Here is a 144,179-nt window from a genome sequence, read left to right on the forward strand (position 1 = left end):
TTATCCTCAGGACCTAGCACAGAGTTGGCACTCAAATATATGCTGTATGAATGAGTGTATCCATGAGTTCAATAAGTGAAGTAGCTTTGGGGAAGGAGGCCTTCCTAATGTTTTCTTTCCATAGAAAGTGGAAAGGAGGGGGGTGGAGAGGGAGAGAGAGCTATGTTTTAAATAATTTACTAAACTAAATCAGGATAAAGGGTTTAAGGGGAAACCACGTACCCTAATTTGCTGTCTTCCTTGTCCTTTGGAAAAGAAGAGAAAGATTTTGCCTTCTTTTGAGTTCTTTTTAAATAATCTAAACACCCATGGTCCTGTGGCTATTCTCTATTTTGAAAAGAGAGTTTTGAGGCAATGGCATGTACCCTAGACAGATTTCTTCCACAAAGCCATCAGCCCAAATTCCCCTTTCTGTCTCCCAGTTTTAACTCTAATGCCTATCTCCTACCCCAACGCTGCCTCTCACCTTTTGTTGATTTAGGTCTGGGGTTTTTACAGAAGAACTGAGTTTCTCTGTTTCCCCTTAGAGAGTACTGGACTTCTTTTAGCTCCTTCCTGAGAGTCTGTAAGAGGGACAGGAAAACATAGCTGTTACTGTTGTCTCACAGGCACACTGGGAGCTCCACCCAGCCCTGAAGACATCCTAGTGCCTAGGAAGCCAGGTCAAGTTGAACTCAGAGTTCAGATCATGCCGAGAATGAATTGTAAATCAGAAAGAATGAAGGATGAGATTGGACCCTCTGGCTTGCACGAAGACTTGAGGTGGTCCCAGAAGGCGGATTTAGGCAGGCTTGGGCTCATGAAAGCTCAGGCCTGCCTTCCGCTGTGGCATTTGGTACTAAGGACACCAGCAATTTGTGGTGCTCTCTCCACACAGCGGCTCCCTGCTGTGTCTGGAGACCCCCTCCACACCTATATCTCCATTTGGCCTCATCCAAATTGGGAGGTCACTGTATGCTTGTATGACTGAAGACCCACACCAAAATGTTTATGTTTTTAAGAGTAAACTATAATGTACCACAGACACAGCTTTAGAACTGATGTAAGGACACAGTGGTGAAAGGAGAATGTCATCTGCCCTTAACTGTAAAAGGCAGGGGTTGAAGATAGACTTCTGTACCATAGTACTCGTCACAGAAGGCTTTACTTTGCTAGATTTACCCTTCAAGATATTTGCACATTTTCTCAACAGGAATGACAGAACAGCAAAAGGAAATGCTCCATGAGTAATTTTTAAATGACATTTATAAACACCAAAATTAGTATCAGAAGAAGAGGGGTTTAGGACTAAGGAAAGGATAAATATGCATAACTGACATCCCTACAGCTAATTTAATAAAGTTATAAAATGTGTGATACCACTAGACTACTTGAGGGCAGGAAGTAAGTTTTCATCATTTTCTATCATATTCTAGTATCTAATATGATGCTTGGCCCACAAAGTGAGTCTTCTACAAATTTTAATTCAAAAGAAATTATCTGAATTGTACCTTATGTTCAGAGACAAGCAACCTGAGACCCCGAGTAGAATTTCTAGAATAGTCTTCAGTCTGGGGAAAAACTGTGATTGATGGCAATGGAACTTCAGGCACAGAAAAGTAAAGTCTAAAAGGAATCAGGAAACATATCATAGTTAGCTCCCACACCATATTTATAATTAAGTGGTCAGCTAATATAAATTATGTAATTTATATTTAGAGTGGCTAGCTCTGGAAGGCCTATTGCATTGGATGGCTGAGGGAAATTAAGAAATTCAAACAGCAGGCAATTTTTAAAAAAACATTTTGAAAGAAATGGCAAATACTAATGTTCATTTAGTATGAATCAACTGTACCTTAAGTAATACTAGCACAGGTTCTATGGGTACTTGGTACAAGTAAAATATATCTCTTCTGATAGATTTCTGGAAAAATGATGGTTCATTTAAAAATAATTCATTATTGTAGGTAAAAGGACTTGACGCTTTGTCTCACAGAAATCATGCCTGACTATTAAGAAGAAGATTAGTGTCTGAAAAAAATATTCGAATGGGTCACTTCTTGGAAAGAAAGATTAATCGGTACTGAAAAAAAGGGAGGGGCATGTTCCAGGCTATGTGTGTTACTGAAAGCAAACAATATGGTGATTAAATTAAAAGGGGAGAAATACAAACAAGTACTGAGTCAATTCCCAATGGAAATACTGTTCAGTTAGTGTAGAGGGTAGATTGAACTCAATTCTGGGGTTCCATTTTTGTGGATATGTTCCTTTCTCATACCCTCATCTGATTTATAACATTTTTGAATGATAGTCATCTAACAAATTTTCCTTTGATCCCTGAAGAGTCATGTTTGCCTTCATCTTTATTTAACCTGGTCATCAATTACTGCAGAATAAAGATGATGTGGATTCTGTAAGGTAAAGAATGGACCAGCCAGCTTCATGCCCAGAGCTATCAAACCTGGTTCTTAGAATCCACGTTCTCAAGTCTGGCTCTTTGTTTAGAGAAATTAAAAAAAAAAAGTCAATAGGGTGGCTTGAGGGAAAGACACTTCCCCATCCTCAGTGAGGGCTAATGAGCTGTCAGTCTATTACTTAGGATCCTGTTGAGAAATTTGTGAACAATTGAAAAAGCTTATCTGATGGTTGACCAGTTGTGAAATTTAGCACCAAGTATTTGATTCTTAAGGTGAGGGGATTACTTGGAATTGTGAGTTTCCATGTGTGGAAAAGGAGAATATACTCCCTTTACTGTTACTATGCAAAAATCAACAACCCTAACCACATCTCAGTAACAGGGAATGTCCTCTGCTCAACGAACTTAACATCCCTCTATTTTTTCCTTTCCCTTTCTTACAACTTTTATATACTTCTTTGGCTGCTTCTGTGTGTGTGTGTGTGTGTGTGTAGAGCCTAACAGCCTGATCTTTGGCGAAATGTATGTGTTAATTTTTATCTGATATACTTCTCTCTTTAAAACATGTCTGTTCTATCCCAGCACAAAGCAGATGCACCACAAATGTTACCTGACTCTGGTCCTTCTAACAAACAGTGATGGGAAATCCGGGGCAAAGAATGTGTTGTTTTCACTAATACTGCTCTTTAAATCTCAGACGATAAAGTGTCAGCTAATTACCCCCTGGGTCCCCGGCTTTCACTGAGGCCTTCTAAAATACACAAAACCAAAATGAAGGCAGGACACCATTAGCACTACATAATTCAAGCAAACAAGGAATGTGTTTACTCTGCCTGGCTACTGACCACCTGCCTTCCCATCCCACAAGGCAGGTATCTATATATAGCATCTCCCTGTTCACAGTCCTGCAGAGAGTGAACGTCTTTTGGGGCCTCACCATCTGTGAATCTGCAAGAAGCTTCGGCCCCGACAGCATGCATCTTCCCTTTCTTCAGCTGCTGCTGCTTCTGCCTCTAGGGAAGGCTGCAAGGCACGGGGATGGCCGCCAGAGTCAGAATTCTGTTTCTCTCTTGCTCCTAGAAAGGCATCGCAGAGAGCTGTCCTTGGGCAACCATGAGGAAGCTGAGGAGAAGCCAGATCTGTTTGTGGCAGTGCCACACCTAATAGGTGCCAGCACTGCAGGGGAAGGCCAGAGGCAGAGAGAAAAGATGCTGTCCAGGTTTGGGAGGTTCTGGAAGAAGCCTGAGAGAGAGCTGCACCCACCCCAGGGCTCAGTCAGTGAGCAATTCTTCCCTGGGACCCAGGGTCTCACTCAACCAGAGGATGGGATGCCAGTGGAGAAATCTCCTCTTCGGGAAGAAGCCAAGAAATTCTGGCACCATTTCATGTTCAGAATGAGTCCAGCTTCTCAGGGGATCATCCTGCCCATCAAAAGCCATGAAGTGCATCGGGAGACCTGTAGGACGGTGCCCTTCAGCCAGGTATTTGTTCTGGGTGGGGAAGGGGATCCAGGTTTTCAGGAGGGGGTGGACAGCTGGGACGGGTGGAAAGTAGGGGACGAACGTGCCAGGAGCCTGAGTCTCACCTCATTCCCAGATTTGGTCCTTGGGCCTTCATCAGTGGATTTGGCAAAGTATGATCATACTCTCTAAATTTCCTTCCAACCTTGGAAATGCTACAAGAATGGTATGATGGTACTGCTAATAATAGTAATCATTCATACTGATGGCATAGAGCTTTGTTTTATGGGGTTTTATTTATTTTTACATCGAGGTGGTCTTATCTGGAGAGATCATTGACTGTAACCCCAGTTAGGAAATTGGGAATTTAGAGCAATCACTAGAACTTCTCTCTAGCTACATCTCTACACTCTCTTAGGATATGGATGAGCAGGTGGATTCCATCTGTAGATAAGATGGGATACATTGGATTCCTCCCCAAACATGCATGTAGGATGGTCTTAACCCCCGTATTTCACACCTAACTACTTCATAGGTCTATAAAATATGTTGAGGTTGTCAGGCAGAAGTTGCCATGTTAGTTCTAGCATTACTGTCACAAAAATGATTTAATGTAACGTATTTTCTCATAAGCTTTCAAAAAGTAATCTTGATGTGAAATCACATTTCCTCCTCTTAGAAATGCCTGTTTCCCAGTTCATGTTGTGTTGGCTGATTTGCAGCTATTATGATTGATTCCACACTATTAAGACAAAGGAGCATTCTACTATCTACTGCCTCCAGTCAGTCCTGGCAAAGCCCACACTCCAAATGTTAAATTAAAATTGAGAAATTGCATCAGGTCCTTAAACACAAAGATACTGAACCAAAAGCAATGCAGGATAGAGTAAAATTTTACAGTCCAGTAAAGCTACCCAATTAAGCAGGCAGTATTATAAGGTAATTGACTGTGCAAGGCAGTTAAGTATTCTGAAAAGGCAAGGATATGTAGAAACAACAAGTCAATGATCAAATAATAATGACTGCTTTGTTGGCCCATGTATAATTAGAAAATTGCTCCTAAGAATTGGGCAATCAAATTTCCTTTGAACTCTTATTTTGAATTTATCGCTAATTAAATTAAAAATAAGGTGTTTGTCTCATATATTTTGAAGGGCACATAAAGCTAGGCGTATGGGGTTATGGGAGAGGCAAAGATGATGTCATGCATGATAATTTAGAGGGACAGGTGCTGCAACTTTGCTCCATGCAACTTAATAGATTTGAATGTACTATAAGCACTGTAAAATAGGACAGAATTAAACTCTGGATGTTCTGATCTATTCTATGAGCAATTGAACAAACATGTATTGAGAATTTATTTTGTACAATGCACTGTGAAGAGTAGAAGGGCAAGGCACATTACTTATAAGAAGCTAGCCATTAGAATTTTCAGACAGGTAACACCCAGTTAGACAAAATTTCTTAGAGCTTGGCGTTTAAGTGTACAGTAAAATATTTTCATATTACCTTAGGTATTTCCTACAGGCTAATTTATTAATGTATCCAATAAAAAAATTTAGTTAAGGTAGCTCCATGCTCTTAAGATACCATCACTTGATTATTGCAAACTGTATCCAACATTGGAAAGATTTTTAAATCTTTTTTTTTTTTTTTTTTTTTTTGGCCACTGCACTGCACATGGGATCTTAGTTCCCTGACCAGGGATCGAACCTGTGCCCCCTGTATTGGGTGTGTGAAGTCTTAACCACTGGTCTGCCAGGGAAGTCCCTGGAAAGACTTTTAAATTTTAGTCTAAGTTATCCTCGCTTACAGTCTATAGCTTCGGCATCATGTATGGTAAAGAAATGACTCAAGATGATTTAATGGAGATGTGTTTGCCTTTTAGACTATCACCCATGAAGACTGTGAGAAAGTGGTTGTACAGAACAACCTTTGCTTTGGAAAATGCGGGTCTGTTCGTTCTCCTGAAGCTGCGCAGCGCCCCTACACCTTCTGCTCCCACTGCCTGCCTGCCAAGTTCACCACGACGCACTTGCAGCTCAACTGCACTGGCCTGGCCCCCGTGGTCAAGCTGGTGATGCTGGTGGAGGGGTGTCAGTGCAAGGCGAAGCCAGAGCAACAGCATGGCCACCCCGAACAGGCTGGCTTTCAGGCAGAATTTCACGTCCAGGATCCCTTTATCCCAGGACTTTCAACATAAAAAAAGCCATCCCACTATTATCAGCAAAGTTGCTGGTTATTCAGTCTGAAATGTTAAGTGGGTATGTAATATTTTAAGAGAAATGTGGTTTACAAAGTAAGAACGATTTAGAGGTCATGGCATTCATCTAGTTACCGGTGCACATTTGGGATCTGGTCTTGACTCTGCCGCTAACTGGCTATAGGATGTTAACAAGTTACAGAAGCTTTCTCCCCCTTACATTTTTCATCCATAAAGGAGGGACTTGAACTAGATGATTGCTAAGGTCCTTTCCAGTACTAATATTACATGATCTATTGTCTACAAGTTTTGGTAAAAGCCTTCCATCTGAAGAAGGAAAAGAAACTAGACCATAAAAATGGGTTTCTTTAATAGCTTGTCAAAGCATTAGCAAAAAACTATATGTATATATTTATACATATATGTATATATGCATGTATATATACATATCTGTATGGTATTTGTAGAAAGGATTCCTCATACTTATAGCTGCCTTTGCCCTCAGGCCGTGTTTTATTTGACTTCTATCAGATGATTAAGTAGTTCCATAGATAGAAGGAGTAACTTGTTTGGTTGCCTCCTTATTTTTGATGCTCCCCATATGAAATTCTTGATGTCAGATCTCCAGCTTTGAAGAAGGAACACTGACGTTACTTTTAGTGGTTTACATAGGGATAAGGGACAATCATCAGTAGCCAAACTAGTACTTAAATTATGGGGAAGGAAAAATATATGACCAGTACCAGGTTTAAAGGTCAATCCAGAAATGCTAATGCAAGTGACCAAGGAATTCCAGTAGCTGTCAAATTAAATAAACTGCAAATGATTTAAAATTTAAAAAACAATTTACAGGTGAAATCCTTATCCACATGCATTTTGGATTAGGTTGTTTAGTAAGGGTTCTGTGTTTGAATGACTGTGTTTTTGCTACTGTATAAAAACTCCGTATTACAAATTTTATTTGCCAATGTCACAGTTGCAAATTCCGAAAATATTCCAAATATTTTAACGTATTAAATTTTAGTGTATGAAGCTTCTGGGAAATGTTGTGGCATTCAATTGTCTTATACTTTGTCCTTGTTTGTTTTGCCTGTCCCATAATTTAAAGACACTATTGGGAAATTACCTAGTAAGAGCATTTCTGAAATGGCTTCATAGGCTAATGACACTGGTCCAAGTGTTTCTTTTAACACAGCAAATAGCTTACTGTTAAGGTCCTTCAATCACTGTCTTTTAGTCATTACATTTCTCCTGTCTGTATTTATTTGTATGAAAAACGTGCAGAACTGGCTTTCCTTACCCATATTTCTTTTCTAAACTCATTCTTTAAAAATTCATCTTAAAAATAATTTTATTTGAATCCCTGTACTTTCAGAATATACAAAAAAAGTATTTCTCAGAATAATAATTGTTTTTTAAAAGAAATTAATGCCTATTTAAATTCTATTCCTCTTTAATCACACCATTTAACCTTGTGTTCTGAAGAAGCGAATGCATTTATATTTAGTGTATATTCTACAACACATCAAAGCAACAGGATACGTGCTACACAGATACACATGTGGCATTTACATCAGAATATATCATACCCTTCGGTGGTCAAAGACAACCTAATTGGCCAAGGTATGGTCATGAGGATAAAACTGTTAAGCATTAATGATATCCCAGCTGGTCAATATATTTTGGTGCCAAAAGCTATTGAGCAGCTGTCTAGCTTGCAATTGCCTAACCCTGATTATGTAAACCCTTCTCTGCCAATTGGACTATCCTTCTCCTCCTCACACACTTGCAAATCCCTTTTATCTATCCTTGCAAATAGACTCTCCAGCCCAAGCCCCAAACAATCATCAGTTTTATTCAAACTCTGCTCTGCCCTTCCCTCATGTGTGAATTCAAGATGAGGTAGCTGATGGTTGTTATCAGAGGTCACATTCGAAGAGTAGCAGCATGAACCTCACAAAATTGTCCATATTCAATAATTTTCATTAAAAAAGAAAGGCAATTTCTAACTGTTCAACATAATACATGGCAGCATAAGAAACTGAGAGGAAACACACAAATACTGAACAATCTATTAAGTGCCAGATACTACACTGGGTCTTTTATATATATATTATATAATTTATGTCATACTTAAATACATAAATTATACAATGCTCACAAGAAGCAAATGAGGTAATGGGACTTCCCTGGTGGGGCAGTGGATAAGACTCCACGCTCCCAATGCAGGGGGTTGGGTTCGATCCCTGGTCAGGGAACTAGATCCCACATGCATGCTGCAACTAAGACTTCTCATGCCACAACTAAGGAGCTGGCAAGCCACAACTAAGGAGCCCTGGAGCCACAACTAAGGAGCCTGCCTGCTGCAACTAAGGAGCCCATGTACTGCAACTAAGGAGCCGGCGAGCCACAACTAAGGAGCCCGTGAGCTGCAACTAAGACCCAATGCAAAAAAAAAAAAAAAAAAAGAATCAAATGAGGTAAGTAAATACCCTATTTTATAGGAGAGGAAAACAAGCCTTAAAATTTTAAGCAACTTGCCTGAGATCATGTGAGGCATATTTTCTATTTGTATTAAAATATTTACCTATTTGTTGTTCATCAATTTAGATTTAACTCTTCTAGGTCTCTTGCCTATTGGTCTCAAAACTAATTTTTTTTTACCTCTGGTCTAGCCCTCATGTTTGATGGGGCAGTGATGTTATCTCTTGAAAGAGAAATCATCCCTAGGTCAGGTTCTCAGCCAAGCATTGCCTTTATCAGCAAGCCCCCTTATCAAGCTTGGTCTCATTTTCCTCCTGTAAAAAATAAGGCTGGTAATAATTACTTCAGAATTACTGTGATGATCAAGTGTAGGTAACAGCACATCAGAGCTTTAGATCCTGTAAAGCTAGGATAAATTCACTCTTCTCTATTCAGACCTTTTAAAAAAAATTGTTTTAAGAAATTTAAAAGATAGAGAAAAGTACAAAAAGTAATATAACAGACACTCAAATTCTCACCACCAGAATAGTTAATGTTTGTCATCTCGCGCTTCTTGTCTATTTTCTTAAAGAAATAAACCATTTCTCATGTAAGTAAAGTCTCCTTTAACTACCGTGCTGAGTTCTATCCTCCAAGACTCTGACTGCTCAATACTTACCCCACCCCCAAAGATTCTTGTTTACACTTCTAATACCTTTTATATTTTGCAAAGGTACATAAACATCCATAGATAATACACAGTATTATTTTTGTGAATGTGTTCCTTTATTTGGCAGGTATTTATTTGTCCACCAGCTTTGTGCAAGATATAGCTCTAGGTGTATAGTTGTGTCTATAGCAAGGAAACAAGTCACACAAGGTCCCTGGTCCTATAGAGCTCACATTCTGGTGGGAGGAGACAAGCAATCTGAAAATCAATCAATTCATCAATCAATCAGCTGAAAAGGAAAAATATCAGATGGTTATAAGTGATATGCAAAGAATGAAAATAGAGGAGTGTGCTAGAAATTAGTTACCTTAGACTGAATAGTTTCTGAAAGGGTGACAATAAAGCTGAGTTTTTAATTACAAGCATGATATTCTATATAAATTGCTCTATGGTTACTCTTCTCTCCATATAGGATTCTGGTTTGTTTTTACAAAAGTTTTTAGAGCTGTTTTTTCCCATATATTTTATCTCTATTCTAGGAAGTTGGCATTAAGTATTCCCTACAGAGGGTGGTTAACTTAGCTTTGAGAATTTATCAAAGCTATTGGTGTACATAGTCTCCTTAACCTGTCAATTTAATTCCTAATTAAGAATGTTATGTGTTCTCTGAATTTTTACTGATCATTTATTCTATACATGACACTATTCTTAGGACCCTCGGATAACCAAAGATAGATAAAACACATTTCCCCCTAGCTTGTAGCTTATAATATAGTAGCAGAGATAATATATGCAAATTATAAAGCAATAACAGTGAGCAAGTCCTGTATATTATACATCTTTGTTATTCTTCCATTTCTAATATGTTTTATATTTTATATATTACATTATTGTAGTGTATTATTAGATATATCAGATATATTTCTGTATATATTATAGTATTATGTATTTATATATTTTGAGATTTATATATTTGCATGTATACATGAACATACACCTATGCCTACAATGTATAACTTTAATGTTTTGTAAGGAATAGATGTTTAATACCTGTAAAGCTAAATAAATGAATTTTGGGAGATGCTCTTGAAAGGATAGGTAGGGTACATAGCGTGGGGCGCTTTGAAAGGCAGCCAACAGGTCTTAAGCATGTATTTGGTAGGCCATGGGGAGCAGATTAGATGGTAAGGATTTACAACAGTAGCTTCAGAGGGACTCATGACCCACCTGAAGTGTGCACAAATATTGTGGATATGGACATACTTCAGGGGAGATCTCCAGAATTTTCCTCAGCTTCTACAAGATTTCCATGAGCCAAAAATTTTAACAGTGGGGCTGGTCAATTGGAATGGAGAGAAAGCATGGAGGCCAGAAGAGCTGGAAGAAAGCTTGGAAATCATGTGCACAAACCTCTTCTGCCTGAATCTCAAGAAAGTCACATTTCCATGTCAGGAACAGAGGACAAGTTTTAAGTATACATCCGTGGGTCCTCTTCACCTTGTTTAATCTACTGTTCACATTCAGGAGTTGGCAATGTTGAAGTGGGTGAGTAATAATACCTTGAGCAAAGGAATGGACTTTCCTGAAATACTAGTTTTCCAAAGCCAGGCCCCACTTATCCACCCACATATCTGGGAGAGAGCTCAGATTTTCATTTTATTGCCTTCCTCTCTCCTATTTTGTTTTGTTCCTCCTCCTTTCATCCAAAAGATACAATCACCAATGACCCATCTCTGGGTGGGGACTTGGGTTAATGTTTCTCAAGGAAATGATCACAATTTCCTCTTGTCTACCAGCTAAGGGAAACACACCTATTTATGTTCAATACACAAAGAACAAGAGTTTCCAGTACATGCTTCTTTATAAGTCACAATTCCATTGCTAAAGGAAACCTGCATCCTGCCCAAACCTCAAGCAAGAAATAGATAAATATTTAAATGGATACACAGATTTTACATCTTACAGCAGTTCAAGTAAGACACTAAAAGGATGCCTCCATCAGGGGCCCTGGGATCCATGGGATTTAGTAATCTTTGAGCGTTAAAAAAATAATATCCTGGAGCTTTTCAGGACCATGAGAACACAGTGTGAACCTACCATGGAAGGGGCTCCCCCATGTGCAGAGATCGAAAAAAGAGGCTTTACGTCCTTCACTCTCCTGTTCGTCTGCAAAGGAGATCATGAGTCCTGGCATAGCTCTAAGGAAAATGGCAAAGCAGGTGGAATTTTCTTTGGTGTCTACTTTTCCTCCTTTCTGCCTCACCCTTGAGCTCCCTTCCCTCTCTCACCTTGATTTTAGGATATTCAAGTTATCTACAATTGCCCAGGGCTCCTAATTCATGTCCATTCATCTATGTAGCTCATCAGTGTATTCATCCAGTTAACATCTATTTAGAATGGATTAAGCGTCAGGCACTGAGCTGACCCACTGAGGTACCAAGATGGCTCTGACAGCTTCCCGTCCTGGAGGAGACAGAATTTACTGACTAGAGAGTTCGGGTTTCATTGTCCAGGTAACTACTTCTTAACCTTGGCTGTGTATTAGAATTATCCATGAGCATTTTAAATACAGAAATTCTGTTCTAATAGTTGGAGGTAGGGGTTGGGTACAGCAGGTAATAGTCGATATATTTTTTAAAGCTCCACCAGTGATTTTGCCACCAGGGCAGATAATGAGTAGGTGGGAACCACTGCAGAATTCTGGTCACAGGAATTCTGAACACTTGCTCAGACTTCTTCTAGAACAAGAACATCATGCTGTTCTCCCAGACCTTCTTGATCCTCCCGTTGTTCTCCACCAAAACTCTCTTTTAAGTTCTTTAAATTTCATTTTCATGCAATTTATGAGTAGCATTGCTCTCGCCCAGTTAACTAAATTGCACTTTTTTGCCCACAGGAAATAGAGGTGTTTAATTGAGTTGATTTTTCTCCCCCAAATCATTTCCTCTTTTTCTCATATACCTATTGCATGTATGCTTCCATTAGCATTTAGCACTGTAATTCAATAACTCTCATATTTTAGTGTGCCTAAAACTTACTTTGGGTGCTCACAAGCGATGCGTTTTTGGTTTCACACCCAGGGCATCCGATTCACTAGGTCTGAGATATGTTTGGGAGCCTGCATTTTTTTCCACTTTTTCATTATGAAGATTTTCAAACATACCAAGAAGTTGGAAAAAATAGATCCAAGAATACCTTCATAGCCTCCACCTTATTTCAACAATTGTTGTTTGCCATATTTGCTTTATCTCTCTGTATGAATGTGTGTATATGTGTGCTCACTACATATTTTTATATTGTTGAACCATTCAAAAGTAAATCACAGATATCATGACATTTCACCCTTAATACTCCAGTATGCATCTCCCAAGAATGAGGATATTTTCCTACGTAATAAAGATAATGATATTGTTATCACTACTAAGGAAATTAGCAATATTTCCAACATGTTATCAAGTTATTTGCATTTTAACTGATGTCTCCTGGATCTAGCTCACTCTCTCAAGTATAGAGGTGGAAATTTCTGACTTTATGGTGGGCTAGTGGAGGAGATCCCAGGGGAGCAAGCAGGACTTGTGAGACAACCCAAATAAGTCTTGAGCTAGCTCTGAGTAGATTTCACAAATCAGGACAGACCAATGTCCCAGCTGGCCAGAAGACCCATTCCACTTGACACAAAGCCTAAGAGAAGCCAGACAGGTCATACAACTCCTAGGGTGCACTCCCGCACACTGGCTTGAACTATAAGAAAGGTGAAATGTTGTTTCCTGCCTTGGGAAAATTCAAAGAAAATCCTCCTGCCCTTATGTTTAAAATAGAAAGTTGGGTGGTGAGTGTACAAAAAGGTATCTACAATCATTAACTATAAACCTAGTTTAAGGGATAAGATTGGTTCCGTGGAAATGATGTTGAATGATTCTCTGCTGTGATTAAAGAGTTACAATTGTGGTCCAGCGTCAGGCTTCAGGGGAGCTGTAAGGAACAGGGATGGAGGGAGTGGTAGCGTGATACTTTTGCATGCTCGCTAATATCGTCTCCATAAAACAGTATCAGCTGCTGCTGCTGCACACGGTGTAATTTTAACATGCTCTTTTAATGTTTACAGCATGCCCGTAAAAGATTTCAGTGATGACTGTTGGTGATTTCTGTGGCAAGTAATGAATGACAGCACAACCATGATGAGACAGCTTCAGGAAAAAGTCTCTCAGAATGCTGGTATTCACAAATTCAGACCCGAGGACGATTCCTCGGTTCAGGATTTTCTAAACCTAAGGTTGGCACCATTTCATTATTGCCTACATGGTTCTGTAGGGTCATATCTCCAGGTTCTCCCCAAACAGCAAAAGTGGACTAGGAAAAGGTGAAGGGAACAAGGGGGTCACTTGCTAGAACAGGTATCAGCTTGGGACAGACATTTTGTTTTTGTAATGCAGTTACAGTGAAAGTTACTCCTTGACTAAGAGAGCAGAGAACAAAGATATCAACAGAAGTGTGTGTGTGTGTGTGTGTGTGTGTGTGTGTGTGTGTGTGTGTGTGTAGCGTGCATGTCTCTCAGTTTGGCAGGTATTGCTATCCAAAGCAGCACAGGTATTTAATAAACCCAAGATGTGGTCAGTGCATTCTAATAGTTCATCAGTCTTTCACCATCGCTTGCACTGAATTCCTCAATTACGCATTTGCTTGCCTTATGCTCTTCTCCACTGTGACACTCGGAGCCTGCATTACCTATGGAATTTTCCCAGGCATCTCTATGTGGTGGTGCACCCATGTCAATTACATTATTTTTTACCACCTAAGGCTACAGCTTCCTGCTGTGACACTGCAGGGTGTGAAATGCCTTGTGGCCTCAATTTTTTTCATCTATATTAGATGTAGATTCCATGAATCCAAAGCAGGTCTGTTGAGTTAGTATATGTGGAAACCAACAAAAGTTAATCCTCTGAAGTGTTTTACAGCCATGAGTACTCTTATGCAGAACAGCAGAAAGTACTATTTTTATTATCTCTGGCATCTGGGTTTTCTTTGAAGGACTCAGAAATTGTTTTATCCCCCTAGTCAACATTATCTCCACATGAGCCACGTGGGCTGTCCCTTTTAGTCTCTTCATCCCCTTTCCTAGCGCTGAACATTCCCCTATTTTCTTTCCCTTTCAGATAGCCCAGCACCTCCTGTTCTTGTGTCTGCACAAAGATGGAAGCCATTGAATTTTAACTCTTAGCCTCCCTCCTCTCCCCTTCAAGATTTCCCACTTGGTTACCCTCTGGCTCCTCTTTGCTCTGACTTTGAGAATTAAGCAGCTGTTTCTTCTCTACCAAAGAAAACCCTCCTATTTGAACTCTTGATTCTACTGGTGCTCCTGCCTTTCACTTTGTTTAAGCTCCCAATTCTAACTTGTCTTCCTCTTCTCTGTTTTTATGGTCTTGTCTTGTCTTGGAGGTTTTCTCCATCTCTTTTTGCTGTTTTCTTTATACTAACATCTCTCGATGAAAATCTCACTCAATCTTTCTCTGTCATGCAAAGAGGTCGGCATCATCAAAATTGCCCTATTTTTAATATGTTCCTTGCATCGAATCAGGGCAGAACTTGCCATCATCTTTCTAGACCCATTTTATTTCTGTCTTGGAATTCTGTTAATCCCATTTACTTAGAATAAGCTGTTTTCTGAAAATACCACTCACAAAAATCGTTTTTAAAAGCATTTAAAAACCTTCTATCTCAATCCGTATTTCTCTAAAGGATGAGGGGCCAGGGGGATCTGCCCAAAGCATCACTTCCTCCCGTGTTGGAAGAGTCCGCGTGTGAAACTGCTGAGTCTCATTACTGAGAATGGCAGCTACTTTGCTGTGCCTTTGACACAGAAAGGGAGACCTCTTTCCTGAAGAACCTTGACTTTTGAGTCCTGACAACAGGTAGCTTTCATTATCAAATGGGTTCTTAAAACTTACTCAGCCAAAGACTACCGGGAACAAGTCTGTAGCATGAAAAAAAGCAGATTTATTGCCTTGGAAAAAGGGAGGGCACATCCTGCTTGTCTTCCGCTAGACAAGCAGGAAGAGGTAGGCATCTTTTTGTGAACTGGGCTGTCACTGAAGGACTTTGAAGATGGTCTAAGGGAAGCAGGGACCAGTTTTGCATTGGTTGTTGTTTTGAGGTACGATTAGAAAAAGAGGCAATTAACTAGGAACTGGGTGTTGTCATGAAGTGAAGGTGTCAAGATGACTGAGCAATTGGGTATCCCTAGTAAGAAATGAAAATAGCACGTGGTCTGGGGCATCACTGGTCAGTAACCACCCAAAGAGAGGGTCGTTATTGTAATTTCGAACTGCTGCTTGATCTTGGCAGAAACAGTGTTTTCTATTAACGTTGCAGCTGCCTTCATCTGTGTCTGTCCTCCCAGCCTGATTAGTGGCAGGGCTTTTTTCTCTTTTCAGTCCAAGTTGGTTTTCCCTCTTTCAATTCCAAACAGATTTTAACTCTTTCAGCATCCCAGATGCTAAACTCACTGAAATACATTTCCCCACCTAACCAATTGTAAGTATTTGGGTTCATCTTGATTTAACTTAATAGAAAACTCTAGAGCAAACATCAAGCAACCTTAAAAAGTTGAGGCAAAGCCAGGTGGTTTCACTCATAGGTTCCAGTTTAGGATATTTAGAACTTTTCCAAATGCCCCACCACTCTGCCTTTTGATGAAGCCACTGCCCTCACAAATAGTCTTTCCAGATTAGAGCAAGTCTATTACCCTACTTTGAAAGCTTAATGGCTCCTCATTGGAAATCTCATTGTCTTTGAAGCTCACCATGATTTGGCTCTGTTCTACCTTTCCATTCTCCTCTCTTTCTATGTGTTTCACATTTGAGCCACATCAGAGAGACCCTTGTACTTCTACACTTCCATGCCTTTGCTTACACTTTCCCTCATCCTGGAGGGATCCTCTGTCCCAATCAAAATCCTATTCTCACTTATCTGATGCAAGAACTTTCTCCACTAAGCCACTCCTGAATCACCCTGTTGACACTACCAGCTGCTTCTTTAGCATTCCCATAGCACTTTGTTTATGCCTCTGGTTAGCATTGCTTTTCTTCTGTCTCCTAAGAATGCAGTGTTTTTTAGAGTTATCCTTGATATTTGGGGGGAGAAGGGTTATTTTACCGACTCTCTACGTCCTGGGGAACATAGAACTCTCTATGTTCTTAACCTGAAGTTCATGACTTCAGCTCTGGGGACATGGGAAGGTGAAGTATCTTGTGAAACTTTATGTATACATCTGTATGTACATGTTATATAATTATGTAACTTGTTGGGAAGAGGGTCTACAACTTTCAGCAGATGCTCAAAGAGATGTGTAACCCCAAAGAGGTTAAGAATAACTATTAGAATATTAGACTGTTGTGGAATGGGCACCCTGCCACCCAAACAGATGGGGGAGAGGACTACAAGCAACCCAGAAATCATGAATGTGCATCAAATGTGGGTGCTTAGGGCATGGTACCCAGCTGGGCAGGTGGAGAACGCTATCCACCCAAAGCTGCCAAGGGCTATTTGCCAGTACTGATTAAACTCTGGACTGAACTTTCACTGACTTTAGGAAATTGCAATAAAATTCTATCCTCCCCAGTCAAGGCACAGCAGCACAGTCATTGGCTGAGTTTGTCCACATAAATGCCCTGACTGTGCCTTTGTTGAGAAGCCAAATTGGCAGTGGCAGCAATGCTACTTGTCCTCGTCTACTTTTTCTATTCCCAGATAAATATTAGTTTGATTAATAATCACATTTCAGTCAGTCACAGTCACCATGAACACTAAAATTCTGGAGGGAAAATATAGTGCATGACATATATCTTTTCTCCATCCTTAGACTAAATAGAAAAGCTCCTCACAAGGATTATATGATGCCATATCCTCCCATTCTCTCACTTTAACACAGGTGTCTAAGTATATGGGTTGCAAGACAATACAGTCAATGTTGAGCATGAATGATAGAACTATGACTTGACCTTCAGTGCAAGGGATAGGTCCTTGATGGTACTGCCCATGAGAAAAAGACTCATGATTTTGAGAATGTTTTTCCTGACACTTCTCTCCTTCTATGCCTTTCTTAGAAAATTCTCTGTGGAACTGATTTGGCTAATAACAGGTTAGCATTAGAAAAAGGCATGAAAAATATGTACACTTCCAATAGTCATGTGCATTCACATGCCCATCAACTAAGTCTCATTTTGGCACCTGTTGAGATCATTTGCCACAGCTTATTCTCTCTCACAAGGGTATGCTAAGAGAGAGCAAAAGAATATGCTATTCAGTACCAGGGTTTAGGGGGCAAAACTCCATGTTTCCTCTCCCTCAAAGTTTCTAGTTATCATTATTACTTCTTTCTTTTCAAACAAACCCAGTTACAAAAATCCTACTACAGCAAAAGCATTATGAAAATCAATGATAATTCTTCCAAAAGCAAGTGTGACCACCTTCAAACCTAGCTATTCATGAGCGAAGGAGCTTAGTTCTCAATCTGAAAAGCAATAAAACTTGCATATAGTCAAATCAACCCCTACCAATGAGTTCCTTTGGGATTAACAGATAATATTTTAACTCAGTAATTTTAAAATGAGCATGCATTAGAATCATCTAAAAGGCCTGTTAAAATACAGATTGCTGGGCTTCACCAACAAAGTTTCTGATCCGGTGGAGCTGGGGAATATGGATTTCTCATGAGTTCTGAGGTGATTCTGATGCGACTGGTGTGGGAACCACACGCTGATAACCACTGATGTAGGATTTTAAGGTTGCGAGGTATTGGTAATTAATTCAGAAACCAGGACATAACATGTTTCAAACTACCTAGTAATACAAGGTAACATAAGAGTCCAAAATAAGCTACAGTGTGTGTGATATTGAGAGAGAGGGAACTCTGGGCTGGCAGGATTTGAGCTGACTCCCAAATCCAGATGGAATTAAGATCATCAGAGAGGAAGGTGGACGGCATTCTAGGATGGGCAGAAGAATCAACTTAGTTAGAGGTAAGACTGGAGGGGTAGGTAGGGACCAGTTTGTGGAGAATGGCTTTCAATGCCATTCTATAAAGAGTTCAGATTTTATGTAGCAGGTAATATTTCTTCCATTCACACATTATTCCTCCCATGGCATGCAGTCACAAAGCTCTAGTTCCAGGTTACTGCAAACATTTTAACCTTCCCAAAGTATTGTTCAGCTGAGGTGAGGGGGGAGAGGGAAGGTTTTAGCATATCTCTGATGTTTGATGAAGATACGAATTGAGATTGGGAGGTGGATTATTTGCAGTGTAGAGTCAATTTATTTTTCCTAGGTTGCAGGGATGGGAAAGCCAGCAACTTTTGGATGGCATCTGAAACACTAAGTAAAGCTTGTTTCAGTATGGATTTTGGTTGCCGACAGGAATAGGAAAAAATCATGGATGTCTTGGGCAACTGTGGCTCTTGAAGTAGGCAAGACCATTCACTAGAGGCCAGTGCTTTTCAATCTTTAAGGTGCACGTGTAGGAATCATTTGTAGATCTTGTTAAAATACAGATACTGATTCAGCAGGCCTGAAATGGTGCATTTCTAACAAGTTCCCAGAGGATGCTGATGCTGGGGACTGCAATTTGAAGCAAGGTACCAGAGGACATCCAGAGCGCGTTAGGGGTAGAGAGGCCCGTGGGGCATCCCTCCCGAACTACGGGAGGAGGATAAATGCGATCCTCAAAGAAAGGCCCTTCTCCAGTCACTCAGGAGAGCGGGGACAATGGTGTGGAAGGAAGAGGAGAGCGTGGGCAGAGCTGGGAAGGTGGCAGCCGGGGAGGGCGGCGGCGCCGAGGTGCGTCAGGTACGGACGGGTGTTCGGGTGATGGCTGTCCGGCAGGGCACGCTGCCGGGGCGCGTCTCCGCGCGCTCGAGGCGCGATTTCTGGTCTTTAGGCCCTCGGCGGCTCCCATCGCGGCTCCCGGGCGCCCAGCTGGGACCGCGGCGGCGGCGGCGGCGGCGGAGACAGCCGGTCGCTCCACCGCGCGGGCGGCGCACACCTAACCCGCCGGCCCCGGCGCTCTGGCTCCCGGAAGCGGAAGGGGAGCGCAGCCCGGCTTGGGCGGTGGCGGCGGCGGGACTAGAGGAGGAGGAGGAGGCGGAGGGGGAAGAAGCGGAGGTGGAGGGGGAAGAGCCGCCGGCGGCCGCGAGAACAGCGGCGGGGAGAGGCGAGCCCCCCGCGCCGGTGAGTGTGTGCAGGCGCGAGAACGCCACGGCCGCCCCCCGGCCTCCGGCCCCTGCAGCCCGGCGCCCGGCCGCCCGCCCCTGGCTGCGCCCTGTTCCCTGCCCGCACCTGCCCTCGCTCCCGCGCAGAACCCCGGGTCTTCTGCGTGCCCTGCCCGCCTGGGGCCTGGCCTTTCTCCCAGCATCTTCAGCCAGAGCTGCAGCCGCCCGCCAACTGCCCCTCCTATAACTGGTGGTGGGTGGGTTCGTGCTTCAGTCAAGATGATTTGGGGTAGTTTTTCGTGTGTGTGTGTGTGTTTAATTTAAAAAACCCTGTGCCCTGAGTTTCTCGCGTGTGAACTGTAGTTTCCCTCTCTGTACCCGCGCCCGGAGACCTGCGTAGGGATCTGGGATTTATCCTTGCCATCACAGCCTTTCATTCATTTCCAGATCGCTGGGTGAGGCTTCAGAAGACTTGCAGGAGGAGAAATAGTTTGCTCCTTTACTGACCTTCTGCCTCCCTCCCCCAGATTCAAGAGTGGTTTTAAGAAAATGGCTTATGGATGGCAGCAGTTTGCACTTGTTACCATTCACTGTAATAGACCGCTAGATTTTAACTGGAGAGTCCATTTAAAGTTGTGGTCTTTCTCAAGCTGTATTTGGGGCGTATTTTAAGATCCCTTGTGAGTCAGTGGAGGATGTCTGTATCTCTAGGGCTAAGAGAACCTGACCAGTTTATTACTTGAAAATATTGCAATATAGCAGTCTATAAAAGTACAAGAGGAAAAAAAAAATCAAGGTCGTTGTGAGCGGGTCATAAATCATAGTGTAAAGTTACAGTATAAAATCATGACGACTAACGATAGTTAAGCACGCAGGTTAAATATTTGTCAAATGGATCCAAGGCCTAATATGTGTACTTTAAAAAATTCACTGCCTTCCTTGTAGTAAAAAGTAATAATAATTATCATCTGATGATTGCTTAGTATATGCCATTCCTGGACTAAAAGGCTTTTGGTGTAATATCTTGTTAAATCCTTCCAACTCTTTAGATTTTATTTATTTTAAAGATAAAATCCAGAGAGATGCTTTATTTTGCCGTAGGTGTGCTAAGTTGTCATGGCAAAAAAGATTTTTGAAGAGATGAGAAATCAGTTGGAAAGAAGGAACCAAATGATTTGGTGTCGTGGAAAGAAAACTAGATTTTAGTTCCATTGCTGTCACTATTTAGCTGTGGGGTCATGGGTAGGTCAGTGACCCATGCCATTTTTCATCTATACAACCGGGAAGTCAGGATAAATTCTTTAAGGCTTATTTTAGCTTTCCCATCCTTACTTGGCATATGCTAAGTTTGTAAATAATTTAAGACCCTTTAACATGTTAAAGTTACTTTTAAAACATTTACCTGAAGAAGTATTAGTAAAATTATATCAAAATATAACCAAAAAATGTATAATTCCATACTTTTAGAATAATATTTGGTGTAGTACTATTCCAGAATTCCTCATTTTGGAGGTAAAACAATAGGATTATATTAAGTCCCTTCAAACTGTTGTGACTTCTGTTAAATTTAACGTACTTTTGAAGCCGTAGTTGGAGTAAATGAACTAGAGCATATTTTAAATAAAACGGTGTCACATTGCCTATCTCTGGGGTGTTTTACTTAATAAAAAGAAATGTAAGCATTTAAAAATGCAAACATGTAACCATCAGCTTAACAGGTATGTTCTAAAGAAGTAACCAGTGAATCATAAAATTTTTTACTTCTTATTTACTCACTGCCTGATTTCTCTAATTCATAGAGACTGATTCAGAACCTGTGGAAAAGCACATGGATAAAATAATGTCGTGTATTAGTGAAGAAATGAATTTAGAAGTCTAGTAATGTCTCCATGGAGCTTTTTTTCAGGAATTGTGATTGAATGTGAGTCAATAAAATCTTTTTCAGTGTAGAAGGCTGCATAGTGGCGTTATCAGTACTACCAGGCATAACAGGGAAGGCGGAGGAAAAGCTGTTTTTACTACCAGGAAGTTGTTCCCGAGGCTCAGCTTTACTTTTATATTAAGGAATGAAGACATTTTATATTACTTTAGTAAAACATTAGGGCTCAGTTTCAACTTTTCAAATGCACTAAATATAAACGGCATCGTAGCATGTAGTAGAATAATCAATGAATTAATACCTCTTATTAAAGTTGAAAATGTTTTGATTTGAAGCAGTAAAAAATATAGGTGAATGACATGAAGGAAAATGGAAAAACACCAGTCTTGCTTATTATCAGAGTAGTGATTTTTTTTTTCTTTATTGGAGTATAATTGCTTTACAATGGTGTGTTAGTTTCTTCTTTATAACAAAGTGAAATCAGCTATACATACACGTATATCCCCATATCTCCTCCCTCTTGGGTCTCCCTCCCACCCTCCCTATCCCACCCCTCTAGGTGGTCACAAAGCACCGAGCTGATCTCCCTGTGCTATGTGGCTGCTTCCCACTAGCTATCTGTTTTACATTTGGTAGTGTATATATGTCCATGCCACTCTCAGAGTAGTGATTTTTTTGGTTAAGAATCTTTGGTAAATTGAGCTATTAGCCTAGTTTAAAAAGCATATCTTAATAGACGTGAAATAGCACTGCTCTCCATGGTAGCTACCTTCCCCAAAATATCTTAAAGTGATGGTAGATTATTTACTTATTTCCCTGTTTTGATGTACCATGGGAAAAAATGTGGTATTTTCAAAGTTTGTCTTCTGCCTTTTTGCCCTCCTCTTTCCCTGTGCTTTTCCTCTCAGTTAGATTGACTTGATCCATTTAAGAGACTGAATAGGTTTCTGCTCTCTTCATCTATCTTTTGCTGCCACTTCCACAAAAGGGCAAGTTAGGTAAAAATTAGTATTTTACTACTCACTGATTCATTCAATTTTAACTTAATGTGCTCCACTGTGATCTCAACCAGGCTTCTGATTTTAAGCCTTTTATCTGTAATTATGGAATGAATAACTTTTTTACCTGCTGCAGGATTTTCAACTTCAGCAAGCAAGGAGAGATTTTTTTTTTTCTTTTAGTGTTATTGGTTTTAAATCATGTCTGCTCTGGTAAAGCCTGGTGTGAAGGAAATCTAATTTAGCCTTTTGGTTTGTTTGCTTTTTTTTTCAATCTGTTCTTGGTGCAGTGGGTACTAGATAGAGGTAAGTAGCTGGCTTGCCTTTCCTCATGGAAGAACATGTCTGATTCACACCCAGGAAATGCCAGAGCCTAATTTCTGGCTTTCACTGTAGCTGAAGTTTTTTCCTTGTGCTGTTTTTGGAGCAAAGGTTACCTGTGCCTTCTGTTCCTACCCTGCATTTAACTCCAGTTCTTCCCTTGCCTGTCCTGTCCTTTTTCCCACACCCATACCTTCCTAAATGAAGAGTCCTGCCTAGACATTTTGTACTGATTGAAACAGTATTTGGTAGTCTTTAATTCATATCATCACACACCTTCCCAGTTATTTTTGCTTTTTGTTGGGAGATTCTGAAGAAGTGTGTCATTGTAGTGTAATACTTTTAATAAAGGTATTAATTTACATTTTTTTCACTCACGAGGCGGGTACACAGAAGAGCAACAGCTTATGTTCAGTTCTGCCCAGAACATAGTGATTTAAAGACTTGTTCTAGGAAGTGGATTCTTGAAACCATTGATGGTACAGGTTTGATATGCTTTGACACTTTGTCTACCCACATTTTAACAGAGTCTTCCTGGAGAACTCAGCAGTTGGGTCAGAATTCCCTACTTTAATTCTGCATTCTTCCTTAGCTTTTGAAATCACGTCCTGATTTTCTGCCATGCTTCATTGCTTAATTTCCCAGTCCTTCCACTTTTACCTGAAAGAGATTTAGTTTACAGGCTTTAGTTCAGTCACTCTATTTTAGATAAGATCTCTCTTTTTGGTTTTCTGCTTGAAGAGACCTCACGCCAGCCTTGTGGAAATACAACCTCCCTACATGCTTATAGTGTGATACGAGGGAAAAGGCTGTGTACTGTACTATCTGAGGTTTCTCATCTCTGACTTCAGTGTTAGAGAAGGTAGGCAGCTGGGTATAGTTAAATTGTATTTAATGATGGTGACCCAGAAACACTGTTTCATCCTGGAGTTTGTAAGACTAGATGTACAACTCATCCTTAGTGCCCCCTGTCCTCCACCGCCACAAACGCCCCTTTAAAGTTGCCATTGTTGGAGGTGTTTATCATTTGCCAGGCAATTTCTCTTTTAAGTATGACAACCACCTTGTGTGTTGATATTTTTATTACCATTTTAGAGATGGTTAAACTGAAGCTTGAAAAGAAACTGAAGTTTGGAGAGCTAATAAGAGGCTGTTTCATAATTTGAATGTGGCTCTCTTAAATGTCTGTATAAGATTAATTTCCTACTCTATTGAAATAAACTGAATACCTCTGATTTTTTTTTTTTTTAAATCATTCACTTTATTTATTTATTTATTTTTAATTTATTTATGGCTGTATTGGGTCTTCGTTTCTGTGCGAGGGCTTTCTCTAGTTGCAGCGAGCGGGGGCCACTCTTCATCGCGGTGCGCGGGCCTCTCACTGTTGCGGCCTCTCTTGTTGCGGAGCACAGGCTCCAGACGCGCAGGCTCAGTAGTTGTGGCTCACGGGCCTAGTCGCTTCGCGGCATGTGGGATCCTCCCAGGCCAGGGCTCAAACCCGTGTCCCCTGCATTGGCAGGCGGATTCTCAACCACTGTGCCACCAGGGAAGCCCACCTCTGATGTTTTAAAAATTGGATTACCTCTTTGGCTAATTATTAAAGACAGCTATATCTGGATATTTTAGGTAGAATTACTTGACCAATTTTTCAGAGTTGATAAAATCAGAAATTAAATAGCTGTATAAATGTGTAAGATTCATTTTAAGCTGCAGTTATAAGGTTTAAATTTTATATATTTGTATATTAACCATTTTGTTTTGACCCTGGGGGGGGGGATTTTTGTTTGTTTGTTTTTTTGCCCCGTAAATTGTTGATTGCAGTCTCAGACGTAGCAATGTTAAAAATACTTAACAACATTTTGTAGTTATAGAACTTTGAGATATTCTTTGTTATCACAAAATTTCTTGGGTTTTTAAGACTAGAATTGCTTTTATATCACGTGGGTGAGATTTGATTCCACAGTGATGGCGATGCTGAACTAGATAAAATGTTCATCTCATTTTGGGTGCTATGGCTGTGATGTAGTTCTGATAACTGTAAATGTAAAGTAGGATTTTTTCCTTGATTTTAAGCCAGTGAGTGACTAGGGTTTGACTCAGGGATGGTTGGCTTGTGCTGTTACCTAATGTTACTGATGGAAACTGCTGTTTTGCTGCAACAGTAAGAAGCCGCCCTAGAGTCATAGCCTCAGCAGAATTACTGACTTTGGCCATGTTTCAGAGCACTTCATTGTACCACACTTAATTCTGCTTGAGATCTCTTCTAGAGGAAGACGAATTCATTCATTGCCACTAGAGTAGCAGCTCCTTTACTAAATCATTCTGTATTTTGTCTCTAAGAATCAAATGTGCAGCCAAAGAGACCACTTTAAATTAGCTTAGAAAGTTAGAGTATAAACAAGTTATATTTCACAATCTAACAATCATGGACCATAGAAAAAGTGACCCTAGGAGAAAGTACAGTTTAAAAAAAAAGTCTGTAAGGGGAATGGAAATGTAATGATAATGATTTTGATTTTTTTTCCACATCCTCAGTATGTAATAGATTCCTATTGCTATGGTAAGCAGTATGCATAGCAAACTCACAACTTGTCCTTTATTTCCTTTCTTGGAGAATGGTACCACCATTCACCTAGACCCTAAGCCAAAAACTTGGGAGTCATCCTAGCATCTGCCCTTTGCATGATTGATTACCACGTCCTATCAGTTTTACTCATTAGGTTCTTATTCTGCCCTTTTCCAGCATACCTCCTGTCTTAAGTGTTCCTTCCTCACCCCCCTCCCCTCCCCACTTCCTTTAGAAGTTACTGCTTTTGGGGTACTTACCATGTGTCCTCATTTCTCACCTGAGTAACCAGTAAGCCTAGCTTATTTCATATAGTCAGTCTTGGAACTTTATCCATCCACCCAAGTTCATTCTTCAAAGTGTTGCTCTTCTTTCCAAAATGCACATTTCATCATGGCATTCTTCTGCCTTTAATCCTTCAGTACTTTCCAAACTACTGTCTTCAGGGTGAAGTCCAAAGTCATTGGCATGGTTTAACAGTGTTTTTTTATTCTTAGATCACTCTCTTCTTGTAGGTCATGAAATCAGTCTAGTAGGCTGTGACCAGCATTATATATTTTTATTAAAGTGAAATATAATAAAATAGTACAGTATCAGAGTACGTCACATATAGTCAGGGTGAATATCACTTCATTAAACTTTTTCAGTTATATATTTTATATATGTGAAATACATACTCACATATCTCATATATTTCTGTGTATATATTACCAGATGTCCTGAACTATATTTCTTAAAGATGCTTGTGGTCGAAAGGTTAAACGCGTTTTATCCCATTCTTCCGTATGCGATGACTCTAGTCATTTCAGTTTACTTAGATTTTCTTTGCCTGCCCTTATACCTTTGCGTACTCTGCTCTCTTTTTCATTAAGAGCCTCCATTCTTCATCCACAGGTTTTGTTCTCTCCAGAAATTTTTCCTGATGGTAACTTACCGAACGAAATAAATTTTTTATTGCAACCTCGTACACACAAATATTTACATAATTGAAAAGTTCCATGAACCAACACCCTTCCTGTATGAGAAGCATTATTGCCGCCTTGCCCTCTGTCTTACTTTGTCTTACTTGGTATTGATCATGTCTGTTTACTAGTTTGTTTCTATTGAGAATAAGGATGGTCTCTTTTTTATCTATACCAGTGCCAAGGCGTAGTAATATAGATAGTGATTGAATTAGTGAAATACTGAATCAGTATATGTTTTTTAGAACTCTTTACAGTATTATTGTTTAAGCCTGAACTGTAGAAACTAACTTTAATGGTTGATTCTCTTAATGGTTTCATTATAGGAGGATAACTTTTTTCCTTAAAACAGTTAAACTAATATGTGCTTCTATTTTAAACTCTTTATTTTATGTTTATCAATTGTGATTAGGTAGTCCAGGCCTAATATCTTGATAGATATTACATTGGATTTTGTCACATCAGTGACCTCAGAATTTATTGTCATTTTGTGACTTGTGGTCAGTAAGTTTGATGAAACCCAAATGCTGGACATGTAATACTAATTTGATTTTATGGGAACCGGGTGGTTTCAAAAGAGAGAACGTTCATGTATAATGGTAATCATATAAAGATTTTGGGAGGCTGGCTGGATTAGATATGAAAGCATAGAATTAAGTGGAGTTAAATCACTTTATTTCTAAATTTAAACGTTTTTTTTTTCATAATTGACATTTTTACGGTTAGAATATTTAGTTGCTTACAATTTTTATCTTTGTTGTGAGATACTATTTGTTAAACCATTAATAGATTCGCACGGAGAACTGCTCTTGAGGAGAGATCCATTTGTTGTTGTTGGGATGTAATAAAAAAAAAGAATGAATCAAGATAAAACCTCTAAATGCAAGTACCAGAAAAATTACAACACATCTCAGTGAATTTGCAGGTGGTAAGTGCATTTAATTTTAATGGGAATATGTTTCTGAATTGTGCGGCGTAGTATCCGTAAAGTGTTATGTTTAGATGAATTTAACAATCTTTCATTTGCAAAAAAAAGATAGTTACTTTATGTTTATATAAAATTTTTCATATTAAATTTTAACTCCACATTTTCTTAAATAAGGCTTTCTCCATAGAGAAAAAAATCTGTAAATAATACAAGTTTCAGAAACATCTTCCTGAATTATAAGTCTTATACGGCTTTACAGCTGATGCTTCTGTGCTGCATTTTTAAAGATATTAATTTTAAAAGCATTTCATATAAGGATAATACATAGTGATAAAGAGAGGCTAAAAGTAAAAATTTTGTTTGTGAGGTTGTAATGTCGAATCACACCTCATTGGCTATCTTTATTTTTCAGTTGGTCGAGAAGAATTTAGAAGTACATATGTCTATTAATAAACTTACATGAACACATAAATATGTATATAAAATGTGACAGCATTCCTTCTCACTACTCTTTCCTTCCTCAGCCCAGTGGTAACCACTGTTAACAGTTTGGTAGATGTGTTTTCTTCCGCCCATACAGAAATTACTTATACATATATTTTTTCTAACAAAAAAAGAATCATGTTATACAACGTACATCTGAATACCCATCACCTAGATTCTACAACTAGTATCTTACTGAACTATATCACATACTCATCCATCTCTGTGTCCGCACATCAGTCCATGTTTTGGGGAGATCCATTTGAAAGTAAATTGCAGACATCAGTATACTTCCTTCCCCCTCTCCCCAATAATACAGCATCCATATCATTAACTAGATAGAGTTCATTATTGGTTTAAAGGGTTTTTTAAAGGTGAATTTACATACCATGAAATGCACCAATCTTGTGTATTGCCTAGTTTCAACAGATGTATGACCTGTGTATCTCAAACTCCTGTTAAGATAGAGATCTTTATCAGCACCCCAGAAAGTTCCCTTATGCTTTTTCCTAGTTCGTCTTTATCCTCCCCTCCCTCCAGGAAGCTACTGTTAGGATATTTCCCCCCACCATAGATTTTGCCTATATAATTTGCCTCTTTTCACTCAACACTATGCGTGGGTAGCCGTATGCAAATCTAGATCTACTTCCTTTTTTTCTTCTTTAAAAATTGCAGTAGCTTGGAAATAGTCTACACTATGGATGTATTATAATTTATAGTATATGACCATTGCCTTCCCTCTACAAGGGCATTTAGGTTGTGCCATATTTTTGTGATCACAAATAGTGCTATATAGAACATCCTTGTACGTATATATACCTGTTCACTCTAATGAATACTTTTGTAGATGTTACTAGATGTAAAACTGCTGGGTCAAAAAGTTTGACATTTTAATAGACACTACCAAATTGCCCTCCAAAGATGATTTTATCAGTTTACATGCATATCAGCAATGGATGAGATTGTCCTTTTCTCTGTGCCCTTTCAACATTGGGTGTCACCTGTCTTTCTAGAATTTTGTCAGTACGAAGGGTAAAAAAACATACCTAGTGATTTCACATTTTCCTAATCAGTAATGATTAACCACTGGATTTTTTTTTCTTTTGTGAATTGCCTCTCTGTGTATTTACTTTGTATGACTCTTAATAGTCATATGGTATATTCTTTTTTTCCAGGGATGCTTTGTCTTTTAATTTTGTTTCTGGTGTGTTTTGAGCTTCAGAAATTTTAATCTTTATGTGGTCAAAGGTGGCTTATGGGTCTTGTTGAAGATCTTCCTCGTTCTAAGATTATAAAACCACTTGCTATATTCTTCTACTAGTTTTGCTTTTTATTTGGAATTTTGAAGAGAAGGAGAAATCACTGTGAACTAAGATGCCAGGAAGAATTTCATATGGCGAGTGAGATTCAAATTGACCTTGAAGTATGAGTTGAATTTAAATAAAGTAGACAAAATGGTAGAGACATTTTGGACAGAAGGAATGAGAGAGGGAATATATTTTTCATATTCATGGAACAATAATAAGACCACTGGCTGAGGTGGCGAGTCATATAAAACTGCAAGTTTAGAGATATTCATTTGGCTCCATTTCTTGTAAATTATTTTGGCTCACTTTTATCATTTTTTAAAATCTGCATTCTGGTGTTATAGTTTTCTGTCATATAATAGTTTTCTGTCACTTTCTTTTCATAGTGACTTCAGTATTCTTCCTGAGGAAAATATGTGGTGAAATTTTGTTGCCTGAAAAGGCAAAAAAAGGAAAGGTGGTTTCCTACCAGAGTTGTTTGAACATTGTGAATATTTACTAGTCTAGTTTATTAGAGTTGAGTTATAATTTCTTTAAAAAAAAAAAGTCAGTGCTGTAGTAATTTACATCATTAATGAAGTTAGAGCGCTCAAGTATAGTTACCAGATATCAATCTTCAAAAATGTTGAAATACCAGTGTGTCCACTAGTTACATCAAAGAGTTATGAGCTCACCATTTAATATACAGATTAATATGTTGGATTCTCTAGCTGATGAAAGTATTTACAGATGCCACCCTTAAGACTGCGTAGCAGCATTGTGTTCAGTTTGGTTGTTGCTCAGGATGTGTAATAGTTTCTGTTCAGCCGTGAGCCACGCCTGGTAGATAATAGCTGAGTGGAGTGATCCTGCAACTTTACCAGTTACACGTTTCTGGTTGTAATCTGATTTGGAGCTCTTGGAAGGCTACTGTTTTCTTCTCTACAATCTAGTTGTAAGGATTATGTGGCACTAATTATGTGGATTAATTTTCACTACTCAGGTATTTAAAAAAGTATTCAACATCTTATTTGTTCATTGTTTTATTTTTCTCTCCTTAGCGTACTTTTCCTTGGGGATGCTTGTTCTTTTAGAGCTTGTTGTCTGTGTATGTTTATATCCAGGAAAAACAGACACATTTTAAACTATACTTTTCATTTATAGTTTCTGTTGTGAGGAACTCTTGCAGTGATAAGAAAAATTTGTTATTCTCTGGTAGAGGAGAATAAAAATAGAGTTTAAAAAAACAAATGAGTGTGATAATTTTGCTACTTGTTTTGCTGGTTTGTATGCTTTTCTGTTTCTAATACTAATACATTTAGAAATAAGTAATGAAATTACTCTGTTCTGTGTAGTTACTGGAATTCGTTGTCTGTTTTTTTAGTCGTGAATGGAACTGAAACATTAAAAGAAAGAAAGTACATGAAGTTAATGATATTGAACATGTTGAGAGACAGAGCCTTCTGTCATTCTTTTAGCACTTGATGGTTGGCAAGACTATAAAAATAAACATTCTTTTTAATGTTTCTCTTTTTAGGTATGTTGATAGCTTGTCATTTGTATTTGAGTTCATTTAGCTTTTAAAATAATCATACCTAGAAAATTAAATCCTCTGTGACTTTCCTCACTTTAGTGATACTGATAGGTCTTTTAATTTTTAAATTAAAAGGTAATGAAGTTCAACTTTTACTTTTTTAAAGGCCTAGGCATTATTCCTATTTTAAAATTCATACATAAGTGCTAACTGAGACCATATCTGATTTAAAGAGTTGGGTGGTGAGTTTGAGTTCTTGTCTTTTTTTCTGCTGTCCCAGTGTTTCCAGGTTCTAGGGATAATAGGATAGGGGTATTCTTTTAAAATTAATCCTTAATCTTTTTTTCTTTGTCCTGGTAGCTTTGTAACTTTAAAGAACATTGGCAAGGCCTCTAAAGGGTGTAGTACCCTGAGGCTCTTCAACTGATGATAAATTATCCTTAGAATGAAGTAGTCTGGGATGTAAGCTGGAAATCTGGGAGTCATCCTCCAGAAGTTTACTGGTTTGATTCTGTTTCTTCAGTCGATCTCTCCAAAACTAATTTTGGCTTTTGCCTTCTCTTAGCCTAAATGATCTTTGTCTTTAATTTCATCCTCCACACCAGAGCTTTAATCCTTTATTTAAAATACAAACCTCATTATGTTACCCGCCTGCTTTAGTAGCTTTCCAGTGCCTAAGAATGGCATCTTTATATCCATCATGATATAGTCCTTTATTTCTTACCACTTGCTCTCCACTGAAAGGTTTGTGATTTCTCACGGCAGTTTGTAATACCTCCTACAATTTTTACTCTTGTCTACCTCCTGCTCTTCCTTCTGTTTGCAGTATTGTTGTCACTTTTCTTTGCTTGGATAACTTTTACTCTTTTAAGATTGAACTCAGCTCACTCCCCTGCAGGGGGTCTTGCCCTGATTTAATCAGTCCCCATCTTTCTGTGCCTATAGTAAGATCTTGTCCACATCCCTGGAATGTATTATATTAAACCCATTTTATGACTCTTTTCCCAATTAGACTGTTAGTTCCTTTAAGCAAAGACCATGTCTTATTCATCATTGTATCTACAGTGTCTAGCAAGTGACTAGTATATAGTGGAGGCTCAATGAATATTTGTTGAACTGAGTTCAGCTCATTGCTGTACATTGAAGTCTTAGTGAAGCTCCTGGATCCGTGGTTCCTGGATACCAGTCAGCTGTATCGAGACACCTGGGGAGCATTTTAGAACATTTTATAGGTTTTTGAGCATTACTCTGTAAAGAATTATGATTCAGTACATCTGGAATGAGGCCTGGGAATAAGTATTTTTAAAAAGCTCCTCAACTGATTCCAGTTTGCTTATAGGTTTGAGAAACATTGTCCTAGTGTATTATTGTATTATTTCATTGTATTTTATGTAAAAAAGTTGCCCCCTAGACCTCATATAGTAATTTATTATTTAAAGTTTATAAGTTATAGCTACTAAAGTAAGGATATATTTTAGGTCACTTTTTTAATACCATATGTAGAAGTATCTTAACTTTAAGCCTCTCATTGTGAGGCCTATTAGCATTTTGTTAACGCTGAACTGAAAAAAGCCCCATTTAAGCAGGAGTCTTCTCGAATTGATAGTAATATTAGCTGGGCTTCATTCCATGAATTTAAGTATTTTTGGCAATTTGTAACTACTTTTCACTTTTTATTATAATTTTTCAAAATGATTTTTAAGCATTTTGTTGTGGTTTAAAATTAAATTAAGTTGAACAAATCTTAAGTGTATATAGCTCAGTGAGTTTTTACATATGTGTATATCTGTAAGGCAACAGGTCAACATATAGAACATTTCTGGCTCCTCAGAATTTCCCCCATTTCCCTTCCCAATTAATAAACACCCCTCCCACCACAAGATGAGCACTCTTTTGATTTGTATTACCATCAGTTAGTCTTACGTACAAAACTTTTTAGTAGTTTTAATCATATCTTTTGGTGAATATGTGCACTCATTTCTCTTGAATTTACACATGGAATTGCTGAGTTAAGGGCAGACTTGTGTTTAACTTCAGAAGGTAATGCCAGTTTATACTCTATGATTGCAATTCATATGAAAATTGAAATTAAATTATTTGAAGCTTATGGTGAAATTTTAATAGCCTGAAACTTCCCTTTGTTTTCCAAAGTGTCCTATTTTGTCAAAAATATACATAGAAAGAAAATTTAAGTGTCATTTCATAGTTGCCAAAAAGGTAGTTTTGTTTTATTCGAATAATTTTTCCTATATAAGTAATTTTTTCTTTTTCCCTTTCCTTAGGTTCATCTTTCCTTGTGGGTTGGCAGGCAGTCATAGGACTGCAAAATGGGTCTCCGGATTCACTTTGTTGTTGACCCACATGGTTGGTGCTGCATGGGTTTGATTGTCTTTGTCTGGTTATACAACTTTGTTTTAATTCCCAAAATTGTCCTCTTTCCTCACTATGAAGAAGGACATATTCCAGGCATATTAATAATAAGTAAGTTGCTAGATCTTTATTTATTTCTTTGGGTAATTCAAGATTTTTCTCATTGTGAATGTTTTTGGAGTATAATACCACTATAATAACCTTACTTTAAAAAAAAAAAAAATAACCTTACTTTTAATATTATTCAGTGCTATTAATATGACATTATTTACTAAATTATGGACATTTTTAAAAAGAATGGCCTTTATATATTTTGCAGGGTTAGATAAATGTGATATCTTCATATCTAACTCTACAAAATATGTAGAGACCATTTTGTTCAATAAAAGACTGGCACAATAGTGCTATTTATATAGGTCTGTGTGTATTTTTAATGTTTCTGTTATATACTTATTGCAAATGTGGAAGGAGTTTTAAGAATGATTATGATACACATTATTGAGAAAAAGTTTCATGATACAAAAATTATTGATTATGATTTTGATTATGATAATACTTTGAACTTCTGGATAATTATTTTCTCCTATAGTTTAATGGTGATGGTTTGCTTATGATTAAAAGAATAAGATTGTAGTGATATGTTTTACATGTACATGGCATTTATAGTTTTCATGTACATTATGTCATTTTGATCTCATAAGAGCTGTGGGAAGTATAATCTGTTTTACAAATGATAAAACTGACCAATACCATGCAGTCAGTCCTGGAGTTAGCACTTGAACTAAGTTTCCTATTACAGGTGCAGTGCCTTTATCCCCCCAACAAAATGCCTATTTCTTTTTCATCTAAAAGGTAGAATTATGATGAATGAATATATTTTCCTTTACTGTTATTTTTTCTAGTTATTCATTTTGAAACACAGCAATTTCTAGATTCTTTATTTTCAAATTAACTATCTTAAGATCTATTGAAAAGAGCAATTGAACATCACTAACCCAATGTAATTTTGAAGCTAGCCACTTAGAGTTAATTAAAAAGTTTAATTGTAGAATAGGTTTAAAAATGCTGCTTTGATTCTGTCAAATATAGTACATGTAATAATTAAAAGGGATTCATTTATACCAATATTAGTAGGGAATTTCTGTTAATAAAGAATCTGGTTTATAACAAGTTTATCAGTTATTATTATACAAAATAACTATTTAAAATTAGTACATTTTAGATAATCCTCTTGGCAGTATTATTTGATGAATGAAATGAATTAATCATCTTTCCATCTTATTTTTGAAAATTATTTATCCTGATGGTATTAATTAAAATATACATTTATCCTTTAGATATGCTTGTTGAAAAAATGTTTTGAAGGGTAAATACTAATTTTATTTATTTACTTATTTGTTTGTTTATTTCCAAGTATTCTATGGCATTGCCATATTTTGTCTGGTTGCCTTAGTGAGGGCCTCAATAACTGATCCAGGAAGACTCCCTGAGAACCCAAAGATCCCACATGGAGGTATGGTGCCCTTCAGATTTATCAGTTTTACAATGCCGGAATTATCATCTTTATTAATGTATTTGACTGCCTTTAGTATATTAATTATATATGTCATGTAACGCCACTTTCAAGTCTTTCCTCAATTGTTTCCTTTCCAGACTTCTCAATTTAAAACCACAAATCTCAGCTGACTCCTCATATCCCCCACTCTCTGGCTCTCCTTTTCAGTTTACTTGTTTATTTATTTGTCTCTCTCTCCTCCCACTCTAGATCTATATAACCTCTGTGAGGGTGTAGATTCTTTGTTTTGTTTTCTTCATTTGTTCAGTACTGTATCCTTAGTGCCTAAATAGTCTCTGTCACTTAGTAATAGTTGCTAGGTAAATATTTGTTGAATGATATATAATTACTGAGAAATTATATTTTTATTTAGTAAAGGAATTTTTTGATGGTGCCATTTACCTCATGATATTATTGATATAATATTGCTTAAATATTTGTAGCATTATAATACTATTGCCTATATTTCTTCAAGTTCGAACAATTCAGTGAAAATTTTGAAAACCTTTTATTCTAGTGTCAATGAAGGTAATTTTTGGTCACTTTATTGCATAGCAACCATTCAGGCAACACAAAAAAATTACAAATGTATTGCTTGTTTTATTACATGCCAGATATAGTAAACCTCCTTTACTCTCTTTCCCAAGTTTCACTTTTCCATCATTTGCTATGTAAGCTTTGAGAACTCTCTGTACTTTCTTCTAGAAAGAAATTTATATGTCTTTGTTATACATTATAGAACCAGAAAATTTTTTATAGTAGTTTCCGAACTTGCTGTACATTAGAACCACGTGGGGAGCTTTAAAAAATCTCAATGTCCAGATCACATCCCATATTAATTAAATCAGAATATCTGGGGGTGAGAGCCAGGTATCTGTATTTTTGAAAGATCCAAGGTGATTCTAGTGTGTCACAAAGTTTGGGAACCAATGTACTAATTCTTTCCAAAATTAGATTAACTGGCAAGTCACTTAGATAGCCTCCCTTGAGTTTCTGATTGTTTTTTGAGATCCATCATTTGGGGCTTACTTGGTCTTGCAAGTTTAACGATTAAGTGGGAATGATATGACACTGATGTTTATGTAGAAGTTTCTGAAAATTATCTTGAATATTTAGTTTTTCTTAATTTATAGAAGCAGTATCACTGTCATTTAGCGGTTATTGTGTGTGTGTGCGCGCGTGTACCTGTGTTTGGTCAGGGAGGATGGCACTCTGTAATTTGTATAGAATCCCTCTTCTCTACTAGCCTAAACCAAAGGCTCTCTAAAATATTGATACATGTGTTTTCTACTTCAACTCTAAAACCCAATGTTATCAGAAAATCAAAGAAGCAGGCTTTTCCTAACTCAGGACTCATTTCTGATGAAATCTTTAGTTTGCTGTGGTCAAACATTCAAATGCCTACATCTGTCAGATACTGCAAATCAGTGAAAGGGGCCAGGGAGGAACTATTTTACGTTGAAAATCTCATATCTAAAGGGAGTGGCACTATTCGGCTACAGTGAAATAGTCATACAGGCCTGGTGTTATTAGATATTGCAATTTTTGAAGAGAAAATATGGAATCTCAATTTTTATGAGACATTTCATGATTTTAAAAAATATTGGCAACTAATTCAAAATTTTTAAAGCATTGTTTTAAAATAAATACCAAACAGATTATACCTGTGGGTCAGATTGAATCCACCTGAAACTGCTGTGTTACCTTTAGCTTATAGACTCCAGTGATGGAGGACACCATGGCGTCTTGCCAGCTATTTGGATATCTGCATTATATCTGGTCTCATTGACATTTGGCCTGTTTCTCTTCAGTGAAGAGTTCCCATTTGCCCAACAAAAAAAACATGCATTCATTTATCACATTTTAATGTTTCCAAAGTCTCTTGGTATTGTTACAGAGCTACACTGGCAACCGATTCTGTCAGAAAACCTCTGTTAAAACCCAACCCTTGTATTGATTTTTGTAGTTTCAAGTTATATTTTTCTCCCCAAAACATTACTTTGTGATTTGAGATATAGTAATTGAGAAAAGGCCCCCTAATATGTGAGTCTTTTAAAAGACTCAAATAGAAGGTGATTCCTTCCTTTTTGAGGGATAAACCAAACCAAATCTTGCTTTATAGTCATTCATGCATTTACAGCATTAATAAGTTTCCCTGTTAAACAATGAGATGCTGTTTACCTTACATTAAAGAGCATCTATCATTTATAGAGTTTACCTTTTTTCTTTTATTTGTTTTATGTTTTGATTTTTCTTTCCTTTAAAAAAATGTATCTGTTAATTTTTTATCTTGTATAGCTACCATAAATTAGCAGTTGGATTCTGTCTCCCATAGGCTTTAATTTTATTTTGTTAGATGGGTAGTACAAAAGTCTTGTAGGTGATCATCAGACACCAGAATGTATCAGTCACCAAGATCCTATTTAGACATGAATAAACCCTGAAGAAGAAAAAAGAGAGAAGACTAAGAAATGGTTTATAGATATATAGGGTGGTTGGTTAAGATGGATGGCTTTTTTTCTTGCTCTGCAAAGCAAAAACATAGATGATACTTTAATTTCTGGATTTTAAAAATAGTGATTTTTTTTCTTTTCTAAAAACATAAATGTGTGTGTGTACTTGTGTGTGAAAATGTGCATTTTCATTGGTATTTTTCATTTTAGATTCTTACATCTTAAATTGAGCCTTAAATGGCTCAAACCCTTTCTTTGAACAAATTTATGTTCCAGACCATAGGTCAGCACATTCTTCTGTACTGTTAAGGGCCAGATAGCAAATATTTTTAGCTTTATGGACCATATGGACCACAGAGCTGTCACAAGTCCTCAGCTCTGTCATTGTAGCCCAAAAGCAGCCATAGAAATATGTAAATGAATGGGCATAGCTGTGTTCAAATAAAGCTTTATTTATAGACACTGAAATTTAAATTCCAAGATTTTTATATGCCACAAATTATTATTGTTATGATCATTATCATTTTCAATCATTTAAATTTGTAAAAAACATTCTTACCTCATGGGTCACACAAAAACAGGTGGTGGCCTGGATTTCCCTGTGGACTGTAGTTTGCCAACCATAGTCTACACTACAGAATGAATTACAGTCTTTCTCTGACTCTAGCCAAATGCTCTTTTCTGAGGATACAACATTCTAAGTATGAAATAAATAATTTATTCTTTGCAGTATTATGTGCTGAAATTGCCAATAGTGAATACCCCATATTTATTTTTTAAGGGGCTGGTTTAAGAACATAAAGTTTTCATGTTGTCTTTTAATGAAAATCGGCTCATCGAAGACAGTCTGCTTCCTGACCATATTCCTTGTAGTATGTGAATTCAAAGTTTTAACATTGGGATATTTGGGAACATCTAACATCCACTAACATCTAGGGGGGAAAGAAAAGTGACGTGCTTGTGACCTTGTATTATGCTATGTATGAAATATTTCTGTTTCACTAACAGTTAAATTATCATAGTTTAATTGTACCTAAATTAAACTTTAATATTGTTGCTCTCTCATGTATTATGTTTTCATTAAAATAAGAATTGTAAGTAAGAAATGGAAGAGAATTTTATTTTAAAGTGAAATATTTTAAATGTAAAAGATAATTCCTCAACTTTCATATTATTGGAATGAACAGTTGATTTGATATAGCTTTTATTCATACTTTATTGATTTCTTCAGAGGCATTTGTAGCAGAATGTTTTTCCAACACTTTACTATAAAATTCCAGTATATTGATTTTACTTCTGGCCATTAAACTAGAAATAATGGAATTAAAATAGGGTATCTTTTTAGAAAATTGAAAACTACCCACAATTCTATTACTTATATTTAGAATCTTTCATTTAAAAAAATTTTAAACTTTTCATGCTTTAGCAAGGATTTAGTTACTACCTACTGTGTGCTAGGTCACACTTTGCATATACTAATACTCACTCTGAGTATTGGAGTTAGGTTAATTTTACTATGCCCATACTTTTAGTGAGGTTAGGATATAGTTTTCCATAAGTGATATAAAGTTTAAGAATTTTTATAAAAGTAAAATTCCATTTCAAGAAATATTAAAATGATATCTTCTATATAACAATTGTCTTATCTTGGTAGATGACTGTCCCATAGAGTTTTTATGGATCTAATTAGAGCAGTTCTTAATGAAAACAAATGACTTTTCCCTTTATTCCTGTAAACTTCATGTTTTTAGCACAAAGCTTAATTGTGTGCTCTTTCACAACAGACTAGAGGAAATTGCTACTTGGTGGTAGGATAGAATTTTGTAAAGAACTCCGTTATTTCCATTAAATAGTAATCTTCTTGTAATCTTCTTCACTTCTGAAACTATTCTAGTACCTCTTAAACCCATCTGAAATCTTTTTCCAACCCTCTCTCATAAACATTCCCAAATGAATCCATTAATATTTTAAAAAATGGTTTCGTGTGGGGAGTTTGGGGGGATGCCATCTGTTTTTCTTACGATATCATACGATTGATTTTGACTTATTAATCTATGAAACCAATACTCAGCATTATTTCTTCTTTAGAGCCTTTAGATAATAAATTTCTAGAAATTAATTTGTTTAAATATAATTCTGTTTTAATGTAATAATTTGGTTGTACTTCGGGGTTTTGTCATTAAATTTTACTTACAGCAATATGCTTAAACTCAAATATGTTGTTTTCTACCTCTTAGTTTGACTATTAATAGTGTCTTATTTTTATAGTGTTTAAAATTAGAAACGTACAAAATAAAACATGCATAGAATAGAGCAGCAACATTTTTGGCAAACATTTACACTGGAGACTTAGACATATATATCGAAGAATTCCTATAAACTCTTCTAAACACTTGTTGCTAAATTTCAGCATTATTCATGTGCCTTTATTAAATGGATTTTAATTTCCTTCTCTAGAAAGGGAGTTCTGGGAATTATGTAACAAGTGTAATTTGATGAGACCAAAACGCTCCCATCACTGCAGCCGCTGCGGCCACTGTGTTAGGAGAATGGATCATCACTGTCCATGGTAAGAAATAAGTAATTCGCTTTTTGGAAAAAAAGGTAATAAAAAATAAATCTTAGCACTTAGCAGATTTAAACAAAGGTTATATTAGAGTTACGCAGTTTAAGAAAACCTTTTAATGAAGATCCCTTTATTCGATCATATGGTTTTATCAACTCCCAAAGTAATTTTTTCCAGAGATCCTGTATTTTCTCACAAGGAGATATTTGAGCAGAAAACTAAGAATTAACATGCACCCAAATATACAAAAGAACTAAGGTGGTTTTATTAAATGAGGCAATGTATGTAAAGCATTCAGTGTAGTATCTGACATAGAAAATACTTAAATATAAATATAGTAGCTGTTATTGTTTCTAACTGTAATAAACCGTATACATCTCATTGTTTGTATTTCCCTTCCAATTTGTTTAATTAAAGAGTAACACATTTCAGATACCCTTATACCTCATTTCACCCACTTGCAGCCTTTTTCAGTGTTTTGAATTGGTAATAGGTATTAACATTACATGCTGGCTGGATGTGTAAGAAGTGGTTCAGCTGATTCTGCTGAACTGCCAACATTTTTCGTCAATAGGGGGCTCTCTTGTAATATTTAAAGAAAATGTTCAGTTGAGAAATAGAATTTTTGAAAACAAATGCTGTGAGAGTTCTTCATTGTATCTCATTTCAAAGCTGTCACAAAAATCTGTGAAAAAGATATTGTATTTAATTCTGCTTTCCTAGCATGGGATCTCTGTATAAATATTTAAACTGGTATGGTGTAGCACTTTATAAATATATCTATATACATATATATTTATGTTTGTACACACATACATGCATATATGCAAAGTTAGCTACATAATCTTCTTAAATTTATAATTGTATTTATCTAAGTTTGACTCAGGGTAGAGTTTAGCTTTGCCTAGTAATGCTAATCAATTTAGTTTCCCTTATTTTTGATAACACAAGTTATTATTAGCAAGCTTTTAGTAAGAATTTGGTTTTCACTATAAACTGATTGTTTAAATACAAGGTAATTTCCTGAGATTAAGAAAAAGTAAAAGCACTTTGTTACTATGTAAAAAAGTTGAAAATTCCATCAACAGGATAGTTTAGTATATAACATACAGTTGGTGTTGAAAAAATCTGCCTTGACTTTAAACAGATTAATTCTCAAGTGATTTTACAAACCTCAGTCTTCTGTTTACAGTTGCAATAGTAGTAGATTTTTTAAAGCTATATAAAACATGTATTCAGGTAAGGGATAATCACACTTAAAAACTCAATTTTATATACTTTTTAGAGTAATATTTCTGATTAAAAATATAATAAATGTTCAGGATAGTTGGTTGGATATTGATACCTCCTTTTAAGTGAATGCAATAGCTTAAGCTTAAAAAATAATCAACTAGGAACTGTTTTGGTACTATATAGATTAGTGATTTTATTTATTTATTTATTTTCAAGGAATAAAGATTGACTTTGTGACAAAATAAAGTGCTGTTTAACCAAAATTCTAAGATTGGGGTGAGCTCTCTGTTCCTAGGCCTTGCGCCTCCATAGTTTTAGTCACCTTCTCAGAACACTGGTGGGAAGAAGAGTGAAAGTACAAAGAGCTGGAGGATAGGAAGGGAGGGTAGACCAGGGGGCCTGAGTAGATTTAGGGATTTATGTGATTGAATTCCCTAATAGAGCAATGCTGAGATATTCAGAGAGTGAGGGAAATGTACAGTATAAACTAGAAGCAAGGAGAATTTTTGATTTTTTCAGAAACTGCATTATCTTAACTGCTTAACAGCTTTAGATGTGGAAGTCAGTTCTCTGATGACCTCAAGGTTTACTCTATTTTTGGTTCTAATCACTCCTTCCAAGGACTTGCTACCAAAAGAACTCTTACATGTAGATTATCTTAGTGTTTCTTAAAGTTCTGTGCTTAAGAAGAATGCCATGATCATAGCAGTTATTTCTCAAATTTTGGGGGGACAGAAAGGATGGGACAAGTATAAGTCATCTTTCAAGCAACAGCTACTGAAGAGTATTTTTGAGTGCATACAGAAGCACCCTTCTCTGGTAGCCCTGCTTGCAGATGACAAAACACAGGAAGTTTTCTTGTTTACGAAGCATGCACTCTTTAGTCTAAGAAATGCCTCTTCCAGGTTTTCTGTTCAGTTATAGATCTGATTTTAACAAATAGTTAGACAGCACCCCTTTAAAACAACAATTTAAGTTAGGAATTTGACCCTATTTATTTATTTTTTCAAACAGTGGCAGTGTAATGCTATATTGAAATGAAAACATTTGTGAAAGGTAATTTGTAGTTTTGAACTAGGGTTTTCTGCTGGAATTGTAAAATATTTTGAAAATTTAGGTACAATAAATAACCTTGGAACAATAAAATAGTCAGCTTGCATTAATCTTGAATATTTTGGGATTATAACATTAATCCTTTTTCCTAGTTGTGGTTCACTGTTGTATTGGTGGAAATGTAGCTCTAAGAATTTATAAATACTTTTGAATATGTGTTTATTTTCAGGAACCAAGGTTAGATTTTAAAAGTAAGAAAAATTGTGAATGCTTAGCAGTATATCAGAGTGGCAGGTTTAAGTTATTTTACTTCACATCATTCAAATTGGTCTGCACAGCTAGAATGCTGCAGTGGAAGAGCAGTATACAGAAGAAGGTTCTTGTTCTCTTGACCACTGTCTCTCCTAACTGTACATTCTCTGGCAATTGTCCTAACTCCTTTGTTCCTTTTTTGTATCAATGAAGCAAGGAGGCTGCCATCTGTTCTTCCCTGCCTCACTGGGTTGTTGTTGAGTTGAAGGGGAATCAGACACAGGACTTCTTTAAAAAGTAGAATGTGCTTTACAAATGTGAAGTGGCATATTTGTGTCATATCTTATGTACTCTTTGCTTTTAGGTTTGAGTGACTTTAGCTTATCTCCGTGAAGTAAAGCACATATGAAGTTTGTGCTTTATGTGAAGTTTGTGTGTGTTTGCGTTTACCTCTAGTTTTACCATCCTAAAATTAACATTAAAGTTTGAAATATTTTTTCTTTTTCCTTTTTTTCTTCAGGATTAACAATTGTGTTGGTGAAGATAATCATTGGCTTTTTCTGCAGTTGTGTTTCTACACTGAACTTCTTACTTGCTACGCACTGATGTTTTCTTTCTTCCACTATTATTACTTTCTTCCACTAAAAAAGCGTAACTTGGTAAGAAATGTTTATATCAACTAATGTTAGAGCAACTATATTATACAGTTATTAACATGTGGTGCTTTTAAGTGCAGAAAATTGAAAACAAAAACAACAAACATAAACCCTCAGATTGGTGCATTTTTAAATATATCGGAATTGAGAAAGTGGACCCTGTTCTGACATTGCCTTTTAACCACATCTATTTATGATTATTTATTAGTGTTCTTTAAAAAGTGACATATTAGATCTCTTAATAATCTATTGGTTTAAAAATATCTACAGTAATGAAAAACAAAGTGAAAAATGTTAGCTTCTTGTTTCTTCTCAGGAATAAAAATAGACTTGTTTAATTCTTAAAGGTTCTCAAAGGAACATTAAGTTCTTGAGAGAAAGGACAGGACGAACTTGCAGGATGCCTTAAAAAGTTATTACATACACCGTTTGAGGCATTGCTTTTCCCATTTTGTAGAGGAACTACAATAGATGTTCACAAGATTTGCCCAGAATGATGGTGTTAGTGGTGGCGGTGGTAATAGCATCACCTAGGAGTGTTAAGGCTTGACTGTATATCAACACTATGCTATGGGCATGTGATTTTAATTCTCACGTTAGTGCTCACTACAGCCACATGAGGTGGGTATGATTTTTCCCCCATTTTATAGATGGAAACAGACTAATAGAGGTTAAATAGTTACTGAAGATGCAAAGCTGGGAAGTGATTATTAAAATGGTTTTAGTTGTAGAGCTGGGATTTGAACCTGATTTTGTGTTTTCTGAATCATATCTTATGTGCTTTGTGTGTAGAACTGGTATTTGAGCCTGATCCTATGTGTCATTTGGACTTAGATTGTGTTTTTAAAATGCCCTCTGTGTGTGTGTGTGTGTGTGTGTGTGTGTGTGTGTGTTGTGTGTGGGAGAGAGAGAGAGAGACAGAGAGAGTATGAGCGAGGGTGTGTGTGAGGAAACCGGTAGGGAAGAGAGAGGGAAGAAGGAATAGATTCCCTGATGGAGAAGGGTGTTTTCTTTCCTATTTATATCATTTTATACTGTTTAAATCTTTTTTATTAAAAATAACAAGTTCGGTGGTGGTACATACAATTACATTTTGTAATAAGAGAGCAACTGAGAGAGGGTCTTTAAGTTCTGCGTATTTAGATCTTTTTTATACACATGATCATTTTGTTTAATTAAAAGAAAATATTTACTGTTGTTGCTTAGTTGCATATATTAGTGGGGCCTTGTTATAATTCTCCTTATTAAATACAGAGTGAGCAATTAAAATTAAATACTAATAACTGAAAAAAGTTCAAAAGGGAGAACTGTAAATACAGGTGTTTGACATCATCACACTGAGACTTTAGTGCATGCTAGTACTATGGTTTTAGAAACGTTTTATTTATAGATTAATTTCTTTTTTTATGCTTTCTCATATTTTAATTTTACTTTCTAATAAGACCAGGTACAAAAGAATGGTCACCCAAAACATTCAGATCAAAAGCTCTAATGCAATAGCAGCTAATATTTAAAGAGTCATTTAGGGTCAACAAGGTACTTTTTCTGCACGTGTTATTTCTTTTAATTCCCACAACAACTGTGTGAGGTGACCTAGTCATGAGTGTGACTTTAAAGCCAAACTTCTTGGGTTTGAATCTCAATTATAGATTAATTTCTGATATAATTGGTATTGTAGTTAAAATATGTAAAAGGTTATACATATTCTCCCAAGAGTAACCTCTTTCAAGTAGATTGAGCCTAATAAGAAAAAGCATTAAAATAAAAATTTACCAGTAAGATTAAGGTCAGAATGTTTTAAAAACTGAGAGAGAGGTAAAATTTAGTGGTATTAATGAAAAGCTACTAGAGCTTCTCTAGGAGGGAATGCATTGTAGTATAGTGAAGGGATTGGCAAACTATGGGCGTTGGGATAAGTTTGAACCTCTACCTGTTTTTGTTAATAAAGTTTTACTTGAAACACAGCTGCTCACATCTATTTACATATGTTTATGATTGCTTTTGTGCTACAACAGCAGAGTTGAATAGTTGTGAGAGAGGCATATGGCCTGAAAGCCTAAAATATTAAGTATCTGGCTCCTTTATTTTTTTAATTAATTAATTAATTTATTTTTGGCTGCGTTGGGTCTTCGTTGCTGCGCGCGGGCTTTCTCTAGTTGCGGCGAGCAGGGGCTACTCTTTGTTATGGTGCGCGGGCTTCTCATTGTGGTGGCTTCTCTTGTTGCGGAGCACGGGCTCTAGGCACGCAGGCTTCAGTAGTTGTGGCACACAGGCTCAGTTGCTCTGTGGCATGTGGGATCTTCCCGAACCAGGGCTCAAACCCTTGTCCCCTGTATTGGCAGTTGGATTCTTAACCATTGTGCCACCAGGGAAGTCCAGATTAATTCTTGTGTCATTATAAATTATACCTTTTTATCTGTAGTAATTATTCTTGCCTTACAGTGTTTTTCTTTGTTATTAATTTAGCTATATCAGCTTTGTTTTGGTTAGTATTTTCATGGTATATCTTTTTCTATCTTTTTACTTTCAACCTTTATCAGTTATGTCTTGTCAGTGTGCCTTTGTAGACACCAAATATTTCTTTTTTTTTAAGTTTAGTTTGATAATCTTTGTCTTCTAATTGGAATAGTCCATTTTTATTTACTGTGACTGATATTAATCCTATCATCTTACTATGTATTTTCTACTTGACCCATCTGTTCTTTGTTGCCATTTTTCTCCTTTTCTTACCTGCTTGGAAATTTTCAATTAAAAAAGATTTCCAGTTTATCCCTTCTGATGGTGTTTCTCCTTTTACTCTTTTTAAAGTGGTTTTCCCAGAGATCAAAACATTCTTCCTTGGGTTTCTGAAGTTTAATATAAGTTGGTACTTTAAACATTGCTGCGATAATAAATGTAGTGGCCTTAGAACCCCTCCTATCATCATTTTTGGTGTTCTGGGCACGTAAAATACATGTTGAACTAAAACTCATGACAGCAAGAAGTAATTATTGTCATTTATATATTATGTGTTATAATACATATGTTATATGAAGTCACTGTTTGTTTAGAGTTACCCACATATTGATGCTTTTTCTAGTCCTTCATGTCTTCATAAGTTTCTAAATTTCTTTCTGGGAGTATTTTTTTTCTGCCTTTTGGTGGAAGTGTACTGGAACAGATTCTCCCAGTTTTAGTTCACCTGAAAATGTATTTATTTCTCTTTAATTTTTGAAGGATTTATTTGCTTGGCATAGAATTATACGTTTGGAGTTATTTTCAGGTTTTAAAAGATATTATTTCCTTGTCTCCTGGTTTCCATCATTTCTGTTGTAAAGTCAGTTGTTAGTTTTATTGTTCCTCCATTGAAGTAATGTATCTTTTCTCTGACTGCTTTTATGATTTAGTTATTTATGTTATTTCAGCTTTGTTGAGGCATAATTATATAATTAACATATAAATTTATAAGATACTTAAATTGTGCATTATGATAATTTGATATATGTATACACTTTGAAAGGATTTCCCCATCTAGTTAAGTAACACATCCAACGCTTCACATATTAATCTTTTTTTTTTATGAGAACATTTAAGTTCTTCTCTCTTAGCGAATTTCAGTTGTACAGTATGGTGAAGAAACAGTGGTCACCATATTTTACATTAGATCTTTACCTTATTCATCTTATAGCTAAAATTTGCACCCTTTTACCAACCTCTCCCTATTTCCCACAACCCCAGCCCCTGGCAACTACTTGTCTACTCTCAGTTTCTATGAGTTGAACTTTCTTTTTCTTAATTCCACAGATAAGTGATACCATTTGGCTTTTTTCACTTAGTATAAGGCCATCAAGGTTCATCCATGTTATCACAGATAGCAGGATTTCCTCCTTTCTCATGGCTGAATAATATTCCACTGTGTATATATACAACATCTTTTTTATCCATTCATCTATTGATGCACACTTAAGTTGCTTCCATATCTTGGCTATTGTGAATAATGCTGCAGTGAACATGGGAGTGCTGATATCTCTTTGATATCCTGTTTTCATTTCCTTCGGATATATACCTGGAAGTAAAATTGCTGGATCATATGGTAGTTCTTTTTTTAATTTTTTGAGGGGTCTCCATACTGCTTTCCATAGTGGCTGCACCAATTTATATTCCCACCAACAGTGCAAAAGGATTTCTTTTTCTCCACATCCTTGCCAACACTTACCTTTTATCTTTCTGATGATAGCCATTCTAATCTAACAGGTGTGAGGTGATATCTCATTGTGGTCTTGATTTGCATTTCCCTGATGATTAGTGATGTTGAGTACCTTTTCACGTACCCATTGGCCATCAATACATCTTCTTTGGAAAAATGTCTGTTGAGGTCCTCTGCCCATTTTTTAATCAATTTTTTTTTTTTTTTTGCTGTTGAGTTGTATGGGTTCTTTATATATTTTGGATATTAACCCTGTATCAGGGATATGATTTGCAAATACTTTTTCCCATTACATAGGTTGCCTTTTCATTTTGTTGGTGGTTTCCTATGCTTTGTGAAGGTTTTTAGTTTGATATAGTCCCACTTGTTTATTTTGCTTTGGTGACTTTGCTTTTGGTGTCAAATCCAAAAAATCATTGCCAAGACCAATGTCAAGGAGCTTACCCAATATGCTTTCTTCCACAAGTTTTATGGGTTTAGGTTTTATGTTCAAACCTTTGATTCATTTTGAGTTGATTTTTGTGTATGGTGTAAGATAGGGGTCCAGTTTCATTCTTTTGCATGCGACTGTCCAGTTTTCCCAGGACCATTTATTGAAGGGACTGTCTTTTCCGCATTGACTCTTCTTGGCTCCTTTGTCATAAACTAATTGACCATATAAGAGTGGGTTTTTTTTCTGGGCTGTCTATTCTGTTCCATTGATCTAAGTGCCTTTTTATGTCAGTATCATACTATTTTGATTACTGTAGCTTTGCAATATATTTTGAAATCAAGACATGAGATGCCTCCAGCTTGGTTCTTCTTTCGTAAGATTGTTTTGGTTATTTGAGATCTTCTGTGGGTCCACACAAATTTTAGGATTATTTGTTCTATTTTTGTGAAAAAAATGCAGTCAAATTGTGATAGGGATTGCATTGAATCTGTAGATTGCTTGGGTAGTATGTCTATTTTAAGAATATTTAATTCTTCCAATCTATGAGTGTGGCAGAGCTTTCCATTTATTGGTGTTGTCTTCAGTTTCTTTCATCAGTGTCTTCACTGTACAGATCTTTCACCTTGTTGGTTAAATTTATTCCTAGGTATTTTATTCTTTTTGATTCAATTGTAAATGGGATTGTTTTCTTAATAACTTTCTGATAGTGTATGGAAATGCAACTGATATTTGTATATTAATTTTGTATCCTGCAACTTTATGAATTTGTTTATTAGTTCTAACAGTTTTTTGGTCGAGTCTTTAGGTTTTCTATATGTAACACCATGTTATCTGCAAATAATGTCAGTTTTACTTCTTCCTTTCTAATTGGATGTCTTTTATTTCTTTTGCTTGCCTAATTGTTCTGATATCCAGTGTTGAATATTGGTTATAAGAGTGGGCATCTTTGTCTCATTCCTGATCTTAGAGGAAAAGCTGTCAACTTTTCACTGAGTCTGATGTTTCTGTGGGTTTGTCATATATGGCCTTTATTATGTTGAAGTACGTTTCCTCCTACACCCAGTTTGTTGAGAGTTTTTATCGTGAATGGATGTTGAATTTTGTCAAGGGCTTTTCTATGTCTTTTGAGATGATCATATGATATTTATTGTTCAGTTTGTTAATGTGGTGTATCACACTGATTGATTTGCAGATTTTGAAGTATCTTTGCATCCCTGGAATTAAATCCCACTTGATCATGGTGTATGATCCTTTTAATGTATTGTTGAATTTGGTTTGCTAATGTTTTGTTGAGGATTTTCACATCTTTGTTCATCAGAGATATGGTTTTCTTTTCTTTTAGTGTTGTTGTCTGGTTTTTGTATCAGGTTAATTCTGGCCTTGTACAGTATTTTGGAAGTGTTCCTTCCTCTTCAATTTTTTTTGAAAAGTTTGAGAAGGATTAGTGTTAATTCTTTAAATGTTTGGTTGAATTCATCCATGAAGCCATTTGGTCCTGGACTTTTCACTGTTGGGGGTTTTGATTACTGATTCAGTCTTCTTACTAGTAATTGGTCTGTTCAGATATTCTGTTTCTTCATGATTCATTGTTGGTAGGTTGTTTGTTTCTAGGAATTTATCAATTTCTTCTAGGTTGTCCAATTTGTTAGCATATAATTTTCATAGTAGTCTCTTATGATCCTTTGTATTTGTGTGGTATCAGTTGCAATGTCTCCTCTTTCATTTCTGATTTTATTTATTTGAGTTCTCTTTTTTTTTTTTTAGTGAGCATAGCTAAAGGTTTGTGTATTTCGTTTATCATTTCAAAAAACCAGGTTTTAGTTTCCTTGATCTTTTCTATTGTCTTTTTAGTCTCTATTTCACTTACTTCTACTCTAATCTTTGTTTTTTCCTTCTTTCTACTTTTGGCTTATTTTGTTCCTCCTTTTCTAGACCCTTGAGATATAAAGTTAGTTTGAGATCTTTCTTTTTTCTTAATGTAGGCATTTATAGCTATGAACTTCCCTCAGAACTGTCTTTGCTGCATCTCGTAAATTTTGGTGTGTTGTATTTCCATTTTAATTTGCCTCGATATTTTTTAGTATCTGTTTTGATTTCTTCTTTGGCCCATTGGTTGTTCAGTAGTATGCTGTTTAATCTCAACATATTTTTGAATTTTCTAGTTTTCTTCTTATAATTGATTTCCAGTTTCATACCATTGGGGTTGGAAAAGATGTTTGATATGATTTCAGTCTTCTTAAAATTAAGGTTTGTTTTGCCACCTAATATATGATTTACCCTGGAGACTGTTTCCTGTGCACTTGAGAAGAATGTGTATTCTACTGTTGTTGGATGGAATGTTCTTTAAATGTCTGTTAAGTCCATCTGATCTAACATGTAGTTTAAGTCTGATGTTTCCATATTGATTTTCTGTCTAGATGATCTATCCATTGTTGAAACTGAGGTACTAAAGTCCCCTACTATTATTATAATGCTGTCTAGTTCTCCCTCAGGTCTGTTAATATTTGCCTTATGTATTTAGGTGCTCCTCTGTTGCATGCATCATATTTACAAATGTTATATCCTCTTGTTGGAGTGACTCTCAATATTGTTTTATATTGACCTTCTTTGTCTCTTCTTATAGTCTTTGGCTTAAAGTCTATTTCGTCTGATATAAATATAAATAAATATAGCTACCTCTGCTATCTTTTGGTTTTCATTTGCGTGGAATATCTTTTTCCATCACTTCACTTTCAGTCTGTGTGTCCCTAAAGCTGAAGTGAATCTCTTATAGGCCCTAGATAATTGGATCTTGTTTTTTTTTACCCATTCAGCCATTCTTTGTCTTTTGATTGTAGAATTTAGTCCTTTTATATTTAAAGTAATTATTGATAGGTATGGACTTACTTTTGCCATTTTAAAAATTGTTTTCTGGCTGTTCTATAATTCCTTTGTTCCTTTCTTTTTCTCTTGCTTTCTTCCTTTGTTTTTTGGTGATTTTCTTTAGTGCTGTGCCTGATCTATCAATATAAGATTCACTCAGCTAGTTTCTGGATTTCATTCAAAGGTAATTGCTTCACGCTTAGTAGTAGATTCATTGTGTCTGTTGGAAGAGTTGAGTTCAGGAGCCTTCTCTGTTGCCATCTTGGGCCAGAACTCCTGTGATTTCATTTTGTTTTTGTATTTAGCAGTTATTCTATGATGTGCTTCATTGTTGTTTTCTTTGCATTCTTCCTGTTTGAGAGTTTATATAACTTCTTAAATCTGTGGCTTGATGACATTTTTAAGTTATGGACATTTCTTGGCCTGTGTCACTTCAGCTGCTACTTCTGCCCAACTTTATCTCCTGCGTTTCTGGGATTCTGATTATATGCACATGAGATCTCACTGCACTGCATAACTTTTGCAGTCTTTCCTGCATTTTTCCTTTTTTCCCTCTGTGCTTCAGACTGGGTATTTCCTACTGACCCCTCTTCTGGTTTACTGCTCAGCTCTGTTTAATCTACTGTCAAACCCTTCTGTTGAGTTTATTAATTCAATTATTATATTTTTCACAGTTATAATTTCCATTTGATATTTTTTTCATAGATCACGTCTCTGGTGAAATTCTTCATTTGTCATCTAAAGTTTTGAACATTTTAATGAAAGTTATTTTAATGTTTGTGTCTGATAACTTCAGTGTTGAGATCTACTTGTGGGTCTGTTTCCGTTGACTTTTTTTTCTTCTCTCTTGTAGTTTCCAGATAGTTTGTCCTTTCTTCTGATACATCTAATAAATTTTGTTAGATACTGGGCATTTTATATGACAAATTGTAAAGAGCTGGTTGATACTTTCTTTTTCAAGATATGATTTACTTCTTTTGTGGACTGTCAATAAGAGAAGACTCATCTTGATCCAGTCAAGGATTTGTATAATAAATATTTCTAAGGCTAGTAACAGAATATTGGTCTTAATACAGCAGTTCTTTTGAAGATGACATTTACTGTGTTTATTGAGACTTTGTAAGGGTTTATGATTTGGGGCTTTGTCTTCATAACGAACTAGTTTCAGTTTGCCCTTTCTCTTATGTCATAGCCCTTCAGGAGTTTCTCAGCTGTAAACTTCAGTGTTAACAGTGGATTGTGCCTTCTTCTTGTTGTTTCCCCAGTTCTGTGGGGTTGCAGAAAACTCTGAGCCTCCACTTCTACTTGACCTTTCATATGTAATGTTGATGAGTTGGCAAGTACCTTTAAGTAAAAAGCACTGAGGAATGTAGGACTCACCTTAGTGCATTTCTACTCTTTCTGGGATCTTTGTCCTTTAAGTCCTGGCTAGTTTGGCTACTTCGCAGTGTCTTCAGTCAGCTGTTTATTTACCAATTAATTGGATTTTATCTGGCTTTTAGTAATGTTCTTATTGGTAGGGTTAGTCTCATATAATCTCTTCCTGCATAGGTATCATTGGCAGTAACATTTTGTTTAAAAATTTCTTCCCAAGTGATTTTAATCATTGCTTCCTAACTACACAACTCCAGGAGACCACACTCATGTCATAATCTATGTAAACAATATCCTGTGGAGTTGTGCAGAACCATACGACTATAGCCATAAGGTTTGAGAACTATTGTGCTGTAGAAAATGAGACTGGTGATGGACTTGATAGTATTAACCAGATGGGGAGATGAAGGAAGTCATTGCTGGACAAAAGAATAACAAAAAGCTTGAGGCAGTTAATTGGAAATTGGTTTTAAGGTCACATTTTTTCTAAGGTACTAAAAAACTCTATAGCAAATATTTTTAAAGCTAAATAATAGAAAATTGCCCTTACTTATAACAGGTTTTGTTTGTTTGTTTGTTTGTTTGGGGTTTTTTTGGTGATGACATTTATTACATTTTTTTTATAAAGGTAGAAAATTGCCAGTAATTTCAGTACAAAAGTCACTATTGGCATTTAAAAAAAAAATAATGTTTTGTAGTGGAATATTCTTCAAACATTCCTGCCCCATCAGTTTTTTTCTAAGTCCTTGCCTGTCTCTCTTTCATTTTTCTCTAAAACAAACAAAGTATATCCAGGTCTTCATTTTGTGTGTAAAGTTCTTCGTAAACTTTGTTATTCTTTCCATTATATGGGATATGGTATAAAGATCCCCAGACATCCCTAATTATCTTTGGAGATTGTGTTATTGATTACTGTGCTTCTTTCTTATGGATAAAAAGTACAATGAAAGTATGCCATGGACTTTGACCCTATATTCTGTCAGCCAGAGGAAGTGAAAGCTTTAGTCTGCATTTTTCTTTATATCCTTTCAGGTAGATAGATGGCAGCATAGTATCTTTCGTTAAGTTCTAAAACTGAGTGCTTATCTCTGGGTGGGAAAAGAAAGTGTTAAAAACTCTTACTTAGGTTTTTGTTTCTTTTCTTTTTTCTTTTCTTTTCTTTTCTTTTTTAACATGAAAGTGTTTATTCATTGGACTGACTTTTAAACTTTGTGGTGATGTCACTTAACCTGTATTTAGTAGAAAACTGGTACATTAATGATTAAGCACATGGGAAAGAAAGAGTTGAGAGAAAGCAGGCTGTTCACAAACTCTGGAAAATAAAGGGTTTGGGACCTGATTTTCTTCCATTTCTCTGTTCTCTTGGCTTTCTCTTTTCAGGGGAGTGCTTTCTCTGCTGGATTGTTTTAATTGCTTTGCAATAACCCCTTTGTTTTTTAGAGTAACTTAGTGCTTTTTAGATTTCTTCTTAATCATTACTTTTAAAATATCCACTTATCATGGACTTTCAAGGATTTATGTGTTTTTACTATGTGAAGTTTTGAGGAAATACTTTAATATATCCTTTAGTTAGAGAAGGAATTAATAAGAGGTAAGGAAGATAAGAAATTTATTCATCATGAATCAGTGCCCCAAAAAAAGGATTTATTTTTATGCTGTAAGTATTGATTTATATCCTGTCTTATAAAGAAGGCCTACAAACCTAAGAAGAATTAGTATTACCATCTTCTTTGTAAATAGCAACTAAAAAAAATCTCTAAATTCTCAGTTAATATTAAGACAAAAATTCATATTTAGAAAATTGCAGAAATGTAAGTAATAGGTGTCTTTCCAAATAAATGGGGATAAATAAAGCATTTTTAGTTAAAATCACAGAATCCAAAATTAATAAAGATTATAAGCTTGGAGATATTTGGAGAAGTTTTTCAAATGTTAGATGTCAAATTAGTTTGACCGTCATTTGTATTTATCATGCTGCTATAATGTTAACTTTTACTTAAAATCCTCTTGAAACTAATGTCTTCCTTTAAGTAGTTATTGGGATGAAAATCATTTTAAAGATTTCAAAACCTGTAGAGTGGGGAGTGATGTGGCATTTTAAATGAGTAAAATGGATAGATATTAAATAAAATAAATTTTCTTTGGCCAGAGTCTATATTTGACTATTTTTCACATAGTTATTTTAAATGTTTATAAGCAAATGCCTGGCCATTTGGGATATTATTAAATTACAAAAATGTACTTCGTCTTATTGTATGCTAGTTGTTTACCAAAACCATTATTAGAAAATTATAGCATTTTATTGGGTTGGCCAAAAGTTCGCTCCGGTTTTTCTGTAACGTCTTACGGAAAAAACCCAAAAGAACTTTTTGGCCAGCCCAATGATTAAATATGAAGGAAGGTATCATTATAATTAGGGAGTATACTTTCTAAAGATTATTATTTATTGATCCATGAATATTTCACTAGTCATATGTTTCAGGATTTTTATATTATTCTCCATTTGTAAGAATTGGATTAGTGGAAAATGTCAACTTATTTAAAATATCCTTGAGAGGATAAGTAGTATGGTTCCCATTGTACAGAGAAGGTACTGAGATTCAGAGAGGTCCAGTAACTTGTTTAAGCAGAGAATTATCCCACTTGGCAGAGGTGTGATTTGGGCCCATTTCTGTCTGTTCCTAAGTCAATGTTCTTTCTATAGTATCAAGCTGCTATTTCACTTTTTTACACTTTTCCCTGCGGATATTTTTTAGCAGTTTAAAAAATACTCAAGCATCACAAAATTTCTTCTTCAGGGAAAGCTTATTGAATCTCCTGATGGGTAAATTCATACTTTCCTGTTTTCATTTTTCATTGAGGCATTACATTTTTAGTAGTTAATCTAATCTAATCTAAAGACTGTCAAAATACATCTTATAAAGGCATTATAGTAGGTTAAAAATATTTTTTAAATTATGTACCTGCTGATAATCACATATTGTAGGCAATACTATCTCTACTTTCTTTCTATGTGAGAAAACAAGTTGTTTTCTTTCTTAAATAATTGGTAGCTATTAGTGTAGAGCTTATGCAACTAATCATTTGTGGCATAGTTCTAAAGTTATATGTTTTAAATTGTTTTTAGATGAAGTAGATTCAGATAATTTCCAGCTGATTCTATTGTATCTATTTTTATGTGAAGGGCAAAAACTAATATAGTAACTGCATTTACGGTTATGGGGAGAGTGATAGAAGTGGGGAAGGAAGGGTGAGAATTTGAATAAAGGACATGCTGCCAATATTCAGAAGAGGAAAATAAATAATGTTTAGCAGTCCAGCCAACAGCTTCAGCTAGGAAGATACATTATTATTATTCCGATTAGCTCCTATCTAATAGTGTTGCTAGGGATTTGATGTCGGATAGAACTGTGCCGCAGAGTTATTTGCATAGCTTTTTGGCTAACAAAGAATAGAAGTAGCCAGAGGACTTGGTTGCAGGTAGCTCTGAATATTAGTAAAGCTCTTTACAGTTTAGTTAATCTTTTTATATAATCAATCTCAAAGTATCCTGAGCACTTCTGTTATTTATTGCTATTTAAAAAAATGATTTAGGCTTTACTCAATATTTATATAGGGTCATTTATTGTGGGCACTTTAGAATGAATAAAATTGCTGAAATATGTATTTAGTTTATTTTTGGCAAGAATAGCCAAGAATAGTGTGGAATTAAGATAAATATGAAATGAAAATTATTTCATGAGCAAGTATAAGGGTAATTTGGTGTTTTTGCCTCTGTATCCTGAAATGTTAGTGGAGGTAGTAGCATCTCTGGGTAAATTTTTCTTTCCTTTTTCTTTTTCTTTTCTTTTCTTTTTTTTTTTTTTTTTGCTTGGAAGGTATGATGTCAGATATATAATTAGTTTACGTTTGTAAAAAAAAAAAAAAGTTATAAGACTACCCTATTATTCTAACAACTGTCAATTCTATATGTCATATATCCCTGTGCTTTTACTGACAGATGGAACAAAGAAACCTTATGCTAAATCTTGACCTTGCCTTGCAGTACCAGGTCTACTGAATATATGTCCTCATTAAATTTTATATAGCTAATTATTTATGAATATTATAGCACTTAGCATAAAAATTTAGCAGTTTTATTTCTCTGTGAGAATGTTTCAGTCACTTTGAGTTTAAATGGTTAAACGCTGGCAGCAGTTTTATTGTCTCACTCATCTTTTACTTTTATCAAATGCTATAGCACTGTGTTAAATGGTAAATGTAGCAAGAAAATATGGTATCTTGTTTTCTTATTGAATAGCTATAACTTTTCTAGAGTTTTTACTGCTAAAAGATGGGAAGGCAGACAAAATGATTTTCCTGAAATATTTTACCCTCAGCCATGAACCTAGCAGTCAGGTGCCAGTGAAATTTGCTCCCTAAGAAAGCTGCATTTTTATCTGTATCAAAGTTGAATGTGTAATTCTGGTCACTCAGTGATAGCCGTGAGTCAAGTATGAATAGTGATTTTTTTCATTTAGATATTAGTTTCCATTAGGATTTAACAAGACTGAAAAAAAGTACATTTTACCTGGGGGCTGGAGGTGAGAAGGATATACAGAATAATCATGTAACTTCTTTGCCTATCGTTTTGAATGTAATGATAAAACTTAAGCTGAGGCCCATTCCCAAAAGTGCTGATAACCATACAGATATGGTAGGATTTTACTTTATGCAAGAGGAACTGCCACATGAACCTAACTTTAGCATGTGAAGTTGGTTATTTAGCCATTTTGAAAATTCAAATCTGTATACTTCAGATATCTTAGTTGTGATCTAAGCTATTTTCATTTTTGAAAAACAGAGAAAACAAATCCCTTCCAGTAGTACAGTGGGGGAAGGAGGGAGTCTCCGACCCCCCTTACCCCCCCTCCACCCCGGAGACATTGGTAATGATATCTGGAGACTTTTTTGGTTGTCACAACTGGGAGAGTGCTACGGGCATTTAGTAGGTAGAGGCCAGGGATGCTGCTAAATATCCTACAATCATAGTACCACTTCCTACAACAAAGGCTGATCTGGCCCAAAGTATAGTAATGCTGAGGGTGAGAAACCCCTTCAGTAGGAGGAAGATAACAAATACCTCACATGTTAATTTTCAGGCTAGTCTCATAAAAACACAAAACGACTTAAAAATAATAGTTTATAAATAAAATTGCTTCCTACTGATTAATATAAGACTAGTATTTTATACGTAAAATTTTATTTGTAAAACAGTTGTTTATTTTCAAAAATTATGAAGAACCTCAGTAAATCATTTAACAAATATTTATTGAGTGCCTGCGATGTGCATGGTAGCCATCCTAGGCTCTGAGGATGCAGCAGTGAACAAAGCGAAGTTCCTGAATTAAAGAGCTTACATTCTAATTGGGGGAGACAGGCAATAAACAAATACATGGTATACAAGATTAGTATTATGAAGTGTAATAAAGGTGAGTAAGGGATAGAAAGTAATGATTGATGATATAGTCAAGGAAGGCCTTTCTCATAGTGACACTTGAGCAGAGACCTGGAACTCAAGCATGTCACTGATATTGGGAGGAAGAGCATTTCAGTGAGAGGAAAGAACCAATGCCAAGACTGTGAGGTGGGAGCATGCTTGACATTTTTAAGGAAGAGTAAGGAGGCCAGTGTATCTTGAGTGGAGTGAGTTAGGGAGAGAGTTGTAGGAGATGAATTGAGAGCAGTGAGGACTGGTATTGGAGGTGAGAGAGGTGAGACTTTGTTTTGTCAGGATGTTTAGTGGTTGGGACTTTGGAAGCTTTTGAAGGTTTTTTAGCAAAGTTACACAAACTCATTTACATTAGAGAAAGAAACCTGATTGCTAAGAAGAATAAATTTAGGGACAATCATGGCAGCAAGAAGACCAGTTACTAGACTGTTAAAATATAGTCCAAACAAGATGATGTGGGGAGTAGTGGAAGTGTTGAGAAGTGGTGCGTTATAGTTTAAGAGTTGACAGGACTTAGTGTTGATTTGGATGTGGGGTATGAGATAGAAAGTGACAAGTAGAGGATGATTGCAAGGTTTTATGTCCTGAACAACTGGAAGAATAGAGATGTCATTTACTGAGATGGAGAAGCTTGGAGGAAGAGTAAGTTTTAGGAAAAAGTTAAAAGATTTTGGTTCTATTGAGGTACCTATTTGATATCCAAGAAGAGATGTTGTTAAGTAGACAGATATGGGAATCTGGATTTCAGTAGAGTGGTCTGAGCTAGATATATAAATTTGGGACCTTTAGGTGTAAAGATGGTATTTAAAGCCATGGGACCTGATAGGAGATTTTCTAGGGAGTAAGTATAGCTAGATAAGAAAGGAGGTCTTAAGACTAAGCCTGGAATACTCTTAAATTTTAGAAGACAGAAAGATGAGGAGGAAACAGAAAGGGGACTAGGCAAGAGTACCCGGTGAAACCAGGGAGCACTGGTGAAAGAGAGCATCAAGAAAGTTGACGGTATATATTGAAGGAGAAATTATAACAATGTAGTGTGGACTGTAAACAAGTAGGAAGTCAAGTGAAGGTATTGGAGGAAGACATTGATGGACAGTGAAATGGTGGTTGGGTCAACAGATGGGAGGTTCATTGAGGTTGAGAATGTGTTAACATTGATGGTCTACAGGGAGTTAGGTTGAAAGATACAAGGTGGTATTCAGAGGGTGATGTGTTTGAATTTGCAATCATGTTATGAGCACAGTGATGGTAAATATTAAGGTAGAGGATATAATCATAGAATTTGGATTGAGATTGGAGTAAGATTATTAGAAGAAATGAGTTGAAGGAATTCACGGACCAAGTATTGGAAGAATTATTTGCTAGATCATAAATAGCCAGATCTGACCCCTGGTTTATTTTCATTTAGCTTGCATCAGGAGGTGATGACCCCACTGCTCCCTAGTTGTGTAACATTTTGAAATTTTAAATGATGTAATTACCAGATAGGAATATAGGAATATTATTTCATGTAAGTGTCCTTTTCCTCCTCTCTTGGTTTGTGTGACATGTGTCTGTGTACATGTTGCCTATGTGTTTCTTTTTCTGTGTTTCTCTCTGCTATTTCATGTGTGTAATAGTCTTTGTAGGTAGTACTCTGACTCTTCATGTGTTGGGGGAGACTGCTTTTTTGGCTAGCTTTCTTCCTCATTTTCATTTATTCATTCAGTAAACATTTATTGAGCATCTACTGTGAGCTAGAGCTAGTTCTAGGCTCCAGGGACTCATCATTGAACAAAACAATCAAAAGTTCCCATCTTCAAGAAACTTACTGTTGTGAGAGACAGATAGTAAATACATACATAATACATACATACATAATTACATAAATAAGTAAATATCAGATGGAGGTAAGTACTCTAGAAAAAATAAAATAGACCAAGGCAGTAGGGAATGCTGGGATTTTCTGTAGTTTGGTCAAGGCAAAATAAGCAAATGGGCCCTGGTAAAAATAAACAAATGGGTCTCTGATAAGGTGATGTTTAAACAGAGACCTACAGAAAATGAGGGAGTAAACCTGTGGATATCTGGGGAAAGATTTTGCTGGGAAGAATAAGTGTAACATCACTGATGTGGTGTTGGCTTCATATGTTTGAGAAATAGCAAAGAGCTCAATGTGCTGGGATCAGAGTGGTCCAGGAAGAAAGTGGTAGATGAGCTCAGAAGGCAAGTCTGACTCCTCCTCTCTCTTTCTTCCCTCTGTCTCTTGTATCCTTTTCTATAACTTATTTGACATTTTTTGTCTGTCCTTTCACAGGCCGTATGTAACTAAACTTTTTCATTTTGCTATATATATTTTAAAAGAGTTCTGTTTCTATTCTAAAATTAAGAAAGTATTTTTGTATTTCATATTTCATGATCACAACTTTCTTTTTACTGCAGTTTCATTTTTTGTACCTTTTGTATTGTAAAATATAATACACATATATAGGTGTGCACAAAAATAAAAACATACAGCTCAGTGAATTATGGCAAAGCCTCTTTGAGCAATATTTATAAGATTTATTCTTTTGTTACATTAGATACAGTTTATTTTCATTGCTATGAACATTGCTACAAATATTCATACTATTTCATTTTTTAATAAATTTATTTATTTATTTTTGGCCGTGTTGGATCTTCGTAGCTGCGCGCGGACTTTCTCTGGTTTCTGTGAGCAGGGGCTACTTGTCCTTGCGGTGTGCGGGCTTCTCATTGTGGTGGCTTCTCTTGTTGCGGAGCATGGGCTCTAGGCACGCAGGCTTCAGTAGTTGTGACACACAGGCTCAGTTGCTCTGTGGCATGTGGGATCTTCCCGGATCAGGGATCGAACCCGTGTTCTGTGCATTGGCAGGCGATTCTTAACCACTGCGCCACCAGGGAAGTCCATAGTATTTCATTTAATGTAAAATAGTTTATATATCCATTCTATTGATGGACAGTTACTTTGTTTCCAGTTTGGGGCTGTTACAAATAATGCTGCCAGAAGCAACCTTGTTCATGTCTCTTGCTGTACAGGTGCGTGTGTTTCACTTGGATGTACAGCTAGAAGTGGCAGTGTTCAAAGGTTATGTGTACGTTCCTTTAGATACTGTTAAAGTTTTCCAAAGTGGTGGTACCAATTCAAAACCCCACTAGTACAGTATGTAAGTTCAGGTTACTTCATAGTGTTGCCAATATTTTTTCAGGTTTTCCTTTTTTTTTTTAATGGCATAATATTAAAAGTATCTCCTTTATTTTTCAAATGAAGTATAGTTGCTGTACAATAGTACATAAGTTATAGGTGAACAATATAATGATTCACAATTTTTAAAGGCTATACTCCATGTATAGTTATTATAAGATACTGGCTATATTCCCTGTGTTGTACAATACATCCTTGTAGCTTATTTTATACCTAATGGTTTGTACATCTTTTCCCCCTACCCTTATATTGCCCCTTCCCTCTCCCCACTGTAACCACTAGTTTGTTCTCTATATCTGTGAGTCTGCTGCTTTTTTGTTATATTCACTAGTTCGTTGTATTTTTTTAGATTCCACATATAAGTGATATCATACAGTGTTTGTCTTTCTCTGTCTGACTGATTTCACTTAGCATAATGCCCTCCAGTCATCTTAAAGTTTGTCATTTTAGTGGGGATGAGCAGTACTTCGTTGTGTTTTAATTTGCATTTTTCTAACGACTAATGGTATTGAGCCCCTTTTCATATGTTTATCGACCATATGTATAGCCTGTTTGGTGCAGTGTGTCTGTTTATTTTGCATGTTTGGTAGGGGGGTTATTTGACTTTTTTTTTCCTGGTAATTGTAGGGTGTTTTAGATTTGAGTCCTTTTATGATTATGTATGTTGTAAATATCTTCTCTGTAGCTAAATTTTTTACTCTCTTAATGCTATTTTTGATGAACAAAAGTTTTAACTTTACTCCAACTTACCAGTCTTTTCCTTTTTAGTTAGTGCTTTTGGGGTTCAATTTAAGAAGTATTTTTCTATCCTCAAATCATCAATATAATTCTCCTATGTTGTCTTCCAAGTATTATATTTTTTATATTTCCACCCGGAATTGATTTTTATAATGCTTATGAGGTAGGAGTTAGGATTTCATTTTTTTCACAGATGGATATCCAATTGATTTAGCACCATTTATTGAAAAGATAATTCCACTCTGCTCTGCAATACCATCTTTGTCATAAACCAAGAGCCATATATGTGTGTCTCTGTTTCTGCTTTTTTTCCTAGTCCATTAGTCTATCTTTGTGGTTGCACCACACTGTTACAACTGTAGTTTTATAATAAATCTTGCTATCCAGTATAAGAGTGTTTTTCTGCCTTTTTTTTTTTTCATTATTATTGCTCCCATCAGGAGCCTTTTTAGACACTTTCTCTTCTTTTCTCTATGAAATTAAATACTAAGGAATAAGATTTTGTCAGGTAGGATTGATTTGTGGACAGCCACAAATCACTGTAATAGCTGTTTTTTTTTCCTCCAAGAACCAATTTTCTCCCTCCTGGGGGCGATACTACCCTTACTGAGAATGCATGCAGTAGAGGAGATCCTCCTCCTTGTTCTTTTTGTATAGGAGTGGTATGCCATCCTTTGCTTTTGTCTTTTCCAGTGAAATTTAGAAACAGCTTACTCAGCAATTTACAAATCAAAACAAAGTAAAAAACTCCTACCAGTATATAACAGTATATGCTCTACTGGTGGGGGAATTTTATTGGGATTGTATTAATTCTATACATCAGTTTGGTTAGTTGACATCTGTACCTTACTGAGTTTCCTGATCATAAGCATAGTATAGCAGCAAGAAGAAGTTGGAAACATGGGTAGTCCTATCATCATGAGTGAGTAGTTAAAACTTTTCCTGAAAAGAATATTCACACATTTACCAGTGAGTCCTAGGTCTATCATATATGAAAGGTAACAGTAATTCCAGTCTTATGCATACTCTTCAAAACACTAGAAAAAGAGGAAATTCCCCAACTCATTTTATGTGTATAGCATATGTTGGATATATAGCCTATTACGGACAATAAGAGAATGAAAGGAAATTAGTCTGATTATGAACATAGATAAACAACCCCTAAACAAAATTTTAGCAAACTGAATCTGGTCATATATAACCAGCTTGATCAAGTTGAGTTTATCTTAGGAATGAAAGGTTGTTTTTACACTAGAAAATCAGTCAGTATACGTTATCAATTAACAGATTAGGGGAAAAAAACCCAGACGTATGGAGACTGTATGTATTAGTGTGTGAAGACAAAGATAAAATTCAACCTCCATTCATGTTATAAACTCTTAGCAAACTAGAACTAGAGAACTTTTTTAGTGAGATAAAAGGTTCCAAAACAACCAACCAATCAAAAACTACACACAGAACCCAACACAGTAGCTGTAGCATGCTTAATGATGAAATGTTGACCTTTTTCCCTCCAAGTTGAGGGACAAGGTGTTGATGCCTGCTGTGCCCCCATTGCCATTGTTATTAAACATAGTGCTAGGAATTCTGGTCCATGCGGCGAGGCAAGAGGAAGAAAGAGACGGTATCACTGCTGAAATGAAGAAAACCATCATTACTCTTAGATGGTATGATCATGTAAATAACTTATCTGTAGATTCTTTGGAATTTTTAAGAAAGTTTAAGAAGTGTGACTATAAAACAATATTTTTAAAAAATCAGTTTTATTTCTATATGCTAGCAAACAATGCTTTAGACAATGAAATTAACAGCAGAACCATTTATAATAGAATCAAGAAACAGGAATTAAATCTGACTTTAAAAAGCACAAGACCTCTAGGGGAAAATTGTGACTCTTAGTGGAGAGACTATATCATATGTGTGTGTATGTCTGAGTGTGTTGTAACTTGAAATCTAATTTAAAAATTTTTATGGGAATACAAATTACAGTTGACCTTTGAACAATACACATTTGAACTGCGCAGGTCCACTTACATGAGGATATTTTCAGTAGTAAATACTCCAGTAATACACGATCGATGGTTGGTTGAATCCGCTGATGCTGAGGAACCGTGGATACTGAGGGCCTACTATAAGATATATGCAGATTAACCCCCGCCTTGTTCAAGGGTCAACTGTATCTAGAATAACCAATACATTCCTTTTTTTACGTTGAAATATAGTTGATTTACAATATTATGTTATTTTCAGGTATAAAACATAGTGATTCAATATTTTATAGATTATACTCCATTTAAATTTATTATAAAACAAAGGCTGTATTTCCCTGTGCCGTACAATATATCTTTGTTGCTTATCTATTTTATACTTAGTAGTTTGTGTCTCTTAATCCCATACCAAGATATTCTTGAAAAAGAACAAGTTGGGATGAGTTGGCCTAGTAGGTATGGAGAGTTATTACAAAGCCATAGTAACTAAGATGTGCTCACTAGTATGGGGATAAACAAATAAACCAAGAGAACAGGATAGAGAGCCCACATCAGACTCAGGCATGTATGGACACTTGACCTCTGATCCCTGAGGAAAGGACAGCTTTTTAAATAAACCATCCCGGGACAATTGAGTATTCATATAGTAAAAGTAAATTCAGAACCCTATATTTCACAGTGCACAAACATCAATTCCAGGTGGTTTAGTGACCTAAATGTGAAAGGCAAAGCTCTAAAGCTTTTAAAGTCTTTAGAAGGTAATATAGGAGAATGTCATCATTACGTCAGGGTTGGGAAAGATTTCTTAAACAGGAAATAAAAAGCAATAAAAAGATTGTTAAATTGGACTACATTAAAATTAAGAACTTGGGATTATCCAAAGATGCCATAAAGAGAATGAAAAAGTAGACTCAGAGTAGGAAAAGATATTTGTAATATGCAACTGAAATGTAGTATCGAAAATGTCTGAAGAACGAATCAGTAACCTTTCTCTTTAAGGTAGGGATGCGGGAGAGGATGTGATGGGGAAGAAATGCACTGAGGAAAGCGTCTGCATGTTTTCAAATGTTTGCATTCTTTTCTCTAAACTGAACTTATGTTTTATGCATTTATCTATATATAAGCACATTTCTTAACCAAAAAATGGAAAGGAATGAAAACGATAAAGAAATACAGTTACTGTATTAGTTTTCTAGGGCGACATAAAATACCACAGACTAGGGGCATAAACAACAGAAACTCATTTTCTCACAGTTCTGGAGGCTGGAAGTCTAAGATCAGGATGTCAGCAGGTTTGGTTTCTCTGGAGGCTTCTCTCCTGGCCTGCAGATGGCACCTTGTTGCTGTGTCTTCGCATGTGCTTGAGCGTCCGTGGTGTCGCTTTGTGTTTCTGAGTTTCCTCTTCTTATAAGGATACCAGTCAGATTGGATTAATGTCCACCCTAAGAGCCCCATTTTTCTTGATCTCCTCTTTAAAGGCCCTCTCTCCAAATACTCTCACATTCTGAAGTGCTGGGGTGAGGGTGGGGTTAGGGCTTCCACATACGAATTTCTGGAGAGACACAATTCAGCCATAATAACACTGATTATGTCATAAAGATTTGAATAGCAAATGGATGCTTGTGATTTAGATAAAATTTCCCAAGCCAATTTTTGGATTCAAAAAGTGCTAGATCTAAAAAAAAAAATCTAAGAGGTAAAGATGTTGTGCTCTGGAGAAGTATGTTAGATGACTCAAAATATGGATTTAGTACTGATGTTAATTATGTGTGTAAAGTTGGGATGCATTTTTTTGAAAATGTAAGAGTGATAAAAAGCAATTTCTGAATTAATTTACTATTTTACACAAGTACTCTCTAACATAAATGTATACCTAAGTGAATAAATGTAATTTTAAGTAGATCTTTTAGTTTCATCTTATCCCTAACATGTATGAATTCTAGTGGACAAAAAGGCTTTTTAATCTTTTCACTGGGAGAAAAGAGGATGCATTTTATTTGGTCATATATGGCACAGATCTTCCTTGACTTACAGTGGGGTACATCCTGATAAACCCATTCTAGGTTGAAAATATCCAAAGTTGCACCATCTTAAAAGTCGGAAAATTGTAAGGTGAACCGTTGTAAATTGGGAACCATGTGTATTCTTATTAAGGTAAGCTCTACTATGACACAGTATGTGCATTCCTAAAATTTGCCCCACTGTGCAAAATCATGCAATGAAAACCATAGGGCTTATGGCAAAATGAAGACACAACACTCAAAAACTTTGTCAGTGACACTTAAAAGGATTCCTAATAAAAATAGCAGCACAGTTTTATACACGTTAACTAATTAAGAAATACGTAAATACTATAACAAACATTGCACTTTACCTTAGAAGAGACCTGAAATTTTCTTGTGGAAGTGGGCATCAGAAAGGTTGCTTTTTGTGAGTTATTACAAAGTGATGGAAGGAGAGTCATATGAAATTGGAGGGAAACTTGTGATACCAGGTACGGATGAGTGTGGCTCATAACACACATGACAAATTGAGTTAGCCGGTAGATGTTTGGGGGTGTGTGTTTTGTGTATTCCTGTATGGCTTGGTTTAGCTGGGTTAAGTTTTTACTGTTCATCTTGGGTTTCTTGCAGATAAAATCACACATAAACAAACACAAGAGTCTTGCTATGCTCAAATTGTTGCTTAATGTATCAATCATGTTGGAACATATTTGTGTTTTCATACAGCATAATAGCAGAGTTTACTGTACTGAATTTTTCATATCATTCATAGCCCCATCTTTTCCTCTTTACATGTTTGGTAAGGATTTTGCATTAGGCTCTTTTATGTGAAATTTTGAAATAGTCAAAACTAATATGTAACTGTTCCATAATACCTTAAGTGTCTTGGTGAATTTTAAGTTTTCCCTGGCGAATACACTGAGTGGTTTGGGTGTGGACTCAGAGTTTTGCTTAAGTCAGGTGGATGACCACTGTGCCACACAGAAAAGCATCAGTTCTTTTGTTTCAAACAAGATCATTATGTTCGGTGACCCCCCTGTTTCTGGTATTGCTACCAGGGTACCTTTAAGCCTTAACCTGAATCAGTATTAAAAGAGCATGTGGGTGGTTATGTTTTGGGGTCCTTCCCATTCGTTTGTTGCTTTTTATCCACTGTGGCTGTTTTATTCCAAAGCTTAGTAACTACAGGTTTCCAGAAGTCTTTGTTCTTTCACTCTCTCTCCCTCGACTGGAATGTTCTGGCCAGACAAGGGAGAGAGAGTGAAAGAACAGTGAGGGTAAATGAAATGGCTTCTCCTGGTTTTCCTGACCTCCTGCCACAGTTTCTTTGGATCACTTTCAAGACCCTCATTTTCATGCCCTGGGATGGAAAATCAGTTTTCCCTCACAGCGTTTCTGTCTAGGCATTCCTTTATGTTTCTACTGTCCTCTGTGCACACATTCCTGTTAAAGCATATATCACATTGTTTTGGAGTTTTGCAGAGTTGGGCTCTCTCTCTGAATAAACTGCATACTTCTTGAGGGCACAGACCATATCTTTATCCTTTTTACATTTCTACTACATAGCTCAGTGCTTGGCAGTGGTAGTTGAGTGAGTGGATGGATGAATGAATGAGTTGGTCTTGAAGAGAGCTGTTCATGTGACCCTATTATTTGTGTTACCCCCTCATTTTGACTAAAATACATAATCTCTAGGTATCTTGGCCACTTGAACTTTAATATTATGAATCAGACTTGTGCATTCAAGCTTTTTAGCAGTACCATAATAAAATTTCCTTTTGTTGAACCAGAGATTGTACACCATCTGTTTTGTTTTTGTTTTTTGATTTTTGGAGGGTTTTTTTGTTTTGTTTTTGCTCCAAATAGTAAATGAGCATGGCTAATTTGCAACTTTAGGATTGAGGGTTTTTTTGGACAATAGAGTGGTAAAATCCCATTTTTCAGCTTGCTACTATGAATTAAAAACAATTATTTTTGAAATTTTCAAATATTTATATACTTATTAAGTGGAATAAACTAAAAAATGGGGAGAGTAGTTCTTTTAAGATAATAAGGGAAAATGTTATGGCTCAATTCTTGCTTATTATTGCAACTGTAGGTAATTTTTGAATTGTTTTTAAGATTTTCTTTCTCTTCTTATAGGACCTCTTTGTTGTTAGACATGAATTGGCCATAATGAGACTAGCTGCCTTTATGGGCGTTACAATGTTAGTTGGAATAACTGGACTCTTTTATACTCAACTAATTGGCATCATCACAGTAAGTATGTTTTTAATGTAAAGTAATGTATTTGTGAACATATTCCCTAATTACGAACTTAATTCTAAAAAGTTACAGGAAGTTTAGAAATTAAAGAAGAAACTTATCCGTAGTCATTTATGTATTTCCATTTCCGTATGCCTGTGTAATTTTAAAGTAGTTATAATCAGTGTACAGAGTGTACATATAATTTTGTATCCTGCTTTTAAAAATTAGATTAAAGTATTTTTATATGGCTACAGACATCATGTTTATAGTTTTTAATATTTGGATATACTGTTCAGTGAACATACCATATTTTAATTAATCATTTTTCTGTTGATCAGCATCTACTATGCAATCTTTTTTTTCTATATTACAAATAGTTCTTTGGACATCTCTTTTTCCTCTTTAAACTACTAACTTAAGGTAAATTCCAGAAAATGGAATGTTGCTGGTAGAAACATTTTATTAGTAATTAACGGGTTTTTATTTTTTTGCATGTATTTATTAGCCAAAGTGGATTTGTCACAACAGAAAAGATTTTAAAAATGAGAAAAATAACATTGGTTAAGGATTTAAAAGTTTGGAAATACACTGCATTGCAGAAGATGCAGAGTAAATAGGCTTTTTTGTATGTTGTTGGTGGGGGTATAAATTAGTATAAACTTTTTGAAGGGCAAATTGTCAATGTCTATCAAAATTTTAAATTCACAACCCTTTTGACCAACCTCTAGATACTGTTTTTTCACATGTGTGTAAATAAGTGTGTATATTAAAAAAGATCTTCATTGTTATATTGATATATATACAGTGTATGAAAACTTAAGTGTCTACAAGACTATATTCAGTGAAAAAAAATGTAAGAAAATGCATCAAAACTTACTGTAAAGCAACAGTAATCAAGAAAGTGTTGTACTGGCATAAGGATAGATGAAATAGAATTGAGAGTCCAGAAATATACACGTATATCTATGGTCAATCAGGTTTTCAGCAAGAGTAGCAAGACTATTCAATAGGGGAAAGAAAAGTCTTTTCAACAAATACTGCTGGGACAGCTAGGTATCCACATGCAGAAGAATGAAGTTGGGCCCTTACCTCATACCATATATGTAAATTAACTCAAAATGGATCATAGACCTAAATATAAGATCTAAAATTATAAAACTCCTAGAAGAAAACATAGGATTAGGCAATAGTAAATCTTAGACTAGGAAATAATATCCTAGATATGAAACCAAAAGTGTAAATAAAGAAAGAAAAAAAAAGATAATTTGGACTTACTCAAAACTGTAAACTTTTGCACTTCAAAGGATGCTATCAAGAAAATGAAAGGACAGCTCACAGAATGGGAGACAATATTTGCTAATTGTGTATCTGATAAGGGACTTGTATCTAGAATAGATAAAGAACTCTTAAACTCAGTAATAAGAAGGCAACCTAATTAAAGCATGGGGATAGGATCTGAATGGACATTTCTTCCAAGAAGATACAAATGGACAATAAATGCTACATGAAAAGATGCTCAACATCACTAGTCATCAGGGAAATGAAAATCAAAACCATAATTAGGTATCACTTCTCATGCACACTAGGAGGCTATAATAAAAAAAGATAATAAAGGTTGGTGAGGATGCAGAGGAAGCAGAACCCTCATGCACTACTAGTGGGAATGTAAAATGGTGCAGATACTTTACAAAATAGTCTGACCATTCTGTAAATAAACATGAGTTATGTTTTGATTCAGCAATTCCACGCCTAGGTATGTACCTAAGAGAAATGAAATGTATGTTCACATAAAAATTTGTACATGAATATTTATAGCAGCATTAGTCATAATAGACCAGAACTCTCAGCAATCCAGATATCTATCAGCTGGTGAATGGATATATACAAAATGTGGTATATATCCATAAAATGGAATATTATTTGGTCATAAAAAGAAGTGAAGTACTGATGCATGCAACACCATGGATGAACCTTGAGAGCATTATGCTAAGTGAAAGAAACCAGTCACAAAAGGTCACATATTTGTATGATTCCATTTATATGATATGTCCAGAATAGGCAAGTCTATAGAGACAAAGTAGATTAGTGGTTGTGTAGGGTTGGGGAGCTAGTGGGGGCTGGAGATAATGGCTAAAGGGTACAGGGTTTCTTTCATAGGGTGATGAACATGTTCTAAAATTGATTGTGGTGATGGTTGTATGACTCTGTGAACATGCTAAAAAACCATTGAATTGTATACTTTAAATGGGTGAATTTTATGGTATATGAATTATATGTCAATAAAGCTGTTATCAAAAAAAGAATATTTCTAGCATAAATTAAATGTTAATTTTATTCATTTGTTCACATTCATTCATTTATTTATTCATTTTGTATATGGTTTGTTGATGTCCTTTGTCTGTTTTCTATTCAGGTGTTCTTTTCTCTTATGGTTTAATAAGAAATGTTAATAAAAACATTAACTTTCAAAAAAAAGAAATAATGCGGAGGTAACTATTTCTCTATCCCTGTATCTATATGCAAAGACTATCTATGGAAAGACACACGAGATACTAGTAATGGTACTGGCCTCTGAAGAAAACTGGAAGAATGCAGTCAGAAATGGAAGGAAAACATATTTATTGTGTAACCATTGTTTTAATATTTTGCAAGGTACTCATAATAACCTTTCCCCTCTAGATTTTATAGGAAGAATTTTAAACACACAGGAAATTTTAAAGAATTTTACAGTGACTCCTCAACCACAATTAACATTTTAGAGTATTTGCTTTATCTCACTCCAAATTGTCCATCAATCCGTTATATGTTGTAATATATATCAAAGTAATTTGCAGCATCAGATAGTTTACCACACAAATCATTAACTGGGGCTCAGTGCTTGTTTATGTTTTTTCCTTTGAGGCAAATTTTACATACAATGAAAGGCATAAATGCACACATGTACAACCCAAACCCCTTTCACATTAGAGAATATTACCATCACCCTAGAAAGTTCCCTCATGCCTCATATCAGTCAATCCATATCCTCTGCAGAGGCAGCAGTGATCTGTTGTTTTTTTTCCCACCCATCACAGATTAGTATTGGTTATAGAATTTCATATGTACCCATTAATATGTCTTCTTTCTTTCAATATAATGTTTTTTTGATTCATCCATGTTGTTGCAGGTATTGATAATTTCTTTTTATTGCTGAGTAGTATTCCATTGTATGACTATACCACAGTTTGTTTATCCATTCTATTAAAAGACAGCTGGTCTGGTTCCAGATTTTGGTAATTATGAATAAAAATGCTGTGAACATTCTTGTTCAAGTCTTTTTGTGGAAACATGTTTTCCTTTTCTTGGGTGAATACCTAGGAGAAGAATTGCTGGTCACTTAAGACAGGTTTATCTTTTATTTCATAAGAAACTGCCAGGCCTTTTCCCCAAGGAACTGTGTCATTTTGCACTCTCACCGACAATGTATGAGAATTCTGGTTGCTCCGCATCCTCATCAACATTTATTGTTGTCAGTCATTTTAATTGCAGCTGTTCTAGTAGGTTTTAATAGTATCTGGTTGTTTTAATTTGCATTTCCTTGATGACTAATGATATTGAACACTTCTTCATGTGCTTATTGGACATTCATGGATTGTATAATGTCTGTTTAAATATGTTTTTATTATTATTCAGTGGCTTGAAATGTTTTCTAATATCTCTTGTGATTTATCTAATGATGATGATAAATAACATGATGTTAATCACATTCCTGTGGACGAGAATAGGTCTTCCCCTAACATCTTTTTTCTCTGCTTTTAGACTCATTCATAATTACTTTATAGCCTATTCATAAGTCAAGTCTAAATTGCCAGGTTATGCTTGCATTTTTGAATTTCCGCTTTTGAATTTGCCCAAATCATTGGTATATATTTATATTTCCTGGAATGAAGTTTCTTTGGTTTCCCCCAATGTCTTATGATTAATGACTGGAAATGGACATTTGAGAGTGTTGCTGTTAAGATTACAGGTTACTTCTGAGAGCCGTCAGAGGTCTATAGCTGAGGCTAGCAGTTTCCTTCTCACCTAAGCAGAAAGTGGGGTTTGGCAGCAAAGGCTTCAAGATATTTTAAGAATTCCTATTCTCAAATTTTAGTATTCACTTCTGAGTTGGACATAAAGTTATTTATAGTATTTGCTGGTTTGTAAAGGGTATATAGTATCAGGTTCCTTTCTGACTATTCCGTACTACCAGTATGTTAATATTAATTTTCAAATTGCATGATTTTCTCTTTTGCTATAATATTGAACAACATTTCGCCATTTTAAGATAGGGAGATTGGTTCTGATGTTGTGATATTTCTAAAACTGAGTAGAAACCACATTTGTTAAATAATGCTCTCTCCCCAAGTCTCATCTCTTTCTGTATACATTTAGTACCCTCCCAGAACACTCTGTGCTAGACAGGTCTCATGCCTTTGGAAATTATACATTTGTGAAACATTTAAAAAGGAATGCAAGCATTAAGGGAGAAAATATATTACATTTGTTAGTCCAACTTTTAGGCACTGTACTTCCTCTTGAATCTAAGTACTTAAAAAAATTACAGTAAATTTCAATTCCATTTACCTGGGCTTTCATAGTGAACTTCAAGTACCACTCCTTTTGAATGAAAAAAACATTTTTTTAAAGGTTTCCAGAATTCACTCCTCCCCACATTGATTTAAGGTTCTTTAGGGCTTAATTATTTGAAGTTGTTATGCATTCAGTATTTAATTTTAAATCTAATGAATTATTAGTATTTAAAAATAGTATTTAATATTAAAAATTTAAAATATAGATTTTGCTTCCTTTCTTTATAAAATATGCTTGCTGTTTCACTTTATGAAAAAATTAATACTGCCTACAGGATATTTCACATCTGGACATGTTTTTGTCATAATCTGAATCCATGGATCTCTCTTTACAGTGTGAAAGAAGTGACGAATTTGTCAGTTAGCATAAGAAAGAAAAGGGGGAGGAAGAATCACAGTAAATTTAATTACTTCATTGATGTCTTCCTCCTTCCCCTACTCCTGCACCCCAAAGACCAAGAGGCATTTTGGGAAAACACTGGTGGGAGTATCATTTCATTATAGAAACTATGTAATTACATAGCTTGAATATAGGCCTGTTAGACAACAAACAAACAAAACAAGTGCTATCTCTATTTAGGTTTAGGTTGAGGTTTTGAGGAAGCAGTGTATTAATTTTCAGTAATTTTTCCCCATTATTTGTTCTTACTTGGAAAAATCATTTCTCTCCTGTATAAGAGGAAAAATCCCATCTTATTGATAGTAGAAGGTAACAGGATAATCATAGTAATGATAATCTGATGTCATTTTAGACCTAGTAAGAGCAGATTATCTGTGACCCAGATAAAATAATTAGAAATTACTTAAATTTAAAAACAGTGGATTTCTAATCCCATTTCCAAGGTTAAAAGATCTCAACACAACCCGATGTTTCTATGGAACAGACTAATCTTAAACCCAATTTTAAAGGATTACCTTCGATTATTTTTAGATTTAATTTTAAACAAGATTTAACTATATATGCTTGTTCCTTTTTACTAAAATTAATATTGAAGTTAAAGTGTTTTCACGGTCTGCTTTGAAGCATTCTTTGTTTAGTTAGGGAACAGATTATTCTAATTATTCCTTACTTAGACCGTTTAGCCTTTTTGTTTGTTTGTTTCTGAGTGAAATGGATAGTGATGTTGTCATTATTGTAATTGATGTCAGAATTTCTTATTGAGCAGTAGTTCACACACAGCCAAGAATAATGTCCATTCTGATGAGCACCAGCACTAAGAGTGCTGGGTGATTGTATTAGTCATGTTTTCAGTTGCTGGGCTTGGAGAGAGTTAATCAAGAAGCTCTGTAACAGCTGGTACAGCGCCTTCTGGTGAGGGTCTGACAGTGAGCTATTGTATACCATGACACTGCTCTGACAGTTTATCTAAATTTTGTATACAAGCATTTTTGTTTTCAGGGCACCGTGGAGTTTGTGTAAAAGCTTAAGCTTTTGATGGCGTCTCTGGAGCTTAGTGCTTTTCTCAGTTGTTGGTGAGATTGAGGGTGGGGTGGGGAAGATACATTTAGTTGCAATTTTGTAAAAGGCTTTAAATTGTCAAAGAAAAAATTGAGCTTTTTATATTTGGTCTCACAGGTAACTATTGTTGGACGCTACTTGAATTACTAAAGATAGCTTAAAGCAAAGCTTTTCAAAATAAAGGGAGAAAATGTTTTCCCCCCTAAATACTGGCTCATGATTACCTAAATAAATATAGACAGAATCACAGATGCAGGAGTGACTTAATTTTAACTTGATTATGTTATACAGTGAAAAGTATCTTGTGTTCAAAATGTTAAATTAGTTTAAATGGGATTATCTATTAAATAGCATTCTTATTAATCAGATGATTAGTGGACTTACCTGCCTTTTAACATGTACCCAGAAATGTAGTCCTGAGATTATTAATCCTTATAATGAAATTTTGCTCAGTATCCCCCGAATCAGTGTGGTGAATTAACAGCATTCTGTATAGTCTCTGTACAAATTATGTTTGGTTTACTCAACTCCAAATCAGCATTGCAAATATGGAAATCGTTGCTAATTATGCTGAACCCAGCTCACTTACATTTCTGTAAAGGGAGCTCTGTACAGCATTTTGTTTTCCTTTCTGAATTATGTTTTCATTTAATAAAAACAAAGTATATTTTTAATACAGTATTTCTAATTATAATATTACGGGCAGTGTCTTCTCTGTAGCTTTTTTAAAACCTAGAAAAATCATTAAAATTTTAAATTGTTACTTCTTATATGATTTTAATGTCATATTCTAATATTGGCTATAATATTTCTTTGAATTTTGGATACAGTAGAGAACTTTATAGAAACTAGGTTCCCCCTCGCCAAGGAATTAGTTTAAATACATACTGTGTTACATTGCATAGTAATAGAAAAGCTTTCTTTCTAAAAATTCCTGCTAGCATCTGAATTATTATGTGTGGAATTGGAGTGCTCTTTAGCATAAACGTGTTCCTATGTGAAAATGTATTTATATTGCATCCTCTCTCTTTACTCAATGTAATAAACTTCTTGAAAGTAATTTAAAACAACTTAAATCTATTTCTATAGATTTTTTTCAATAGGAATAGTGCATTTTAATTTTCTTAAAGTATGATGAATAGCTTGAGTGATTAAATAGATGCTTTTTTTTTTGGTAAGGAAGCTAAACATTTATGAGTTGTACTTGCTGTTTTTCCCATTTTATTGTTCATGTTCTGAATCCACGTGAATTTTTAATCTGAATTTACAACATTATAGGATTGGAGAAAACAGTGAATTTTATATTTATAGTTAACTTTTAGATCTTTTTTCACAGTGATTCATATGCTTCTCTCTGTCACAGTCTATCACTATATTAATTACTTCTAAAGTTCCAGCCAAAGGGGCACATTAGCCCATCTTACTTCTACTGATAACCAAAAATCTTATGAAAGTATAGTTTTTTACTAAAAATGTAAGAGTAGTTGACCTTGATTTGATTGTTGATTGCAAACGTAAGTTTTCAGCTGTTTCTAAATAGTGTATGGCTTATTTATATATGTTATTGTATATAATCCTCCTCTCTCACATCCTCGGTATATTCCTGTATAATTATTTCTTGTATGTTTAACTACTTTCACTAGACTGTAAGCTCCTTGTTGCTAAGGACTGTGTCATAATATGTACTTAGTAAATTTTTGATAGACAATAAAAGAGTAAATGAATCATGGTTTTTGTACTTAGTACTTATTTTTTCAACTAGATTATAAGCCCCTTGTGGACATTGGATTTTATCTGTGTAGTCTCCTACAGTCCATGTCATTTTATCTTTGATTATAAAAACCACTTTTTTGTTTAAACATAAATTTTTCTAGTTACATTCTAATGTAATTAAGATATCTCCAAGCCCTACAATAAAAGCTTAGGCCTGTCATTTATTGAGGAGTTATTAAGGGCTGTAACATATTAACTCATTTAATTTCTACAAAAACCTCTGAGGTAAATAGTAGTATTTGAAAATTGAGATACAGAATTTTAGTAACTTTCTTAAGGTTTTATACAGCCAGAAAATGGCTTGATGAAGAGGAGTATGGGAATTATGTTGGAAAGAAATGTTTTAAGTGGCTATAAAAGTAACATCTACTGCCTTCTCAGTTTGGTTTCATGATTGATTAAATGTCTATGTTAACTTAAGATCTCTAATAAAAGATGTAGCTGGTCCTTTGTTGGAGATGGATGCTTATGAACCATTTATTTTAAGTGAGTAATATAGTAGTGAGTTCTGGCTTCAAAGGAGGAGAGAGAGCTAAGGTTAACAGAAAGTTTTCTCTCTTTGGATTGAAAAAAATTAAAGATAAGGAATCATGTTATTTCTGTCCGTGTTCAATTAGTTTAGTGCTGCAAACATATATTGAGTACCCACTTTGAATAATTTGTGCTCTTCCGTGCTATGAAAGATACAAAGTTAAATGAGTTGCTCTCTGTATGTTGAGCAGAAATGCTAGGAAGTCAAGCAAAAGTCTATTTTAGAATTAGCAGAAATCAGTAGTAGGCAAAACAGGTATATAATCTCTAGTTATGATCAACTTTCCTTAATAGTGTTTTTTACTCCAGGTTAAATCAGCAGAGTCATTGAATCAGGTATGTGCAGTAGAGTTAAAAGCATCAACAAGACCTATGATAAGACTAAAGAGTGCAGGCGATCCTTGAGGTTAGATTGAACTGTCTTCAAGGAGACTTTCTGATAGAATGTTCTTACTTTCCTCAGATCTTCAGTTTGACAGATCTGGGACCTCCATTTTGAAAATGTTTCCAGGGTTAATCAGGCCCAGAAGCAGTGACTCTACTTCTAGACTCAAAAGTGATAGTCATATAAACCAGGTTGACTATTTATTCCCTTATGTATGATTGTCAGGTACCAAAGGACTCTGCAGTACATTCTTTCTCCTGTACAACAACATATATGGCAAAGTGTTGCTTTGTGAGAATGAACTCAAAGCAGAATGAGTTAGTTGGATGGATTGTATCATCAAGCTGTCTATTCCAAGAGGACTAGATTCTCAGGTCTGTTAACCAGGAAACGTCTGGTGATAAATTCTTGCTCTTTGCCTCTCACCTCCCCCCACCTCAATTTTTCCAATAGGCAATAAATACCTCCCTCTCCCTTCCTATTAGAAACTTTTTTTTCCATTCCAGTTATAATCTTATTAGTTGAGATACAGTTTTCTTTTAAGTCAAACATATTTCCTTAGACTGAACCTGAGAGATCATTTCTTAGAGTAAGATGAGCCATCTGGAGAAGATAAAGTATAGTTGGTAAAATACTTGAGCCCTATATTTCTGTAAGTCTTTCTTGTTTCTAGTTTATTCTTTTTTTTTAGAAGATAAACTTCCGGTTTTTAAAATAGGAAAGCATTCTCATTTATCTCAGTTATCTCTTCTGCAGACTGGCAGAAGTCTTGGATATTTTGATCATTAGACCATAATCAAGACATAAATATTTCTTTGGGAATAAGGTATTTTGATTGTAGATAACACTATAAAAATGTGTTTCTTATCATTCCTTGAAGAGTGAGTTTTTCTAGATAGCTGTTTTACATATAACTAAGAATTTATAAAATATACTCCGTGAAGATAGCAATTACCTTTTTGGTCATTTTTGTGATAGTCACTAAAGGTATTGAGTCTTATGTTGAATGGAATTAGCTGCACTAAAATCTATTTTAAATATTTTTAGTTTTTTTTTTAATGTGTGAAATATTCCACAATTCCCTGCTTAATAAAACAAAACAAAAAGTTTATTAAACCTAGTTCGGCACTTGGAAATAACTTATGGTTGTCAATATTCCTGCCAGTAGTAACCTCTGTTCTCTTCTAGTTTGCTGTTTCTATTGTGCATATAAATACTATAGCATGATAACTTGTGTTGCCCTGAGTATGCTGTATAAATGCCAGTGCAAAAACTTTGTGACATGTTTGGCTGTTCTTTTTTCTTATAATAGTACTCTGGATAGCTGAGAGATAAGCATTTGCCATTTCTAGCGGGAAAAAATAGTCTTTTTTGGCTAGCCTCACAAATCCTGTTCATAAAGTCATGGTAAACATCACATCCTTTGATTGAATGACAATCTGTTTATGATGACTTGAAAGGTAGTGTTCCTCGTATTTCTTGAACCAGATTCTAGAAAGATGTCAAAAGCACTTGAAAATAAGAGCTTTTCCCATATGAAGCCTAAATTCAAAGTCCTTAAAATTGATTATTTTATTGTCACAAATGCATTCCTCAAAGTTATAATCGAGTTGTAAGTTTCTGCACAGTAAAAATATCCTGTAACATTAGCTAGTTCTAGTAGTCTAACCTTGTAATTGCCTTCCTTATCCTGAAATAGTTTCCACTTTTAAGTGTTATCTACACCTGCAATTTGGGGCCATGTATATACCTTTCCTGATAACACTTTTAAATTTCTTTCCTGTCTTTTCCTTTGTATTTTTGCGCAAGCTATCTTAATTGTTTTGGAATAACCTGTCACCATCAGTTCTAAGAAACCATTTAAATTACTTCCTTCACTTTTTTTTCTGATATGGAACCAGAATCCCAGCTTTCCTCTAAGTCTTTAATAAATTTTTTTATGTATTTGCAGACTGTGTTTTCACAAAGTAAAACATTATTTTAAGGAAATTATGCAACAGAACCGGGAAAGGTTAATTATAAATAGAATTGTCATTGGAAACCATGAATTTCAGAAAATGCTAGGAAATTAGTGAATATAGAGTGACTAATCTATAGCCTCCTCACAGATTCCTGGGAAATCTGGAAATGAAACTCTGTTATTAGTTACTAGTCACCTAAAAAATGATAGATTTGTTTTCCTTTATGTGGGCCAACTGTAGTTAGACAACTGTTCATACATAGAATTTAATGTTCTGAGCCACTCGTGTAACTTCTTTAAAGAGTTTTTTGAAGTAAAGGTGCTTTTCAGTAGTATTATTGGAAGAGAGTTCTATAGCTAAAGAAGTTCTTGCAATTGGAGTTGCAGCCACAGATATTTGCATGAATAGTACTGCTTAATAACTGCCGTCCACCTGCTATATCTGAGGAAGCTAATAAAGGAAAGGATAAAAGGAGGAAGACTTTTTTGTATATTTAAAAGAATATATTTTCTTTTGTACTACTTAACAGTATATTTAAAATGTAAATATGTATCTAAAATAAGATTATATAATTTGTGTTTTGATTATTTGGATATTCCTTATCATCACTGTTTCTCAGTCTAATGATAGGTCTTCCATTAACATGAATTAGACCAGCATGCCTAGAAGCTTTCTTCTCTTTATTGAGTTGTTTTTCTTATATATTTGTGTTAACAGCTTTATAGAAAACACATAATGAGAAATTGCATTATTATGAAGGGACTGGTTTTTCTCTTGAAAAAAACAGAAAACAGTTTTTTACCAAAGAACACTAATCAGTTAGCTTTCCTTTTCAGAGTAATAAATGTTGTACTACGGCAAATGCATACATTGCCTTGTTGAATTTGGCTCTGTTTACAGAAATCCATAGCCAGTAGCGCTCTTTGGCTCTTGACAGTTTTCTGTTCAATAGTGTCTTTCATTTATCATTTTGGTATTTATTTTTTAATGCATATTTAATGACAGTTGAATTAAATATAGACTTTTAAAAGAATTATCAAGAAGGCAAGTGTAATAAAAGGTTATTTTTTAATGAAGTGAGACTCCTACAATTTGGGGGGGTTGTAATTGAATAAATTGTTTTTTTTTAGCACAAAGTAATGTTGATTCTGTTTTTCCAAGGGAATTTCAGCAATGTACATAGATAATTTAAAATTCTTTTTTTTTAACTTCTTTATTGAAGTATAATTGCTTTACAATGGTATGTTAGTTTCTGCTTTATAACAAAGTGAATCAGCTGTATGTATACATATATCCCCATATCCCCTCCCTCTTGCGTCTCCCTCCCACCCTCCCTATCCCACCCCTCTAGGTGGTCACAAAGCACCGAGCTGATCTCCCTGTGCTATGCGACTGCTTCCCACTAGCTATCTATTTTACATTTTTGGTAGTGTATATCTGTCCTTATATACACTACCACTCTCTCACTTTGTCCCAGCTTACTACCCATATATAAACTGTTTATATCTTTAGAATATTCTCAGAATATGATTAAAAACATCATGAAATAGATATAGAATCAAGCCTTGATAACTGTTATATCTGAGTGTTTTTTATTTGATTTTTAATAGGATACAACATCTATTGAAAAGATGTCAAACTGTTGTGAAGAAATGTAAGTATAAAAGTGAAGTCTGTAGTGTTCTTATTTAAAAATGCAAACAACTGGTTACATTTGAAAAATGTGTGCATGTAATGGAAAGATAATATAATGATGGCTTTTTCTTGGTGCCTTTTCTAAGACCTGAGCTAGCAAGCATAACCCAGTCTTACAGTAGGGATAGGGGTCTTCTAGCCGTGATAGTTTTCAAACAGAATAAGTACTGATCATTCTTGTTCCTTGTCCTACTAAAGTAAGTTAAATTATTTGTCCTGAAAATACATCAAAAGAGATTTGCTACTGTGTTGTTGACACACATTCTGTTAATCCTGAGATACTCCTCTGCTTCAAAAGTTGCGCTAGGTTGATTGACGACACAGATACAATATCTGCTATCCAGAGTTAAAACTCAGCTGCATGCCATAATGAAAGAAAAGCTGTATTTGTGATGCTGGGACACAATTCATCAGAGTCCAGTAATGGATCCCCAGCCAACCTGTATTGTTTTAGCTGACTGAAGTGCACCATGGGAGTGCTGTCTTTCACTAATAATGCTGTCTTCTGTAGATCGAGGCCCCGAAAGCCATGGCAGCAGACCTTCTCAGAAGTTTTTGGCACTCGTTGGAAGATCCTGTGGTTTATTCCTTTCAGGCAGAGGCAACCACTGCGAGTTCCCTACCACTTTGCCAATCACGTCTAAACAGATGGATGGTGGGCACAGATGGGTCCTCCATGCTGGAAATGCGTTACAGGTTTTCTGATAATAGAACTATGACAGTCTTCAAGTCAATTAAAATCCACCCACCAATCTTAGGCATCATAATGTGCCCCAGGCTTTATTTTAATAGTGATCTTGATCCTGTTGTGGGACTAATACATGATCTATATTTAAGTTTTAAAGCATGTTTACTTTCAAATTAGCTTTCCACAGGGATTTCTTTAAATGCTTTTGTTATTAAACTCAAAAGGCAGTGATTGGGATGAAATAATTGTACATAATTTCTTTTAGTACTGACAGTGCTACAGATTTTACTTTATGGGAAATTTCAGATGTTTATTTAAATTTTTCACCCTTAAGCAGTACTAACCAAATCTGAATTTCATTCTTTAGGTTTTATAAAAGTTGATACACCTTATATGTAAATTTTCTTTTTCAAATACAATTTTATGTTATACTTCCTTTTATATGTGCTGCAAGATTTTTTAAAATGCAGCATATAGGATTGAACAACAACAAAAAAACAAAAACGGCAACAAAAAGGACAGTGTTTTCTTAGAAGTAGCTTTCTTCTCTTCATCAAAAACAAAATTAAAACACCACTAAAGTAAAACACCAACTACCTACCTTATTTTAAAGGAAAGATTAATTTTTTTTCACATTAACTTTCCCATTTCTTTCCCCTGTACTGTTGTAATTATTGGTTTTTGTTAAAATATTTGCTCCAAGGGGAAATTTTTGACCGAACAGGCATGTGTTCCTATTTTACCCTAAGATTTTTATTAGCAAAAAGGGTAAAGAATTTGCAATAATTCCACTGATACCTTTTCTAGTGTAGTTATGTTAGAATGCATATGTTTTTAAAATGCTAGTATAACTAGATAATATATAATGTATAGTATAAAGAAGAATATTGTGCTTTTAAAAAAAATATGTATACTTTTTACTTTTGTTTACCTACTAATAGATCTAAAATTACACCGTGAAGGTTTTTATATAATAGATATTGGCCAACTAATATTGAAATTTTATTTATAGGAAGTTACTAGTAAAAGTAAGTAATTTTGTGTACCTGTAATCACCCAGATTGAAATTAAATTTTAATTGACCAACTATAATCTGGATTGAGAGACCTTTTGTTAGTAGCCAATGTTAGGAAATGACCTTAAAATGAGAAAATATAATAATCTATATTCATTATTAGCCTTATACAAATTTAAATTGCTAATTGTGATGGTCTCTTGGAAAGCATAGAATATTTGTGTGAGAAAAAATTTAGCATGGTTTGAAAAAAATTCAGTTAAAATTTTTTTTCCATTAGAATACTGCAAAATCCATATATCTTTAAAAATTAATTATGTACTCAGCCTTTCCCTTGAAGAGAGGATTGAAGGGGTATCTAGTGTTCTTGGAGCATATCAATATTTTCTTTTTGGTTAGTTTTGGTAGTAAGGAGTCATACCTGAGAAATCATGAAACAGAAGGTTACCATTGTCAGCTAGTTAACTCTACTGTGGTTATTTTTTAGAAATTATAAATATCTCCTAAAATAATAGAGTAAGGTCTACTCAGAGATACAAATACCATGTCTTTCATGTTCTGATTACAATGCTTTATTGTTTAAAAACTTAGTGGCAGATGGAAATATTTATTGGTGCTGATAAGATTCATAGTAAATTTAATATAAGAAGTATATTTATAGAGCTTAATGAACCACAAAATTAGTACATATATTCATTCCAGGCAGATGGGTTGGGTTTTGACCAAATTTGGCCTGGTGACTGAACTGTTATAAGGAATAATGTATAGATAATGTAGATAGATGTCAGTCAGATGCCTTATGCTGTATACATTCCTTTCAAATAAGGACATTGAGAAAACAGCAGAGCCAAGTGAAGACCCCCTAAAGAGCTTTATGTACGTATTTATACTTCATATGGTAGCAGTAGCTACCTTGAAAGGTACCAGGGAGGTACTCAGTGCCAACCTCTGCCTCAGTAATGAGAATCAAGAGGTGGTCTCTTTCCCACTCTAACGGTTTCTGGTTTTGGTTTTCTTAGGTTTTCCCAGTTCTAGGGCACCTCTTCCCACCTTTCTCTTTACCTTCCCTGATCCTGATCCCTCTGTACCTGATTTCTCTAAATTACTGGAATACAAACTAATGCACTAGGCAAGGCATATATTTATTTTTGTTTGAATGGCAGAAATGCTACATATCAATATATTTATGTAGGAATCTATATAAAGTATATCTATTTATACTTACGCTGTAACTTTCAGTATTTCAAAGTTAGCACACCTAACTGGGTTTTATGATTCTTGTTAGACAACTTGAGAGAGAACACCTGGCACTTTCCTAGGGAGTCCATAAACTCTAGTGTGCTCTCTGCGCCCTCTTTTGGCTAATTGATGTAATTATACTGGCTCTAGAGATTTATTGCCCAAGTGAAATGTGTACCCAAATTCTGAACATTTGAGAGGTACAAACTTAAGGGAAGTCTATGTACAAAAATGTAAGGTTTTATGAAAATGAATGTGTTCCTATTTATGATTCTGATGTCTGGTTCATACATATATGACTACTTTGCTTCATTTATGTATATTCATATTATATTTTTTACTATCAGACAAATTTATATCAAATCAGGATAAATAAATATAAACCATTTCATGAATTTTATTTTGAACCTTATTTTGGCAAATTAAGTCCTTAGAATTAAAAAGTCATTACCTTAAAACTACCAATTTATTACAAAACAGATTTATCGTAGTTAAAATGGCAAGCCAGTGTCTAATGTGTTTTACTGAATATCTAAAAAAATACATTCAGTTTTTTAATCCCAGTTTTGGAATGATTTTTTTTAACTGATTCAATTGCATTAAAATAATAAGAGATTAATAATTCTTTCTATACTTCTCTTCATTCTTTTTAACTTTCCTATTGTGAGTTAGAGCTGTAGCTTTAGTAGCCAGTTTATTATATATTCTGGATAACCATGAAAATAACTAATGATGTTGAGCATTAGAAAATAATTATGAGCAGTGAGATTACTGATGTAATCTGTATATTGGATGAAGTATTTCCTTATAAACATTTCATTTCATTTTAAGCGAAATGTATTTTAAAGGATGTTTTACATTCAGCAAAGTCATTAATTGGACTTCTGGAAACGAAAGTAGTTGTTAAGTACTTGTCATAAGTTGCACCTCTTGAACAATTATGTTTGTTGCTGTTCTTTTCTGCAAACAAAAATGTTTATGGGCTCAAGATTGTAGGCAAAAAGTGACTGAGTTCAGAATTTTAAAAATATTAAGTTAGCTAATGTTCCATTGTGAGAAAAATGCTATTCTGCTTCAGAGTTGTATTAAAAATATTTGTGGTTAACATAAGAGATAGGTATACTTAAAATATTAATATATTAATCTCTTTGAACAGAAGAAAGCATAGTTTACTTTTGAGTAATAGAAATAGAGAACATAAGCATAAAGTTCAGTGTAACAGCTAAGTTAAAACTTCTGTCAGAATGAACATCAGTGAATGTTTGCTAATGCTTAGAGGTATTTTTCTCTAAGGATGGTGGCTAATTATAACTGTTCTTCATCAGGCTTTTTCAAGTCACCTTCCTACAAATAATTAGTTGAAGGTGTGTCACCCAAAAGGGTGTATTAATGCTAATCATAAAGACTTGAGATAGGACAACACCTCCACCCAGGAAGTATGAAGTAGTTTTGATTATAACCACATACCTTTCTATGTGTTAGATAATGGAGCAGTTTGAATGTTCTCACATATGTTGGTATAAAATCACAATGTATCCAGCTTTAGTTTACAATGGTATTAATATTAACAGAGCTGCTAGTCTTTCCCTGGACTTTAGTGTCTACTTCCCTTGTGCTTCATGTATGAATAGACTACTTAGCTCAAGTTTACTAAACTATTGCTGCTTCATTAAATAAGTTTTTGACATGACCTCTATATATGTAGATATATCTAGAATTTACTTGGTACAGTTTACACTTACAAACATTAAGTAATTTATTAATAGATATAAGTATTAGATTTTTTACCCAATTCTACTACTGTTGCTTTCAAAAATATAAGTACTGGCAAATGTAGTTAGTAAGTCATGTACATTTAGTATGTTCTACTTGCTAGTATTAGTAACCATATAATTAACAAATGAATGAGTGTATTATTTAATGTCCACATTTGTTACCTTCGATCCTAAGAATCCTCTGAATTTCTCTGTAAATCACAAATTTCATTATGCTCTGAATTTAGCCATTCTCAATTGAATTCTAGAATATTCTTCAGCAGAATGTGAGAAAGTAATAGAACCAACTTGCTTGAAGTATTTTGAACCAATGTTGTTCTTCTGTATATCAATCAGTATTTAGCATTTCAGCTGCATTTAAGATGATGATGGTTTAACTTCAGGAAGTGTTTTCTCTGATGTCTCCTTTCATTATCATTGTGCAATTTTTAACAACAAAATTTACTACATTTTTGTCTGCTCTTCAGATGTTGTAATACTGCCTGCTAGTGCTAATTTGAAACAGAAATAATAATGTTGTTTATCCTTATGTCATTGGTATTTTTGGTATTTTCCATTATCATTATTTTTTTTACTATTATTATTTCCTTTTTCCCATGTCTACCATAGAGGACAGGTACAAATGAGTAGTGAGTAGCCAAAATTGGATAAAGAGAGTATTAAGATGGAGAGAAGGCTAGACAGAGCATGTAAAATCAGCATCTCAGCAGCAGGGTTTACTGGATACAGAATCTGTGACGTCAGAGAATTCCTCTGCTACAATCATTTCAGCCTTATCTCTTGTTGACACTGTTTCACTGTAAGAGTTGTTGATGCATGTAAGCGTTTAGTTGGAGTTATTTTATCCAAGGAGTGTATATTGCTGATTCTTGTCAGCTAGTCAGATACCTTTAAGAAATTATTTTGAATTTTAAATATCGTAAGTGTACAGTGTACGCTAACATGAAGTGTCAAGAATTATGCGGAAGTACAGCTACTTAATGCCAAGCAGAAATGAATAGGTTGCCCAAGGTTTGATTGAAAAAGCTGGGACCTTTTTATAAGTCTCCTCTTGCAGAGAAAGGATATACTAAGTATTGTAGTAAAATCTGTCAACAGAGGGAAAATCAACAGTTTGTATATAAGGGGTAATTTTCACTTTAAAATTTGGACTATTTCAGTTTTTCATATCTTGAGGGTCTCCGTAGCTATTGGTATTGTGAATCCCTGTAACATGTAATATGGTGCTTACCACAGTTGTTCAACACTCTGATCTTTTGGGTATTGATAGCTGTATATCTAAACAGAGATATGGACAAAACAGTAGCAACGAAAGGTGGTCTTTTTGTGGTTTTGCTTGTCTGTTGACTAAATACAGGGTTTACCTGCGTAGGCTGTCAACTAAAGGGAGAGCTATTCTGCATATTGCACGCTCGGTGTTCTTGCCAGGGTGTGTCGGGTGACATTGGAACTACTGGTGCCTGAAGTTAGTGTTTCACAGCCTCAACAGCTAAGACATCCTGGTGCTACTCACTTTAGCATTGAGTGACATTTTTAATTCCCATACCAAAGAGTTAATTTTCTTTTTGGTTCACTGAGTTTTCTTCTCACATCCTTGTGTTTATAAAGTAGAATTTAATGTTACTAAGAACAATTTTGATTAATAGATCTTAGTTTTTGCACACTGCTGCCTCAATTTAATTGGCTTTAAATGTCTCTCACTTGGTCTGTTTTTTTCTTTTTTTTTTTTTTTACTTAGTAAAGTAAAAAAAAGAGACTTTTTTTTTTTACTTAATATGGTCTTTAATTTTGTATTTTCGTATAGATTGGCTACTTTAAAAAGTAGTTTAATAGGTCGAACTTAAAAAGATAATTGAAACACTTTACACAAGATTTTTTTGTTTTATTCTGCAGGAATAAATGAGAAATAATAACTCTTATTTCTACAGATGAACTCTGTAGCTTGTTGGGCCTTTTTAATAAATGCTAAAGCAAAATGCTAAAAGGAGAAGTTAAGGGCCCATTCTGATTACAGATGAAGAATTCTGCATCTCTGTGTGTGTGTGTGTGTGTGTAATCCTTAGTGGTATTAAAGAATGATAATTGCCATTTGTCTGTTTTGCAAATAAAGATAAAATTAAATAACGTTTTAAAAATATACGCATATGTGATATATGTATGCACACACACACACACGCACACACACACTCTTGCCCAAGAGGAAATGCAAAACTTTGATTTAAAAGCAAAATGAAAATTGAACTTTACCAAAAAAAAAAAAAAAAAAAAAAGCCTGGATGTTGTTACTCACTTCACATAAGTTAGAGTTAAGAGTATTTTTAAAACTAATTCTGCTTAGTGATTCATTTTACAAAAAATGGGAGAGAACATCCTTTAGAAGTAGTTGTCCAAATGTAACACTGCTATGTGTACTATCCTGGTTCCCTATTTTTTTCCACAGACTTCTAAAACACTCATTTAGTGTCCTTAAAAAAACCGTAGCTGAAATGATGAAAAATTTTGGCGAGAAGATAACTGTGTGTATGTATTCAAAAAGTAGACAATCACATTTGAGAATGTTTTGCATAGTTTTCAATCCACTAAAATCATTCTGTCTTTGAATGTAGATACAATATATGGTTTTGCAGTGAATTCTGAATGGAAAAAAATCAAGTCAAACTAGTGTGAGATGTGACTTAGGATCATTTGAATGATATGTAGAAATACAGATGTACATATTTTTAGGGGTAAAGACAAAATTTAAAAGCAAAATGGGAAGAGACAACATTGTCTCTCTCTGTCAACAATATATTTTCTAGATTTTGTTGCGACAATATCAGTTCTGAGTTACTCAGCTTGTTTATGTGTTACTTAAATTAATGTGGCTGAATGCAGTTATTTGTTCAAGTTATTGGGTAGTAGAAGATTCACAACTATCTGCTGTCCTCCAGAGATGAATATTAAAAAGAAATATCTACTTTAGCATAGGTAGAATAAAGCGACTAAATGATACAATAGGAAGAAGTTTCTCCACAATTGGAGATACTCAGACAAATAAGTCGCAGGTCTAAACTGAGGGAATAGAATAGGCTTTTGGGAGAACTGAGCTTAGATGATCTTGCTTGTAGGAGCTTTATGCCCCTGGAATTAGTCTTTTTAAAATGTGACTGGCAAGTTTAATGAATAGGCAAAATTTGTGATATTTCAAGGCTCCTAAAATTTTGTGTCAACCTCAAATGGTGTCTAATATTATATCCCTAAAATAAAAGACTTTTATTTTAATAGTGGTATGTTCCAAGTGCCATATGACGATCCTGTTTTTACATTTATCAGGCATTTTTTCATTCAGTGCGTAGGTTTAAATCTGAGTGCTGTTTTGCTGCATGTCTGTTTTACCTTGTCAGTTCCCCTAAGAGCATTTAAAGAAAAATCTTCACTGACATTTCTTGTGCTAAAGGTAATAAGGAAAATGGTAGTTGAGGGATATGAGAATAGATTGAGAAGAGGGAGGAAAAATGACAAGTGGGAGCCATGTATCTGAGATATACTTGTTTAAATGAAAAGTCTACACTGGTTCTTAAAATGAAAAACAAACCATGTATCTACCTTAAGAACGGTGTTTTGTTTTTAATTTATTTTAACGATTTAGTTTTATTCATGTAATATTTCTGTTTTCTTTGCAGATTGTTTTTAATTTAAATTGTGGAGTTTTTACTTCTCTTGAAATGTATTATGTACTGTATTTTTAGAAATCTTATTTTTAAATAAATATTTTTTAAAAACATAGGACTGTTCTTCTCCCCCACCTCTGTATTTATTAAAATCAACCCAAATTCTAGATTTCAGCACTATCAGTGTGGCAGGCCACTTTGTTTAGTTTTATGCAATTTGGATAATTATTCATACTTAGTAGCCTTAGGATTTTGTTCTATTATAATCTCAGAATTGTTCATATATTCAAGAAAACCTGGGTATACATAGTAGGGTTGAAATTGACAAATGCAGTATTTCTAGTTAGGCATATTTGTTTAGAGATGACCCAATTGGCTAGATTCAGTCACCCAGTTTATTTAACATTTATTGTGCCAGACAGTATTTTATGGAAATATTTTTTCTTTGTGGAATAATTTACGTAAAATAAAATGCAGAGAGTATATATCTAGGCATTGTTTTAGATCTAGGGGTATTAAATTACCTAGAGCCTTTGCTGTTATGGAGTTATAGTCTAAGAGTATCTGGGTGGCTTTTTATTGACAAATTTCGTAAGTCTCAACTAATTGCTTTACTTGTATATGCAAGAAGTGAGAACAGAGACGTTTATATTAGTGGGTATAAATTGGTCAAAAATATCTGAAAAGACAAATCAGTATGTCTTAGAAACAATGAAGGTGTAGAAACTGAGATTGAAAGATAGGGGCTTAAGTTTATTTTAAAAATCCCTTCTTAAATTTTTATTACCGGAAAAGTAATGTTGATAAATACTCTGAATTAACAGATAAGTTAAACGACTTGATAGAGTTTCAGATAAAACTATAAACTTTGCTGCATTGGTAAATGAAAGCAAATTGTTGCATGCTGACAAACCTTAAAGGATTATAAAACTTTATTCTTGTTCCTTTTTCAATTTCCTTTGCTCTGATTCAAAGCAGCATTTACAATAATTGTGCTTTCTCAGTGATGATAAATTATAATTCTCAAGATTTTTGGTCTCAGAACTCCTTTGTATTCATAAAAATTATTACAGGCCCCAAGGAGTTTTTCCTTATATAAATAGTCTTTATCAATATTGACTATATTAGAAATTAAAACTGAGTATTTTAAATGCTTATTTATTAATTCATTTAAACATACCAATAATAAACCTATTGCATGTTAACATAAATAATGTATTTTTATTTAGAGATCTATGATTTTACATTTTTTTCAAAGTTCTAATATCTGCCTTTATAAAAGAAAGTTGGATCCTGATACTCTTGTACACTCAATCCGTTGCATTGTTATTTTGGCTGAAGTATCTAGAAAAATCTGGTTTCGTGCAAATAATGAAATTGGAAAAAGGAAGAATATTTTAATAGTCTTTTCAAGTGCCTGTGGATATTCTTTGATAATATGAAAATCTCAACAAGTTATGGTTTCTTAAAGTTTAGTTGCATTGTAGAACCGGAAACAATACCAAGGAACTTTTCCTACTCTGTTACATTAAAAGCCATTGGTCTCTTTTTCACTTTGGAAAGTTCTCTTCACCCATACATGATCTTGTGACATCATTCATTAGTCATTTGGAAACTATTGGAGTAACACAGATCTTCCAAGTGTTACACATTTCATTCGATAAAAATAAGATAAAATTAGATTAAATTAAAAATTTAAAACTAATATTACCACTGATTTGGTCAGAAAAGTAAGTACTAGAAAACTGTTAAGCTCATAATGAGACATTACATTTTGTAAAATCCTAATTTTCATGTAAAAGCTTGAGTTTTATTATTGGTAACCACAATGTCAGTGATTTTCCTTAAGGTGACAGGTTCACTTCACTCATTTTGAGAAAATGTTTGCCAGATACCCATGTCTGAAAAATGAAAGTTTGCCAGTTATTCTTTGAAGTAAAAAATGATGTTCCATGAAAAATGTGGCTAGTTCAGCTTGCAACTCAGTAGCACCAGTGCTTTTTTCCTCAGGAATGAACAGTCATACTTGGGAATGCAGGTAAAGGGCTTCATGTTTACTTCCCATGTTGTCAAACAGAATATTCAAAATGTACTCAAAGGACAAGATTTAATTAAAAAAAAATATTTTTACTGATTCATCAAGAGCATATTAAGTGAAGCTGGCTTGTCATTTTCTTTTTTAAGCTGAGGTTTGTTTGAATCTACTTAATTTGAGTCTGTTTAGGGAGGAAAGCAATGGGGGTTGGGGGGAGGTAGGACAGAACACTATGCATTTGAGACTCCAGTGCATTTACTCTATATTTGATAAGTGAAAAGGAGCATTAGCTGCTTAAAAAGAGAATTTGTATTTCTGTATGCCTGCTTTTGAAGTACTTAAAATGTAGCGTTCTTAAAGATTCACATCTATTCAGCCTTGTTATAAAGAGACAAAAACTAAAAATACATGATAGTATTATAATACTGCAAAATCATTTGAGAAGCTGCCAGATACTGTAAGTGAACAAATGCGTACAAATGCTGCTCTAGGCTGATCAATTATCCATATGAGCAGCAATTACATTAGTGTGCAAGGGCAATTGGAGGGAAAATTGGACCCTGTGGACATCCAGCTGAGCAAACAGGACTGAGGAAGGATAGAGGATGTGTGTTGCTTTGGAAAAAAAAAATCTAAGCTTACTTAAAAAAATATTTGTATCAGTCACAGCACATTCTTTATATGTCCTCTGGTTGCCTAGTATTTTTCAAATTAGCCCTTTTCTCCAAACAAAAACGTGCCTCTGTTTAAAGATCAAACACCCAAATAGCAATGTGTTTTGCATGTGAAAAAGCCAGAATAATTCAGGAAATAGAGAACTTGGAATATACAAATCCAAATATTCAGATGCTACTGTACATATATGCTTAAGTATGTTGTTAGTAGTAAATTGTGGAATGGTCTGGATGATATTTATCTTTCTTAATACTGAAATTTACTATTTTTATAACTAGAAGTGTTCCCTCACTCTAATGAGTGATGGTTCTTGGCATAAACTGAATGATTGAGGATCTAATACAATGTGGAGTTGTTATAGTTCCACCTTGAAGCTGTGGGTGAGTAATCTTGAATAAGGAATGACCATCAAGTTAATGAAATTTGTTCTATAAACTGTATAAGCTGTGTAGCTGTTGGACCAAATACCCTCATTCTATTTAACAGGTTCATATTTTAATGGCAACTAAAAATAACCAATATCAAATTTTTGGGGTGGTCTACACATGTTATAACTTGATGTCTGATTTAGAGAGTTCTTGAGTGTTTGAAAGCATTTCACATGTTCTCAACATGGAAAAGTATCCACAATATAAGATACCAATCCATACAAAGTGCTCTAATTTTTGCCATTCATTTTCCATGTGTATTTTTTATATTTGAAAAATAATTTCAGTAATTTGGGTGATCCCGGTGGTAGATAATCTCTAAAAGGACCTCGGGTGTTCCCCACCTCCTGGTATTCAAACTCTTGTAGAATTTTCCCCTTTTCCCTCCCTGGAAGTAAACACTATTCTAAATTTGGAATGTATTATTCCCAAACATGTTTTTGTACTTTCACGTGTGTAAACATGAGAAATATTTTATTATTTGATGATTTTTTAAATTTACATAAACCTCCTCACAGCAGTTCTTATCTTTTGTTCTTGCTTTTTTTTTTTTTTTTCCTCCGTAGCACTTACCACCATCTAGAACTAAATGTGAAAAATCCCCTCTTCCACTGTCCACTCCAAAGGTAGCTACTGAATAGCCTGGTATCCATCATTCCTCTTCCTTTCCTTCACATATCTCATATCTATCTATCTATCTATCTATTCTCATATGCATGGTTATTTGGCTTTCAAGGGAGACCCAACTAACTTTTCTGTGATTTGCCTTTTTAACAATATATCTTGGTGATCATCCATATCATGACATAATAGTCTATCCCATTCTTTCTAACTTTTCTGTAGATCTCATCATATTAATATCCTATAAGTATAAATAAAATAAATATAGATATATAAAATAAGTATATTCAACCATGCCTCTATAATGAACTTCAAATATATTCCTTTTTTTTGCTATTGGTAACAATGTTACAGTAAACACTTGTACAAAAATCTTTGTGTCCATTTGCTAGTATTTCTGTAAGTAGATTTCTAGACGTGAAATAAGTCAAAGGATGTGCATATTTTTAATTTTGATAAGAAATACCAAATTGTCTCCCAAAATTCTTTAATTTACACACAGCCTCACTTGGTACCATTAATCTTTAAAATTTGTGTCAGTCTAATAGAGGTGGGCATCTGTTCATTTTTTTTCTTCTCCAAATTCCTTGTTTATGGCATTTGACTCTTTACTTTTCCTTATTGAGTGTTATTAACTCTTTATATTTCCTGGATATTGTTTTTTAATTTATTCAATATGTTTCTAAATTTTAGCCCAGTCTCTTGTTTTTCTTTATGGTTTTTCTTTACTGCTGTGTAACAAATAACCCCAAACTTAGTGGCACAAAACAACCAACCGTTTTCTTATGGTCACGGATTCTGTGGGTCAGGAATTCAGAAAGGGCACAGCAGTTTTTCTCTGTTCCATAGTGTCTGAGGCCTCAGCTAGAAAGTTTTGAAGACTGTGAAGGAATCTATTACTGGGAACTGCAATCAGCCAAAGCCTCATTTACTCACATGTCTGATGGTTGATGCTGGCTGTCAGCTGGGACCTCAGCTGGGGCTGTAATGGAGAACACCTGCCTGGGTCTTTCCATATATCTGAGCTTCCTCACAGTATGATGGCTGGATTCCAGGAGAGTAGCCCAAGAGAACCAGGTAGGAGCTATATCACCTTTTGTGACCTAGTTTCAGAAGTCACAAGCCTGCTGTAGTCTCAACCCTGCCTGAAAGAGAATGTGGACTCCACTTCTTGGGAAGAGTGTCAAATTCACATTTAACAAAAAAATCATCTTGGAAGGGAGGTATTGTTGAGGACATATATGGAAAATAAAATCTGCCACAATCATTATATTTTATGGAAGAATTAAGTTATCTTGAAATTTAAACATTTTAAGATGTCTGGGGTTTTATCTTGTTTTAAAAAGCCTTTCCTCAATCAAGATTATATATTTTCCTTTATTTTTCAAAAAACTTTGATAGTTTTGCTCTTTTGTATTATGCTGCTGAATCCATTTAGATACTTTTATAAACTCCAGTGTAACTTTAATTTTTGTAAACTTCAGTGTTTTTGTGTATTTCTGTAAACTTTTAGTAATAAGTGTATAGTGGGAGATTAACTTTAAATTTTTTTAGATATATAAAATATCACCAACACAATTTTTTGCAAAGTTCATTTTTTCATATAAGATTTATAATGTCATTTGTGTTCTTAAAGGTAAGTAGCATGCATTTTATTCTTCTAATAATTATTGGTAAAAATTTCAAAAGCATTCACCTATATTTTTCTAATTGTAACCTTCATGTAAAAATAGTATTTTTTAATTCCTCCACCCATTTGAAACAATAATTTTTTTATGTTTTAATTCCCTATTTCCACTTATTTTTTAGTGAATATAATTTGGAATTTTATAGATTATTATTTTATATCATCCATTTTAAAATCAGTTTTATTAAGGTATAGTTTATATACAACAAAAGGTAACCATTTTAAGTGTACATTTCAATTAGTTCTTAACAAATATATACACCCTGTGACTACCAGCACAATCAAGATATAGAATATTCATTCAGTTACCACAAAAAATTCCCTGGGGCCACTCACTCCCAACTCTAAGAAACACTGGTCTGCTTTCTCTCACTCTAGATTAGATTTGCCTTTTCCAAAACTTCACATAGATGGACTTACATAATATGTCCTCTTTTTTTGACAGGCTTCTCAGCATTATGTTTTTGAGATTCATTCATGTTGTGAGTATCAGTTTGTTTCCTTTTCTTACTGAGTGGTATTCTGTTACATAAGTAAACCTCAGTTTTTTAATCTGTTCCACTTCCTGAAACAGTTATGAAGGATTGGTATTATTTATTTAAATGTTGGTTAGGTTTCACCAGTGAAGCTAACTGGACCTTGGCTTTTCTTTGCTAGAAAATTTTTAGTTACTTACTCACTTTGTTAACCTGTTATAGGTCTACTCAGGTTTTCTATTTCTTCTGTTTTTATTTTTTTAACCATTTTTTAATTGAAGTATAGTTAATTTACAACGTTGTATTAGTTTCAGGTGTACAGCAAAGTGATTCATTTATATATACATTCTTTTTCAGATTCTTTTCCATTACAGGCTATTACAAGATATTGAATATAGTTCCCTGTGCTATACAGTAGGCCCTTGTTGTTTATTTTATATATAGTAGTGTGTATACATTAATCCCAAACTCCTAATTTATTTCTCCCCCCCACCACCCGCTATCCCCTTTGGTAATTATGTTTGTTTTCTATGTCTGTGTGTTTATTTTTGTTCTGTAAATAAGTTCATGTCTATCTTTTTTTTTTTAGATTCCACATGTGATATCACATGATATTTTCCTTTCTCTTCCTGACTTCACTTAATATGATAATTTCTAGGTCCATCCATGTTGCTGCAAATGGCATTATTTCATTCTTTTTTATGGCCGAGTAACATTACATTGTGTGTGTGTGTGTGTGTGTGTGTGTATACATATATACACCACATCTTCTTTATCCATTTATCTGTCAATGGACATTTAGGTTGCTTCCATGTCTTGGCTATTGTCAACAGTGCTTCTATGAACATTGGAGTGCATGTATCCTTTCGAATTAGAGTTTTCTCCAGATATATGCCCAGGAGTGGAATTGCAGCATCATATGGTAACTCTATTTTTAGTTTTTTAAGGAACTTCCACACTGTTCTTCATAGTGGCTGCACCAGTCATTCCCACCAACAATGTAAGAGGGTTCCTTTTTCTACACACCATCTCCAGAATTTATTATTTGGAGACTTTTTAATGATGGCCGTTCTGACTGGTGTGAGGCGACACCTCATTGTAGTTTTGATTTGCGTTTCTCTAATAATTAGTAATATTAAGCATCTTTTCATATGACTGTTGGCCATCTGTATGTCTTCTTTGGAGAGAGATCTATTTAGCTCTTCTGCCCATTTTTTTATTGTGTTGTTTGTTTTTTGATATTAAGCTGTATGAGCTGTTTGTATATTTTGGAAATTAATCCCTTGTCAGTAGCATCATTTGCAAATATTTTCTCCCAGTCCATAGGTTGTCTTTTCATTTTGTTTATAGCTTCCTTTGCTGTGCAAAATTAGGAAGAAATAGAAAATATGAACTGACCAATTACCAGTACTGAAATTTAATCAGTAATTTTAAAACTGCCAACAGACAAAAGTCCTAGACCAGATAGCTTCACAGATGAATTCTACCAAACATTTAGAAACGAGTTAACACCTATCATTCTGAAACTATTGCAAAAAAATTTCAGAGGAAGGAACACTTCCGAACTCATTCTGTGAGGCCAGCTTCACCCTGATACCAAAACCAAAAATACCACACAAAAAAAGAGAAAATTACAGGCCAATATCACTGATTAACATAGATGCAGAAATCTTCAACAAAATACTAGCAAACCGACTTTAACAATATATTAAAAAGATCATGCACCATGAGCAAGTGGGATTTATTCCAGGGATGCAAGGATTTTTCAATATCTGTAAATCAGTGTGATACACCACATTAAATAATTGAAGAATAAAAACCATATGATCACTCAATAGATGCAGGAAAAGCTTTTGATAAAATTCAACATTCATTTATGATAAAAACTCTTCAGAAAGTGAACATAGAGGAAACATACCACAACATAATAAAGGCCATATACGACAAACCCACTGCTAACATCATGAGCTCAATGGTGAAAAGCTGAAAGCATTTCTTCTAAGATCAGGAACAAGACAAGGATGCCCACTCTTACCACTTTTATTCAACATAGTTTTGGAAGTACTAGCCACAGCAATCAGAGAAGAAAAATAAAAGGAATCCAAATTGGAAAAGAAGAGGTAAAACTGTCACTGTTTGCAGATGACATGATAATATACATAGAAAATCCTAAAGATGCTTCCAGAAAACTACTAGAACTCATCAATTAATTACATAAAATTGTTGGATACAAAATTAATATATAGAAATCTGTTGCATTTCTATGCACTAACAATGAAATATCTTAAAGAGAAATTAAGGAAACAATTTCACTTACCATCTCATCAAAAATAATAAAATACCTAGGAATAAACCTACCTAAGGAGGCAAAAGAACTGTAGTCTGAAAACTATAAGACACTGATGAAAGAAATTGAAGATGACATAAACAGATGGAAAGATATACTGTGTTCTTGGATTGGAAGAATCAATATTGTTAAAATGACCATACTACCCAAGGCAATCTACAGAATCAGTGCAACCCCTATCAAATTACCAGTGGCATTTTTCATGAACTGGAACAAAAAATTCTAAAATTTATATGGAAACACAAAAGACCCTGAATAGCCAAAATGATCTTGAGAAAGAAGAACAGAGCTGGAGTACTCACACTCCCTGACTTCAGACTATACTACAAAGCTACAGTAATGAAAACAATATGGTACTGGCACAAAAACAGACATATAGATGAATGGAACAGGATAGAAAGCCCAGAAATAAACCCACACACTTATGTTCAATTAATCTACAACAAAGGAGGCAAGGATATACAGTGGAGAAAAGACAGTCTCTTCAATAAGTGGTGCTGGGAAAACTGGACAGCTACATGTAAAAAAATGAAATTAGAACATTCTCTAACACCATATACAAAAATAAACTCAAATGGATTAAAGACCTAAATGTAAGGCTAAATAGTATAAAACTCTTAGAGGAAAACATAGGCAGAACACTCTTTGACATAAATCGCAGCAATATTTTTTTGGATCCATCTCCTAGAGTAATGGAAATAAAAACAAAAACAAATAAATGGGATCTATTGCTTCTTAAGTCTGTTTTGGGAATTTATGTCTCTCTAAGAATTTGTCTATTTCATCCAAGTTGTCTAGTTTGTTGACACAAGTTGTTCGTAGTATTCCCTTAGATACCTTTTAATTTCTTTTTTTGCAATTAATTAATTTATTTATGGCTGTGTTGGATCTTCATTGCTGCGCACAGGCTTCCTCTAGTTGCGGCGAGTGGGGGCTACTCTTCGTTGTGGTGCGCGGGCGTCTCATTGCAGTGGCTTCTCTTGTTGCGAAGCACGGGCTCTAGGTGCCCGGGCTTCAGCAGTTGTGGCATGTGGGCTCAGTAGTTGTGGTGCATGGGCTTAGTTGCTCCATGGCATGTGGGATCTTCCCGGACCAGGGATCAAACCCGTGACCCCGGCATTGGCAGGCGGATTCTTAACCACTGCACCACCAGGGAAGTCCCACCTTTTAATTTCTGTAGTGTAAGTAGTGATGTCCCCTCTTTTATTCCTAATGTTGGTAACCTGTCTTCCTTTTTTGTCAATTTTGTGATCTTTGTAAAATACATATTTTGTTTTCACTGATTTTCTTTATTTTTTCTATTTCATTGATTTGTACTGTAATTTCTTATTTCCACTCTAGTTTCTTTTCTTCTGCTTGTTTTGAGTTTAGTTTGCTTTTCTTTTTCTAGTTTCTTAAGGTGAAAGTTTAAATTACTGATTTTAAACCATTACTTTTTTTTTTTTTTTAATTTTTATTTATTTATTTATTTATTTTTAATTTATGGCTATGTTGGGTCCTCGTTTCTGTGCGAGGGCTTTCTCTAGTTGTGGCAAGTGGGAGCCACTCTTCATCGCTGTGCGCGGGCCTCTCACTATCGCGGCCTCTCTTGTTGTGGAGCACAGGCTCCAGACACGCAGGCTCAGCAATTGTGGCTCACGGGCCCAGCTGCTCCGCGGCATGTGGGATCTTCCCAGACCAGGGCTCGAACTCGTGTCCCCTGCATTAGCAGGCAGATTCTCAACCACTGCGCCACCAGGGAAGCCCTAAACCATTACTTTTTTTAACATAGATTTTTCAAAGCTATAAATTGCCCTCTTAGCACTGTTTTAGCTGTATCCCATAATTTTGATATGGTGTAGTTTTTTCATTCCATTTTAAATACTTTAATTTCCCTTGTGATTTATTTTTTGATCATAGATTATTTGGAAGTATGTTGTTTAACTTGCAAGAATTTAGGAATTTCTCAAATTTATTTCTGCTGTTGATTTCTAACTTAATTTCATTATTGTTGGAAAGTACACTTTTTTCAATTCTGTTAATTTTTTGAGACTTATTTTATGGCCTAGGATATCATGCGTCTTGAAGAATGTTCCAAGTATGTTTGAAAAGAATGTACATTGTGTTGGTTTGGGGTACAGTAGTCTATAAATGTCAGTTATGTGAAGTTAGTTAATATGTTTGTTCAAGTCTCTCTCCTTGGTGGTTTTTTGTCTAGTTCTTCTGCCAGTTATTGAGATTAGGCTATTGCAGTATTCAAATATATTGTTGAATTGTTTATTTCTCCTTTTAACTCTTTCAGTTTTTGTATCATTTATTTTAAGGCTCTGTTGTTAGATGAAAATGAATTTATAATTGCTACATCTTCCTGGTTGTATAACTGTTTGGTTTATAACATACACATTTTATAAAATATATATAACACATTAAGGCAAAGGAGGAGAGGAAATGGACCATATTGAAACAAAGTTTCTGTATTTTACTGGAGTTAAGTGTCATTCCCTAGTAGATTGTGATGAGTTACAATGGACATTCTAGTAGCTGAAGTAACCACTGAGAAAACAGTCCCCCAAAATACAGTTTAAAATCAGTAGAAGAATTAAAATGATACACTAAAAATATATATTTAAGACAAAAGGAGGCAGTAGCAGAGGAACAGAGGGGAAAAAAGGTGTAAGACATAGGAAACAAATAGTGAAATGGTACCTGTAAATATAACCATATCAATAATTACTATTACAATGGTACCTGTAAATATAACCATATCAATAATTACTATTACAATGGTACCTGTAAATATAACCGTATCAATAATTACTATTATAAATTGAATAACAACTCCAATCAAAAGGCACAGATGGTCAGATTGGATAGAAAAGCAAGATCCAACTATTTGCTGTCTACAAGAGACAAAATTTATGTTCAAAGACATAAATAGATTAAAACTAAAAGGGTTACAAAAGATATACCATGGAGGCAGTAATCATAAGAGAGATAGAATAGCTATAATGATATCAGACAAAATAGATTTTATGCCAAGAAATATTACAAGAGACAAAGAGGGATATTTTATAAAAGAGGTACTTAGGGGTCATGATTTAATAATATCAGTAATTTTTACTGCTTCATGAAGAATTTTCTTAAGTGAGACTGACTCTTTTCTGTGCAGATTTAATGATAATGAACAATGCAGTGATTGCCAGTACAGTTTGATGTAATATGTTGATTTCTGCTAAGGGACCATAAACCTCAGTTTTAGAACTGCTCAGGCCATTTACACTCAACGTAATTCTTTTTATAGTTGTGTTTAAATCTGTCATCTTGCTATTTATTTATTGTTTGTCCTATCTGTTCTTTGTTCTGTTTTCTTATCTTATTGGGATTAATTTAGTATTTTCTTAATACTTCATTTTATCCCCACTATTGGTTTATTAACTCTACCTCTTTTGATTTTTAGTGGTTTCCCTCAAAACTGTAATATGCCTCTTTATCATTCTACTTTTAAATATTATTCTACTTCATGTATAATATAAAAATTATATAATATTTTGCTTCTGTTTCCCTTTTTTCCCTTTTGGATATTGTTGTCATATATTTTGATGATCCATGTGTTATAAACCTCACAGTACATTGTTACTACTTTTCTTGTACCAGTCAATGATCTTTTAAAGAAATTTTAAAGTAGGAAAAATATTTTAAAGATTTGCCCATCTCTTTACCATTTCTGGTGCTTTTCATTTCTTTTGTAGATCTTGCTTTCCTTGTAAATCTTTTTCCTTCTACCTGAGAATTTCCTTTCACATTTCTTATGATGCAGGCCTACTGATAATGAATTCACTGAACTTTTGTTTGTCTGGACAAGTTTTATTTCACTTTAATTTTTGAAGGATATTTTTGTTGAATATAGAATTCTAAGTTGGTGGGGTTTCTATGCCCCCCAACACACACATTCAGCCCCTTCCATTTCATTGTTTTCTGGCATGCATATTTTCTGGTGAGAATTGTGTTATAATTTTTCCCCCTTTATCTGTAGTTTTCAACAGTTTAATTATAATGTATCTTGGTGTAGTTTTCTTTGTGTTTATGCTGCTTGGGTTTATTAAATACCTTATTAAATCTATGGGTTTATTATATTCATCAAATTTTGAAAACTTTGGCCATTATATCTTCAAATATTTTGTCCACCTCATCACTTTTAAACATATGCTGTAACACTTTGTGTTGTTCCGTAGGTGACTGAGACTGTGGGGTTTTTTTCAGTCTTTCTTTTAATCTGCCTCTGTCCTTCTGTTTGAATAGTTTCTATTTTGATGTTTCAAGTTCACTGTCTTGTCTTCTGCAATGTCTAATATACTGTTAATCCCATGTAGTGAATTTTTCATTTTAGATATTGTATTTTTTATTTATAGACGTTATATTTAGTTCTTTATGTCATTCATTTCTCTTTTTATTATGTACATGTTTTCCTTTAAATACTTAAACATGATTATAACAGTTGTGTTTTAGGCCCCTTGTCTGTTAATTCCATCATTTCTGTCATTTTTGCATCTGTTTTGATTGACTAACTTTTCTCCTAATTATTAGTTATATGTCCATACTTCTTTCTGTGTCTAGTGATGCTTGGTTGAATGCTGGACTTTTTGAAATTGATATTTTTGAGCAACGAATATTGTCTTTCTTTAAGAGTGTTGGACTTTGTTATGACAAGCAAAGTTACTTCTGATCAGCTTGATCCTTTGGAGGCTTTGTTTAAAAACGCTAGTTTGATCCTAGTACTGAGGCATGAGTGTTCAGCTTGAACTTCTCCAATCCTGTGTGAGCTCTGAAAATTGTTCAGCTCACAATTTCTCAGTCGTCTTTTGCTCAACCTTGTGGAGTCTCACCTTATACAAGTATGGCTCAGTATTCAGCAGCAGTCTCAGAGATCCTCACAAAGACTTCTGGAGTTCTTGTTCTGTTTGGTACCTTTCCTGTGGTACTCTGCCCTGCAAATCCCAGCCTCCTCTGCCTCTCTGAATTCAGTGAGAGTACCATGCTCTGTGTAGGATTCCCTTCCTTATCTAGCAGCCTACAAAGTGACTACAAGCAGAAATCCAAGGGGATTTTAGGATTTACCTCATTTGTTTTCCCTTTTTTAGGGGTCATAGTCTTGTACTGCCTGTCAACCAATGTCTCAGAATGGTTGATTCATACATTTTTGTCCACTTTTTTAGTCTTATGGGTGGGGGGTTACATTACTTTTTTAACATTTAAAAACATTTAAAATCTTCACCATCAAGGCTATAAACATACCCATCACTACGCAAAGTTTCCTGCCACTTGCTTTATTATTTTGTATGTGTGTGCTAAAAACACTTAACATGAGATCTACTCTCTTAGCAGATTTTAAGTATACAATGCGGTATTGTTAGCTGTAGGCACTAAGCTGTTTAGTGCATCTCCAGAACTTATCTTGCATGTCTAAACCTTTGTACCATTTGACCGTCACTTCCCAATTTTCCCATCCCCACAGTTCCTGACAACCACCATTCTACTCCGCTTTTATGAATTTGACTATCTTAGATTCCACATGTAAGTGAGCTCATATAATATTTGTCTTTTTGTATCTGGCTTATTTCACCTAGCATAATAGCCTCCAGGGCCATCCATATTGTTATAAATGGTAAGATTTCTTTCTTGTTTATGGCCTTGATGGCGGTGCTGGTTTCACAGCTGTATACTTATCCTCAAATTCATTGAGTTGTATACATTATATATGTACCACTTTTTAACCTGCCAATCATACCTCAATAAAGAGGTTTTTAAAAACATTAAAAATCTTTTATTTTAAGAGTGCTTTGGACTCTTGAATGCATTCCCTAGGTATATCTCTGTTTCAACTGGTCACAGGTTTCACTTGACTCACTCGATCTTTCTTCAGCTAAAAGACAAATTAGTGTATATTGTTTCCCTTCCAATTCTTTTTTCCCAGGAGACTTGGACCTAGTGAACCTCTGCTCTCAGCAGATGCTCCTTCTTTACTGTGTGATTCTCTGGTGTTCTGAGCCAAGAAAAGGCATGGAGAAATCCAGTGATCAGGGTGCACTTCTTTTGAGGCTCTCTCCATTAACCATTGCCGGTGCTTTGTGACATGGGCTGTAGATTTCAGACAGCACCAGTTTGCCCTTTAGTTTCTGAGCCAGTTCTGTGTGTGTGTGTGTGTGTGTTTGTGTTACCTGCTTGGTTGCAAGAAGATGCTGATGAGGACTACTGCAGGAAAAATTGTTTTCATAGAGCATTCCTAATGCATAGAGAGGGATAGTAGCCTCGTTTCCTGGTTTGTACAGGCTCGATCATCTGAGTCAGTGGGCTCATAGTGGGAAGATGGGGACTCTCTTACGCCTTTTCTCAGGCTATTTCTGTTTCATGATTTAAAGCCAGAGTTGGTTGTGACTTGAAGCCTTTATATGTGGTTCTCTTTTTAAATCTTGCCCCAACAGCCTTATAACTAATAATAATAACATATACTTTATTGAGGAATCTCAACATAATGAAGCAAAAACATGAAACTTTTTTTTCTAAATAATTATGCTCTGTTAACTGCCATTTCCATCACGGGTGGTGGGTCCCTTGATGATATTTTACCCAGATTCTGCAACGTTTTCAGTCACTTTTGGTTATCAAAACAGATTAATAAGCCTTGCTCATAATCAGTTTAAAATGTCAGTCTTACATTCAATTCAAAGCTCTTTCTATCCCCATCCCTACCACAAATCGGGCTGGAGATGGGACTTCAGAGCTGCCTCCTCTCCAGGGGTTTGAGTGGGAGAGGACAAGAGGCAGGTCCTTTCACTGTTGGTTGTTCCTGCTTCTCTGGCTACCACTAGCGGGTTATTGACACTTCTGTGTGGCCAGTTTCCCCTTGCCGGCTCTCTGATGGTCTCTTTGGAGGACCTGGGAGAAACAAAGGACACTCTCCTCTGCAGAGCCCTTGATTTGAGGGATCGGGTTTCAGCTTGGCCTCTTTCCTCCCGTTTGATTCCAGTGAAAGACAGTCCCAGCAGCCTCTGTAGCTGGCATGCTTTTGCATGGTAGATGGGGCTCCTTGTTGAGATATAGACGAAATGAAAAAACTCCAGCCACCTCTAAGTGGTATCCATCCAGCCATGGAACATTCTTGTATCCTTGCTATGAATGCAGTGGAAGCGTAAGCAGCTTCTCAGCCACTTCTTCCCTCAATTCCACCATCTCTTTCACATTCATTTCTCTAAGCCCAAGGAACACATTAGATCCTCAGCTGACCTGTCGCCTCCCCAAACTTCAGAGTAAGGGTGGTCATTAAATCTCTTGGTTAATGCAAAATGGGGGTGTTGGAAACCCCCAAACTTAGAATTTTTCTTAGGATCCGCCTCCCTTAGCCTCTTAGAGAAGAAGCATCAGGTATCCTCCCCCATGGGGAAAGGGAGGTTATTATAGACACTTTTTCTGAATATTCGCCCAGAGGTCACACTTCTCTGCCAGTTCTTCCTTTGTATTAGTAGTGGAGGGGGGTTGGGGCTGGGGTGGGGGAGACTAAAATGAGCACCTCGCAGTAAACGTAGAACATTCTGTGCCATGACTTCTGCATTTGCTGCAATTCCAGGACAATGGAGGAAATCCTGTTTTACAATGACAACATTAATAACCATGAAACTATGCTACTCATGCTAACATTTGCTAAGTATTTACTTGGTGCCAATGCAGGGGCTGAGGGCTTTACAGGCATATCTTCTCTAATCCTCAGAACAAGCCTACGAGATTGTCCCCATTATCTCTACTCTGCAGGTGAGAAAATTAAGGTTACTCAACTATTAAATAGTAGATTCAAAATTCAGAGCTTGAATCTGCATTTTTAACCATTTTCCCCATATTGGGCATTGGGCTGGCAGTCTTTGTGATGCTACTGAGAGTTTCTATTTTTGGGTTTATCTTTATAGGTATCGATTGGAGAAATTGTAGGGGAAGCACTGGTACTGTTAGAAGCCATTCTCAACCAGAAGTCTCGTTTTCCCCTTTTTAACTTTAGGATTCTGTGACTCAGACGTAAATATAAATACGGTTTAGCAGAGGTTAACAAAACACTCATTGACTTACTGCCAACTTCACTCTAAGTCTCAGGGTTTTTTTTTTTGTTTTTTTTTTTTAGGGAATAACTACCTCTCTGGGAATTAATTTTCTCATGTGTATTTGAATGAATTCCCTCAGGCCACAGATCTGTAATCTGGAAGAGTTCATTTAGCAAATGGCACCCAGCTTTTCTCACCCTGGTTTGCCAAAGACACTGTGAGGCTCTGTTTGAACACAGGCAACAGTACTGGACAGCAGATGTTTGCAAATACAATTTGTTTAATTGCTCAGGCACTTTATAATATATTTTTCTCCTAAGCTGTGGGAAACACATTCTTTATCAGTTTTAAAACAGTGCAACTTTGCAGAGCCACTCTGTCTGCCTTTTTTCCTTGTGCATTGGTCCAGACAGATCAAGTGAACAAAAAGAAGAGAAAGGGGAAGCTGTTGGCAGTTACCCTCAACTTTACCTCTTAGTAGCAGCAACAGCAATATAGAAATGAGTACCTTTTCCCATACAGCTCCCCACCCACTAAAAAAAAAAACAAAACAAAAAACAACCGATAGAAAAGCACTCATGACCATCAAGCTGAAAAGATGAAAAGACAGTCAAGAAGGAGATTCACATGGCGTTAGCCCTTCCTAGCAGCCCATCTTACAGTATCTACAGTTAGTGTCTGAATTCTGGGAATTTCACAGGGACTGGGCATTACCTTGGGGCTGGTGCAAGAGCTAATGGGAGGTTCCCGTGGGTGCAGTGAGTGCCCAGCATGGCCTTTCAGTCTGTGCGCTGTCACTTTAGCCTCTTACACGTGCTACAGAGCCCCTGACAGTTGCACCCTAGAGGACATGGGTGTGTGGTAAGTTGGTCTAGGTTTCAGGAGATTTGGAGAAAAAAATTTTTTAAGTGTTAGGAATCAACATGAAGGAGACTTCTAAGGCAATTATGCTAAAGAGGATGGATGAAAACTACAATACTGCAGGATGGCAATGAACTTGCAGCTTAAGAAAAGATCACAACTTTGGATTTTATACCACATTCCACTAATATTAGAGGAGAGAAAACTATAGCTTCTGGGGGAAAAAAATACTCAAGTCATTTCCAACCCAGACTCCAAGTTTCTGGAGACAGCTCGTAATGCACCTGGCTACACATGGCCCTTATCTTGTAGATAAACAAGACGGCTTCCTCATAGCGACACAGTATTCAGTGTTCTCATATTAAATGCTTCATTTCAAAGCATTCATCTCATCTCTTCCAACAGATTACAACAAAAGGACAACATTCTTTTGTTTTCCTTTATTATTTTTTTTGCAAGCTGCTGTCTCTGTAACATGTTACAGTGATGGTCAGATTAAAACAGGCCCTTTCAAAAAAAACCCAGTCGACATTGGAGTATTTGAAGAAGATACACAAACTTCCAGTTCATAAGCTGTGTGGATGTGGTAACTCTGTCTTGTGCTCTGGAATAAAACCAGGTTATGCAAAGAAGAGACTGATTCCAGATGGTCCAGACTTACCTCTGACTTCGAAAGACACACACACACACACACACACAAACTAAAATAGCACAGTTAGTGAATCAATCCTCAGTTCTCTCCTTGAGGTATCAAGACCTATCCTTCTTGGGGCGTATGGAAGTCTCAGTTTTTTATCATTTTTACATATGGCTGCCTTTAGATGGGTTTGTCTTCTCTCATCCTGTACATAACCAAGAATCAGGAAACCAACAAAATGCTCATTGCTTACTTACCCAACCTTCCTACTTCAGGCCCTTACAACTTGAGACCAGGGTTTGCCCTATTCTTAAGTGTTCTTTTATTTAGAAAATTGTAGAATGTGAAACAGTTACTTCATTCATTTTTAATGTTATTTTTAATAAAATACGTTATAGAAGATCCAAAAAACAAGAAAAAATTATCCATAACTACATTCTAAGAGAGACTACAATCTTTAAATTGGTGTATTCCCATCTAGTCTTTTTTTGCTATGCATATTTATTACATAATTGTACTCACAGTCTAATACAGTTTTATACTATTTTTCATTTAATTTTATGTCTGAAGCATCCATTCACTCTCCATGCCTCATCTTAAGGACTGACACAAAGATTTCCTACCTTGTCAAATAAAGTTAGTGGGAGACTGGTATTTACCAACTCATCTCTCTTGAGGGAAATGCATTGGTTGGTTAGGTCTTAACCCAGCAGTAGCCTGTTTACATTTCTTCTGGTTCCTTAAAAACAAAGAGACTACATAACCATCCAGAAGGCCTACTTGCCTCTCCTTCAATAGTGTGATAGTTCTTTTATCTTCAGGAAATCTGGAGAGAACTATGTTCTCACTTTTCTATACCATCCAATGCCTGCTGTCTAGACTCGTTATCCTACACTTGCTAAAAACGAGGTCGGACCTGGGATCATCACTTACTTCAGCATTAGCCTAGAATCACGACATGGGGTGCATGATATGTACTGAGGGTGACAAATATTCCCATCAGTTGGCGGTGGTTGAATAGGAACCTGGGGTCTGTTTTACATCAGTAGTAAAGTGTGATTGGTTGTTTAGCAATGTTTGCCTCAGATACGGGGGAGAAGTTATGTGCCGAAAATTTGCCATCCCTTGACAGAAATATTTACTTTAAGCCTAATTTATGCTATGTATAGTACTACTATATGCATATATTATATGCTATATTCCTCATAGCAATACTAGGAAATGGTTTCATTTTCCCATATGGGCAGTGCAGGAGAGCAAAAGTGAGGTGTTCATTTGAACTCAAAAATTAGGAAAATTACCTCAGAGGGTTAAGCTGTGAAATCAACACAGCATGAAATACAGAGAAAGTATTTACAACTTTATGCTAAAGAAACTTGTCAGAATGGCTCCCAGGATAACAATATGATTATTTGCCAATAACTGTATCTAATGATTAAGCATATTTTAAAGAATGATTGTCAATCAGAAGGTGATTTGATTAATAATGGAAACTTAGATAAGCAGGTACCACTGAATCCCATGTTGGCTGTATATTCCCAAGTGAGACCGTTCAGTTTCTTATATTCAGCAAACATTTATTAAACATCTACTGTGGGCCATGCATTGTCCTCAGTGCAGAGCATGCAAAGATAACTAAGATATAGTGATATAGTGCTTGCTCTTCAAGAAGCTCACAGTTTATTGGAGGAAACAGTTATAAACAGATAATTAAAACAACTGCACAAGGTCAGCTTGGCTATGTGGAAGTAGGGAGGAAAAGCACCCACCCCACCTGGGAGAAAATGGTGAGGTTTCCTGGAGGAGGTGATATTGGAAAGGAGTCTTAATGTAGCTTTTCAAACTATCTATACTAAAGGGCTAATCCTTTTCTCTTTTTAATTTTCAGTCTGCCATGCAAATACAATAAAAATGATTGACTAGGAAAGCAAAACAAAGAAAAAAAAAACTCAAGCCCAACTTTGTGATTAGAGTACAAAGATATGAAATTACTCTAACATATTACTACAAAACATTTCTAAATGCTGTCTTCCAACTTGCAGACTTACCTCAATTCACTGGTTTTTAAAAAACAAACAGAAAACTGTTCCTAGACTGGCACACATCCACGGACCACACTTTGAGTGGCCTGGTCTTATAGGATGAGTTGGCATCGGCTAAGGGAAGGAACTGGTTAGCGGGGAGGACAGACTGAGTGAAGAGCTGGCTGTGAGATTTCCGAAGTGGACGGTAGGGCTGGGGATGAAGCGCAAGCATGTGGCAGATTCTTTCGGCCGTTTGAGTGACTTAAATGTCCTTCCTTCCTTCTGTCCTGCTTGTATTTCTCGCCCTTCTCTCCCCCACCCTTCTTTCTTTCGTTTTAAATAATATTTTGGTGTGACTTTTTAAACACAGACTTCCCATCTGCCCTGATTTCTTCACTTACTTATGACCGGATATGTTTTTACAAGTCAACTTAGCTTCTTTTTAGCAACAAGACTAATTACAAATCGATAAACTAAAAATAAATAAAGGGAGAAAATGTTTGCCTTATGAAGTGGCCGTAATTTAATCTCCACTCCCCACCTCTTTGCATATTGGGAATGAATGTCTTCTGAATACCCAGCGTTAAATTAAGATTTAGCTCTGACCTCAAAAAGCCTAAAGCCTAGTAGAAAGGTAAGCAATCGAACAGATACATTACAGGTAAAACATGGTTAAATGTCTGACTGTGTTCTCACCAACATATTCATTCATGAATGTGTCAATAAACTAGTCCTATGAACATAGTCACGGGAAGACACATAAAGTAGAACCATGGACTTGCTTGGGAGATGGAGAAGTCTTTCAAGAAGAGAGGATGTTTAAGTAGGTTTTGTTTATTTAAAAAAATAATAGGTTTTTATTCTGACAAAGTAGTGCATGTACACAGTTTAGTCCATCTAATAGTTTTATAAGCCTTTTCGTGAAATCAGCCAAGCCCTCTCTTTCCTCCTTAGAGACAATGATTTCCAGCACTTTTCACTTTTAGTTCTGCTACCAATATATTTCTAACCAATATGCTTATGATGCTATTGCTTAATATTTTCAGAGGTAAGTATTGTGTGTTGACTTTTGTTTATTGGAAACGTGGACTTGCCTTTCTTATTACCCAACTTCTGCCGCCCACCTCCCCATCTCTTTGGTTGATGTTGGTTTTGTTGCTGTCTGTCATAGTAGAGGCTTTGTTCAAATGTCTCTTGACCTTGGCAGATTGTTCCTGCTTCAAGCTTCCTGGAACAATCTGTACAGAAGAGCTAAGCCTGTGGCTGGAGGCTTCCCTATGGGGGGAATCAGGCAGGTATCTTGACATTTTACTGAGCAGCTCACAAATGTCAGTATTTTTACGTCTTCTTTTTGAGTTGGTCCATTTCCCTAAAGAGGAATCTTACAGTCTCTTGCTTGGGGTGTATAAATCTGGTTGCCCGCTTTCTCAGAGCCAGATTGGGCATGCAGCTGGAAGTTTTACCTTCTAGTGTGTGGACATCCCCTTAATCCCTCTTTTCAGAATGGCACCCCTGCCATGAGCTATGCCTGCTCTTTCCAACTCCAGAGTTCCTCAGGCTAAGCCTCTTCAGGATTAAACCTCTAGGCCTCTGGGTGAAGAAGGGTATTCACCTGGCTGTGTGGGGAGGGTGGGAAGATCCAGGGATTGACGGCTTCCTGTACATTCAACAAATCCAGTGTTCAGCCCCTCCCACTCCACCTCACTAGGCAACCAGCCCCTCATTCCTGAGTCCTCTGGGTTCTGCAGGAGATTCACTTTGTTGCTTGGCTGCCACACCTTTGGGCACACATCTCTTTCTAGTCTGCTAAGTTAGGCACCATCTGCTTTCCATATCCCGTTTTGTTGAAATACTTGATCACCTGTCATTTTCTCTTCTCTCTGCCCTTGTGGGTTTATGCATCTTGATTAAAAGTCCCCTTTATATCCTTTTACTAGGTTTTCATGAGGGAGCAAAGGGGAATGCATCTTCAATCGGCCTCTTTTAACTTGGAGGTGTAAGTCACTCTTTCAAGGACAATTTAAGCAAGGGTTAAGGCATGGGGGGATGAAAAAGGCATTTTAGGTCAAGGAAATAGCAAGTCCAGAAACATGTATGTCTGAAAGTATCTGGCATTGTGTTTGGGAAGTGAGGATTAGAGTTTGGCTGGAGTATAGGGTATAATGGACAGGGGGTAAATAAGGGAGTAGACGGCCCCCATGATAGATAGGTTGTAAAAGTGGACCAAATTATTTTCCTTCCTTGATGCACAGTTCTTGCAGCATGACTTTGAAGCTTCCTCCATCAAGAGGAAGAGTCTTTTCCTCAGCCCCTGGAATCTGGGCTGGCCTGGTGATGGCTCCGGTCAATAGAATGTGGCAGAGGGACAATGTACAGCTCTGACTAGCCCACAAGGGGCCTTGCATCTTCTACTCACCATTTTGGAACATGCCCACATGCCATGAGCTCAGCTAGCCTTCTGGAGAATGAGTGACATGCGACCCAGTCTTCTCCGTCCCCCCAGCCAATAGCCAGTTGGTCCCCAGAAGGACCGACACACAAGGAGCTTAACTGAGACCGGAAAAAACACCCCTTCTTAGGACAAACCCAGGGGTCTCTCCATGCCAGGCTGGGTGCCGGGACCACAGTGTGAATCAGACACCACACGGGGCACAGCGGCAAAGAGGGAGACAGGATGCATTGGTGCTGTAGGAATAAGCTAACTCAAATCAGGAGCTACAGGACTTAGGACCATGGATACATTCTTCACTGATTCTGTGTCATCTCCATTTCTTAGTAAAATATTTTCCAAACTTCAGGGGAGGTGTCCTTTAAAGAAATGGGTTTGATAAAAGTACTGTGCAGTTAGGTACTTCAGAGAGAATATGGAAGCTTGGGCATGAGTGGAAGGACATTAGTGCTGTCACTCACTGGGGGCGACAGCTGCCAGGGTTTGTGCATTAGAAAACCGAGCCACCCCCTCGCCTCACCCACCCCCCTTCGGGTAACGTGGCCCCAAGAGGATGCATATAGTGTGTGTCTTAAGGTCACTGGTGATATTCTCTTATTTTAAACCTAGACACCTTACATTTACAGTACAGCAGGACACTTGGAAACCCTCTCAAAAGATCTTCTGACATGGTCTTAAGTATACCTTAAAAAGAGTCAACACTGAAAACAAAGCAGCTCTGTGAAGGAGATACACACGAGGACTTTTCAGAGGCTTATCACAGGGTCCCTGAACATAGGATACTTTTAATGTAGGTGATTGGAACTTTTACTTTTGAGGGAGTTGGTGTTACCGAAACCAGTTTTCCTCCAGCGTAAACGTTGTTTCTTACCTCCTTTCCTTCCCCGTTTGATTCACTCCAGACTCAACCCTCTCTAGGAGTTGCCGTCGAGGAGCTGCAGTTCCATTCAGGGAACGTGTGCTGAGCATCTGTGACTTACCGCCCCAAGACTAAGTCCCAGAGATGCAGAGAGGCTCCAGAAATGGCTTGCCTCCACAGCATTCACCAGCTCTTAAGGCAAAAAAATTTTCTGTCTACTCTTTCATGTCATTACCTCCAATCTCAGACTAGGGGTTGGCAAAGTATGGCCCGAGGGACAAGTTTGGCCATTCACCTCTCTGTTTCAGGAACATTTTTTTGTAACTATGGTAAAATATACGTAACATAAAATCATCTTACCCATTTCTAAGTGTACAGTTCAGTAGCGTTAAGTACATTCATATTGTTGTACGGTCTTCAGAACTCTTCATCTTGCAAAACTGAAACTCTATACCCATTGAACAACAATTCCCCCTTCCCCTTCCCCCCGTCCCTGGTAACCACCATTCTTTCTGCTTCTATGAATTTGACCCTACCCTAGTACCTCACATAAGTGGAGTCATACAGTATTTGTCTTTTTGTACCTGGCTTATTTCACTTAGCATAATTCAACCATGTTGTAGCATGTGTCAGACTTTCCTTCCTTTTTAAGGCTGAATAATATTCCATTGTGTGAATATACCGCATTTTGTTTATCCATTCATCTGTCGATGGACATTTGAATTGCTTCCACCTTTTGGCTATTGTGAATAATGGTGCCATAAACATGGGTGTACAAATATCTCGTTAAGATTCTGATTCTGATCCTTTTGGGTATATACCCAGAAGTGGGATTGCTGTATCATACATTAATTCTATGCTTAATTTTTTGAGGAACTGCTATACTGTTTTCCACAGGGCTATACCATTTTACATCCCCACCAATAGTGCACAAGGTTTCCAATTTTTCCACATCCTTGCCAAGACTTGTGATTTTTCTTTACTTTTGATGGAAGCATCCTAATGGGTGGGAGGTGGTATTTCATTGTGGGTTTGATTTACATTTGCCTAATGATTAGTGATATTGAGCTTTTCATGTGCTTATTGGCCATATGTATATGAGCAGCCATTTTCAACTTTTAGCTGTTTTTTATGTGTTTACCTCTGTACTTCTAAATAACATGATCAAGTGCCCTGTTTTGATTTTTCAGATTTAACACTGTTACCTTTATTATACCCTCTCCTGCATTCCCAATTCATGCACATAAACTTTCCCTTCCACATCCTCTCACTATAATTATATCATAAATTTGATAGATACATATTGTCTTTACATTAATATAGCTAGGTGAATATTTTCTCACAACTAAGCCATGTTATATATTATGACTACATTTCTTTTATAGAACAACTTCTAATTTTCCCTGGAGTTAATAATTGCCATGATTTTAAAAATTGTTTACTTTTCTATGCACCAATCAGTGATTTAGCTCTAAGCTCATTGCCAGAAGTTAAAATAGTCCCTCAGTATATTCACACATGTCAAGTAGTCCATCTGTTTTATTTATATTCTTCAACTTCAGCTTCCTGAACCCCGCTCTCTCCTCATCTGATTTTCTATTTGGGGGGAATAGAGATGAGGTTAGGGGGAGACACTCAGAAGGAAAATACATATATCACTCTGGCATTGGAGAGAAGAGAGAACACTTTTCCTCTTTATTTATTATTATTAGTAAATACCCACTTATACCCACTTATTTTATTTTAATAAGTCATCAGTTTATTTCCTATGTCAAGGTATTACATGTCTCTTTGGGCTGTATGGCCTAGAGTTTACTCTGTTACTGGTTTGTGTAACTTACACAAACTTACACACAGCTGGAAAGTGCTCATAAACCATAGATTTCTCCATCAACATATAATGGGATGATGAAAATGGCTCTACAGAAGGGAATGAACAAACATCTCCAAATTATGTACATTTCATCTTGCAAGTACAGAGAGCAGTCCCAGAGCAGGAACAGTGGGCAGTGGGGGTGTCTTCCCTGTGGAGCTGCGCAGGCTGCTCTGAGGAGCCACATGGCCCTTCCGTGGAACATAGATGCACAGCACGATGTGTTCCAGGTCATGAAGCCTTGTCGTTCCCTCACCCTTCCTTGTGTTTTGTACCTCTGGGCTTCTGTTATTGCTGTTCCACCACCATGGAATCCCTTCCTCTCCATCTCCACCTGGAAAACACTTATTCACCCTTGTGAAGGTTTAGATGTCACCTCGTCCAGGGACACTTTCTGTGAACCTCCCAGAGGATTCCCTTCTCTGTGTTCTGCAGGGACACACTTTATCTGACCTCCAGGAGAGCATGCCTTCTACACCAGTATCTAGCCCAACACTTGGTTCTCTGAAGGTATGTAGTAAAGGTTGACTTAATTAATGTGCAAATGAATGTATGGGTGAATATTCTTAAGTAAACCTTCTCCATGGACAAAGAACCTTTCAAATTCTCCAGAACCACTTTCCCTGAATAAGACCAATTTCCAAAGCTGTTCCCCCTCCATGATCCTTCTCCTATCTTTATTTTTCTGTTATTTATTAAAAGTAATACAAAATGGAAAGTGACTGACCCTTAATTTCTGACTATTTTTATTAAGCCCGACTGGCGACTGAGTGCAAGTAATCCATTTCACTACTTTGTTATTTTGTTCAATATTCAACACACAGATTATTCATAAAAATGTGACTTCCTGCTTTATTTCCAGTGTAACACATGAGGGTTCCATGAAATCTACCAGAGAAAATGAAATGTAGTGCAGACAGGAGATTTTATCTATTCACAGTGGCTCCCAACTGTCGACTCATATCGTGTAATTCTACTTAGCGCTTCTGGGCCCATTTCCTTTGAAGTACTTTCCAAGCATTACCTAAGTGATGTGAGCGGATGGGACGCCAGGAACTGGAGCTGTAAACGTAGAACTGTTAAACACAGTTCTGAGGAAATTAGATTTTAGAATTGGAAAAGAAATGTGGTCCTGACACTAACGCCTATCTCAATTCAAATGACCAAACCTCCACCTTCCTCTAGCGTCTCCTCCGTGAGAACAAGGGGATATTATATTAAATGCAAGAGCAACTGAGAAGTGGCGTTCCAAAGATGATGGAAAACTATAATCCCTGAGGGGCAGCCATATTAAAGGACACTTTCTTTTTCCAGGGTTGTCGGAAAAAGAACTGCCATCACTGCGTAATCACGACACAGAACACTACACTTGGAAGAGCCAGTGCATTTTAAGAACAACCAATATTTTAAATTGTAATCATAGCAATCACTATTTATTGCCTACTGTATGCCAGGTGTTTTGCATGCAGTACTTTTAATCCTTTTCACAAAACTTAGAACAAGGTAATGATTCTACAAAATTGAAGAGTTTTGCCCAGTCTCTGTGATTCTTTGTAACTTCAATCTAGGAAGGTTCTCTCACATAAGAAGGACACCTTTTAGAAAATGCCATCGAGGGGAGAAGAAGGCAAGAGACTAAAGGAATTCTGCTCAGAGAATGAACTTATTCAGAGCTTTCTGATCTCATGGAAAAGTTTGGAAGATTCAAGTCAGCACAGTTGTGACTCCTGAGGAGTGGGACTAGAGGGTATTGAGGTGGGGGAGCTTTCAGTTATTAGTTTGTAGACTTCTGTATCACTTGCAGGTTTTTAAACAATAAACATGTAGTTGATTTAGGAATTTTAAAGTATTATAATGAGGAAAAATATGAAGATTCTTTATAATCCAGGTCCTGTTTTCACGTGTTGCTTCTCTGTCCCAATCCGGTGTCACCTGCAAATCCTAGTATCCCTAGTTCAGTTCAGTTCATCCTGTGGGCAGGAGCATGCTCTGTGTAGTTCATCACTGTACCTACAGCATCTAGCAAATGCCTGGTGCCTAGTCAGTGCTCAGCCATTCTTTTTTTTTAATTTTTTAAAATTTAATTTATTTATTTTTGGCTGTGTTGGGTCTTCACTGCTGCACACGGGCTTTCTCTAGTCACAGTGAGCAGGGGCTTCTCTTTGTTGCGGTGCGCGGGCTTCTCATTGTGGTGGCTTCCCTTGTTGTGGAGCACAGGCTCTAGGCTCGCGGGCTTCAGTAGTTGTGGCCCGTGGCCTCAGTAGTTGTGGCTCGCGGGCTCTAGAGCACAGGCTCAGTAGTTGTGGCACACAGGCTTAGTTGCTCTGCAGCATGTGGGATCTTCCCGGACCAGAGATCGAACCCATGTCCCCTGCATTGGCAGGCTGATTCTTAACCACTGCACGACCAGGGAAGTCCAGCCATTCTTGGTTCAATGAGTTGAATGAGTTCTCTACAGGAATCTTATATTTTCTCTTTCCTTTCAATGACCATATAAAAAAATGAAAAGCTCTAGTTGTCTTGAGATCAACGTGGTATTTTGGTGCATGTGTTCACTTTAGTGTTTAAGACTGTGCTTGTAACAAGTGGTCCAGGCTGATGAGAAAAGAAAACTAGGCAACTGGACATGTAAATGATGCATGTGTGCTGAGCTGAGGCCAATGACACTGTGTCAGGCTGCAGAAGGATGACTCACAGACATCCCCAGCCCCTTCCAGGATTGCCATGTGGAGCTCAAAAGCACCTGCCTGTCGCCGTCAGGACCACTTGAGGTAAGCCAGTGATGTCATGTCAGCCAGAGAACATCACCTGTCACGTTAATGCTGTTCACTTGACTTTCACGGGGTTTGCATTTTATTTTTAACGTTTAGCTTTGGAGTTATATAACAGCCATCAGCAACATTTAATGTTATTTGTGCCTATATTTAAGTAATATTATAATAAAATAATTTAAGTCAAACACTGAGGTCCGTCCAAACTTTCTTTAAAAAAGGAATTACTTTGGAGAAACAAAATTTCAAATTGTGAACATAGTAAACCAGACAAAACCAAAGACAGAGCCCTATGACATATACCTTGAACTGTTGATATTAATCCACAGTTTGGGTACATTTGGTCAATCAGGTAAAAATACACATAATGGAACTACCACCCACACTGTGCAGTGCCCTTGTCCACAGGATATGCTCACAGACCTCATCTACTGTTTATCAAAATCAAGACACACGGTATCTTGGGCCACTTCCTCACCTGTCAGTCTAGTCACCCTATTAGGTGTTCATGTGATGGATATTTGCTGAGGGCTCCCTGGGTACCAGACTCTGTTCTGGGGCCTTGGAATCCCAGCTGTTGGGGCTTTTAGCATAGCCCTTCCAGATTCCTCCTCAGATCTCCACCCGGTAAGGCCCTACCACGTATACTGTTTACTCAACTGCACACAGTTTTTAATCATTACATGTTAACTGTCACACTAGGCAACTGGAAGTAGGATGTATGCAGTTTCCACCTTCCCTGAGACTTGAACTCCACTGAGCTAAGCTTCCATTTTGTTCTTCTGGCCTCAGTTCTGAGGCCAAGCACTGCCCACCTTGCTGGGCTTTCTCTTCTTGCTCAGCTGCTTTCTCCATTGGGCCCAGGAGACCTGTGTGATTTCACCTGAACTTAACACATGTGAAGGAGCCCAGGTCAACCCACCAGAGGAAGAGAAGCTGTGTGGAGAGAGGCCCCGATTGTGTCAGCTGTGCCAACTCTTGCGGTTTCCTCAGAGAACTGTGAGCTTAAAAAAAAAAACGGTGGTTATTTATTTTTTTCATACTTTAAAAAAATTTTATTTTATATTGGAGCATATTGATTAATAATGTTGTGTTAGTTTCAGGTGTACAGCAAAGTGATTCAGTTATACCTCTACATGTATCTATTCTTTTTCAAATTATTTTCCCATTTAGGTTATTACAGAATATTTAGCAGAGTTCTCTGTGCTATACAGTAGGTCCTTGTTGGTTATCTATTTTAAATATATAGCAGTGGGTACATGTCAATTCCAAACTCCCAATCTATCTCTCCTCCCCCTTCCCCCCAGTTAACTGTAAGTTCCTTCTCTAAGTCTGTGAGTCTGTTTCCATTTTGTAAATAAGTTCATTTGTATCTTTTTTTTTTAAGATTCTGCATGTAAGTGATATCATAAGATATTTGTCTTTCTCTGTCTGACTTACTTCACTTAGTATGATAATCTCCACGTCCATCCATGTTGCTGCAAATGGCATTATTTCATTCTTTTTAATAGCTGAGTAATATTCCATTGTATATATGTACCACATCTTCTTTATCCACTCCTCTGTCGATGGACAGTTAGGTTGCTTCCATGTCCTGGCTATTGTAAACAGCACTGCAATGAACATTGGGGTGCATGTATCCTTTTGAACCATGTTTTTCTCCAGATATGTGTCCAGGAGTGGGACTGTTGGATGATATGGCAACTCTATTTTTAGTTTTTTAAGGAGCCTCCGTACTGTTCTCCATAGTGGTTGTACCAATTTACATTCCCACCAACAGTGTAGGAGGGTTCCCTTTTCTCCACACCCTCTCCAGTATTTATTGTTTGTAGATTTTTTGATGATGGCCATTCTGACTGGTGTGAGGTGATACCTCATTGTAGTTTTGATTTGCATTTCTCTAATAATTAACAATGTTGAGCATCTTTTCATGTGCCTCTTGCCCATCTGTATGTCTTCTTTGGAGAAATGTCTATTTAGGTCTTCCTCCCATTTTTTGATTGGGCTGTTTGTGTTTTTGATATTGAGCCACATTAGCTGTTTGTGAATTTTGGAGACTAATCCCTTGTCGGTTGCATCGTTTTGCAAATATTTTCTCCCCCAGGGTTGTCTTTTCGTTTTGTCTGTGGTTTCCTTTGCTGTGCAAAAGCTTTTGAGTTTAATTAAGTCCCCCAAAAAACAGTTGTTATTTTAAGCTGTGAAGTTTTGGGGTGGTTTTGTTACCCAGTGAAAGCTAATTGATAAGGCACTTTTGCCAAAAACCAGTCCACTTGCATGTCCAACAGGTGACTGGTTAAATGAAATCTCATTCATTCATGCATTGAAAAAATGAGATGACCATCAAGAATAATGGCATTGATATATGTTTACCAACATGGGAAGCTCTTCTTGATGTGCTTGTTAAGTTGAAAAAGAATATTATAAGACATGTAAAATATCTCCTTTTGTGTAAAAACTCAAAACCTAAGTAAACAAGCTATGAATATGTCTGGCAGGTTATACTCTAATGTGAACATTAGATTATTTTTAGTGTTTTGTTTCTGATGATTTTAAAAAGGTTTTAATATTAATTCTTTGGGTATCTCTATTGTCTGATTTGTCTACTTGGATTAAAAGAAATAATAAGGAGAGTTTTGTTTTATGTAGAAGAGATAGTGAATGTAGTTTGATTTCTACAGGTAATATTTTAATTAACTTTTTAAAAAAGCCATTGTCTCCATCTATGCCCTAGTCCCCAATACCGTGCTCATTTCTTTTCTCACCTCACCTCTGCTTTGTGTCTTTTGCATCCCTACTCTTGGGCTCCCGTTTTTTTTTTTTTTATTAATTTTTTTTGGAGTATAGTTGCTTTACAATGCTGTGTTAGTTTCTACCATATAGCAAAGTGAATCAGCTATATGTATACATATATCCTCTCTTTTTTGGATTTCCTTCCCATTTAGGTCACCACAGGGGCTCCCCTTTCGTGTCTCTCTCTTTTTCTGCTTTCCTCCCTGCGGTTGTTGGCCTCCATGAAACATTCATTATAATTTTATTCTTTGCTTCTGTCACAGCACCTTTCTATCTTGGGTTCCCAAGCTGGATCTGTGTTTGTGGATGAAACCTGAGAGCACTTGGCTACAGACAGACTTTTGTCTTCTCAGTAAGCAAAGTAACCTGAGAAGACTGGGGACAGGACTAATGCTGCCAAGTGCATGGGGATGGCACTGATGGGGAGGTGGGGGATGGCAGAGTTAGTGGCTAGGGAAAATGCGTTCAGGCTCAACATCAAAAAGGAATGCAGAGATAACGCGTTGCACCACACGCTCTCCCTAATACCTGCTTAGTATTTACACTGTGGCTTTGACTAACAAGCTGAATTTCCTTTTTTAAATTGTGACTAATCTTGAGGTAGGCAGACAGCCCCTTTCTACTGATGGAAATATTGAGTACCAAAAATGACTAAGTGATATATCTTAGGTCAAGAGAGAATCTAGTGTCAAACTTCATCATCTGATCTCTACCAGTGGTCTGTGTATTTTCACTACAAATAGACACTCTGAAAAGAATAGTGTGGCAATACTGCTGGGTATTTTTACAAGTAAAATGACAATTCGCTATTAAAAATGTAAAACACCAATGAATTCAAAAATAATAATTAATGGACTTATACTGGGAAAATAGCAATAGTATTTGTCTCTTCATTTCTACTTATCTCCCTCTCTCTGCATCTATCTTTGCCTAGAGTTTACATAAGTAAAGGCACCATGTTTATGATGCATTTTGGGGCAGTTTCTGAGTCTTTGTATCAGGTTTTTCAAACAATCAAAATGCTAAGTGATGCAGTGTAATTATGCAGTTTTGTGAGCTTCAGGATAGTTTTTATTTTTTTAATTGGTTCAGCCTCACATTTTCCCTAATGGTTACAAATGATTTGAGGCTTGGAGCTATGAAATCTGCTTAGTGGAAGGTAATCCTGCACTGGGAGTCATTCACTGTGCCTGGGGGGAAGGAAAAAAGGAGTGTTTCATCTATTATCAGTGTAATGGCTGCACTGTTGCTAAACTGTAACAACTATTAACTGTGGGTGTGTGTTAATCCATAATTACAGTTGAACCACTTTCCTGGAGTAACCAAAGATTTATCTATTTTGGGTATACTTTAATACCATGCGGTAAGTATGGAAATAAATTCCTCAAGCTATATAAAATCAGACTAAAGCACATTTCCCTTAAATGTGCTCTCTAAAATCTGTGCCTAACTTTCTATTTTCTATTGGAAATCCATATCTTATTGAGTTATGCATTTTTCTGGCTGTTTTTCTTTATAACTTATTACCTTTAAGTCCAAATATATTGAAGGAGCAGATAGCAGTGATACTAAAATAATGTTTAAACTAAACATTTTATTTTTAATCGCATAGAACTTGTCTCGTAGTTCCAGTGAACTCCACTTATTGCCCCCCACCCCTCCCCATGAGTGAAGGTTGGAAGCTAAAGTACCACTATGCGGGGGGATGGTAGGTGGCAGTACTTAAATTCAAAGGGAGAATGGTGTGCCAGTTTACTAAGTCAAATTAGTGCTTTCAAATATGATGTGCAGAAACTATTTGCTTATTCATTACATCCTCATTACCTATTATGTATCCAGACTTTACGAGGACAGAGTCTTAGGAGGATGTAATCCAAGCCTAATTGGAGATACAGGCCAGCAAACATATCTGCACTGCAGTGTGATAAGTGAAAACCGTGGAGGAAAGTATGCATTACAGTTACTTGGTCAACTTTGTTTGGAGAAGGCCAAAGAAGACTTCAGAGAAGAAGTAATGATTGCACACACAAAGGTCTCCAACATGGGCACTGGAACAGACAGCCCTGGATGTAAATCACACTCTTCTACAGAGAAACTCACCCCATGACCTTGGGCACACTTACTCATCTGCACTCAGCTTTAGTTTCCAACAGTAGAAATATAAATAATACTAGTGAGGAAATTCATGTAAAAAGCTTTGCACAATCCTTGGTACACAGTAAATTCTCATTAGATGAGAATCTAAAGAACTCTGTGGAGTTCTTTGATAAGAGACCCTTGCACCTGTCCAAGGCTCCAGAGTCCCCTGGGAGGCAGCAAGAATGGGGGAGGGCAGTTGGAGTAGTGTTTCTTAGTGAGGTAAGGAGAAGGGAGCAAAGAAGGACCCTTGTGCCTCCTAAATCATCTTGAAACTCTGAGAGCTGAACTGCAGCTGGTAGCACCCATGTCTCCCTGTCACAGATGAGCCAAACTGACCTCATTCAAACTCCATCCTCCCAGGAAATTTATATTTGTGCAGCGCTCCACAGCTCCTTTTCTGAACCTCCAAAGAATCCATGCAACTAGCAGGCAGGGAACACTATCCTTCTCCTAAAAGCGAGGGCCTTGCAGTTCAGAGAAGTTGAATAATATATGCAGTTGATAAAGCTTATAAGGGTTGAGCCAGGACTTGACTTTAGGTTCACATTGGTATAATGAGGAAATTGTGTTGGTTCATATACAATTTATCCTTGGCAAAGGGACCTGGAATAGTGAGAGTAGAATTATAATCTTCAGTGGGAGAGAGAAAGAACCCGGAGCTTGCTGCTGTACTGGCAGCAGGAGTCCCTATCATTTGTAGTTTTAAATATTCAAGATAGAGACTTACCCCTGGGCTCCCACCCCAGGTTTGCATGGCCTCCAGTTCATAGCAGGTTGTACTCTTCCCATGCCCACCTTCATGGCAGCCCATGGCTCACACCTCCACTTCTGATTGCATTGTTTCATCTCTTTTCAGCCTTGCTCTAATTTCCAGCATTTCCACTCTGTTACTTTTGTATATTTTTTATATCTAAGATGACAGCCCCCAGCCATACTGACCTGCCTACTGGGCAGTCCAATTTATCTCCCCAGCTACCATGGATCACCTTTTTGTTGGTGCTCTGGTTACAAAATTGCATAGGTTTTGAATGGACTGCCTCTAACTTTATGTTTCCCATTAGTCCTGTTACTTGATCCCTCAGCTTCTTATAAGGAATATATATTTACTTTATTAAACACTTTATTCACATTATCATATGAGTTCATAACAAGAACAGGTAATGTAAAGCGAGTTCTGTAATTGAGTTTTATTATTACTCTCATTTTACAGAGGAAAAAATGGAGACTCTGAGAGGTTAGGTAATATTTCCAAGTGGCAGAATTGGAGTTAAAGCCAAGGTCTGCCTGACTCTATTCAGATGTGTAGCTTGTGGCTACCATATTGGATAGCACAGCTCTAGACCATTGTGCTGTGCTCGATGGTGTCAGTTCTCTGCGTTTAATGGCACTCTGGACTTGCGGTTTGTGAAATTTTAAAATAATGCCAAATGACCTGCCAATTGGGAATGCAGAATCAACGCTCAGAGTCATAAAATGGTAGTTTTATAAGGAACCCTTTGTTTTGTTCATATTATTATGAAGTATGGTGTTAGGATTTAAAAGAGTATTTGATTTCCTGTTTTTGTTTTTTTTTTTTCTCCCAAAGCCACATAGATGTGGTTAGCCTGAAAAAGAGAACACTGGGAAATATTATGAAGCAAAGTACAAGTATCTGAAAGGCAATTTTATGAGAAAAGACTAGATTTCTATGTGACCAAAGGGGCATGACTGGGAACAGTGGACATGACCACAAGGATAACAAGGGATAAAGGACAGTCAGCTCTGTTGGGAGAGAGAGAAGGCCGGCTTGGAAGACAATGGACTCCTAGCACTGGAGCTGTTCGTGCAGAGTCTAAACAGCCACTTGGGTTGTAAAGCCAACCCATGCAGTGGAACATAATTGGTTTGCATTCTTACATCACCAAGAGTCTGTGAGTTTGGAATGACAAAATATGTTTTTAAACTTTGCATGATTCCCTTCTAAATCTAAATTTAGACCTCAGTATATAGATTTTGGCACCATAGTGAAGATGTCTGTCTAGTCTAAATGTCCAACATACAGTCAGTAAACTCCCTTGAAAACTCCCTTGTGTGATGCCTACCATTGGGTAGAGATTGGATCTCTGCAAAAGAAAATAACATGCCTTCTTGTTTTATTTTGGAAACATCCAATAAGGATCCTTTAGATTTTGAATTGATGTAGTGATTTCCATACCACCAAAATGAAATCTGCATTTCAGTAGATGTATCATTGGTTTGTTATCAACCCTAAGAAGTAGAATATGGTTGCAATCTGAGGATTACTTGTTCCAAAGACAGTGATGGAAAGGTGAGTCTAAATAATGATAAAACACCCAAAGTCAGAAGGAGCCTTGTAGTTATCTTAGTGTTAAGTACAAATCAGACCACAGTAGTCATTTTAGAGTCTCAGGATGACTTGCTATACATTTTGGATAGATTAGATCAGTGTTCCTAATACATATGAATTGTTAGGGACTGAATTGTGTCACCCCCCCAAATTCATATGTTGACACCCTAAACCCCCAAATACCTCAGAATGTGACTGTATTTGGAGATAGAGCCTTTAAAGAGGTAATTAAGTTAAAATGAGGCAATTAGGAAGGGTGTTAATCCAATCTGGCTAGTGTCTTTATAGGAAGAGGAGATTAGGATAATACCATGAATGCATGCAGAGAGAAAAGGTCATGTGAGGACACAATGAGAAGGCAGCCATGCAAACCAGGAAGAGAGGCCTCAAGAGAAATCAATCATTCTGACATCTTGATCTTGGACTTCCAGCCTCCAGAACTGTGAGAAATAAATTTCTGTGGTTTACGCCACCTTTTCTGTGGTATTTTGGTATGGCAGCCCCAGAAAACTAATACATGAATTATCTGGGGATCTTCTTAAAATGCGCATTCTGATTCAGGAGGTCTGGGGTAGAGCCTGAGACTACATTTCTAACGCTTTGAGTAGCAAAGAGCTAGGTTGGGTTGCAGCAACAATTTTATCCTGAAATCACAATGGCTTAACAAAATAAAGTTTACTTCTTGTTGTGTATCTAAAGAGAGTGGGCTTGAGTGAAGCCATCCACATAGCCAGTCAGTAGCCATTCAGGAACTTACACTAACAAAGTCTTTTAACTACCTGCAATATCATTTGTTGCCAAGTGGGGGAAAGAAGACGTTGAAAGGCTGCCCGTCCACATAACTTCTGCTTATATCCCATTGGCCAGAACTAGTCATGCGGTCTTGCCTAGCTGCAAGAAGTCTGGGAAGTGTTGTCTTCCTCGTGCCCAGAAATGAGAGGCTACCTGGATACCAATGATGGTAATTCCACTACACTAGTAATTTCCACTACACTTCCATTCTGATTTTTCCCTTTCAGACATTTCACTGCTATCTAGCAATAGTGCTGAATGGGAACAGGAACACACTTGTTTTCCACTGCAGAGACGGCATGGTATTATCTTCCCCTTACAACCCACTAAACTAGATTGTAAACAGATATTTGGGGTGGTGAATACAATCTACACCCTCAAGATGTTAATATTAGGCTCTCTTTCCCTCAGTGATGCTCTATCAGAGACCATTCAAGATGCAAATCACTGGGGAAGATGTTAAAGAGTTTCACATTTTATTATTATTATTTTATTACTATTATTATTCTCAGTCCATGTATTCTTCCACGATATTCTAGAAACATAAACTTGCCCCCAGATTTCCATTTCCTTAGAGGTTTGGAATATATTCCTAGAAGCTATCTTTCAGAGAATCAGTCTGATTGCAAGTCTGAGAAACTCTAAAGTCTAGTTTACGGAAAAGAAAGGCTTGTAAAGAAAACAAGGGTGTGAGTTTGGCCCTTGACAGGTGTCTCAGTAAGATGAGAAGCTTAGAGATCAGAATGTGGAAAAGGGTGGGAACATGAAGGCATAAGCAAGAGGTTCAGAGGACCACTTTTTAAAGGCTCCTCTCTAAAAGCAAGGAATAATAGTATCCTAGTCTAGGCCATAAAAGAAGTCTCAATAAATTTAAAGGAATTAAAATATATAGCAAATGTTCTCTGGCCACACACAGTATTAAATTAGGAATCATCATAAGTACACTATCTGTAAAATATCCAAATATTTGCAAAGTTAAAAATATATTAGAACGTAATCTACGAACAAAATAAAATCATAAGAGACAGAAAATATTTTGAAATAAATGATAATAAAAGACAATATATCAGATTTGTTGGATGAAGCTAAAGCAGTGGTTAGAGGGAAATTTGTAATTTGTAGGTTTGAGTGATTATATCAGAAAGGAATACATGTATAAAATCAGTGATCTATGGTCAACCTTAAATAATTAGGAAGAGAGAAAATTAAACCCAAAGTTAATTTTTAAAAAGGAAATTCTAAAAATAAGAGTGGAAATAAATGAAATAGAAAACATGAGCAAGGAGGAAACAAAGTCAAAGCTGGTTCTTTGAAAAGATCAATAAAATTAATTTAACCTTAGCTAGACTGATTAAGGAAAAAGGAGAGAAAAATAATTACCAATTTTAGGAATGAAAGAAGAGTTGTTATGATATATTTCACAGATATGAAAACAATAATAAAAGAATATGGTAAATAATTTTAAGAATTACCCAATTTCATGAATGAAATATATTTTCCACAGACATGAAAACAATAAGAGAATATTATAAATAATTTTATACCAATTAATTTGGAAACTTAGATAAGATGAATATATTTCTTTAGAACATATTTTATCAAAATTGACACAATATGAAATAGGAAGTCTGAATAGCCTATAGCTGCTAAAGACATTGAATTAAATTTAAAACTTTTCCAGAAAGAAAACTCCAGGCTCAGATGGCTTCACTGGTGAATTCTATCGAATATTTAAGGAAGAAATAACATCACTCTCTTTCAGAAAATAGAGAGGAAGAGAACAGTTCCCAGTTCATTTAATGAGGCTGACATTACACTGATATGAAAAACAGACAGGGTTTTTAGAAATTTCATGTAAAAATCTAAAATTCTAAAAATCTTATATGTTCTGGTATAATGTTGTAAGTCATAATTCTAGTTATTACTTTAAAATGTAAATCTCAGAAATAACTAAATTTCCTTGTCAATTGCATTATTATGAACTTTCATCAAATATTTAACCGTGGTCATTTTTAAGTCTTTTGTCATTTACAGACAGTTCTGGGTGTACTCTGATGCTTTCGCAAAAATGTTCCTATAAAAGGGTTTCATCTTCAAGGAATTCATGGAAAAGACTCTGACAAGTACAGGTTTCTGGTAACTAACTATACTGCTGAACTGAATGAATAAGCATTTTCAGAACTCTAATGGAAAACTGATGAATTCATAAAAGTGCTAATGAAAGATCAAGATGAAAAAAAAAATTAATTACATGGGACTGAGTGAACTGATGAGGATGATTATAATTTTTGTGACTTTCTGTTTGAATAAAAAAAAAATCCCACAAGGACTCAGAGGCAAAAAATATACAAATCAATTTTCACTGCAAAGTAAAGGCGCTGTTACAGTGGAGGATTACTGGACTGAACGTCAATATTATGACATAGTATGAGCATGTTTTGTGTTTGGTAATTGCAATCATTGTTGCTTTTGTTGTGGTCATCCATTTACAATGCTTGGTGTCAGTTTATTTATCTCTTGTAAAAATAAAATACAGTGTGTGTGTGTGTGAAAAAAATAAAATAAAAAGTCAAAAAAAAACCCAGGGTGATTACAAGAAAATTACAGAAAATACACCTTATGAATACAGACACAAAAATCCTTATCAAAATATTAGCAAATTAAATTTAGCAATGTATAAAAAGAATAATAGGGCTTCCCTGGTGGTGCAGTGGTTAAGAATCCGCCTGCCAATGCAGGGAACAATGGTTCAAGCCCTGGTCCGGGAAGATCCCACATGCTGCGGAGCAACTAAGCCCATGCGTCACAACTACTGATCCTGCGCTCTAGACCCCGCGAGCCACAACTACTGAAGCCCACGCGACTAGAGCCCGTGCTCCACAACAAGAGAAGCCACCTCAATGAGAAGCCCGTGCACCGCAACGAAGAGTATCCCCCGCTCACCACAACTAGAGAAAGCCCGCGCGCAGCAACGAAGACCCAAATGCAGCCAAAAATAAATAAATAAAATTAAAAGAAGAAAAAAATATTTCACCAACTGGAATTTATCACAAGAATGCAAGTTTGGTTTAACATTCCAAAATTAATTATTAATTCAAAATATTAGGAGATTAAAGGAGAAGAATTCTATGATCATCTCAATAGATGCAGAAAAAGCATTTGACAAAATTCAACTCATGAATTCATGATTTTTAAAAAACTCTCACCCAACTAGGAATAGAAGGGAATTTCCTCAATGTAGGTCACTATGAAAAACCTAGAGCTAACATCATACTAATGATGAAATACTGAAGCCTTTCCTTCCAAGAATGGGAATAAGATAAGAATGTATTTTCTCACCACTGTTATTCAACATTGTAATGGAGGCTATTATGGTCGTTGAAATAATGGAAGAAAAAGAAGTAAAAATATACAGTTTGGAAAGAAGGAAGTATAACTCTCTTCACAGATGACAAGATTGTGTACAAAGAAAATCCTAAGGAATATACCAAAACACAACACACACACACCCCCCAACTACATAAATATGAGCAAATTTAGCAAGGTTGCTAGAAATTGGAAGTCAATATATAAAAATAAATTGTGTTTCTATAGTCTAGCAATGAACAGTTGGAAAGTTAAATATAAAATTCCATTGGCAATGGCATACAAAAATGTAAGACACCTGGAGATAAATTTAAAGAAAGACACGCGAGACCTCTACACAGAAAACTATGAAACATTGCTGAGAAGAATTAAAGAAAATCTAAATAAAGGGAAATATGTAACATATTCATGGATAGGAAGACTCAAAATTGTTAAGATGTCAATATTCTCTGAAGTGATCTGAAAAGTCAGTGCAGTCCCAGTGAAAATCTAAGCAGAAATCGGCAAGCCAATTATAAAGTTCATATGGAAATGCAAAGGACCTACAATGGCCAGTTTTCATTTCTGAAAAAGAAAAAGTTGATAGGCTGACACTTTTCAAAAGTGATAGTAATCAAAACAATGTGTATTTTTTGTTAAAGGATAGACAAATCTAGCAATGGAACAAATAAATAGAAAGTCCAGCCATTCATCCACGAGTATAAGACCAAATGTTTGTCAAAAATACAAAAGCAATGCAACCATTTTCAACAAATTGTTCTGGAACAATAGGGTATTCATATGAAAAACAAAAACACTGATCTCTACCTCTCCCCAAACACAAAAGTTAACTTGTATTATAAACCTAAACATAAAAACTAATATTATAATGCTTCTAGAAGAAAGCAGAAGAATATCTTTGGGTGATCTTTGGGTAAGTAAAAATTTCTTCAGTAGGAAATAGAAAGCACTAACCATAAAATGAAAACAGATAAATTGGACTTCATCAAAATAAAAAACATTATGAAAATAAAGAAACTCTGGACTGTGAGAAATATTCACAATACAAATATTTAACAAAGGACCTGTATCCAGAATTTACAAAGGACTTCTACATCTCAGTAATAAAAATAAAAGTCAAGTTGAAGATAGACATTAGACTTCAGGACACACTTCACAAAGGAAGAGATACAAATGGCCACGTGAAAAAGGCCTCAAAATTATTAGTCATTAGGTACATGCTTGTTAAACCATAATGAGATACCTTTACGCACTCACCAAGAAGGCTAAAGTTTAAAAGTCTGACAACACCAAGAATTGATGAGGATATGGAACGATAAGAACTTTCATCTGTCACCTGAAGGTGTGTAAAATGGTACAACTCTTCTTGAAAGCTGTATGGCAGTTTGCTATTAATTATACACCTATTTTATGCCAAGCAATTTCATTGCTTATTTACCCAGGAAAAATAAAAACATGCCCAGAAAAAGATTTGTCCAGGAATGTTCATAACTTTTCTCATAATAGCCAAAACCTGGAAGCAACCCAAATGTCCATCAACAGGATACTGGATAAGCAAATTGTGGTATAGTCATACAACAGAATAAGATTCAGCAGTAAAAAGTAACAAGCCAGTAATGTACAATAATGCAGATAAATCTCAGAAACATTATGTTGAGTGGAAGAAGCCAAACACAGAAGAATCGATACTGTATGATTCCATGCCTATGGATTTATAGAGAAGATATACCTATATGATGATAGAAATCAGAACAGTGGCTGTGTATGGCCTGGGGGGAAGTGGGTGTACCTTGGAGGGGGCAATAGGGAGTTTTTCAGGGCATTGGAAGTGTTCTGTATCGTAATAGGAATGTGGATTGTCCAGGTGGATAACATTTGCAAAAACTCATCACTTACGACTTGTACAGAACGCTGTATGTAAACTGTACCTCGGAGGAACTTTACTGAGATGATAAATGGCAGCAGAAGTCCTATCTTTATGGCTTATAGTCCTCCTGGGTACATTGTAAAAGGAGTAGCTTGGGAGGACCCTCAGCAGACCTTCTCAGTTCTAATCTTCATTTTCTCAAGACAGAACTGTCCGTAGAACGTGGTGAATCGAAGGTGCTTTCATCCCAACTTCTAGTCCCAGAACATGATCACTCTGTCCCCTGGTTCTAAGGAAGACCAGAACCTGAGACATAATATCAGCTTCTGAGATAAAAGCAGTATGAACTTCAGGAACAACGATTGGTTTCAGAGTACAACAGACCTGCTTTGGATTACAAGCTCCAACACTTACTCTGGGACAAATGACTTAATTTGTCCTGAGCCTCCGATTTTGTAAAAGGAAGACAATTATCCTTGCCTTGAACGCTATTGTGAGAAATAGTGGCCAGCTCTCTCCTTTGGTCACTTCTGGGAAGACTTTCCCCATTTCCCGGACTCTTGCAAACCAACTACCTTCCCAATTACACGTGTTCATGGTACTTCTCCGTCAAAGCACCCATCATAGATGTTATTTTGTATTTACTTGTGTGAACGTGTGGTTAATATCACCCCCTGACCCCCGCCCCAGCCCCAGACTATTAGCGGCTCCAGGGAAAGGCGCATGTGTAGTTTTGCTCACCAGCATCTAGCACGGTGCCTGGCACATGGCAGGTAAACAATAAATATTTGCTGGAGAAATGGTGACTGGCGAAAGCAAGTGAAACAGTGAAACTCTGCCGTCCATCCTTCCCTCCCTCCTCTAATTCCAAACATACACCACCCTCCCCCAGACTGCCTCTGGGGGCTTTGTCTTCCCCTTTGCCCTTTCTCTGAGTTGGTTAGTACCAACCTTTACTTGTGTACAGTGTGTAGAGGAGGGGAGTGGAGGGGGCAGGTGTTGGGGCAGCAGGGAGATTTGTCTCTTAATGGCAGCCTCAGAGCCATAACCCTGCCCTTAAGGAACCCTGCAGTAGGAGGCTTTGACAGTGATTAAGAAATCAGCAACCCTCTGTATTCCCTCCTAAGAACTTTTACACGGGAGGGCACTCCAGGCTGCCTCTCACTGCTCTCTGGCTTGGGGTTTCATGCTTATCTGTATTATTCATATGTTGAACTTGTACTGCCTCCCTGATTGCTCTTAGGAGCCTTAGTTGTGAAACTCTCCTATCTTTTGGCAAGATTTGCCTTGTTAAAAAGGGGCAACATGGCAATATATTGTTACTCTGCCTTCACTGCCGCTTTATCTTTTTTTCCTTTTTTTTTTTTTTAACATCTTTATTGGAGTATAATTGCTTTACAATGGTGTGTTAGTTTCTGCTTTATAACAAAGTGAATCAGCTATACATATACATATATCCCCACATCTCCTCCCTCTTGTGTCTTCCTCCCACCCTCCCTATCCCACCCCTCTAGGTGGTCACAAAGCACCGAGCTGATCTCCCTGTGCTATGCGGCTGCTTCCCATTAGCTATCTATTTTACATTTGGTAGTATATATAAGTCCATGCCACTCTCTCACTTTGTCCCAGCTTACCCTTCCCCCTCCCCGTGTCCTCAAGTCCATTCTCTACGTCTGCGTCTTTATTCCTGTCCTGCCCTTAGGTTCGTCAGAACCTTTTTTTTTTTTTTTTTAAGATTCCATATATATGTGTTAGCATACGGTATTTGTTTTTCTCTTTCTGACTTACTTCACTCTGTATGACAGACTCTAGGTCCATCCACCTCACTACAAATAACTCAAGTTCGTTTCTTTTTATGGCTGAGTAATATTCCATTGTATGTATGTGCCACATCTTCTTTTTCCATTCATCTGTCGATGGACACTTAGGTTGCTTCTGTGTCCTGGCTATTGTAAATAGAGCTGCAACGAACATTTTGGTACATGACTCTTTTTGAATTATGGTTTTCTCAGGGTATATGCCCAGTAGTGGGATTGCTGGGTCGTATGGTAGTTCTATTTTTAGTTTTTTAAGGAACCTCCATACTGTTCTCCATAGTGGCTGTATCAATTTACATTCCCACCAACAGTGCAAGAGGGGTCCCTTTTCTCCACACCCTCTCCAGCATTTATTGTTTGTAGATTTTTTGATGATGGCCATTCTGACCAGTGTGAGGTGATACCTCATTGTAGTTTTGATTTGCATTTCTCTAATGATTAGTGATGTTGAGCATTCTTTCATGTGTTTGTTAGCCATCTGTATATCTTCTTTGGAGAAATGTCTGCTTAGGTCTTCTGCCCATTTTTGGATTGGGTTGTTTGTTTTTTTGATATTGAGCTGCATGAGCAGCTTGTAAATTTTGGAGATTAATCCTTTGTCAGTTGCTTCATTTGCAAATATTTTCTCCCATTCTGAGGGTTGTCTTTTCGTCTTCTTTATGGTTTCCTTTGCTGTGCAAAAGCTTTTAAGTTTCATTAGGTCCCATTTGTTTATTTTTGCCACTTTATCTTATTCTCTGCCTTCAAAAGCATGAAGGGAAAGTACTCTTACAATCCCATGGACAGGGGACGCTTATAGCACCACAGTCCTCTGTAGAATATCCATCCCTGGCTCTAGGGTTCAGAAGTTCAAACATTTAGCTGGAAGTGTATTTACTTACTTTCTTTTCCCAATTTTTTATTTTGAAATAATTGTACACTCGCAAGAAGTCGCAAAAATAATGTACAGAAAGGTCCCATGCCCCCTTCACCATACTTTTTGTTTTTATTTATAAATGTAACATATGAGCATCATAAGATTTGAGTACAAAAGTATATAAAGTACAAGTTTCTCCCATTAATAATTGTGTCAATATCCTAGCAGTTTTATATGCATAAATGAATATATGAAGACAATTGGAGTTGTTTATCAAAAAATGGGAGCATGCTATACAGCAACCTTATTTTCTTACCAGAATCTAAGTCAAAAATCTTCCTGTGTCAGTGGGCAGAGCTGCTGCAAATTCTGGTAAACAGGTATGTAAAAGAGAAAATATTTCAAACACTTATATTCAGAAAATGTGGCATTTTTTTTTTGGAAATTTACTTGAGAAAAGTTAGTAAAAATGAGCACACTTCAATTCCAGAGTCACTTATCATAAAAAAAGGCATGTTCTAAGGGAAGCTCAGCTGGTTCCTGGTTTCAGTCACATTATCCTTCTCTGGAAACAAACACCTGTCTTCAGGAAAAGCTTCAGGTGGGTCATTACTGGTATATCTCCAACTTTAATAACCAGTTGTTTCCATTCAAACCTCAATCTCCTTGTTTGAACAGGTAAGAAGTCTGCCACTTGTTTCAAAAATGACCTTTTGGCCAGCTTGCTGGACAGGGCTCAGGGCATTCCTTTGGGAGTCATTAGGGCTGGGTGAGACCAATTAAGATCAGGTCAGGACAACACAGTGGGAAGGTGACCGGAAGCCATGGCAGCAGGTGGAGGGGAGCGGGGTCCTCCCGAGTGGGTGGGCACGGCATCAGCTCAGTCCAGGCTTCCTCCCAAAGGAGATGCCCAGGGGCCGCCGACCCCCTTCTGACAGCATCACCAGGAGGGTATGGTGAAGTGCAGCGTTGTGGATGACAGCTGCCGTTTTGATGGGCTCAGGTACTGGAGAGGCAGCCCCTGGGGCAGGAAACTTTCTCGGTTCACCCTTTGGATTCATCTCTTCTCCCCCAGCTCAGATCAGGAGAGCTCTGACTTGAGGGGATTGCAGTGTATGTTGATAGCACCCCAGGGCGAGGGGAAATAGCTTGTAAAAAGGTCAAGGTCTCTCCCTGAATCTTCACAGAGGCTGGAAAGTGGGACTCCTTCCCTCAGAGGAGAATCAGAATGATTTAATACTCCTTTGCCTCATTCCCCCTCACATGCCACAAATTCCCTTCTCTGTTACCCTCAGCTGACCGTGGTCCCAGTGGAAGGCTTACTGAACTTTCCTGACCCGAGCCTGGCTTTTTCTGTCAGGTCTAGGTAGATGATTGGAGAATGTGTCTGACTCTTCCAAACAGTTTCTTAATGGAAAAGATTCACTTCCTACTATTAGCTGGACTTGCCATTCTCCCATGCTTTTACATTTTGGATCCACTAGGCCTCCCAAGCCTGAACCCCAGGAGGCATTGTACACCCCTCTCTCCATCAGCCCACACACCCAAGACCTGCCCTTCTCTTCTCCATAATAATAACTCTCCACTCCCATCACCACTGTTTGAGTTCAGTCATTCATTTGACAAGTATTTGAGTGCTTGTGTGCCAGCCTCTGGGCATGGGGATGTGCAAACTCAGGTGTTACCATCCTTGACCTCCTAGAGCATATGGCTTAGGAAATTAAAGTCTTCATCAGTTTTCCTCAGGCCTTCTCACTGGGTTTCTCTGTTCGTTCTCAGCTTTGCTAACCAGTTCATCCCTTGTGTAGTGTCCAGCACATTAAAAAAAAAACAAAAAAGAAACTAACAAATAAACCGCCCAAACCACATCTTCATCCTGTCTCTCTTCCTGGTGGTAAGAGGGGAAGAAGCACTAGGTGAAGAAGTCAGGGAGCAAAAGCTGAATTTTATCTCTTCCATTATCCATGTGACTTCTGGGAAGTGTCAGTTCCCTAACCTTGAAAATGGAGCTGGAGTAGATAACACAACACTGTAATATGTACTGATTTTAAAAATAACTATAGCTTGTGATGGAGCTTTACACAGTCTTATTCAATCCTCCTAACGACCCTATAAAGGATACTATGTATTGAGCACAGGGCTCGGCTACTCAGCATTAGATGAGATTAGAACTGAACATCAGGGCCAAAAACCTAAAAATAAAATAAATCACAATAGTTTAAGAAAATGATCCTTCAAATAGCATCTAAACGTGTAGTCTTCCATGGGTCAAGAGCCCCGAGTAGTGACCACTCCCATCCACGGATCCCAACAGGAGTTAGGTAACCCCACAGCCTAGGGGCCGTGCAGGGGCTGGACCAGAAGCCAGCAGGGGCCCAGGGGAGGGTCAGTGTGAGCAGAGTGGGCTCAGGAGCCCCTACCAGGGGCTATGGGGACACCAGAGTGGCTTCATTTTTGCTTCTAATTCTCTGTCCTTCTCTCTTTTTATCTCTGTATCTCTTTATTTCTTTTTTTCTGATTATCTTTATAGCTCTCTTTTTTTATATGTTGTTAAAAAAATCTCTCTTTTTTGGGAGGGAGGGAATTATTTCTTCCTTTCTCATCCCCCCTTAATTATTAACTATATGCTTTGGGTCAAATTATGGGCCTCTGTTTCCTTATCTGTAAATAAAGCATGATGGCACAAACACACACATAGGTCTGGTCCACCAGGCACGATGTTAAGCACTGTACTTACAGTAAGTGATGGAATTCTCATGTCAATTATGAGGTTCTTTATTACAAATTCCATTCTCCAGATGAGAACACTGAGGCAAAAACGTTAACTGACTTGCCTCAGGTTACACGGCTAGTAGGTCGCAACATTGTGATTTGAATCCTGGCCACGTGGCTTCAGAGCCCTTGACTTCGCCCCCGGCTCCTTCGCAAAGAGGAGAAACAGTGAATCCCCAAAAGCAGTGGCGGGCATAGTAGCCTGTCTGCAAATGTTAGTGTCTTACGCCTCAGCGCTGGGGTGATCCCGAGGTTATCTGCCTGTGAGAAAGACATCAAAGCACCCCCAGGACAGAATAGATCAATAATTGGTGATTGCTTTGGGCTAAAGATCTGGCTTTTGCCAAGCTTTTGTTCTACTGAGTGAAGTGTGGAAACGGGGCGGAGGTGGCTACAGGCAGCATGGCTGGAAAACAGAGGAGGGGAGCCTGGGAGTCAGGGAGAGAACTGGACATGGACAGATTCTATGATGGAAAGAGCAATCTGAGGGGGAAAAGACTGAGATTGGAGGCATTTTAGGGATTTAAACCAGGTGGGATGGAACGTTCTACTTATCTCCCCGCAAATCTTCCTCGCTAGTCGTTAGCGCTTTGCGAGCTTAATTGGTGTTTTTAACATCTAGTTAACCTTTGACCTGAGTCAGGTGAGATTAGTTCGGCTAATGAATCCAATCACACCGGCTTCTACCCATAAGTCCGTGCGCCTGACCTCTGCGTGCGTGCACTGGACGGGCACACTAGGAAGTTTTACGTCGGTGAAAGACGCCCTCCAGGACCGCACCTGGTAAGTGGTCAGCCCCTGGGCATGCATCTTGTGAATATGACCCCAGATGCTGAGTTTGTTCCCTTTCTAGCTCCGCCAGGGATCCCCGGTCTCCTGTTCCCTGGTGCTCCCCAGCCGAGCAAGTGAAGCGCGCAGCTTTGTTATTTCTACCCCCGTGTCTCTGTTCCCCACGGTTCACACGTTCGTAGAGAAATGCCGCAGCCTCACTCCCACCGGCCTCAGCTTCCCCGTCCTCTCTCATCATTTCCCACGCGTTGCTGTCAACTCGTCAGAGGAGGTGTCCCCACAGTGACAGTGACAACGGACACTCTCAGCAGATAGCCCTGTGTGTTAGCCGTGCCGTGTGCCAAGCTTCTGAAAGGATTCTGAGGCAGGCAGTGAAGTGTTGGTGGCTGAGGCGTGTTCTCATACCGGCACCCCAAAGTCAGGCTCTGCCCCACAAGAGCCCCTTGAAGGCAGCGCAGCAGAAAAAGGTAGAGGGGGGTCTTCCTTCCCCTCAGGGCAACTGAGAGAGGCGGGCCCTGGCCGGGGCTGACTGCAGGGGAGAGGGAGGAAGCGGGGAGGCCACGCCGGCCTCACGTCCAGCCCCACCAGCTGGCCCCAGTGAGGGCTCTGGAATGCATGCGGAGTGAGGTCCTGGGTGCCAAGGAGCTGCTGGGCCCGAGCAGCCCGAGGAGATACCTGCCTGAGCCCCTCCCTTCCCCTCCGCCCTGCTTGTCACGACTTTGGGTGAAGGGGGCTCAGAGGAATGGGACGCACGCTGTAGCTCAGTAACCTCTGGAGCCCCCGTGTCCACCACGGGCCGCCTGACCCATAGGAGGCGTTCAGCGGAGCTGCTGTTAGCTGAGCAGATTAAAACGGGAGATCATGATTACCATTACTGGGCTTATAATACAATCATTGCTCAAAATTTTAAAAAAAACAAACAAAAACCCCCAAACGAATTAGACATGAAGAAGCGGGTGGGGAGAGAGAAAGGGAAAAAAAGGAAGCTTTGGGGTCACGGGACACTTCAAAGGCAGAGGCCTGGGTGGGGCATGCCTGTCCCCTGCCCCAGCCACCCTCCTGAGAATAAACACATCCAATGCGAGGAGGGAGAAGCCAGAGTCGGGGGCCAGGAGAGGATCAGCCGGGTCTGCCAAGGGCAGGTGATTTTGCTGCCCGCCCAGAGGCAGGCCTCCGTAAGCTCCTGTCCTGTCTGAGACCGTGGCTGACAGGCCTCCTCAGTGAATATAAAAATACCTGAAGGACCGGGCTCTTCACAGCAGGCGCTTTTCCTCTTTGAAGTTCACAGGCGGAAACAAGTTGCCTTTGCAGCCTCACACAAACCGCATGCAGAGAAAAGAAAACGCCGGTAACACAGCAATTTTTTTCTCCCTTCACTATGTCTCTGAATCAAGTTGGAGTTTGTCCTTTTAAACTGTCTGCAGCAAATGTAAATTCTAAGCCTAAGAGTCATTCGGGGAACCCTCGCAGTGCACACTGAAGGAAAAGACGACTTCAGAGAGGTGGCTTGGCGGGGTGGTGTGCTGTGGGGGCCCTGGAAATCAGTATCGCCCACCACTCATGGAGGTATCTTTGCCTTTTTGTGTTTTAGCAAAAGAGAGGACAGGAATCCATCTACTTGGCCTGGATTTCTAATTGTATGACTCCTTAAGATTCTCCCTGAAGTATTCAGATATTTTTTACTCTTTAGAAAAGAAAAAGTTATTTGGAGAAAGTGGTTTTATTAGTAAATGTTAGTTTCTACTTTCTGTGTGTGCTGATTGGAAGAACTAATTCTAAGTCCAGGATGAAGCAAACATGATCGGTGCTGAGGGGAAAATAAATGAATCCCTTTCCAAGAGTAGGATAGAGAAGGACTAAGTGAGGAATGAAGTCTGGAGTTGGGATTATGGGCAAACCCTGTCCTTCCCTTCTCATTTTTATCAGGTCTTCCTAGATGAAGGAAGTGTTTCTAGGCTATCTTCAGACGGGAGAGAGCCCTGGGCCTGATGCCTCTTGACAGAGAAACTGTTCTCAACGCTGATTTATCTCTGCAGACTGCAGGGCTCTTCTTGAACAGAGATTTCAAAGAGTTAAACTACTTCCATATGTCCAGCCTGAGAATGGAGTTTGTAGCCTTTGGCAACCTCGTCTGAATCCAGCTGCAGCTGCTACCTGTGTGTTCCACTGTGTGTGTGTGTGTGTGTGTTCATGTTCGCGCACACACACCCGCATACCCGTGTGTGCAGTGACATCTGAACCGTGTTCTGACTGTGTCAATGAAACTGTTATGTCTTTGTTGGGGGAGATATTAATTCTGAGCAATTACCGCTCCTTCTCCCCTCCCTCCCACCCCCTTCCCCTCCCTTCATCTGCTCAGCAAGGACCATGGACCATGTCAAACAATATACAACAGAGAAGAATGCAAATAAACTTTAGTCTGCATAGCCCAGCAAAGCAGTTAGCCGCCCACTTGCAAGATACTTAACTCTTGTACACATGATACACAAAGAACGCTAGCTACTTTCACCAATCCCTTTAGACCAAAAAAAAAAAAAAGGCAAAAGAACTGATCCTTGTCTTTCTATCTGTGAGGTTGCAGTAGTTCCTCCTGCTAATAAAGGAGCTTTTCCCATGATGCAGTGTGATAAGGATTGGCCTACATGTAGTCCAGAAAGCCACCGCCGATGTTTTCTTGATTAGGTGTCTTATCTTCCATTGAGCTGCATCTGATGAAGATTGCTGACAGCATAATGGCTGGGAAAACATCGGACAGCTCCATAAAATGGCAGCTATGTTATGACATGTCAGCCAGGACCTGGTGGATGGTAAGTCTGATGGGATCCCATTTTTTTCCACCCACCCGCCCCCAAACTTTCCGCCCCCCTGCTTTATTGTTCCATGCACATGTTATAAAGTTCCCTGCCTGCAGAAAGTTCAAACTGAAGTTGTGGGAGCCTGGGGTGGTTCCGCACACCAGTGTGTGAGATAGGATTTCCCCGCTATTGTGGCCAGGGACATAGACCTGCTTTTTAAAAAAAGGCAGTGTGAGTTTTTGTTCACTTCTTGAAAAAAAGAAAAATGCAAATGGTACAGTCGGCCCTGGGCTGGCTGGTGTGAAATGTATGGAGGTGGGACAGTCAGTGGGGGACTGGAGCCTTCTTGCCTAATTGTTCTTGCATTAGTCTTAGACCAGGGTAATGTAGTTCTTTCTGCAGCTTCTCTGAATAATGATTTCGATAGTGTATTGTATCATGTTGTGTGCGGTTCCCTCATCAGTATGCGACTGTCCCCCACGCTTCGCCTTAATTTGGAATCCACCTCCCTTTCAATGAATACTGTAACTGGAGCAACCGCTGATTACTATGCCACTCAGTGTAATTAAATTTAGTTAATGAGGATATGCATATTCAGTTCATTAGTTTTCTTTGCTCGGGCAAATGTGTGTGGGTTTGTTGTTGCTGGGGTTTTTTTTAATCCTCATATTTGTCCAGCTGCAAATTTGGGGAAGAGAAAAAACAGCATAAAAATTCAGGACACTGATGAATCCGGTGGTTCAACTTTAAAAATAATATTGGCGGGGAGAGAAGTCGTAACGTTCTTTAATCAGAATGCTGGGATTCAGGGCTCTGGTTTTGGGAAAGGAAACCTTTCAGATCAAAAAACTGCTACATGAAAAATTTCAATCTACTGATTTCTGTTTTGTGGACAATGGTCTCTTGTATGCAATAGTCGTGACATGAATGGGCAAACCTTCTGCAGGGAAGCATTCCAGTATGAATATTAAATTCATTCTTGGGTTAATTCATCTGAGCATTTATTGCCTTTCTTTTTTCTTTCCTTCCTTCCTTTCTTCCGTTTCTTTCTTTTCCTTTCTCTTCTTTTCTTTTCTTCCTCTCTTTCTTTCCTTCTGCCCCTTTCATTTACATCTTGACTGCTTTTTGCTTGCTGGCTTTGATAATTATTATGCTTACTGCAAGGGCTGTTTTCCCTCAATTAGTACAGTGTGAAACAATGGGCACTTTATTCTAGGTAGGGAGGGCTATGGCCAGCCCAGCCCTGGTGGTCAGCCCATCTCCCGTGCCCAGATGAAAGCGAGCGCCTTCCGATTAGTCCAGGCTTCTGGCACTGCTAGGCAAGAGGGTTTCTTATTAATGTGTTTGAATTTCCCGAAAGGTGGATGCTATGCCGTTGCTTCTGGGCTCTTCCTGAGAGCTCAGTGTGCAGAAGTTTCCCTGTACACTGCAGCTCTTCCCTGCGCCTTCTCACCAATGTAAGATGTGGCAGCCTGCAGGAAAACTTTTCCGCCGCTGCTACTTGTTGCTGTTTTGAGTTTCAGAAAGGAAGGCCAGTTCCTCAAGGAAAGACAGAAGCCTCTCTCTCTCTTTCTCTCTCCCTCCCTCCCTCTCTCTCTCTCTCCCCATTTCTCTATCTCTCCCTCTCCCTCCACCATTTTACTCCAGTTGGAGTACATTTTACAAGTGATAGAAGCTCTACGGTGGCAAATGTTCATTGATGGTTGTATCTCTCAGACTTTAGCACTGGTTTGTGCATGGGTGCAGTGAACTCTTAAAATAACTGGCAGATATTTGGAGAAAGATATTGCAAAATGAGTATGTAAAAGATTTGCTCGACATGACTGTACCAAGAATTGGAAGTGGTGTTTGAATCGTTACCGTGCCGCTTCACTATCATTTTAGAATGTTTCCAGAAGCGAGTTTTAAAATCAATGTTTTTACTAAATGAAACATTTCTTTTCTGTTGGAAAAAAAAGTCAAAGGTTTTACTCTAACTTTTTTTTATACTTAAAAACTGAGATTCACATGAGTAGACTGAGATAATCACTGTAAATATTTCGCCCTTAAGTTTCATCATTCTGGTTCTGTGCAGAGAGATCTTAGCTTCCGAAGAGAAGTATGTTGTGAATACTATTGTTAAAGGTTTGTGTAAGCTGATTATTCATTTTAAAAAAAATTATGTTCTTTTATTGCCTGAGAAGACGCAGAATGTGTATAGGGACAGGTTCAGAGGTAAAATATTAAGTGAAAAATGTTTGCATAAATTATTTTCCTATTTTACCTTCGTTAGGTTACATGAATAATATGTAAGTTTCTTATTAAGGACAATTGAGTTTTAATAAGCTTGGTTAACTTGGGAAAAAATATCTAAGCAGTTAATATATTATATGTTATTGAAAACTTGGAATGACAGATGATTTATGGAAAACCTAATTAATTAAACTAAATTATTGCTTATTGTTAATAATATATCAGAAGAGGGAGGAAAGTGCATGCGAGCTACTTTATACCATGATTCCCCTGTTTTGGATTTAAGGAATAATTTTAAAAGGTGTTTTAAGATTCTTACGAACTAGTTTATTGTGATTCTTCTCTCACCATGACATTGCTTCTTTTATTTTTACAATTACTCTGGGACTTTTGTGTAAGAAAGGATATTGTATCCTTATTTGGCTTAATCAAATGAAATTTTAGTAACCAAATCCTGAATTCCAAAGCTACGGTGTTCAAGTATCCCGGCAATTGCTTCCTGACTTATTGTCTGTTTCACTTAGATTCTCTTATTGTGTGACAATGATCATAAATTCTACTTGACAGGGAAAAAACCCAAACAAGACGTAGTTGTCCAATTCTACATCTGTTTTCCTTCCTAGATAGGCATGTTTTAGTAAAACAGAGGGAGGAAAAACATTTTATTGAGACAGCTAAAAATAAACAAACACAAGAAGAGCGAATTCGTGTGTGTGTGTGTGTGTGTATGTTGAATATGTACATACATGCAGTTTTTTTAATAAGGCAACCATGTATGTTTTACTTCTTTAGATTATTTTGCCTGTTCGTTCTTTCAAGGAGAAAAATCATGTAAGCAGTTTAAATTACAGTTGGTTGGCTATATTTAGAGCTCTGTTGATGACCTTTCACGTTATTTAAAAGGAAATACCACTTGGAATGTATTAAAGATGTGTCTTATAAATAGCACTGTTTCATTAATGGTTATTGATGGATGCTGTATGTTTCCTTTTGAACTACTGAAAAATGAAAATTTAAAAAAAAACAATTTTTGGACTTTCCATTCTATTTTGTACTGCTTATTTAAAGCTCTCCATGAGACTTATTAGAACTTCTTTGTTAGCTATTTAAAACTTCAGGGTAACGGGTATGCACCAGACATTATTTATTTTTTCTAAATTTCATAAGACTAATCCTTTGATCCCACAGAACCAGGACAGAACATTTGTAAATTTACCTTAATCATGAACGACAATTATATAAATATTAATCCATAAAATTAATTCAGAAAACTAATTGCTAGTCTGAGACTTGAAATTCTCACGGTCTCGTAAATATTAATCAAAGGAAACAGGCAGGTAAACATAAAAATTTAACCCGTTCTCACATTATCAAAGGCACAAAGGTGGTTCTTGGTTGAATACCAATGAATCTAGTTGGATGTAATATACTTTTAATTTTTCTTGAAAGAAACTAATTTTCTTTTTGAGAAGTTGATGTGTTAAAATATGATACTTTTATATAATTTTATCATTTGGTTTAAGACAATACTAATACTAATAAACTTATCACTGTTTTAAAAGTCAAATTCTGTTCTCCATACAAATTTTAATTATATGACTTGATGACAAACATCAATATAGGTACAGTGACATTGAAGAGAATGTTTTCACGGCAAATATTTCTCTAAAGTCTTTGAGAAGTTGAGGTGAACTTAGGTTTACTATTAATTATTTTTAACTGAAAATCCTAAAATTAATGTATCTTCTTACAAATGCTAGAACTAGTATATGTTACAGTCGGTATTTTATTTTACTTCACTACAAGCAAGAGTTCCTAAACAATCTAATTAATATGCTAAAATTATATATGAAAAAATTCCTGCCTAGCCTACTAACTATATTCACACTCCTTTGTAACCTACCAGCTATGCAAAGGTATATCTGAAAAATCAAAATTCAGTATTTATTTAATTTTGAATTTTATTTTATTGCCTTTAGAAATGGAATAGAAACTAATACACACCATACAGATAATAACCATGTCAACTAGTTGCCTGAAGATATTATGTCTATACATTGAACCTATTTCCAGAATTAAAAGCTATGAGACTTATGTTTCATTTAACAAATAATTTTTAAGAACTTACTATATGCCAGATAGTGTTCTAGATGCAGATACAAGCAAGGCTATGTCTCCATGTTGGAATTAAACCCATGTCCCAGTGTTATAAGCAGGGGATACTCGTGATATTAGTAAAGGCTTCTGAATAATTTCTGTTTCCTCCATAGTGTTGGTAAACATGTAGATATTACATTTCCAGATTCGTCACTCATTGTCAAAGGAAGTTAATACATCTTTTCAGTACTCTCTCTTAGTCTTGTAGGTAAATGTTAACAGTACCATTACGTAAGCCATCTCCTGTGCAGTTAATGATGTGGGTAAAGACTAATAGTTTATTAAATATCAGTTCCTGAGTCAAAAAACAACAATAATGATGATGGTGATGTCTGAGTGAAAAAAATGATTTCAGCATCTGTAAATAATGTTCATACTTTGTCAATATTTCAAATTTTCTCATAGGTAGATTGCACTTTTTTTATTACACATCTTCCATACCAATATTCTTTAGTGATATGTTTTCATTTGAAATATCATTTTAGCATATTTAAATAAAACTAAACTGTATGGAAGATGTAGCTAGATAAATACAAATACATTAATGTTCTTCCAAGACACTTTTATCTCAGAAAGATTTTTATTTCATTTTCCATGATTTCTTTTCACTTACGTGCTTGCATAAGAAATTCAACCTATAAACTTTGGATAAGGAAAATATCCTTTGGATCCTATCTTAATAAATAGTGATCAGATGGTTATTAATTTAATCAGAGAGTAAGGAAACACAAGTGCCCGTCTATCCTTTTTTCCTGTTCTTTTTTGGAAGCAAAGGGTCATGTTCTCAAAGAGTGTTATCTCTTCAATCTGTGAGAAAGCTGGTGTTGATTTTCCAGTTTAGAGACTAGTCAACAAAGAGAGATATATGATGCTCACAAGGTCATTGAAACTACAGTGTATTTATGGAACATGGCGAATGATGTCAAGGTAGTGTCAAGGTAGTGACCTTTTAGGCATTTTTTAATTCCTTGAGATTATTTTGTGACATTTTCTATACTATGTTTATAATATATATTCTGAGGGGCTGAGAAAGTGAACTTGGATATAGGAAAATATACCAGTAAAAATATACCAGGCCAGTGAAAGAGAATTGCCTTCCTCTGTTGCATCTCAATGTGCAAAACAGGGTAATGCACTTCAGTGCAAAAGTTCTTTTCACAGGAAGTTCGATTAAGGCCTATGTGTAGCTATCCTATGTATTTCACTGACTAAGCATTTAAAATCTCATTGCATTTTAAGTGCTTAGCAGAGAGCCGGGAGAAAATTCAGTAAACGTTAGTTATGATCATTATTGTCATTTCAACTTACACTTAGCATGTTTTATAATGGGGCAGATTTAGAGTATCATATAATGGACAGCTTTAATAACAATTTTCATTTCTTACTGCTCTAACATAAATTTCAATCCAGCACTTCTCTAAAAAATACCTTTATTCAGAAAGCAGTTATTTTTTTTAACTTTTCACTACTGTGTTCATTTTCTGAGGTTATAACATAATGGATATGTTTATGAGCACAGGGTTGAATCCTGGGAAATGTAGATTTGGTGACCTCTGGCAAACGAATGTGCTCCTCTCACGGCTGGTAGAACCAGCTGTGAGGTGCAGATAATCATACTCATTACTTGTTGCTCCGACCTGTCGTGAGGATGAATGAGATGGCGTTGGTGAGGCACCTGGTGATTGCATTGTAAATCCCAAGTTCACGGTACAAGGGGCTACAGCAAGCTGTGACTAAACAGACTCTTAGTCTGAGCACTTAGTAGGTGCTCCAAAAATACATAGGGAGGATTAAGTAAATGTAACTCTAGCGTTTCCTATGGGGCTTTCATAACCACGTTGATTTTTTGAATTCATCTAAA

The 144,179-nt window shown here is 36.5% G+C and overlaps 2 protein-coding genes across 7 annotated transcripts; both read left to right on the forward strand.

The window, feature by feature from the left end:
* Positions 1 to 3,320: 3,320 nt before the first annotated feature.
* On the forward strand, positions 3,321 to 7,402 carry CER1 (cerberus 1, DAN family BMP antagonist). The gene is made up of 2 exons (XM_036855883.1): positions 3,321 to 3,876; positions 5,744 to 7,402. Exons 1-2 carry the CDS (start codon positions 3,370 to 3,372, stop codon positions 6,056 to 6,058), a joined length of 822 nt encoding a protein of 273 aa, XP_036711778.1. The 5' UTR covers positions 3,321 to 3,369; the 3' UTR covers positions 6,059 to 7,402.
* Positions 7,403 to 12,585: 5,183 nt separating this feature from the next.
* On the forward strand, positions 12,586 to 89,834 carry ZDHHC21 (zinc finger DHHC-type palmitoyltransferase 21). Of its 6 annotated transcripts, none has more exons than XM_036855619.1 (9): positions 12,586 to 13,464; positions 26,909 to 27,047; positions 32,633 to 32,831; positions 34,135 to 34,233; positions 39,186 to 39,297; positions 42,353 to 42,491; positions 66,908 to 67,024; positions 79,342 to 79,385; positions 79,938 to 89,834. In XM_036855619.1, the coding sequence occupies exons 3-9, from the start codon at positions 32,678 to 32,680 to the stop codon at positions 80,068 to 80,070; spliced, it is 798 nt and encodes a 265-aa protein (XP_036711514.1). In that variant the 5' UTR covers positions 12,586 to 13,464; positions 26,909 to 27,047; positions 32,633 to 32,677; the 3' UTR covers positions 80,071 to 89,834. The 6 variants fall into 6 exon arrangements, with proteins under 6 accessions (XP_036711514.1, XP_036711513.1, XP_036711517.1 ...); XM_036855618.1 differs by lacking the exon at positions 12,586 to 13,464 and adding an exon at positions 19,338 to 19,412; XM_036855622.1 differs by lacking the exons at positions 12,586 to 13,464; positions 79,938 to 89,834 and adding exons at positions 19,338 to 19,412; positions 75,996 to 76,144.
* Positions 89,835 to 144,179: the final 54,345 nt, after the last annotated feature.

Source organism: Balaenoptera musculus, chromosome 6, assembly GCF_009873245.2.
Source record: "Balaenoptera musculus isolate JJ_BM4_2016_0621 chromosome 6, mBalMus1.pri.v3, whole genome shotgun sequence".
Classification (NCBI taxonomy): domain Eukaryota; kingdom Metazoa; phylum Chordata; class Mammalia; order Artiodactyla; family Balaenopteridae; genus Balaenoptera; species Balaenoptera musculus.

Bases quoted from the DNA above. Each gene is read 5' to 3' on its own strand.
- ZDHHC21 (XM_036855619.1), top strand. From the start codon at position 32,678: ATGGGTCTCCGGATTCACTTTGTTGTTGACCCACATGGTTGGTGCTGC. The intron at 34,234-39,185 runs GTATGGTGCCCT...TTCCTTCTCTAG, and splicing joins CCCAAAGATCCCACATGGAG to AAAGGGAGTTCTGGGAATTA. The intron at 67,025-79,341 runs GTAAGTATGTTT...GATTTTTAATAG, and splicing joins AACTAATTGGCATCATCACA to GATACAACATCTATTGAAAA.
- CER1 (XM_036855883.1), top strand. From the start codon at position 3,370: ATGCATCTTCCCTTTCTTCAGCTGCTGCTGCTTCTGCCTCTAGGGAAG. The intron at 3,877-5,743 runs GTATTTGTTCTG...TTTGCCTTTTAG, and splicing joins GGACGGTGCCCTTCAGCCAG to ACTATCACCCATGAAGACTG.